This window comes from Gigantopelta aegis, chromosome 4 (genome assembly GCF_016097555.1).
Source record: "Gigantopelta aegis isolate Gae_Host chromosome 4, Gae_host_genome, whole genome shotgun sequence".
Lineage (NCBI taxonomy): Eukaryota > Metazoa > Mollusca > Gastropoda > Neomphalida > Peltospiridae > Gigantopelta > Gigantopelta aegis.
The window spans coordinates 107,575,965-107,720,143 of NC_054702.1; the positions used below are offsets into that span (position 1 = coordinate 107,575,965).

At 36.7% G+C, this 144,179-nt stretch overlaps 5 protein-coding genes across 13 annotated transcripts; 4 read left to right on the forward strand and 1 right to left on the reverse strand.

The window, feature by feature from the left end:
- Positions 1-37,882: 37,882 nt before the first annotated feature.
- On the forward strand, positions 37,883-50,972 carry LOC121371695 (cyclin-K-like). Of its 2 annotated transcripts, XM_041497777.1 has the most exons (10): positions 37,883-38,070; positions 41,090-41,234; positions 42,345-42,426; positions 42,772-42,903; positions 43,709-43,814; positions 44,663-44,720; positions 45,206-45,387; positions 46,554-46,708; positions 48,238-48,288; positions 49,464-50,972. In XM_041497777.1, exons 2-10 carry the CDS (start codon positions 41,098-41,100, stop codon positions 50,283-50,285), a joined length of 1,725 nt encoding a protein of 574 aa, XP_041353711.1. In that variant the 5' UTR covers positions 37,883-38,070; positions 41,090-41,097; the 3' UTR covers positions 50,286-50,972. The 2 variants fall into 2 exon arrangements, with proteins under 2 accessions (XP_041353711.1, XP_041353712.1); XM_041497778.1 differs by lacking the exon at positions 48,238-48,288.
- A 3,809-nt stretch (positions 50,973-54,781) lies between these two features.
- On the forward strand, positions 54,782-75,843 carry LOC121371696 (actin-histidine N-methyltransferase-like). 3 transcript variants are annotated; one of them, XM_041497781.1, is made up of 16 exons: positions 54,782-54,911; positions 60,246-60,386; positions 60,943-61,035; positions 61,565-61,710; positions 63,292-63,364; positions 63,688-63,798; positions 64,342-64,422; positions 66,777-66,841; positions 67,402-67,460; positions 69,040-69,154; positions 69,877-69,951; positions 71,192-71,291; positions 71,805-71,871; positions 72,888-72,973; positions 73,391-73,551; positions 74,275-75,843. In XM_041497781.1, exons 1-16 carry the CDS (start codon positions 54,908-54,910, stop codon positions 74,422-74,424), a joined length of 1,527 nt encoding a protein of 508 aa, XP_041353715.1. In that variant the 5' UTR covers positions 54,782-54,907; the 3' UTR covers positions 74,425-75,843. The 3 variants fall into 3 exon arrangements, with proteins under 3 accessions (XP_041353715.1, XP_041353716.1, XP_041353714.1); XM_041497782.1 differs by lacking the exon at positions 54,782-54,911 and adding an exon at positions 55,174-55,221; XM_041497780.1 differs by lacking the exon at positions 54,782-54,911 and adding an exon at positions 57,607-58,616.
- Positions 74,736-78,556, forward strand: LOC121371697. Of its 3 annotated transcripts, none has more exons than XM_041497785.1 (2): positions 74,736-77,086; positions 77,213-78,556. In XM_041497785.1, the coding sequence occupies exons 1-2, from the start codon at positions 76,923-76,925 to the stop codon at positions 78,156-78,158; spliced, it is 1,110 nt and encodes a 369-aa protein (XP_041353719.1). In that variant the 5' UTR covers positions 74,736-76,922; the 3' UTR covers positions 78,159-78,556. The 3 variants fall into 3 exon arrangements, with proteins under 3 accessions (XP_041353719.1, XP_041353718.1, XP_041353717.1); XM_041497784.1 differs by having other exon boundaries at positions 74,738-77,130; XM_041497783.1 differs by having other exon boundaries at positions 74,740-77,174.
- A 7,443-nt stretch (positions 78,557-85,999) lies between these two features.
- On the forward strand, positions 86,000-108,002 carry LOC121371698. 3 transcript variants are annotated; one of them, XM_041497786.1, is made up of 8 exons: positions 86,000-86,065; positions 90,282-90,454; positions 98,276-98,403; positions 101,856-102,037; positions 102,610-102,702; positions 104,123-104,268; positions 105,102-106,147; positions 107,074-108,002. In XM_041497786.1, the coding sequence occupies exons 1-8, from the start codon at positions 86,013-86,015 to the stop codon at positions 107,263-107,265; spliced, it is 2,013 nt and encodes a 670-aa protein (XP_041353720.1). In that variant the 5' UTR covers positions 86,000-86,012; the 3' UTR covers positions 107,266-108,002. The 3 variants fall into 3 exon arrangements, with proteins under 3 accessions (XP_041353720.1, XP_041353722.1, XP_041353721.1); XM_041497788.1 differs by lacking the exon at positions 86,000-86,065 and adding an exon at positions 86,769-88,727; XM_041497787.1 differs by lacking the exon at positions 86,000-86,065 and adding an exon at positions 89,375-89,693.
- A 617-nt stretch (positions 108,003-108,619) lies between these two features.
- LOC121372476 lies at positions 108,620-113,980 on the reverse strand. 2 transcript variants are annotated; one of them, XM_041498805.1, is made up of 3 exons: positions 112,782-113,980; positions 111,465-111,533; positions 108,620-109,960 (listed from the first exon to the last, which is right to left on the reverse strand). In XM_041498805.1, exons 1-3 carry the CDS (start codon positions 113,730-113,732, stop codon positions 109,904-109,906), a joined length of 1,077 nt encoding a protein of 358 aa, XP_041354739.1. In that variant the 5' UTR covers positions 113,733-113,980; the 3' UTR covers positions 108,620-109,903. The 2 variants fall into 2 exon arrangements, with proteins under 2 accessions (XP_041354739.1, XP_041354740.1); XM_041498806.1 differs by lacking the exon at positions 108,620-109,960 and adding an exon at positions 110,162-110,316.
- Between the last annotated feature and the right edge of the window lie 30,199 nt (positions 113,981-144,179).

The following is a 144,179-nucleotide window of genomic DNA, read 5'->3' on the forward strand; positions in this document are numbered from 1 at the left end:
GTAAATTCTAGCTTCCATACAGTTTGATGGTTCTAATATATTGGATTTAGTGTCATCTGGTTAGGAGGGTGCTCCCATGGATAGACAGATTGTATTAAAATTAATATTACTTTCCATGAAATCTGCTCATTCGTCATGCGTTTAATAGGATTTTCAGCTTAAATTAACTTATCAGTGTTATCAATTACAAAACGTAGTTTACTTCTGTGATTAGTGATGTATTTAACAGATCTGTAGCTATCTGTGTAGCTTATTTCATTTGGTACAAAACAAGTTTAATTATTGTGTGTTTTTATAAAGGTATCCGCAATTGATTTTAACCTATAATCACACAAATCACGTCAAATAAAAAGAAAACGTTGTTAGCGATATCCTTAAACAATGACCCATGAACTATTGGTTACTTGTGGGAGGACCACTGCTGTTGGTGATGAATTTCATTACATTTTTAATTATGTATCTTTATCTGCTGAGATATTTTTGGAGAATATATATATTTGTGAGTACATATGCGTACGTGTCAATGCATGTATGTATGTATGTATGTATTGATGTATGAATATTTATATATTGTATGCATGTCCAGGTTGACTGTTACACACATAGATATTAACGCTCTGGCACAGGGGATAATTAAATCCTTTCTGGCTCACAAATTTTCCCATGCCGTTGCTGGGACTCGAACCTGTGGCACCGAATCGCCCGCAAATTGAAGACTAACCATGATGCGCTCTGAGCTATTGAGGCATCCATATATGTATCCATGTATGTTTGTATGTATGTACAGTCAACCGTCTATAACTCGAAATTGGAGGGGACACAGAAATAGTTCGAGATTCAGGGAGTTCACGTTTTCGAAATTCATGAATTTGAAACACTCTAAATTAAAACAAAAACAAGTGAAAATGGGTGTTTTTGTTTCGTATTGTGAGAAGCACCTGAGTGCGCGGTTGGAGGAGGGAGTGAAGGCATGCTTCCCAAGACATTTTAAATATATATATATATATGTTCTTGGCCCCGTTTTACGAAGCAATTTTAGCACTAAGATCAACTTAACTTATAAGGTACAGTAGTTAAGCACTTATATTCTTGTATTCTACAAGTGTATGTGTATAAGATTAATATATCGGGTGATTAAAAAAGAATCACACTGTTTGAAATATAATAATGGAACAAGTATGGAATGTAGAACATTGCAATTTTGCACAAAACCAGTTTGTTATGTTTTGTATTTATATCATGATTATCAATTCAAAATGGCGCGTAATACAAAATGTAATTTCAAAAAAACATTATACCAATGAGAGATACTCAGCATTTGTACGTAGTAACAACTAGGGAAGGAAGAAAATATTTTATTTAATGATGCACTCAACACATTTTATATACGGTTGTATGGCGTCAGACATGGTTAAGGACCACACAAATATTGAGAGAGAAAACCCGCTGAGATTTGAAATATATTTTAACAATTCTGAAAATGTGCAGTCCAATTTAATTTATCATTTACAAACAAAACAAAAATTGAGGCCTTTAATATATTTTAATTCTTGAATTGTTTTTTTATTATGTGCATTTATTAGAAAATAATATATTTAATTAATTTATTTATCAGTGTCTTATGCACGGTATTATCAGCATACCGGTATGTTATGATTCAAGGGGTAAATAATACGTACATAATACACCCCACCTGTACCGATATACTCGGTAATTTCCGTATTTCAAATTCGTTGTCAGTCGGAAATCCCCGATTTCTTATATTCGACTGGTTTTTCTTAACTGTGTTCAAAGATGTAAGGGCCTGTATTTATTAAATAAAGTGCTTTCCTGTCTCTGGGAAAGTGCACATAAAAGATCCCTTGATGCTAATTAAAATGTACTGTGTCAGAATTACCAAATGTCTGACATCCAATAGCCGATGATTTATTAACCAATGTGCTCTAGTGATATCGATAAACAAAACAAACTTTTATCAAATAAAGTTTAGTACGCTGACGTGATCCATATATTTCATATTTTAAATACTAAATTTCAGCGTGTATGAAATATTTTTCTTTTTAGTTGCATGTCTTTCTTAAAATCGGGCGTTTGAAGCCAATTATTGGTTTTAAAACGCTGCCTTAATCGCCCAATGACACTTTGACTAACATTAAGCCTCTGTGCAACATTTCTTTGTAAATTTTGAAGCCAGGCATAATGAATTTCCAACTTGTACCAAACTAATGTGTTAACCGTATTTTGAGTGAAAATTACGCACATGCAGCAACAACTGCACGTGCATTTCATGTTTAGAAAAATTAACCACCTACACAAATGAAATTGTTGCGTGTATTCAACACAAAATGGGTTATTTTCGCGTTATTTTTATTAATTTATCAGGATCATCAGTGCCACAAATATAGACATCAAGGGTTGTTTTCTGCATTCACGAATTAGTCACAGACATAGTGTTCAATGTGTCAACAATTAAAATTTTGTTGCGTTCAGTATAATGATGAAATGCACTTACATATGAAATATATTTACTGACCGTTAACTTGTGTTGAGTAGTACATTATGATACGTATCACGGTACAGGACACCCTTATTGCGATACAAAAAAATCCCTCACAATATCCATTCCTACTAAAACGATAGTCGACTGACATACGGCATGTGAACATATTCTTGGCGTGTTTCCATTAAAGGTCTGGAGGCAATTTCACAAAACATCGTAAGTTAACTTCTGTGACTAGCAGTTATACCGGACATACATATACAAGAGTTTGGCATCTATTTCACGAAGAAAATTACATCATTAAGGAAAATGGAGCATTTTAAGGACAAAAGAAAATGTAATATGTGTATTTCTAACTAGAATCATTGTACTGTGGTTTAGTCGTAGATTTACGTTTACGTGTAAAACTAGGCTTACGATGTTTTGTTGTACTGTGGTTTAGTCGTAGATTTACGTTTACGTGTAAAACTAGGCTTACGATGTTTTGCGAAATTGGGCCCTGGGCGGGGTATACTTTGATCACTCGAGGTTCACGCACGGTCACCACGGTTCCAACTTCTGACATGATTGTACTTGTTGATATTAAGCAATAATATGCATACCAGGTCAAATGCCTTGATTGTCCCTTCCGGACACTTGAGAGAGGAAACCCGTTGTCGCCACTTCATGGGCTACTCATTTCGATTAGCTGCAAGGGATCTTTTATATGCACCATCCCACAGACAGGGTAGTACATACCACGGCCTTTGTTACACCAGTTGTGAAGCACTGGCTGGAAGGAAAAATAGCCCAATGGGTCCACCGACGGGGATCGATCCCAGACCGACCGCGCATCAAGCGAACGCTTTACCACTGGGCTACGTTTCGCCCCAAAGTACTAGAGTCACGTTAACTAATATATTCCAGTGACGTAGGAAAGTGCCAAAAAGTGGGGGGGGGGGGGGGGGGGGGGGGGGGGCACGGCACACTTTTATATTTACACACTTTTACACTATTATAAAGCAAATATAAAGCAAAATATCTGAAAAGTGGGGGGCATATGCCCCCTTGTCCACCACCCCACCCCCGTTTCCTACGCCAGTGTTAATACATTATTCTAGTTTACGAACACTGACGATTTGTGACGAATAAATCAGTCGTTAATGTAATCTACTTCTCCAGATCTTTTGAATGAACTGCAGCTGGACGTCAACACTAGAAACCCCCACCTACCACCACCCCACCAGCAGACGAGCAGCGATAATTGGAACAGGCCCTGGCGTGTGATTCTGTCGATGTGTAGAAGATGCGACTTTTTAAAATCAGATAAAACAGAAAAACAATCGGCAAAGCCTCGCTGCTTTCGCCATTTTAGTTATATCCTTCGCAGGATAAAGCCGATATATTAAGACAGTAACCAGTTATTCCTTATATATACTTGCAATCTGAAATGTTAACAGAACAGTATATACTTGAAAGAAATCAGAAATACAAAAAATATTATTAAATAACCTGACAAAATGTTCGTATCACATGATAAAACACAGATGATGTAAAACATTGTTTTTGTGTCATTAACGAAATCATTTCTTTCATATATTTATGTAGGTCCTACGTGCAAAAATATTACTTCGTTACCATTAATCGAATTGAACCCTTTTTGTTTGTACAGAATCAAAGAGAATGTGTTTCTTCCGGTCATACAAAGATAAAAAAGAAAAAGGTCCAACCCAATATAATTCAGCGATTATTGTGATTACGATAATTACAGTGCACTGTTACGTACAAAGTATAATCGAAGTCCAGATTACTACAAAAACATTTAAATTGATTTCCGGTATTAATAATCTATTTTAATGGCTATATTAATGAGTATACACGAAAGGTGTATTTTTCAAATTAGAGAAATCCATTTTTCGCGGTAATAATTATATATTACATGGTTTAATAGCTGTTTTCTCTGCTGGAAGGCATTTTAAAATACACTGAACAAATCAAACTGTACTTGGATTGATGTCAGTGACCGAGTCCTGTGACATTTTAGTTGGAAGAGACGTTTAAATTTGTTTTAAATATGGTAAGAAATAGAATACTAGAATCGTATCCGTTAAATACCATTTATCTTGAAACTCGTTGTTTAAAAACGTATCGAACTCGCTTCCGCTCGTTAAAAGTTCAAGTTACAAATTTATTTATTGCCTTAAGTTCTATAACTCGTCAGCATACATAATAAATACATGTCTATATACAATATGTACTTTATAATGGTAGGGACTGATTTTCACATGATATGCAAATGTCAAAAACAATTACAAACTTTATATAACTATACAAAATAAAACTAGATTAAATCAAATTATTTCTTAAATTACTTGCCCGAATTAAATATTTCCCAAGGTTACTGAGCTTTTAAATGTGTTCAGTAGTTAGATACATTTAAAACAAGTCGCTGTAAGATAAATGGTATCTAACGGCCACTCGTATAGTATTCTTTATTGACATAGTTGTCTATCAGGAAAGAGACTTTTCTTACAGATCACTATATCAACCAAATTAATTTATTTACGGGCAAGGCATTGGGTGAACAAATTATGAAGCGCAATAACATGAGTAAATATGCATAAATTGTCTTGCAGAATCCCATACCGGGTACTTCAATACATAATACACACATATTACACACATATTATTGATTCACCGGTTTGTATTTTTATTTATGTTGTAAACTTTGTGAAAAGCGATGTAAAAAAATTTTTACTGTTGTTTTATTCGGTGATGTCCATCCAAATCTACGTCACTCCCTTTTGTGTCTTCTAGATTATTTGTTGCTCACCTGAACGTTAATGGATTCTTAGCAAAAGTAGACGATAAACAAATATTGCTTAAATCAAAGTAAAAACAAAACATTGTTTTCCAGATAATATTTAAAACTACATATAAAATCGATATTTTCTTCAAATGTATGTTATAGTACCGGGTGGATAAAGATTACATATAAATGTACAATAATGTTTGTCGATTTCATAAATATGTATATTTCTTAACCGAAGCAGATGTACAAATATTATGAATACGAGTGCTTCACTTTGCCTTTGCTAAAACAGCTAAACTTAAGGGCTCGTGTCATATTATATGCCTTAGCGCTTAACACAAGATTATGTTTTTGCTGCGTGTTATTGAAAACAAATGTACAATGCTGCCTTTATCTGGATTAAACAACTCAACCCATTGAAATACGAGTTAAGATAGTGTCCAGTAATAGAAATGCCATTAGATGTTGACTCTAATAATAGCACTATAAAAGAGATAGACTTGTGCAAGGTATCCGGTCATCGAAGTGACGTGTTTAGATTTGAAAAGGCACAGTTAAAGATGACTCATGTCTTTCTGTGTGATATACATTTTAGTAAATTTTTTCACAATTAACTTTGTAAATAAACTGTCGAAACGAGCCTAAAATGTTCACAAGACGTTGATAATTTTAATAGAGACAAAAACTAATGAGATTAAATCAGAATAAATGTAAATAATTAAAGAAAACTAAATTAATATTCGCGTTTTGTTTGTTGTTCTGCATATATTTTTCACACATAATGATTTATTCTATGCCTCAAGCTATCGCAAGCCTTACAAACCACGTCACAGAATTACTCTCGAAAGTTTACAGGACAAATGTTTCAGTACAATTAGATTAACTGATTAACAACCTGTGGTTAGGACGCTAAGCACACTGAAATGTAGTCAAAAGAGTGTTCATTAAGTAATAATTAAATCAATTTCAATTGTTTCAAATAATTTGATGTCAGGTAGATGATATGAATCTGATGTTGTTTGTTTGTTAGTAACACTGACTACTTAGTACAAGAATACGTTAATCCATTGTTTGCTATCTCCGTTTTGAACAGATTTCATATTTTTTTAACTGAAATGTTCAAACAATAAAACCAAATCCAGATAATATAATCTACCATATGCAAATAAGCATAACTGTGAATGAAGAAGCCAGCTAATTAAAGGGACATTCTTGAGTTTCCTGCAATTTTTAAGATGTTATCGACTAACATATTTTTAACGATTGTAATTACATATCAAATATATTTTTATGCATAAAATATTAGTGGCTATATATTAAACATGTTACTGATCGTTCTAGTATTTGTACTAGGTTAAATTTGACTTTCGTTCCTAATTTTTTTTTTTTTTTTGTACGTACGAAATTATTTGTACACAAAATCCAGTTTGGGCTTCTACAAATATTAAGACGACCAGAAACACATTGATTATACAGACACTGATATTCTAAACAAGAAAATATATTTAATATGTAAGTTTAATAGTAGAAATATTTTATTAGTCGGAAACATCTTATAATGCAGAAAACTCAGGAATGTCCCTTTAAGTTCTTTTTCCTGTGATCTGAGAAACATAAAACTAATTTCTGTTGACGGGTGGACGGAAACACTGGGTTCGAATAGCACTACGTGTAAGTGTATGATGGATGACTTTCAAGAATGCTATACTTACGCGATTAGGAAGAGAAACTAATTTATTTCGTGACAAAAAGCATTTGATTAATCTGTGCGTGTTTTAGACTCATAATCCCATTTGCACACACACGATCATCAGTTGGCGGGTTGTCTTAAAGCCACTCACCCTAGTTATTAGGCAGTGTAAAATGTTTTTACCTTTAATTTACATATTAATAAGAAGAGTGCCATATTTGTCTACAAATGCGCACATTCCGGGATTTTGAGTAATTTAAAGGTGCTATGTCAAAGTTACAATATGGCTGTTCCCGCCAAAATATTTATTATTTTTGCTTTGAAACATAAATTTATACCTTCAGCCTATAAAACATTACAGCCAAATAGTTCCATTTACTAGTAGAACAGTATGTATGGGGGGGGGGGGGGGGGGGGGGCGGGGGGTGGGGGGGGGGAGAACAGTATGTATGGGGGGGGGGGGGGGGGGGGGGGGGGCGTCTTGAGAATGTGTCACACGCATTAACTAGTGGCGTCACTGTTTTATGCGTAAACATTCAAAACACTTAGGTTTTTGTTCATAATTCTTTGCAGTCAACTGACAAAGAAACCAAAGATGGTGACCATGTTATATTTAGCCACAAATTATTCTTGTCTTCCACCTTTTAGTTAATTATGAAAAGATTATGTGTGGGATCTATTAATTTTAGTTATTTATTACAAATAAATGTGCAAATAACAAAATATTATCGTTTCAACTTTGACAGAGGACTTTTCAGGTACCATGCCACTATTTCCCATGTTATTTTGTGCAGCAGCTAAAAGAGTTTGTCTGAGCATTAGGACAACGTCACTAGTTAATGTGTCTGACACATTCTCAATATTCCCCCTAAAATGGAATTATTTGGTTGTAGATCATTTTGTTCCAATAGTAAATGGAATTATTTGGTTCTAGACCAGTTTGTTCTACTAGTAAATGGAATTATTTGGTTGTAGACCATTTTGCTCTACTAATAAATGGCATTATTTGGTTGTAGACGACTGGAAAAGCATTAAATATAAAGATTCTGACATTCAAAACAATAAACTGTGTTCAAGATTTAACTTATTTATTACTAGTATTTGGAAATATGTTACAAAGGTTGCAGCTCAGGATAGTCCCTTTAATATAATCCGGCTTAGGAAATAAGTCGTCATTCAAATGATACGGTAATAATATAAAATACTGAAATGTCTTTTCAAATATTTTTAATGATTTCAAGTAGGTTGACCTCTGTAGAATGTATATAACTCATTGGTTTGACGATACGTATTATTTTTGTTACTAAATGATAACAAATGCATGTTAAAGTTAATGTTTGTTTTGTTTAATGACACCACTAGATCATATTAATTTATTAATCATCGGCCACTGGATGTAAAACATTCGGTAATTTTGAAATATAGTCTTAGAGAGAAAACCTGCTACATTTTTCCATTAGTAGCAACGGATCTTTTATGTGCACCATCCCACAGCCAGGATAACACATACCACGACCTTTGATATACCAGTGTTTGTGCACTGGTTGGAACGAACTGTAAATGTGTGCTGCAACGTATATAGCAGCTAAATGTGGTTTAAAAGTGGATGCATCGAAATTTGTGTTGTCAGCTAAAATGTATTCCTTTATTATCTTCTCCTTTTTTGGCATAATAGTTATAAAGCGTGTTTGCTTTTTTCCATTACTCATATTATGGACACAGAAAAAAAAACTGAACCTACAAAATATCAACCGATTTGTCTATAGACTGTCTAAACTGGTGTTGTGTACGATACTGTTACGACATCGCTATATTATGTTCACCAGGTGGGTAATAACTTCAGCTGACTCCTTACTAAACCCAGTCTGTGTGGTGAGGTGTCAACTGGCCTCATCTCAAATATTCACAATTAGCATGCGTCAGCACCTGATATCTAGTGAGTCACACTGTGCTGTGATTTTGTAAACTTAATAATTATGTATGGACAACTAGAAATCGATAATGACCACAGGCAAGGACATATGAAATTAACGCCACAAAGCATATTTATTACAACGTGAGAACAAAATAAGAAAACATCAGCTGTCAAAATTACAACATAAATGTCAATACTTTGTGTAGCCAAGATAAATGTATTTACCGACATATGACAAAATCGAGGTATAGATCATTCTCTCTTAGATTCAACAATAGTAGAATTAGAAAAACTTCCCCTGCATGTAGTGTGTAAAATAATAATTGATAAATAGTGGTTGATGCTTTTAGAAACTAATAATTGTATATTAAAATCAATATATAAGGTCATGTTAGAAAGCCAGGAGTGTTAGAACTGGCTACACCATGTGAGACAATTATTATTTTCTTTAGGGTGTATTCTACCAAATCAAAGCCCATAGACGACAATAGTAACATATGTGGCTAAAACTCCTACATGCAGCGTATCAATCGACCTATTTTAAATTACGGGTGTGAAACGTGGGGATTTCATAAAGGACATGACATCGAAAAAGTACATATAAAATTTTGTAAAGTACTATTAGGAGTTCACAAAAAGGCAATGAATTTCTGTGTTTACAATGAGTTAGGTCGAATGCCATTACAATACAAAAGGTATATGATCATTCTAAAATAGTGGCTAACGCTACAGAAAAGTGATAATTGTATATTATCGAATGTTTATAAATACTTGTATAATGCATGTGAAACTTGTACTAACTGGGCTACTAATGTTAAAAAGTTTCTTGATTCTCTTGGGTTGTCGTATATATCGTATCAACAATCTGTTGATAATGAGCTATATGTTTTACATATGATAAACATGAGATTGCAAGATCTTTTTCGTCAAGACATGTTATCTTTTTTTGAAGGTTCTTCTAGATGCTTTATTTATAAGCACTTGACAGATAACTTTTGCCTACAGTTTTATTTAACAAAAAATATAGCACCACATTTATTAAGAATGATATGTAAGTTTAGAATTTCTGCTCATTCATTAAATGTTGAATCTGGCCGTTATTCCAATATTCCACGATGTAATAGAATCTTGTATCTGTTGTAACACATTAGACGAAGAGGACGAATTTCATTTTATTCTTATTTGCAGTTTATACTCAAGAGTTAAGACGTAAATTTATTAAACCCTATTATTGGAAACATCCTTCTGTTTTTAAGCTAATTCAACTTCTAACAGTCAAAAATGTTAAAGAACTTAGAAATTTGGGGAAATTCTTATTTAATGCTTGTGAAGCTCGAAATTTTGCATACCTATAATATTTTATATTATGATATATATTAAGTATAATCAATAAATCTATTTTAATTTAAATTTTTGTCTGCATTAATAATAATTTGTCCATCCAGAAACAATATTCTATTGTTGTTACTTTAGTGTATTTTACAATATTCAGTAATAACAAATACTAACTCTGTCCATCAATATTAAGGTTTTTGTTCTCTGTTTTTTTCCTGCCAAATTATTGTATTATGTAACGTTATAATTATTGCCACCATGTTTCAACTGTAGAAACATTGTGTACGCCTATAAACAGCGGTTTTTGGCTAATAAACAATAGCTAAACGCCACGGATATAAATACTACCACCACTCACCCTTATAGTGAATGAATGAATGTTTAACGACACCTCAACACGACAAATACATCGGCTATTGGGTGTCAAACTATGGTAAAGGCAAATCCCATAAAGTGACTGACTGAATGTTTAACGACACCTCAACACGACGAATACATCGGCTACTGGGTGTCAAACTATGGTAAAGGCAAATCCCATAAAGTGAATGAATGAATGTTTAACGACACCTCAACACGACGAATACATCGGCTATTGGGTGTCAAACTATGGTAAAGGCAAATCCCATAAAGTGAATGAATGAATGTTTAACGACACCTCAACACGACAAATACATCGGCTATTGGGTGCCAAACTATGGTAAAGGCAAATCCCATAAAGTGAATGAGAAAACAATTGAGGCTCCAGCTGCTTATTTCTGAGATAACGGGTAGCGTCCTTGACTACCCTAGTTCCGCACACAATTCGAGTACTTTTTTTCCACAGGTACCCCATACATGTTTCAAGCACACGGTTACATGATACAGTGGTACTAGATGAAATAAAATTGCATACATTTTTGCTCAGCTAAAACGATTTTTTTTTTTACAACCAACACACTCACATTTATCACCAATCACAGGACTTGTGGTGTTCACTTCTCTATCAAAAGTTCGGTGCACCTCGAACTTTGACCCAGCCAGAAGTTATCTGGTTTAGTACTACCTTTAGGATTTGGAGATGTGTGGTTTAATCAGCCAGTTGATAATCCTGCAATATTTATAAAAAGAGTTTAAATGCGCCTGTCAGATCCGTGTATTCAAGTAACTAGTATAGTTGAACAATTCACCAACATGTAATATTTTAAGGCAGTTAACAGATACTTTTTGTTTACAATATTATCTTAGGGTATGATTACCTATTTGTTATTCATCTCTTATCACCACATTTCGAGTGTCATCCCACCAGCTACTCATTGAATAAGGAAGGTATTATGGAATTGAACGATCACAGAAAATGTATGATATTGAAGATGAATTTAATTTTATTTTAATATTATATTTACATATTCACATATTGTATTTTATTATATACATAGCAATGAAATATATAGATCTACAGAAACCATAAAAGTGATATCCGGTGAAAAGTCGTATTTACTTTTTTGTAAAAGTTTATGATTAAATTATCTCCCTTTGTGTCGTTTGTTCGTATTTAAGTTTGATACCGGCCTTGGTGGCGCAGTTGTTAAGCCACCGGACTACAGGCTGGTAGGTACATGGTTCGCAGCCCGGTACCGGCTCCAAACCAGAGCGAGTTCTTAAGGGTGCAATGGGTAGGTGTAAGGCCACAACACCCTCTTCTCTTTCACTAACCACTTACCAACTAACAACTAGCCCATTGTCCAGTTTCAACGGGTACATAATGGTTAGACCTTTTACAATTTAAGAGTATTGTGCACAGGTTTTCTGGTAGTTTATTAATATAGCTTTCGAAAAATAGTTGTTCTTTGTATAATTGGTGTTGCGTCTCGATGCTTGTGATGTGTTGTTTTTCCATGTTTGTAAATACTGATCGTATTGTCTTTGTTTAATTTGTTGTGAGTGGCAATCTACTGATGTTAAAGATTGTGCTATCCAGGTATCACCCATTCCCAAGTTATTCAGTGTGTTTTTAACAGTGGTAATCCAGTTATATTTAGTTCCGTTGGTAAGGTGGTCATTTAATATAATTTTGTATAAAAGAGTAGACAAGTTTGATTGTTTTCCTGATATCAGTCTCGCCCAGTAGCATACCATACTTCTAAAAATAGTAAATTCGATTGGCATTCTCCCTAGCTCTCCATAAAACATAAACATTGGTGCTGCTTTCAGGTAGGATGTGTCTTTAAAATGTTCATATCCCCATATTTCGCCCATTCATATAATAAAACTGGAGGAACCAATAAGTCGAACATTTTAAGTTTACATTCGGGTGATAGATAGTTGTCCTTTGATTTTGATAGTACAAAGTACATGGCCTTGGTAGCCTGTTGTTTAAGTCTATTCTTAGTCATTCGAAAGTTGTTTAATTTTGTAAAAGTAATTGCTAAGTATTTGTATTCTTTCACATTTTGTAATATATTATTTCCTATCTTGGTTGTCTGTTGTAGAAGAAATTCCTTCACATCCATAGCTAGATAAATAATCTTCTAAATCATTCAAATACAGGGTAACTAGAATCGGGGATAAATTTTCACCTGGACGGATATCGTTGTTACATGGGAATAAAGTGGATTGCTGGTTATTTACGAGAATCATTGATTTAAGACTTTGATACATTTGATGAATAATTCTTTAAAAAAAAAAAACTGTTATGTTATGCTGTAGTAGTTTATGCCAAAGCTGTATTCTAGGTACCATATCGAATGCTTTCTCAAAATCCACAAAAGCGCAATATAATTTCTTTTTCCTTTTTTTTTCAAGATATCTATTACGTGATGTAATATAAAGATATGGTCTGTAGTTGAATAGCCTTTTACGAAACGCGGTTTGGGCCTCACTAATGGTATTATGTTCCTCAATAAATAAACTTAAACGGTTGTTAAGTAAAGTTGTGAACAGTTTAGAGCAGCAGCAAAGTACTTGCAATGTGATTGGTCGGTAATTTTCGGTATGTAGCCGACTTCCTTTGTTTAAAAAAAATGGTATAATGATACCGGTATGCCATTCATCTGGTAAGACTCCGTTATCAAAAATAGTATTAAAAAGTTTAACATAAACTGGCATGAGCAACTTAGCGGTTGACTTAATGTATTCGTTAACTACCGTGTCAACACCTGCTGCTTTATGATATTTTAGTAGTTTTATGGCTTTCATTATTTCATCTGCACTGAATTTTTCGTTAATAGTACAGTCATTGTTTACTTCATGTATTACTTCATCCGTGTTAAAATCAAATACGTTATCATTATTATATTGGGTTCGCACTTATTTAAGTCGCTGAAAAAGTTTTTTTAAAGTATCTATAGGAAGAACGGTAATGTTTTTATCGAAGTTATCTTGTTTCTTTTATTTTATAAAAGGCTTAAAGCTCATCTGACCGTAACTGTCTCATTTTAATTTCTGTTTCAAATTTATATTGTGAAAAAGCTTTAAATATACTCTTTTTATAAGACTTAATCTCGTTTTATTATCTGTAGTTTTATTTCTAGAATATATTGTTTTGGCCTCGAGATACTTGTTTGTGTCTTATCCCCAATCAGGGTATCTTGTTGTGCTCTGACCTTTTGTTACGGCTGTTACTCTTTACACGCACGTGACCGAATGTCGAGGCTGCCGTGTCTAAAACTAGATATTTTAACACTTCGGGTACTTTTGTAACACATGTTTTTGTATTAATAGACTCATCATCAAGAATTAGATAAATGCAACGCCAAATGGGACGTCTCACTTTGATATGTACCAAGGAAGTTTTAACCATATGGGTAGTAATATAGTTTACGGCACATAAATGGCTCCAAATGGTTAACCAGTTTTTTTTTATATTTTTGATAAGTCGTAGATCATCTGTATGTCTATTACCGTAACAACCGGCGTTGTGATCATCTGCGACAATCGCAATTTATGACTGGTTTACGATTAATGGAACGTACATTGTACAATTATAACTCAATGTTCTTTCTTGAAGTCTAAATATAGTGCTCGACAACGTAGGGTAAAAACGTTATTAGATTTTAAAATATAACAAAAGGTGAAAAAAGGTGAAAACAAATTTACATTTTTGAGAAGATATTTTTAATATTAAATGTTTAATGGTTTAAAAAATTGTTTTGTTTAACGACACCACTTTAGCACATTGATTAATTAATTAATCATCGGCAATTGGATGTCAAACATTTGGTAATTTTTACTCGTAGTTATCAGAGAAAACCTGCTAGTTTTCCTAATGCAGCAAGGGATCTTTTAGATGCACTTTCCCACAGAGAAGAAAGCACATACCACGGCCTGTGTTCAGTGGTTGGAACGAGTAAATGTTTAATTAACAACTCTGTATACAACTGGTAAGATGTGGATAATTTTAGTCATAACTTTTTTTCGAGGGGGGGGGGGGGGGGGCAATCGATTGCTGTTGTTGGGTGTAGGGTGTAGGATACAATTTAATACGGTTAATTAGAAACTGACTTCATACAATATACAGATTGTTAGATTATGTAGTAAGAAATTCGTACTGACAATGTGTTCTGGTTTTACAGCAGACTACAATTATATTGATTAATATATTAATTAATCAGTGGGGACTAGAGTATTGGAGACAGAATAAATGGACGCGTGTTTTACGATACCCCAGAAGAAAAATATACATCAGCTATTGGGTGTCAAACAAAGGAGAGTACATTAAGATGATTACTTATATTAGAAATAAAAAATGAAGAATATTAGGGAGTTTTAAGTTTCAACTTCAAGTTCATATGTCATCGAAGCCAGTGAGGTTTTACATACAATACGATGATGATCGGTTGCGTGACACATTTTTCCAAAGACAAGAGTGTTTGTAATCGCAGTGGTTTAAACCTGTTAGAATTATGTCGTGAAACGGGTTTGCGTATTGTTAACGGCAGAGTTGGATCTGATAAGAATGTAGGACAATTTACATGTGTGAATTATCAAAGGCGGAGTGTGGTGCACTATGTTATAGCATCCAAGCCTATGTTTAATATGTTTGACACTTTTAATGTTCACGAGCCCAGTGTTTATTCAAATCACAGCATGTTATCTTTAACTTTATCTCTCGATTTTAAGGGTGTATACTACCAAATCAAATCCCATAGACGACAATAGTAACATATGCGGCTAAAACTCCTACCTGCAACGTATCAACCGACATAAACGCCACGGATATAAATACTACCACCCCTTACACTTAAAGTGAATCAGAAAAAAATGGGGGTCAAGCTGCTCGTTTCTGAGATAACGGGTAGCGTCTATGACTACCCTAGTTTCGCACAAAATTTGAGTACTTTTTTTTACAGGTACCCCATACATGTTTCAAGCACAAGGCTACTTGACACATTGGTACTAGATGAAATAAAATTGCACATTTATTTTACCCAGATGAAACTATTATTTTTTTACAACCAACACACTCACATTTATAACCAATCACAGGACTTGTGGTGTTCACTTCTCTATCAAAAGTTGGGTGCACCTCGAACTTTGACCCAGCCGGAAGTTATTTGGTATAGTACTACCTTAAACGGCTTACAACTGAACGCCATAAGGTATCCCAATTTAAACTTGTTTGGCAACCTGATAAGGAGATTGACTTTGTTAAATAATTAACTTGTGATGAAACTGTTGGTAAATTGGACGCAGCTGAAAGAAAGATTCTTAACTGTTCAAATGTCAATACTGATTTTATTAATGATATATTGCTAGAGTTTACTAATGTAATCAAAGACATAGCTGGCGATATGTTCCCACGAAAGGTAAGCCAAAGAGATTCACGTACGGATAACCGTATTAATATGAGTTGGTATTCTGAAGAATATGAAGATAAACGCCGTTGACTTTTTACATTTACTTTAAAATATCGTAAAAATTATTCTCCGAAAAACAGACAAAGAATGGTACAAGTTCGCACATTATTTAAATCATGTGCCAGAAAATTCAGACTTAACCATGATAGAGAACAAACCACCAAACTGTTAGCTGCCAAACAAAGTAACGTTAAAGCATATTGGAAATTGTTAAAAGGAGCTAGTAACATGAATTACACAAATACTTTATGTTGTGCAGTTTGTTGATAAATATGTTAAAGGAGAATCTGAAGTTATGTTTGACGAATTAAATATTGCTATTTTTTGTGATGAATATATGAAGGCTATTGATGGTTTACATAATTCTAAGAGTAATGGTCCAGATCGTATTTTAAATGAATTTGTTATCTGTGGTAAACATGCACTTTATCCAAATACTCTAGTGGAACAAGCGCAAAAAGGAATGTACCAAATGCAAAAGTATTTTCAACAATTTGTGTCGTTAAAACCTTCCCATGTGTGTGATATATTTGATAAATTAATACATCCTATTCAGAGAACGGCAGTAGAAAGAATGCATTTGAAATTTTGTAAGCAGTTACTTGTTGTAAAGCAGACTACTCAAACTGATTTTGTATATTGCGAATTAGGTAGGTTTGCTTTGATTGTGCATTGACATTATAGAATTATTAAGTTTTGGTTGAAAATTATAAAAGGTGACAACAGGAAATTTTCAAAAATATGTTATGATATGATGGTAAGTGATATGGTTTTGTTCCCCATTACAAATAACAGGGCTATACGTACTTTTCTATAGTCTGGCAAAATCAGGGTGTAGGGAATGAAATGGTGTTTTTTATAATTATTAAAGAAAGATTAAAAGATATGTTTATACAGGGTTGGCGTTCGCAATTATACCTTTCTTCAAGAGCATCACTATACTGACATATATCATATATTCTTTCTTATAATCATATTTAGACAGTAGTTCTGTTGAAAATATAGAACTGCTTTAACAAGACTTCGCATTACTGCTCATAGAGTATTAATTGATACGAAAAGATGGGCAAAACAACCTAATTGCACTGGAAAATCGTAAATGAGTTACTTGTAATTTAATAGAAGATGAATTCCATTGTATACTGGTTTGTCCTATGTACATATCTATCAGACATTACATACCAAAATATTGCAAAAATAACCCTGATATGTTCAAATGTATAGAATTATTAAATAATAACAATGAAAACAATGAAAGAATAGTAATACGGTTAGCTTTGTATTCTTTTAAAGCCTTTAAAAAAACAGAAACATAATTTTGTGAATGCATAAATAGAAAGTTTGTTATATATTATGTGTATCAATAATTTTACATTTATTTATTTTATAAACATCATGTTAACACTCATGCGCGTCATGTTACTAATGTAACCGAATTATGTGTTAATGCGATTTTACGTTATAAAAGTTGTATACTAACATTATATCTGTGCATATATGTATATATTATGTGCTCAAGGGCCATTATGTAGTAAATGCAGAAATAAACAGAAAATATAGGGAAACTATAAACAAAACTGTTTAAAGCCCCGGTCACACTATTAAGGATCCACGACGGATGAAAACTTCACGGATGATCCCGGATAGTTGTCTATCCGCGGTCCCCTGCTGATACTCTACGGATGCACCACGGTTTAACTACGGTTTTCGACGGATAAACCAAGGAGTATTAAGGATATGGGTTAGTTGGCAACGGGTAGCGCTTCGGATCGCTACGGATCGCTAAGGATCGGTACAGTTTAGTACGGACCACAACGGATTTTCACGAATGATGCCGGATCGTATCCGTGGCTAACCCGGCGTCCTGATCCTTGACAGTGTGACCGGGGCTTTATAGTGTTTTCTTTAATGGTACCGTACATAAATTGTGTTTTATCATCATTATATTTACATAATAACTGTAATTGTACAGGACATGTTGTTTTATTATTACTATTATATATTAACTAGCTGTATAGTTATTTCTCTCAATAAATAGATGTACAATTATTATATATGTGACATATTAATTTTTATCTCTTTCAATATTAAAGTAGAAACAAGTTTCTATGGGTTATTTGTAATTAGTATATGTTTGGCACTGACAGTTATAATCTTACATGTTATTCCTCCATCCCTTATTGACAGTTTCACCACATAATTTTCTCATTTAAATTCGGTCTTGACCATAATGTAGTCAATACCCTGAGACGAATGAAATTCTTCACTATTCCATTTCAGAATGTATTGATCACATACTATTTTAATCACAACATATTATTCTGTGAACCTAGGGTGTGTGGGTTTTTGGTTTTTTTTTTAATAAGTGTTATTATTCCCAGATCAATGACAATATATTAAATTACTTAAATAGAACAGAATGTTAGTGGTCACAAACCTCAGTTTAGTTTACATAAACCACCTTTATCAATTACATGTATACATTTTATGAAAAATAACCAAGAAATCGGTATAGCATGTATTGCCATTAACAACATTTGCCCCAAAAGTAAATAATCGTATCTTAAAGAGACATTTCTGAGTTTGCTGCAATTTTAAATATGTTATCGACTAAAAGACTTTTTAACGAGTGTAATTACATATCAAATATATTTTTCTGCATAATATATTAGTGACTGTATATTAAACGTGTTTCTGTTCGTTCTAATATTTTTACTAGGTTAAATTTCATTTTATTTCCTAAAATAAATTTTTTCGTACGTATGAAATTATTTGAAAACAAAATCCAGTTTGGGCTTCTTACAAATATTAAAACGACCAGAAACACATTTAATATACAAACACTGATATTCTAAACAAGAAAATATATTTAATATGTAAGTTTAATCGTAGAAATATTTTATTAGTCGGAAACATCTTACAAGGCAGCAAACTCAGAAATGTCCCTTTAAAGCTGCTATCTAGTCCTTAATATCATTCGTTTTCTAATGCACAGTACACAAAAAAAACAATTTAAATAACCTCGTGGTTTTTCGCTATAACGGCCAGCTGCCATTAGACTACAAACAAGACCGCTGCCGTGTTCAGAAGCATGTGCAGGAAAGCTGGGTCCTGACATTGGCGAGGCAAGTTGCAGGGAGATTTCGAGTAATATCCCCCTCCCCGCAAATTATATATATAGGTAGGGGTTGGGTGTCGACGTCCGAACTTCCCCATGGCACGCACCTCGGGGTTTTTTTCAACACATTGCTATATAATATTGAAAACAGTGAAGAAATTATCTATTCTAAATAATAAAATAGTTTACAAATAAAACCATGTGTGACTAGAGATTGCAGCTATAATACTAACAGATAGAGGACATCTTTCTAATTCATCATAAACCATAACCTTTGGTTTAAGTAATGAAGAATGCACTTTATTTATATCACTAGTATTACTAGGATGTAAATATTTTCAAAGAGAGTCCTAAAACTATTACATATTCGTAACACAGAGCTCAGTTTCTAAAAAAGGTCAATGAAAATGGTTCTTCATATATTTGGTTCTAAAGATGCGAGAAATGGACATTCTTATAATGCAATTCGTAGCCAGTATCTCAGTTAGAACACACTTCAAAGTATCTCTTGTCTTGAATTAGGTTCACGGTAATTAGGTTTGCAATAAAGAATTGATATTCGTTTCTGAAGATATATCTTATTATTCTGAGTAGGTCAACATATTGCTATAAAGAACCTTTCCATAATGACTTAATTATATTATTAAACGAACTGATCTTTTTAGACGTACATGGACTGTAAATTAATCTCAGTGTCTAATCAATATTTCATAATTCACAATGTGTGTCCAAATTCAGGATAGACCTTATGTTAAAATAAGAACGACAAAATCGTTATCTATATTCAAACCGTAGCTCTGCACAATACTAATTCGAATGGGTATTTGGCAAAATAGTTGTTAATTCTATGAATGTTTATCCAATACCTTGCCTATAGGCCAGCCTATACTTAACAATACTCTCCCTAGCCCTCTTTCCTCGATATTTGATTCCTTATAAATACGATTTTTGAGAACATAGCATGTTTTTCTAAAAAAAAAAAAAAAAAAAAAAAAAAAATCGTTGTTGTTTTTGTTTGGGGGGAGGTGGGGTTTTTTCGTATGCTGGTCGTTATTTATGTATAGAATTATTTGTTGGAATAATAGCAAACCTAAATGGAAAACAAATTATCTTTATTTCTTTTAACTACACATCTGTTTGTATATTTATATACTTTTTTAATATTATGTGTTTTTTGTTATTATGTGTCCTATTTTTTTATTTTATTTATTGTTATATAATTATGTTTCCCTGTTGTCACCGAATGGTGGCCATGACGGTAAATACATTTTTCTTTCTTCAAAACAAAACAAAACATTCTATGAAGTATATTGCACTTACTTGATGTCTGTCTATTGATAGATTCTGCACATGGTCTCTTATAGCTAACCATTCAGTAGTTTAAAGATGGTGATCAAATCGCATATGAAAATGCACTGTGACTTCATAGCTAGACTTGTGGTGAATGCAATAAACATAATTCATGTTTTAAGTAGGTACAAATATCATGACCCACCTTTCATGTGATAAAAATGTGTTTGATATCATTCTATAGAAGAAATATGTCTTTAAGATGTCTCATTTTTATATTATGGATAGGATTGACGTCATTGGAGTACACACACATAGTTTATAAATATACCAGTAATTATCAACATATCCTCTTCGAGTTCCCTGTATCAGAATCTATATTGCTTTTGATCCAAACATGGCAGTATGGAATATAATTGTTGTACTTTACGAAATCTGACATCAGTTTGGACTCTGGTATTTCTTTTTAGGATGGAAAAAACATTTTACTGTTAAAGGAAGTTTTCCTTTAAATTAAATGTTTTCACCAAATGTGTTTAAATGTTGTTTTGTTTGTCACACGCACACGCATGGTTCCTAAGTCTTGTGAAATGTTTCCTTCCGAGAATGTTCAGGAAGGCTGTGCTACATCGGCCATTGAAAGAAAGAAATGTTTTATTTAACGACGCACTCAACACATTTTATTTACGGTTATATGGCGTCAAACATATGGTTACGGACCACACAGATTTTGAGAGGAAACCCGCTGTCGCCACTACATGGGCTACTCTTTCCGATTACCAGCAAGGGATCTTTTATTTGTGCTTCCCACAGGTAGGATAGCACAAACCATGGCCTTTGTTGAATCGTTATGGATCAGCCTGTAGACCGATGGCCTAACCACGACGCCACCGAGGCCGGTACATCGGCCATTGATTAATTACCATGCTTTCTGCGGCGTAAGTGACAACGACAGGTGCTTAATTTTAACAGTCGCTGAAAGTTTGAAGCACATATGTCTGTCACTCTTACATATTATACACCTGAAGTGGGGTATACGATGTGACATTCAATAGGTTTAATATGTAAGAGTGACAGAAATATGTCCTTGAAATTTACAGTGAGTGACAAAGGATTGACTGAAACAGATGTCAACAAAAGTAATTGTTGAAATGTAATGATACTATTCGAAAAATACGTTGTTGTTTATATATAATTAAAAGGAACGCAAATGAGTTTGAGGATCCATGGACATTTAATCGTTAAGTAATTTACCCTAATATTGGTTGTCTTTTTCCACCCACTTGTCACGATCATTAAACGTCATACAAATCAAAACTGGTCAGTCTATCGATCACCCAGACGCACTGAACAAAACAATTGTAGCGTTCTGTCAGAGGGAGTGATAAATGCTAGTAGTCTAGTACACTGGGGTTTTTTAAATATTGAAATATCAAAATTAAAATACTGTCACTGTATTTAGATTGAAAATATCTTTCCACTGAGGTATTACATTTGATGACAAGTAACTTAGAATATTTGTTACTAATCAATATTAGGAAGTAAACTATAATTATCGGTATCTGAAAATGGATGGAAGGATCTGGTCTGGTGCTCATAAAACCGTAGTGTCTAGACTGAAGACTAATAGAGTCTGAGAAAATAATGCCATGACAACGCCATACACATTGTATGCGTGTAGCGTCATTAGAGATTGAATCTAACTCTAAACGTCTGGGGTGTAGATTTACTGGGGGTGGCAATGACTGGGTGTAATGTCTGTTAAATAAAGTAATGTATGTATCGCAATATTTATTAATACCTCTTTTGTTTTGCATAAAATTATAGGCGTACGGGCTCCCATTTTTGTAAGGGGCAGGCTGGTTTTAGTAAGGGGCAGGCTTATTTTTGTAAGGGGCAGGCTGATTTTTGTAAGGGGCAGGCTGATTTTTGCCCGAATTAAACAAAAATGTCCGAATTTGGATAATACCATTTATTCATATTAGCGTTATTGCAAAACAGCTATATAGGGTTGCAAATGAATTACTACGCATGTTTACATGAATTACAACTAATATTGAGGGTACAATGATGGAAATACATGGTGAAAAGGTTTCAGGCCAACTCATTTTGCCTGAATATCTCTATCGTTTTTGCCCGAATTTGAGGATTATGCTTTAGCCCAAAATGCAATTGAAACTTTTCCCGTCCAAACGAATTTATACCAAGACTCTGATAGACTACTGAAGAAAACACAAAACATGCTGCATGTTCAAAAGATATATATCGATGAGAGTGGAGTTTTGGTATGTTGTAAACAATTTCATTTGATAAAAGCCAATTCTTTTCGAGTAACAATGATACAAAGACACTAGGGGGTCAAAATGAGATGATTCGTGATGTGACTGTCGAAACACCGGTCCAGCAACATCATGTCATGTCTCTGAACAGTGACTAAACACTGGATTAATAGCGAGTATGTCCACCTCGTGCATCAATCAATGCACGCCACAACACGTCTTCGCATTGATGACGTCCAGCGCCGGATGACTTTAGCGGTAATCCGTTGTCATTCTCCCAGAAGACATTGCTCCATGTCCTAATTGTTGACTGGTGGTGCTGGCCGCCTGTCACGATGATCCTACAAATATTCGATGGGGTTCATGTCAGGAGAACATGCTGGCCATGGTAAAACAGGAATGTTCGTGTTGTTGGGGAAGACCTGTGTCAACCTTCGCAGTATGGGGTCTAGCGTTATCATGCTGGAAGTGTATACCGCGTGGCTGCTGTTGGAAAATTAGCAACAGAACGGGTTTCAAAACTTCATCTCGATACCTCTGTACATTAAGGTTGCCTTGAATGATAACGAGCCTCGTTTTCAAGTTCCTATATATTTCTCCCCAGACCATGAAACCACCTCCTCCATACGCTTGAACTTCCTGGACACAGTTCGGTGCTACGCGTTCACCATGACGTTTGTAAACACGCTGTCGACCATCGGTCCTAAAGAGGCAAAACCTGCTCTCATCAGAGAATAAAACACGTCACCAGTACTGCACTTGCCTGCGGCGAAACCTCCTGGCTCATCTCAATCTGTCATGTCGATGTTGTTGCGTTAACGTCACTCCACGGTAGGGTCGACGTGTTCGGATACCTTGAGCTTGAGCTTGAACTTTTTAACATGCCCATATACCACTAAGGTTTCAGGCATGTCCATTCTGGGTCCTGTCTCTGGATAGCCAGGGACTTGACTCGGGACAGAAAGTTAAGAGGAGAATTTGGGACATTACTTCAAAAAATGGGAGTGGGAACATTATTAATTTAAGTGTGCATACCTAATAATAATATTTTTTTCCTACATTTGTACTCACTGAGAAATTTTGTTGTAATTTTTTAACGGGCTGCCTAAAAATTAAATTACTTTATAATTTATTTATCGGATATCGTGTTCCCCCAATCGCCTTGATACTGTTTGTCGACTGACGCGATGTCCGAATGCTGTCAATGCTGATGTCATTACGGGGAGGAAGCGGTTTCTGATATGAAGAATGCGTAAGTGACGGTCTTGAATGGGCGTTGTCACACGCGGTCTTCCACTCCTAGCCCTGTCAGTCGTCTGCCCTGTCTGACTTAAACGTTCAATCAGTCTAGTTATGGTTGCACGAGTACAAGCGAACGTTCTTGCAATGTGGTCATTCGTGGCTCCCACCTGGGCCACACCAATGGCTCTCTCTCTCTCTCTCTCTCTCTCTCTCTCTCTCTCTCTCTCTCTCTCTCTCTCTCTCTCTCTCTCTCTCTCTCTCTCTCTCTCTCGGCATTTTTTGTGTGTGCTTTCGATTACTGCAATACTAACGTGCAGTACAAGCATACTTTTATACCAATTTAGCACATGCATTGCGTTCTACATGTGCAAACGTCGTTATGGTAAAATTCACATTTTTACCAGCTTTAAGTCATTAGATACATTTCTTTGTATTTGAACGACATATTTAATCATCATTTCTGTTTCATTATCCATATTATAAAGGAATTAAAATCATTTATTCTGAATATAGTTTCTTTTGGACGCCAGTATATATGTAACAAATTCAATGTAGAACAGAATTTATATTTAAAAAAAAGTTTTAGTAAGACGTTGTAAAAATCTGTAACGGCTAAAAATATTGAATACTGCCGAGAGTCAATGCCATTATCTATTCTTTACCTAAATCACCTTTTCCAGTGTTCATTACAGAGTTACAAAGCGGGGGAGTGGTAGTCCTCCCATAGACGTGGCACTTGATAGTGATTTGCACTTAATTTGCACGTGCCCTATTGATTCTGTTTTGTGCGAAGATACGATTTTCTGCAAGGAAAACGGTTTCCTCGTTCAGACGTGTGTATCCATGAGCTGATCGATTATACTTTTAAAATACTCATTAATAATTTTATTTTTATCAGCAACGTCTTTTGTTTAAGTTTAGTTCTTTAAATTAATTCATTATATCACCACTCCACTACTGGAATCTCTACAGGGTTCACGTGTTCAGTTTGTAACGATTGTATTATTTTTAGTTTGTAGCACTCCAAATCGAAGCTCTTCTCGCTTGGCGAAAGTTCAATAAACATTTAACATTTATATTTCAGTTTTTTTGTATGCGTGTAATTCAGTTAAGTTCCACGTACATTGGCACACGCGTCAACTATCTGGTCTGTCTAATGGCTAATTTTAGTGGTTAGTAGTAAGTTAGCGTTTAACATTTAATTTGTTCGCTATATTCAGTTTTAAACTGTTTCAAAATGTTACTGTTCGGATCCTCAATTATTGCTGATTTACTCAAGCTAAATAAAAATGGGCATAACTTGATTGGTGATTAAAACGACTGAACAGTGAGTTGGCACAGTGGAATCTGTGTCTGTCCCGCGTAAAGTGTCCTCGCCAGTTCATCTTTCAACCATTAAATAAAACTGTTTCTCACTAATTACAGAGATCGCCTCGGGTTTCGATTAGGTTCCCGGTGGTCGCACTTGGCAGAGCATTTGGTTTGTTAATTTCTAAATATAAATGTCTTGATGGAATGCAATACCAAACGTATACTAAACCACACGACGGTCCTGTATTTATAAAATTCGTGTGCATTCCTTTTTGGGTCTTATTAAACCTTTCAAAAGGTCTGTTATATTTCTTTTTCTTTCATCCCCAGAAACAATATATTTGATCATTTGTATCCATCAGAGAAAACCTAGAGCTAAATGAGCCCAAAACAATATTTCTCAATATTAGAATGTGTATATGAACACTGCAAAGTCTTAAATGAACTACATGTATATAAAAATACTGTAATAAAGCCTTTGTTTTTATTAAGCAATATACAAGCAGCACTGGGCTGTATTTAATCTCTTCACAACAGAAACTGGCATGAGTATTAACCTTTGTTGGTTGGATTTGTTAATACATTGAACAAGATAAAAAATGAGTTCATCAAATCAATCGTGCATTACAGTGCGCGTGCTTAGAAGCCATTTTCCGTTAATAGACCGGTTCACTATTACTCGAAGATACTGTCTGACGTCAAAGTAAAAACACTGTCCGACATACGGCGATATGGAAAAAAAGAAATGTTTTATTTAACGACGTACTCAACACATTTTATTTACGGTTATATGGCGTCAGACATATGGTTAAGGACACACAGATTTTGAGAGGAAACCCGCTGTCGCCACTACATGGGCTATTCTTCCGATTAGCAGCAAGGGATCTTTTATTTGCCCTTCCCACAGGCAGGATAGCACAAACCATGGCCTTTGTTGAACCAGTTATGGATCACTGGTCGGTGCAAGTGGTTTACACCTACCCATTGAGCCTTGCGGAGCACTCACTCAGGGTTTGGAGTCGGTATCTGGATTAAAAATCCCATGCCTCGACTAGGATCCGAACCCAGTACCTATCAGCCTGTAGACCGATGGCCTGCCAGGGGGGGGGGGGGGGGGGGGGGGGGGGGGGGGGGGGGGGGGGGGGGGGGGGGGGGGGGGGGGGGGGGGGGGGGGGGGGGGGGGGGGGGGGGGGGGGGGGGGGGGGGGGGGGGGGGGGGGGGGGGGGGGGGGGGGGGGGCCTGCCACGACGCCACCGAGGCCGGTACAGCGACATGGTGCCAAGTGAGCTATGACACTAAACAAGTCGGGGTCTTCACGTCTGCTGTGTGATTTTAATGTTGAATCGGATAGGTCCAGAATATTACAGCAACTTCCACTTCTCACTACGTGCCTATATCCAATTAATGTTCAAGCACGTCTCTCCCGGGCACAATCTCTGACTTTGTCAGTGATTGGGTCCGGGACAGAAGCGCGTGGGTGGGGCGGGGGGGGGGGGGGGGGGGTAGAGTTTAAAATGGCAGAATTTTGAAGTTACAGCCAAAAATAAAAAGAATTGACTGCTCGGCCGAATATTTAAATTTTATATAATTTGGAGCATTTTAGAAGGACAGTCCAAAAATAAATAGGATCGGACTATTTAATAATCTAAAAAAAATAAAGTATTTTCGACATAAAATTTCGAACGAAGGTCTAAAAGTTTAAAGTCCGATCTGTATATCCACGTGAGTGGCCTCGTTGAGAACGTTATGGTGCGCAGCTTGTAGGGACGAGATGAGTTGCATCCCGTCAAGAAAACCCCTATATTTGACAGTCATTAGACGTTCAAGGTGTAGTGTTGTGCTGAAATACAGATCTTGAGAAGCCGGATTCGTCTGAACGAGAGAGAGAGTATCAGACTAGGGTATTAGTGGTAAAATAAAGTCTAGAAAAGAGTAGTACGGGCCGACCCCGCTTCCTATTTCTTCTTAGAGTGGGGCGGTCAATCTTCCAGTGCTGCTAGGACAGGCTCGGACATGTAGAGACTAAACGCGAACAACCGTGGCGTTCTGCAGAATGGCCGTCATATGAGTCACACAAAAACAAGTCAATATAAGTCACCCGGAGAAATGACGTGGAGGCAAGGAATCTCGCTAAAAAAGAATCTAACCAGGTGGTGCAGGCTGTCGAAATGAGAAGCGTCCCAGCATTCAATCAGTTCCAATGGTCGCATACATCCCAGTCAAAACTCCATTTCGCTGACAAAAACAAACAAAATAGGGGATTCCCAAATCGAGCACACGAAAGCACGTGCAGTATGCACAAGCGAAACAAACACGCCTTACCGCGTCGAGCTCCAGACTGGGAATGTGTTCTCACTACTGCTAATAACTCGGCGACTTGAGCGGACTTACCGGCAAGATTAGGACTGTGTAAACCTGTACTGCGAATCGTGGTATGCCATCTACTAAAACGCAAACCACATGTAGGAACAGCTTGAGATGGTGGTTGGTCCAAAATAAACTGTTCATCCATCCCATTGCAAACATTTCACATAATTAGAATTGAATCTTACCCGTAACATATTCATTAATATAGATATGGTTTTCCATCAAACTTCTGTTGGGTATAGCATGTACCTCACCGGTACTCTTGTTATAAATGTACTTTGATGTCAAATTAATTATCAGGATCGCATATAACACGTTAAACAATAACAAGCATTCTGAGAGTACTGCTAAAGGAATACATGTCCCCTACCGGACCCAACAAAGTTTCGTATCTCCTAAATTCAAGTGCCATAACTTTATGAAACCTGGGTAAATCGTCATGATGAAAGTTAAAATTTATCTTTAACAGTACATGATAAAGCTATATATACAATTTCAGCATAATATCTTGAATTATTGAAAAAATAAAGACCGGAAAACACATTTTCATATCTCCCAGGGTTGGGGCGGCATAGGCACGATCATGATGAAGGGATGTAGCAAACTAAGAGGCTGCTGCTGTGGTGGTGGAGCCTGAGCCGGAGCTTGAGCCGAAGCCAGAGCCGGAGCTTGAGCCGGAGCCAGAGCCGGAGCTTGAGCCGGAGCTTGAGCAGGCGCTTGAGCCGGAGCCGAAGCCAGAGCAGGAGCAGAGGCCGTTTAGTTTGCTACATCTCTTTACCGTGATCGTGTCGGTACCCACTTCGTGTGGTAAAACGGTTTTGGTATACAAACTGCTAAGGGATGGTAAAATCGTCCCACCGCCTCAACGTATCATCTGGCTCTACAAACGATGGCAACCCCTCTACGACATCATTGGGGTAACCGTTCGAGTGAAATTTGTTAAAGGCATACCTGAGCATTTGGAAAAGGATCGTTATTTGGATCCCAGAGTCAGAAATCTCATCGTGTTGGACGACTTGATGTGTATGGCCAATAAAGATTCTCGCATCACCGGCCTGTCCACGGAAGGAAGTCACCACAGAAACCCCTCGGTGATTGCCACCTACCAGAACCTGTATCGAAGCAAAGACCCGACACAGAGGAGAAACTGACATTACCTGGCGCTGTTCAACAAGCAGCACGTTCTGACGTTGGTACGGCAAATGTATCCTGAAAACGCTCATCATTTGATGCAACGGTTTGAGGAAGCTACCCACACGCCCTACGGACATCTCTTGGTGGACTTGAAGCCGACCATGCCCGAACATTGGCGTCTTCGTAATATACCTGTAGCAGTGATATTTCATGGTTAGTTTAATACAACCTCTTTATCAGTGACATAAACGCTATCTAGAAAGGAATACATTTTTAAAGCGAGTGTAAATAAAGACACTAGAGGTATTTATCTAATTAAGAGAACTGATGTTTACAATTTGTACATTTCAAAACAAACTCACAACCACCTAATTTTCGATCTGTAGAATATATAGGCTGCTTGTACAGGGGTAAAAGAGTTCAAAAAAAAAAAGATACATCTAATGTATGTTGGCATACTTAATACTGATTGTGTTGGATCTACTGGTTCTCTAAGTAAATAAAATAAATAAATAAAACATCAAATGTACGTTGGTATGCCTAAAAACGATTGTGGCGTTTCACGTATTTCCCATAACATGCTTCTACTTCTACTGTTATGAACAAAAATATGAGTATATTTGAGGAGTTGTAGCTAGCTAGAATTATTCAATCCGGCTCGGGTCGTGAAAGTGGTAAAGCATTCAGTTAATGCGCGGTTTTGGGATCGATCCCCCGTCGATGGGCGCATAGGGCTATATCCAGCCAGTGCACTACAACTGGTATATCAAAAGCCGTTGTATGTGCTCTCCTGCCTGTGGAATGGAAAGACCCAATGTTACTAATGTAGCAGGTTTCCTATGTGTCAGAATTAACACATTTTTGACATCTAAGAGCCAGTGTGCTCTAGTGTAGTAGTTAAACAATGTTTTTATCTGTTCAAGCAAGCCCTTGTATTCGAAGAAAAATTATAAATTCTTATCGCATAGAGATATATTTCCTACAACTAGTTCCCCTTATTATAATAATATCTGTTTATCAAGTAATTGAAAAGTTCATTCATTTTAACACATTTTCGTATTTATATCAAATTAACGTTCCAGCACGCTATCCTGGGTAGCTCTGAAGATTGTCTTTCTAGGGGGTGAATGTTTAGTCACAGAAATGACAATGAACAATCTTACACACACACCCCACTGAGTCGTTACAGCTAACATTGGATAGGGGTGCCGGTACCGTGAGGCGATCCTAGTTCCTACCAACCGATGGCTTAACCCGTACATTCACAGAGACCTAATATCACACGTTTTTATTATTTTATTTTATATAAGTTACTGTTAATTCGATAAACACATCGGTATTTTTAACTATCGTCAGAGTCCACGGTTGTAGATTAGCAGCTGTGTAAACATGTCACCTGTCAACAATAAGAAGTACGTGTGTTTTTAAAACTTTAAAAAATAGTTTGTGACACTTCGGATGTACAGATAATATAAATAAAATCTAAGTGATATCTGATTTCAGTTATCACAAACGGCTCTAACAGTGAGATATATTCCGTGACGTTTAAAACTAGGGTTTGTCACATTAAAATAATTTTCACAAGAAAGAGGATTTATGTTGTGGATATGTTAACTTTGTTAATATTGGATAGTGCATACGTAGCAGAATGTGTAAAATACATTGGATGTCTGTTCGTCAATGTGGGTTTCTTTACATTGATAAAAAAAACCCAGAAAAAAAAGAACTGGACAACAAGAGGGATTATCCTTTTGAAGGTTTACTGGTCCCAGTTTCTTGTAAATATACCCCTGGCTACCGAGATAAATAAAACTGATACGGCCATTGTAAGATGTGGGTAAACATAGTTTAATTAATTGTGAACATATTTGCCAAATTCGTTGTTTACATTCTTGGCTTCAGTTTAAGAGCGATTGGATTTGTCAGCTGGTAAGTTTCTAACACTTTGTTTGATGTGTAGTTATAAATGACTACTAGTATATTTAAACTATAAAACACAATACTAATTATAAATATACTTATAATGCTTTGAAGTGTCTCGTAGTGCACTTTTAACCACACACAAAATAAATAGTTGGACGCACCAGGGATTTAATATCTGAGTTTATTATTATCACACTAATTATGCTAACTTTAAAACACACTCTCTCTCTGCAACATAATGCACGATGAAATAAATACCAAACAAATACAATATTTAAAAACACAATTTTCAACGTAAACATCACCATCCATGATTCTGGGCCGAGTCAGAGTTTGGTCCGGGCCAGGAGACAAGTAGCCAGTGGGCTAGGCTGGGTGTTGTCCCTCTCAATAGGTCAGGCCGGACACGCACCTGCACAAATATGCCATGGTCAGGCTATGACTCGCAGCCACGGCTCAACGCCGGGTTAGACCAGTAGGACGTTGCACGCGGTACAGCGGCCAGTCTAAGTAGGTCACCGGTCAAGGTCACATGGAAAGTAGATCAAGGTTACGAAAAGTAGGTTCTGAGGCGATATACGCCTTGCTACTTGTTACTACTATGAAAGTCAAACTTGATCTGTAACAGTACATGATAAAGCTATAAACAAAATTCCAGCGCAATATCTTGAGGCATTGTAAAAATAAAAACATCCGAAAACTATATGTGGGACAGACGGACGGACAGACCAACATATAGATAGAAGGACGGAGATGAAACCTGGGAACTAATAATCAATAGGCATCCGCGACTATGGTATAATACACATATGTTGTAATCTAATCTTACCAAATATCACTTTTAAATAATCAACCTTGGTGTCAACTATATACCAGGAAAATCTTTTATCGCTGTAATTAATTTATAAGTACATGTTCCGCGCGATTTATTTCAGTATACTAATTATAGGCTTACATGATTTGATTTTCAACAAAACAAAGTTCAGTGCTACGAGTGCGTTAATACGTTTGTTTTTCATTTAGATCGATGCTTTTTTCTCTCTCATTTTGTTTTTCAAATACACGACAAAACGTTAATGAACTCAATTAGGAGTTTCGATTTATGTGACCTAAATTATACATTAGAAGATTATAGAATAAAAAGATTCGATCTGATGGGTATCTCTTTGGGGCCGTACGTAATATTTTTTACGTTTAATGTTTGACATTGTAAGGTTACAGAATTATGCGTTTTGATCTGTCAATGATTGTGTTTCAGATATATAATTATATATAATGAATGTGTTTTCACGGGACAGCGTGCTTCATATTTATACTGATATCAACACGACAAATGACCGAACTAACGAATGACCGAAGGAATCAATCAACCAATCAATGAACTAATGAACGACGAATGATTGGATGATATATTGCCAACTCATTTGGTCCAAACAGCGGTATTTTACAACATAACCGGACTATAAAGTATGATCAACTGCATGTTCAAAAGAAAGTATTTGTCTATTTAGGACAAAATTACTTTCAATCTTAAAACGTATTTTGTAGTACAATTGTTTTCAGTTCACGTTGTTTTTGATTTCTGTAGTACTAATATTTTCAATGTTATTAGACGTTTGGTATTTTATAATAAACTGACGTCCAAAAGAAAATATACCAAGAAGAAAAACCAACACATGTTGCATTTTTAAATATTTATATTCATGAGAGTGGAGCTTTGGCATCTTGTAAACATAATTTCATTCCATAAAAGAAGAATCATATTTAACCACCATTTCATTTCCATTATCTAAATTATAAAGGAAATTAAATCAATGTTTTCTTGATATAGTTTCTTTTGGACGTCAGATTCTGATAAATATGTTATTTTTATTGATTAGTTGTTTGATGTTTAGTTTCTTTGATGGTCATTAATTGCATATTTCTTATTTTCAAATAACTCTTTGAACATTTCAAATTAAACCATCTTCTACGAGTTTGATCCAATAATTTGATGTTTAGCTTCTTTAATGGTCATTAATTGCATATTTCTGATTTTCAAATAATTGTTTGAACATTTAAAATTAAACCGTCTCCTACGGGTTTGATCGAATAATTCTGAAACTTAAGGACTATTTTGGTGGAACGCTTAAATTTGTATAAATTTTGGAAACCTGTTTAGAATTTACATTAAGCTTAACGTTACAAAACACAAAATGATTCATTAAATAGTGGTTATCAGTTTATGGTTGTTATGGAAGTTATAGGATTTCGATCTCTTTGCGATATGTTTTTAGTTAACCATTAATTTTATGAACTTCATTAAATAGTTTCGATCAATAACTGACCTTGTTTAACACCTGATGTTTGGTGTGGTTTCCTTGTCATTATCACTGATGACGAAGCGTTGTAAGTGCTTCCATTAATTATTTCGAATTTATGTTCCTTAATGCATGTATATTTCACTGGATTTTCTCAAAGAATACATTTTTGTTTAGTGTCTTGAATTTTGGTTAAATCTATTTTGTGTATAAATGTTATTTACTTAGTTATAAAATTGTGAACGTAGGCGTGAAAAAAATGTATCTCTATAGTCTTTGAAATTTGTATTTACTAATCAATACCTAGAATCATCTCTAACTAAAACACAGAATAATGAGCTGAAGAATATTTCCTTTTTTACTATTGTTATTTTATGGTTATTTAATCCAGAATAGTTTACAAAACAACTATTTTAGCATAATATTTTTATTCTGGATGTTGTTGTTGTTGTTGTTGTTTTGTTGTTGTTGGGGTTTTTTGGGGGGGTTGGGTTGTTGTTGTTTGGGACAACAGAAGAGTTATGTGGGGGGTTTGGGGGGGGGTCGGGGAGGGAGGTTAAATAATAAAGTTGCAAAAATAATATAAAAGAACTGTAAACAAGGGGTCCGGGATTTGCCAACCACTGTCATGGTGGTATATACTACAAGTTTTAGTATGTACACCAGTCGTGAAGCACTAGCTGGGATAGGAAGACAAAAACATGTAAGCAACTATAATTGTGGGTGTTGGGGTCAACCAGTGCATATAAAAGATCCCTTCTGCTGATGGGTTAATTTTGAGGGTTTCCTCCAAGACTAAGAGTACAAATTTACCAAATGTTTGACATCCAGTAGTCGATGATTAATAAATCACTGTGCTCTAGCGGTGTCGTTAAACAAAAGAAACTAACGGGTATATCAAAGGCCGTGGTATGTGATATCCTGTCTGTGGGATGGTGTATATAAAAGACCTTTTGCTACCAATGGAAAAAATGTAGCGGGTTTCCTCTCTATGACTGTGTCAACATGATGATTATAAATCAATGTGCTCTAGTGGTGTCGTTAAACAAAACAAAACAAAATGTTTTCTTTCTTTTTTTGTGTGTACGGAATGGTACCTTGGCTTGCGATAGTGATTTGAATCATGCTAAGACATTGATTCTTTCTTACCGGTATATTGTTTTCCTTGTTTTGTGTGTGTGTGTGTGTGTGTGGGGGGGGGGGGGGGGGGGGGGGGGGGGTTGTTGTTGTTGTTGTTTGTTTGTTTTTCTTTGGGAATTGGTTGTTGTTGGGGGTGGAGTGGGCAAGGGGGAGATACGTGGACATCAACTGATGAGCACGATCATTAGTAATTAAATCCTTCCCACAATACCTCCACCCACTTTGTCATTTACATACAGACGATTTAGTCAATTTAATAATTTTGGACAATTTGATCGAGAAGACATATTTATTTGGATACTTGTCGGATGAATAATCCAAAAACCAATTTTGAACTGTTTACTATAGCAAACTATTCATTTCTTTATACTTATATGTTCGTGCTTATATCTAGTTGAGATTCAAGTCCTAGGCTGACACATTTGATCAGCTATCTGGGCTGTCTGTCCAGGACAGGCAGTTAGTGCTTGTGGTTAGTGAGAGAGAAGTCGGTGCAGTGGTTAGTGAGAGAGAAGTCATTTGATCAGCTATCTGGGCTGTCTGTCCAGGACAGGCAGTTAGTGATAGTGGTTAGTGAGAGTGAAGTCATTTGATCAGCTATCTGGGCTGTCTGTCCGGGACAGGCAGTTAGTGATAGTGGTTAGTGAGAGAGAAGTCATTTGATCAGCTATCTGGGCTGTCTGTCCAGGACAGGCAGTTAGTGATAGTGGTTAGTGAGAGAGAAGTCATTTGATCAGCTATCTGGGCTGTCTGTCCGGGACAGGCAGTTAGTGATAGTGGTTAGTGAGAGAGAAGTCATTTGATCAGCTATCTGGGCTGTCTGTCCAGGACAGGCAGTTAGTGCTTGTGGTTAGTGAGAGAGAAGTCGGTGCAGTGGTTAGTGAGAGAGAAGTCATTTGATCAGCTATCTGGGCTGTCTGTCCAGGACAGGCAGTTAGTGCTAGTGGTTAGTGAGAGAGAAGTCATTTGATCAGCTATCTGGGCTGTCTGTCCAGGACAGGCAGTTAGTGCTAGTGGTTAGTGAGAGAGAAGTCATTTGATCAGCTATCTGGGCTGTCTGTCCAGGAGAGGCAGTTAGTGCTAGTGGTTAGTGAGAGAGAAGTCATTTGATCAGCTATCTGGGCTGTCTGTCCAGGACAGGCAGTTAGTGCTAGTGGTTAGTGAGAGAGAAGTCATTTGATCAGCTATCTGGGCTGTCTGTCCAGGACAGGCAGTTAGTGCTAGTGGTTAGTGAGAGAGAAGTCATTTGATCAGCTATCTGGGCTGTCTGTCCAGGACAGGCAGTTAGTGCTAGTGGTTAGTGAGAGAGAAGTCATTTGATCAGCTATCTGGGCTGTCTGTCCAGGACAGGCAGTTAGTGCTAGTGGTTAGTGAGAGAGAAGACATTTGATCAGCTATCTGGGCTGTCTGTCCAGGACAGGCAGTTAGTGCTAGTGGTTAGTGAGAGAGAAGTCGGTGCAGTGGCCTTACACCTACCATTTGAGTCGTTAAATTCGCTCTGGGTGGGAGTCGGTACTAGGATGCGAACCCAGTACCTACCAGTATTAAGTGTTAACCACTACAAACCGAGGCCGATAATATGGAATACCGGCGGTGATATGCGAACTGTAATTTCCTATTTGATTGTTGCTAATATTGTTCAATTTAGGGGTAAATCAGGAAATGTTAGCGAGTATAAAATTATTAGCGAATTTAGTGATGCCGTACAAAACGCTAATATTTCATGCCGCTAAATTTAAAGAGACATACAGGAGAAAATCTTTTGTGCTATTTTTTGTCGGTGATTAACAGAAAACACAACAATTAATTGGTTACAGACTATTGATTAAACTATAAGTATAGCAAACAATGGCACCCATCCACCCCACCCCCAATCTTTCTTTTTTAAACTGTATTAAATTTTATAAAAATCATACATACATACATACATACATACATACATACATACATATATACATACAAACACACACACACATACACACACACACATGCATACATACATATATACATACTCCATAGTGTGGGACCGGCCTCGGTGGCGTCGTGGTTAGGCCATCGGTCTACAGGCTGATCCCAGATACCGACTCCAAACCCTGAGTGAGTGTTCCGCAAGGCTTAATGGGTAGGTGTAAACCACTTGCACCGACCAGTGATCCATAACTGGTTCAACAAAGGCCATGGTTTGTGCTATCCTGCCTATGGGAAGCGCAAATAAAAGATCCCTTGCGGCCTGTCGTAAAGAAGTAGCCTATGTGGCGACAGCGGGTTTCCTCTAAAAAAAACAGTGTCAGAATGACCATATGTTTGACGTTTAAAAAATCAATGTGTTCTAGTGGCGTCGTTAAATAAAACAAACTTTACTTTTTACCATAGTGTGTGTTACTCCCCCCCCCCCCCCCCCCCCCCCGTATAAAATCCTGGCTACGCCAGTGATGTTCAATAGTTAAATGGCATGCACAATTTATAACTTACTGCAATATTCTACAAAATTTAATTGTCTGTAAGTTACATCATGTCAGAATATATCAGACGTGTTCTTTCAATCGATCTGATTTTCTAATACATGTATTTAAAGGCCTAGATGCCTGCGACTCGACATGTTTTCCCATTAGCGGCAAGGGATCTTTTTATGTACGGTACTTTCTCGTGACAAAGAGGACAGCACATACAAGTCATGGGGCACTGATTAGGACGCAAGAATATCAATCAGAGAATGCGTCCGCCGAGGGGATTCGATCCTTCGACTTAAGCACCTCAGGTGAGCGTTCTCGCCAAGGTCTTAAGTACTTTCACTTGTTACATCACTACTGAGTGTGTATGGTCTAAGGGCAGTCATCTACACGTGATGATGAATCTATGGATTATTATGGTTGCTAGTTACTTCGTACCATGGTCATTTCGTACCATAGTCATTTCGTACCTAATTTGGTCGTTACGTACTCTGGTCATTTCGTACCATAGTCATTTCGTACCATGGTCATTTCGTACCATTGCAAAAAGTCATTTCGTACCCGTCATTTCGTATCTTGGTTATTTCGTACCATAACTGAAAGTCATATCGTACCATGGTATAACAATTTATAACAATCACCCCGGTAATGTCTTTTACAAAATAACATTAAATTACAAATTTGTGGTTAATTTAAGGGATATACTATCAGAAAAAACTAAAAATTATTGCCACTTTGTATAAACATTAGCAATTGGCTAATTTGGCAATTAGTAAGGTAGTTAATGTTTTAATGGCTGTTATTGTTTATTTCTTAAACAAATAAGATGCAAATAAGCAAGTTTGAAAAGAAGACCTAATAAATAAATAATATTTTGTTGGTCCATTATATTGTTTTGTTGTTTTTGACTAATTATCTGGAGTCATTTCACACAAAATCGAAGTTGGCATTTAGTAGTAAATACCATATACGGCTCTTGTCAGGTAAAAGGGAAATAACAGTTGACAGGTATTATGGGTATCAATAACGATATGCTGCACAATAACGTGTTCTGGTTTTCAAACTGTCAAAATAAAGTTTTAAAACAAAACCCACTGCTTTTATGCAATGAAATGACTAGGGTACGAAATGACTGGGATACGAAATGACTTTTCACAATGGTACGAAATGACTAGGGTACGAAATGACTTTTTGCAATGGTACGAAATGACCAAGGTACGAAATGACCAGGGTACGAAATGACCAGTGAATATGCACGTAAAACCCTATGACCTGACCTGGTACGAAATGGATGGTACGATATGACTTGGGTACGAAGTGACTATGATTCATTATTATAGACTGGTTTTGTGTTTCATGATACTACACCAGTGTATTGTTACAGCCTGAAGAGAATCTTTTACAATTTAAACTAAATTGTACCACTTTATCTAATTTTCAGTGATACATAGGTAAGTGTACTTGTTTATCTGAGTTCAGCAAATATTTTCTTTAAGTGTATGTTTGGTTTTTAATTCGCCTTTGTAGACACTGGCCACCTGTTTTGTATAAATTACGTATAAGTTTCCTAAATCCGAGGATCACCTATTTTCGTCAATGCCATATAAATTTATTAGTTTTAAAATTATCAATAGTAGTAGTACAGTACTTCGCTGGGAAGGACTTTCCTTTGGCACTGTCACTAATCCTAACCCTAACTATTTATGATAAGTATTTATGAAATGTTCTTTACATGTGACAGTGCCAAAGGAGAGCGGTCACCCGAAATATGCCAAAAACCCGGTTTTTGGCATATTTACAATCAAAAAACCTCACAAAAAACATAATTCTGCCAAAATCGTATCCAATAAGGTTTTTTCATATACTTTATTGACATTTTATCAATATTATATGATTTACAATTTACATGAAGCACAAATATTGTTGTCAGACCTAAACATATGCATACGTCCGTTTCCGCCTTGTTTGTAAAATGCGAAACAGGACTGATTTTAGGGTCCGACTATTTACCCCCAAGATACCCCAAAAATACAACCAAGACACGTATTGGATGAGCAGCTTTCGGGATTGTACTATATGAAATAATGAACAGGTGTGTTTCGAACAGTAGCTATTGCTTTAGTGACGTTTTTTCTTTGGGAAAAGTTTTTTTTGAGTGTAAATATACCAAAAACCCGCTTTACAATATTTACAATAAAAAAATTCATTTCCCAATCAAAAAACCTCACAAAAGTGGGACAGAATAGATTTTAGAGTTTATGAAGCTCCAATCACAATTAACAGGTGTGTTTCAAACAATAGGTATTGCTTTAGTGATGTTTTTTCTTTGGGAAAAAGTTTTTAGTTTTTGAGTAAATATACCAAAAACCCACTTTACAATATTTACAATAAAAGATTTCTGAACATTCCAGCATGCATGCTAATACTAACACTAACCTTAGTTTAGCCAGACGTTTGTCATTAACGCTATTCTTGGGAGCCTTGACAAATACCGATTAACATAGACTTGGTTCATATTTTCCATATTAAAAAATACTTGTGACGAATCCTCTATATATAATTTTTTAATAATTTAAAAAATAAATATATAAAGAAATTTGATAAATCTGGGGTGTAGCCAGAGAGGAAAAGTCGCTGAGGCAAATCCAGACCTGTAAAATAAATAGTGTCATGTGAAAAATAAAATAAATCTGGGGAAATTCCAGATAAGACGAGCGCCCCATGCTGGCTATGCCATTGTGTGTGTGTATATATAAATACACAAACACGACGCGAACGTCCGCTGTTTGGCTGAAGTCGGACCTGAACTCATTGTAAACATGACTGTGTTGCTTTCATTCGCACTTAGTAGTGATCTGTTGTTAATGTTAGTTGTGAATTGTGCTTTTTTAGGAGAAACAAATAAAAAGAGATAATTTTGTTTGGGATTGGACTGATTATGCAGTGGATGTGGTCAGTTAACAATTACATCTTGGGTGATCAATTGAATGTACACTGACTTTGTGAAAACGAAACTTCATTATCATGGCACACCTGTTCTCAAGAAAATGTTTCTGAAAATTGTGTAAAAGTCTATAAAAAAGGTCCTTATTAAATAATAAAGAAGTTAAGACTACATTCAGTGACAGAACAATGCGAACATCTGTTGTGTGGCTGAAGTCGGACCTGAACTCATTGTAAATATGACTCTGTACGTGAAAAATAAAATAGGAAAAATGTGATTTGACAGTCAGGTTTCTAGAAACAAAGTCTTGAGTATCTTTATACCCAGATGTCCGATTTGTTTTTGCCAATTTGGAGATGAGGGAAATATTGAATTTGCCAGCTGACATTTTTATTAGCCCATGGCGAATTGGTGATCAGCTATCGTGAGTCTTTAATATATAATAGAAGAATCATGAATAAATAACATAATTTTCTCCTTTAAAGGGACATTCCTGAGTTTGCTGCAATTTTTAAGATGTTATCGACTAACCGAGACTTTTTAACGATTGTAATTACATATCAAGTATATTTTTCTGCATAAAATATTAGTGGCTGTATATTAAACGTGTTTCTGACCATTCTAATATTTGTACTACGGTAGGTTAAATTTCATTTTATTTCCTAAAAACTATTTTTTCGTACGTACGAAATTATTTGAAGACACAATCCAGTTTGGGCTTCTTACAAATATTAAGACGACCAGAAACACTGAATATACAGACACTGATATTCTAAACAAGAAAATATATTTAATATATAAGTTTAATCGTAGAAATATTTTATTAGTCGGAAACATCTTACAATGCAGCAAACTCAGGAATGTCCCTTTAATTTGTCACAACTTGTATTAGTTAAATTGTTAATTACATTTTGTATTCTGAAACAGAAATGAAATGGAATGTACAAAAACATGAAATGAAAAATAGCTTTTTTTTAAACAGAAAACCACTGGTTCTCCAAAGAAATCTCTGTTCCGAGCAAACTTGCTCTGAATGAAATTGCAGTCAAAATAATGAATAATGAATTACATTTCCCCACCCTAATTGTGTACAACAGGCCCTATTCTAGAGGGCAAAATGGGGTTTTTCTTGCCGAAAGTCTGCTCACCTTGCCGAGTTATTAGCTAAAATAAAGTCGCCATAATATTCTGGAGCTAATGCAATTTTAAAAACAAAATCACACAATGTTTATAATTTAATACGTTTTGTGGAGAATGTTTAGTACTGTTCTCGACTTTCTTGACATTGTTAACCTGAGCAACTGTTCTCTACTTATTTCGATGTCTGCAAGCATGGCCTTCGTTACCAAGAGGTAGTGCGAATTCTGGAAAGCTGTAGGTTTTAATGCAAATCGTAATAATTTTTAAATATAACATTGTAATAAATATAGGTAAGTCCTGTTCCAGTTTTCAGAACAAGGACATCTTTCAGCAATTAATCAACAGAAACAAGTCTTAGTAATAATTTTGTGTTTTCTTTGTTTCAGATGCAACAATGCCTTGTTGGTACTTTGATAAGAGAGAAATCCGTAATTCGCCTTCTTTGCACAATCACATTGAGGGTCCTGTGGAGTCACGGTACAGACGAGAAGGGGCTCGCTTTATCATGGATGCCGGCACCAAGATGGGATTGTATCCTTATCACACAGTTGAACATTCAAAGTTGTGGTTTTCTTAACATGAAAAAGATATACACACATTTAAATACTCATAAGTTTAGATTATTAGTTTCATGTATGTACATTTAATACATGGTTATTAGTCTTTTTCCTAGAAATTTGGCATGACATGGTTGACCAAACACTATGGGGATATTTGTCGTCATTTTCAGGGCACTTTTTTCATTATTTAAATAAATAAATTGAAATAAAAATAAATTTATGGAATATGTTTGATTTAATAAATTGTCACGTGTTTCAGTCTGGTTTTGCTTGTTGTTGTTTTGTTTTTTTGTTTTTTTTTCTTCTCCAGTTTAATTTTTATGTGTTCCTAACTTTTGCAGGAGCATGTTATCGCCAGTATAAAAATAAATTGTACCGTATGAAGTCATCAGGGGCTGGATGTAGCCCAGTGTTAAAGCGTTCGCTTGATGAGTGGTCGGGGTGGGATCGATCTCCGTCGGTGGGTCCATTGGGCTATTTCTCGCTCCAGTTAGTGTATCACGACAGGTATATCAAAGGCCGTGATGTGTTATCTTGTCTGTGGGATGATGCATATAAAAGATCCCTTGCTGCTAATCGAAAAGAGTAGCCCATGAAGTGGTGACAAGTTTCCTCTCAATATCTGTGTGGTCCTTAACCATATGTCCGACACCATATAACCGTAAATAAAAAATGTGTTGAGTGCGTCGTTAAATAAAACATTTCCTTTCCTGTCCTTTATGAAGGCACCATGTATCATTAATATTGTAGTACGCTATCAATGACTTGTTGCTTTGTTCTCAAACAATTATTGGTTGTATTTAATCGGAGATTTCTCAGGCACGTATTGTTACCTTTATTTACATAGAGTTTGACAAAAGTACATTTTTGTCCTCAAGTGGGATTGGTTGGGGCCCCAGCCCTAACTTCAAATATTGTTTCTATGGGCGTGTAAATTGTTGCTGTGTGATGCTGAGAAAAACACTAGTTATACCATGTGTGTTGATGTAATACATTGATTACTAACAATGTGTCTCTGTCATAGTATACTTTCTGGTCTGTATGATATCCAAATAAAAACATTTCTTAACTTGATGTTCAGGCGTTTTGATACTAATGCAACTGGAGTGGTATACTTCCACAGATTCTACATGTTCCATTCATTCAAGGCATTCCCTCGATATGTAAGTGCATACTATTTAATAGTTATAGGTGAACGCATGCATTTAAACTGCACAAAAGTAGATGCTGTTATCAATTCCATTATCTTATTTATCAGCATAGCTTACTTTTGATGGTTGCCAAGAGCTATCGGTCAAATGTGTAACTATATTATTAAAATTGTATTTTAAGTATAAAATTTTAATGTCACTATCCTATTTTCTGATATTTTAATATATTTGGTGTACACTTAAAATACAAACAAATAAAACTTTGCTATAAATGTCTAGTCTCTATGGTAATGTGCTTAATAGACAAACTATCTTTTAACATACATTTATTTTATTGTTGTTTATACCTTTATTCAGGTAACTGCTGCCTGTTGTCTTTTTCTTGCTGGCAAAGTTGAAGAGACTCCGAAAAAATGTAAAGATATCATCAAGATTTCACAGAGTCTGTTAACCCCACAACAGTTTGCTGCATTCGGAAGTGATCCCAAGGTTTGTTCTGTCATTGATGTTTTATAATGATCCATTATGCAGCATTATAGTTACTTTTGTTGATCTTATTGGGTGTGGAGTTAGCCCTTTTCCCAGTCATTTTCATTAGGGTACAGATTAAACAATCTTTTAAAATATATTTCTTAAGTGTTTGTAATTGTTATTTTTCCAGTATTATTTTTTCCAAGTTCTCCTTTCTAATGTATCACTGTGCACACAAATGTGAAGTTCTTTTCGTGAAAATGTTTTGATTTGTTTAATTGTTCAATTTTGATGGCTCTGTATTAGGGTCTCCACGAGTACTCGAGTACTCGGGCACGGGTCGAGTCTAGCAAGACTCGAGTCCGTTCACAGGACTCGAGTACCCGTACGTACCCGTACAAGGTGGAATCAACTATAATACACTGGACAATGTAGTACAATAATTTCAGGATTAGATAATCAACGATATAAGTGACACAATAAGATTATGCGCTAGTTTCTTTTTTTAAACTGGCGGTCCATCCATCATAACACTAAATATATCAACCGGTTTCTAAATGCAATACAATGACATGATTTGGCATCCATGTTTAGCCCTGGAATTAAAATGCATAATTCTATTTAACTTTATTCTCTAGTCTCATCATCATCTAGTGTAAGTGTTGGGTACTCGAGTCCAGGTCGAGTTTCACCCTCGAGTACTCGAGTCCAATAGTTTGGACTCGTGGAGGCCCTACTCTATATTTGCTTTATAAATTACCAGTATGGACTTTGTAGAGAAATACTGAATATTTAAATCTATAATTTTGGTTGAATATTTCAGGAGGAAGTTATGACACTAGAGAGAGTGTTACTACAAACCATAAAGTTTGACCTACAGGTGGAGCACCCATATGGTATTCTTCTCAAATATGCCAAATTTCTTAAAGGTGAGCTATGATCGATGTTACAGTAAATAATCATTTATTTTGAACTGAGTGTATTTTTGCATCTTTATACACCCATCTTCGACAGGTCCATCTGTAAACGTTTCATTTCCAGAGCAGATCTGTCTTATCAATTCATATAGGATCATCAAACCTTGTATGCAAGTATAACTTGGAATGGCAGTGTATCACATACCATAACCAGGTCACCATGACCTACTTTTCATACATTACTGCACATTAAAATAAAGTCCTTGTCTGGGCCATATCTTCCTTATCAGTTCATGAATATATGATCATCAAACCTTGTACCGGTATGCAAGTACAACTTGGGATGGTGGTATGTTACGTCACATTCTTTTGACAGGTGTACTCTTGTTCAATTATACTCTTAAAAAAAGTAGGGGAATTTAAAATGCAAATGTTGTTACCAATGATTGGAACAGAGACCAGCTTTCAAAAATGACTGCCTAGGAAAGAACGTTCATGGTTGCACAACCTAACACCCAAACACAGCCAAAAATATGCACGTGCAATATGCAGTAGCCCTGTATATACGTTGGTACGGAGTCATTCGTGATTTTGCCACTTCACAGAATGGTCAATAAATCAAATCTCAATTCCTTCATTATTATCAGGCATCTATTCCTAGACAGTGATACCTCTTGATACTTCTTTAATTGGCAGTTATTTCCTACATTCCTCTACTTTTTTTCAAGAATATAATATTTGATTTGGTAGGCATTTGCTTTTAATTGTACTACTCAAGTAATTCAACTTTATCACTCTTGTTACACTAGTTTCCTTTAGTGGTTCAAAATAACTATGTACAGTCTGTTGTTTAACTACAGGTGACAAGGAACAGATACAAAAGATGGTTCAAATGGCATGGACTTTTGTTAATGACAGGTTGGTGACCTTTTTTTAAAATGTACATTCCAGTACTATGCTCACTGTCTTATTCTGTGGTGTTTTGCATTGCAACCACTTACAAGTGTTTCACCAAATTATCTATTATTCAATTTAAAATTGTAAAACTCCAGTTATTTCGTAACAAAATAGCAATTATTACATGAACTTATTCCACCTTAGCTTAGTAACTGGTTTAACGTGTCCATATACCACTAGGGTTTCGAACACGGTTTTATTCCACCAAATTAAAATAAAATTTTCTAATTGTTTTGAAATTCACAATGGATGAATTTGTAGAGTGCTAGAGGTAGCCCTGCATACAGTCCGTGTTCTGTGTTTCTGAACTTGTTAAGATCAATGTTGCTATTTTCATTTCAGTAATTTAATTAATGTTATAATTGTGAGAGACTGATTTTTAAACATATTGTAGTCTTTATGTGTTTTGACGTTTACTTAAATTGTAACTTGAATATACATTGCAGTATGTGTACTACCCTGTGTCTTCAGTGGGAACCAGAGATCATTTCAGTGTCACTGATGTACCTGGCATCTCGGCTCTCAAAGTTCGACATTCAGGACTGGGACGGCAAACCAAATATCCCCGGCTGTCGGAAGAAGTGGTGGGAGTGTTTCATAGAGGACATGTCCATGGAGCTGATGGAAGGTATTGTATGAGTGATTAATAAATCAGTGTGCTTTAGTGATATTGTTAAACAAAACAAACTTTATAAACTTTTTGTATGAGTGAAATGCTGGCCTCTTCCTCACTTCACTGTAGTATTTCATAGTTTAACACCATACCATTCAGACCGTATGTGATTTTGTGTATATCTACACATTACAATAGAATTATTCATGATCTTTTTGAGCTCCTATAAAAAAAAAAAATCGTCAATAATTTTGGTTTGGTTTCACGTAAGAAGAAAAGTAAAAATGTTTTGGAAATAACACAAAATGTCAATTTTAGTGTGCATTTGAAAAAATAATCGATTTTGAAATAAATTAAACTGTAATAGTAGTAAGAAAATGATACTTACAGCGTTATGGATGCCATTTTGGTTTATGGACTGGTGTAGTCTTGATACAAGATAACTCTATTTGATTAATTTCACTACAGAGTACAAGAAGAATATAATTGGAGTTATCTTAATAAAGCAAGACTATACCAGTCCATAAACCAAAGAGGCGGCCATAACTCTGTGTCATTTTTTTACTATGGTAGGCCTGTGTATTACAGTTTTATTTATTTCTAAACCAATTTTTTTTTTAATTACACACAAAAAAATTAATTTTTTGTTATTTCCAAAACACTTTTACTTTTTTTCTTACATCAAACCAAACCAAATTTATTTTTAAATACAAGCAGTTCTTATGTAATTACAAACATAGGAGTGTGTGCAGAGGGTGGGTTTTGTCAGTTTAACCCTCCCCTTGATCAAGCAAATGTTTCTATTTTTTTCAATGCTTTTTCCGGGGAACCATTTCTTAACCCCCTCATAATTTTTTCTAGCCACAGTTTAGCCCCCACCTTCTTATAAAATTTATGCACAAGCATATTTAGTTAAAATACACATAAATCCACTTCTAACGTCCTTTTCTTGACCTGTTTTATGTAATGGCGTCCCAGCTGGTGTAATGACATAATTTTTTGAGGTTTATCAAAGGATAAACTTTAGTTTTTCTTTGACTATGTCCAATCAAAATAGAGTAAATTGTATAAATGCAGAAAGTGTGTAAGTATAATAAATTAACACCTTTAGCATGAATTGTAATAAGTTAACAGTTTTAATTTGTTTTGTAATGAGTTAATTTTTCTGTCTCTTACTGCAGATATCTGCCACCAGGTTCTGGATCTGTATTCTAACAAAGGGAAGACCATAGAGGATTCCCCTCCTCCTAGTCCGCCCCCTAAGGAAGACAGTGTCACAAGAACTCCAGGATCACGGTCAGGGTCAGCAACACCTGTGAAGAAACCAGTTAAAAAGGTAAAGATCTCAACTGAATGGAATATTGTTGTTTTAATCGCTATCAAATTTGCTATACTTTTTTGCTTTACATCTTTGTTTCATTATGGGGCAGGGCATAGCCCAGTGGTAAAGCGCTCGCCTGATGTATGATCAGTCTAGGATCAATTCCCATCAGTGGGCCCACTGGGTTATTTCTCATTCCAGCTGTGATATGTGCTATCCTGTCTGTGAAATGATACATATAAAAGATCCCTTGCTACTAAGGCCAAACAAAAAAATAGGTGTGTTTCTGATTGCATCCCCCAAAAAATTAGGGTAGGTAGGTAGGGTTTTTTTTTTTTGGGGGGGGGGGGGGGGGGGGGTTAATATTGAATACTATCATAATAATAATTATTATTATTATTATTATTATTATTATTATTTATCATCATCATTATTGTTATTGTTGTTGTCATTGTTGTAGCAGTAGTAGTAGTATTGGTATGCACTGTTTGTGTATTTCCTTAAATTAATGGGACATTTGTATTAATTTCGTTGTTCTTAATTTAAATACTTTATGCAAACATTTGAGATGCATTAATAATAAGACCTGTTGATTTAAGTGAAGACGAGAATTAAGCTGAATTGATACGATTATATTTAATCGAAATAACCTGTACCAAGGCTATGTTCGTACATTCAGTTACTTCCGTGACCAACTAAGCTGTTCGGTGGTAGCTAATCAGGGGAAGGAACTCTATTACAAAAGCTTTTCCATAATTTCTCGATGTTTTTCGGAAGGGAATTACATGTGCAAAATGTATCATATAATAGTACGTAAACAATATGCAAGGAAGGAAATACTCTTGTTTGGTAATGTTGTCCTCTTTTATTTTTACTTCTTTTTTTTTTTTTTTTTTTTTTTTTTTCATGTTTTTTTTTTTTTTTTTTTCAGTTTAAGAGAAAAAAAATTAGGGTCGGGGGGGGTAAAACTAGGGACGGTCGGTCGACCGGAAACACACCTATTTTTTTGTTTGGCCTCATGGAAAAATGTAGCAGGTTTCTTCTCTAAGACTATATGCCAAAATTTCCAAATGTTTGACATCCAATATCCAGTGATTAATAAACAAATGTGATCTAGTGGTGTCAGTAAACATAACAAACTTTAACTGTTGTCTCGTTATTTTGAGGCATCCTTTCTCTATTCTTGATAATTGTTTGATTCGGTGCATAATAGGTGTTACTGCAGTAACTGTTTCCCACTTAGAAAATATTAGCTACGAAATGTGACTGTTAGATGTGATGATAAAAACAGAAATGATGAATGTAAACATTAGATTGAATCAGAAATAAATCACAATAGAAGAAATTCTAGCTAAAAAAAATAAACATGTATCCCAAAAAACTTTTATTTTTTTGAGTGCCAGTAGGATGTATCCATGCTGAAATATATAATGGTTTAGCGATATATGATTTTGTAATTGGGGTATTCTATATTTAATGTATCTTTAAATAGACTTCATATTAAGTAGAGGATATAAATATTTATTTTTATGATAACGTTAAAGGAAATTGCACAAGACAAGGAGGTGGAGGCCCCTACGAGTAAAAAGGCTGTGGCAAGTATTCTGCATTGTGGCCTGCATGTAGATCTTTTGCTTCTCAAATACAACTAATAATGATGTTTTCTCTTACTCTTTAGTTACAGTTAGTTTAGCATGTTCATCATATTCTGTTTGTATTAGTAATCAGATGTTTTTCTGTTTCCCTTCCATTACAGGCCTGTGGCTATTACTTTTTCAATGGCAGCAACTTTTGAGTTTAGCTCAACATTAAAGTTTTTTATGTTTAGCTACATTTCTCAAAAACTATAATTCCTAGATCGATGAAACTTGGATGTTCATCACAAAGCATGTGAAATTTTATTCTTTTAAAATTAATTAATTTAATTAAAATGTTACTGACTTTTTTTTTTAATTTGAATTATTGAGATGGACATTTATGGATAGCTATCACTGAATAAGTTTATGGTAGGCGAGACATTTAAAACTCTGTAGAATCATGTTTTATAAGTTTAATAAAGGCAGCAAGTTTTTAAAATGTCATTAGTCATGGAAAACCTTTTTCCTGCGAGATGTATTCCAGCAACATGGTCAAATTTAAGTGCTGTTCAGATAATTTTAGATCATACATAATGGACATAACTTCATATATTTGATACCCATAAACCAACCTACAAAACTATTTTATTGACAACAAATAATAATTTACCACAGGTATCTGTATATACTGTTAGAATTATTTGCTTTTTCATCTTTTGTAGCAATTAATGGCATCATTTGCATATTTTTATTGACAATTTTCTTTGTAGCTTTGTTCTAGTTTAGTTATCTTTACTTAGATCCTTTCCACTGTATTTATTAGATCTTTGAGATACATTGTTATAGTACTTCTAATTTTTAACCAGGTGAGATAAAACTAACATCATTGTGGTTTAGTGTTAAATTTTATTGTTATATTGTTAAAGCATTTCTTTTCTTTCATTTTTTTTTAAAAATTTAGATTATAAATTTTAAGAACTTGTATTTTTACTTACACAAATAACTAAACATAGGAAGCATTTTTTGTAATCAACTGGAATTGAAAATGTGATTGTTCAAAAATTAACAGACATGTTTTGTTTTTCTTAAATTAAGATTATCATAAGATAGCACATTATTAGTTATTGGTTATTAGTTACTGGTAAATATATAGTTTAGTAAGTAGGTGTTAATTACTATTTGTTTCATTACAGATGACCAAAATGGACAACCAGCGCGGCCACCATACAAAGGATGTTAAGAAACCTGTAAAGGTGGATTCCAAACAGCATAAGATCGAGCCAATCAGGACCCTGAAACGGCGAGCAGAACCTGTTCCTGAGAAAGATTCCGAGGTTCCACAGCCGCCGCCAGCGAGTGCACCAAACATTCCACCAGCCGCCGGGCCACCATCAGCTCAAACACCCGTGTCAGAGCCAGGCACCGGAGACCAGTACACCATGTTTAACCCATACGTGTCAACAGGGATGTACACGTCATCGTTCATGTCTCAGGAAGGCTCCCAGAACATCCAGACACTACTGACAGGTGGTCCTCCACCCCCTGCTGCTGCCAACCAGTATCCCCAATATCCTCAGCCTCCTCCAGCAGGCAACCCAGCCTATCCTCCTGCAGGATATCAGCAAGGAGGGTATGGTCAGCCTCCTCCATCCTCCTATCCTCAGCCCAACTATCCACCTGTCAGCTCCGTCGCGTACAACGGATCCTACCAGGTGCCTCCCAGTTATTCAAGTCCTATGCCTGCTTACCCTAATGCTCCTCCACAAGGCCAGCCTCCTGGCTACCAGCCTCAGTCTTATCCCCCCTATCAGCAGTACCCTCCTCCCCCTATGGTTCAGGGCCAGTTTGCCCCAGGCCAGGCCCCACCAGGTCCTATGGGGGATCCAAGACAACCCATGCCGGCAGGTCAGAACTATAATGCTGGACCAAGAGTGCCATGGACCCAGACAGCATCTCAAACATCTTCCACTGGTCTGGCTCAAGTTCGTATAACAGGCACATCAGGCAGGAGATAGGGTTATTCATTGTAAAAAAAACAGATCTTTCGAGCCAGATGGATTTTGCTGCTGTTCACCAGGTAGCAATAAAAGTTTAATTTGGTGAATGTATTTCATAATCAGTTTGCAAGAAAACTTGTCAAGTATGGCATGTTTATTATGTTTTTAATTTGCAGCATTCTGTGTGGCTTAACAAACTTGAATGTGACAGGATACAAAATAAAGTTAATACTTTTTATTGCAAAACACTGCCATTGTGTCAGAGTGTGTGATAGAAACAAAACTTAATGTAAACTGGTATAATTCCTAAAGATTGAAAAACAGCTGTTGACATGGTTTGTGAGGGTTAAAAATTCATCTGTATTGTGTATGTGACTTTTGTTTGTAAACTATAAATAGTTGTGAAGATTCAATGATCTTCAAAACGGTGGTCACTTGCATTATTCAGATTTGGGACATACTCATTCAGCAGATTCTAGCACAATTGTTTCACAAGAAAATGGCAGGGAAAGGTTTTTCAGTCCGTTTACCAGGGCTGCACACATCTTTCGATCCGGGACCGTCATTTCATCCATTCATGCCTCGGATTCCTCCTAAACTGAAAGTTGTCCATACCCTTACTAACATTACCATAAACTGTACAAACAGTACTGTATGGATGTTCATTACTTCATTGAAATTAATGTAATAAATGCTGGAAATGAACGTGCTAATTGTTTAATCAGTGCTTGTTGCTTATATGGTGTATAGCAAACCACAGATGTGTCTGTACTCGGTGGGAGATATATTGCATACTGAGCGATGGGTAAAATATATTAGAGAGCTTGAATTTCCCACTAATGATCCAAAAGAAATGTATGCCCTACAGAGAAGACCTACATATTACACCTACATTTACTACAAAACATGGCATTCGGAATATACATAAGTTTACTTTTACGTTTTAAATACACATTTTTTTATATGTTTGATATCATTATTATATAGACTGTGATAAAATGTCTTTTTAAATACATCATTTGGTTATTAACAGCCTAAAATGTAAGGTTATCACATCTTCTGTTAGCAGTAATAACATAATGGATTAGCGATATATGATTTTGTAATTGGGGTATTCTATATTTAATGTATCTTTAAATAGACTTCATATTAAGTAGAGGAAATAAATGTTTATACACATATAATGCACATACAAGTTTATTTGCAAAGCAATGCAAACATCTGTGTCAGTATGTGTATGTTAGAGAGTCACAGACATAATCATCTGCATATACTTATCCACTTCTATTATCTCGCCTTCATGTAAAATACTCTAATGACATCGGAAAAAACCTTATACCCCGCGTGGATGGAGTCAAATCTTATATACCCCACCTGTAACATTGAACTATTGTTATTGTATTAATGCACCATGCAAAAATTTGTCTGTTGCCAATGTAAATAAAACATGGCTGAATTTGAATGGCGTCAGACTTCCAATGACGTCATTTCACATCTTACAATTACTCAGTACATTATGATACTCTCTACATAACATATCTGCTGCTTGGCACACATCATCTCCCATTCAGTACATATTGTAGAAGCATCATGAAGGGTTTATGGATTTTTATGCCCTCTGTATGCTCTTCTAGTCCGATCCGAAGACGATGGGTGCAAGAACATACAGAGGGTATAAAAATCCATAAGCCCCTCGTGATGTTCTACAACGAATTTATCTTGCTGACATGTTTAATTATAAGATTTTCTTCAAACACATCCAGGTGCATTAATAATGTTCAAAGAAAAACATTTGAATAGCAATGTCATGTACCCAGTTTAGTGTTATGAATATGTCAAGTACTGAGCTACTGATTTGTCAAATACTGAGCTACTGATTTGTCAAGTACTGAGCAACAGATACATCAAGTACTGAGCTACAGATATGTTGAGTACTGAGCACCGGATACCTGTATGTCAAGTAACAAGATTTGTCATTTATGAATGACATGTCATGTGGTGAGTGAAGATAGGTTATGTACCAAACAACAGTCTGACATGGGACATACCATATGTCAAATACTGAATGACTGATATGTCATGTACTTGGTGCCTATGTTATGTACTAAGTAACAAAAATGTTAAGTACCAATCTAGAGATCTGTCGTGTACTGGAATGTCGGTGTAGTACAGACCAGTAGAACACCTTATAGAAATACAATCAGATATCTGAAAAGTTGGTTAGCCAGCCAAAAGTCCTGCATATTGACATGTATCCATTTATCTAAGATTTAGAAATTTTGTCCCCAGGTGTACAAAGACTAATGCTACTAAGTGTGGTATCAGCAGAGGAAATGTCTTAATATCACAGCTGGTTTTGGTGCTGAAAGGGGAAATCTACCTGTAGTTTAAAAAGCAACATTTAAATCTATATATCTGCTTGCCATGACTGCATTTTCACCTTCCTTGGACATTTGTGAAACTAATGTTCAAAGCAATAATAAAAATAACATACCCTACAATAGTTTTCAAAATGAGCCAATTTTTACATGAATATATATTTTGTTTTCACAAATTGTGGAGAATAGTGTTTATGTATTGGTTGGTATTAAGTGTTGCATATGGTATGGTTTAAACAATATTTATTCCCAATTATAATGCTGGTTGGGGTTTGGTTATCGGGCAAAATGCCTATATCAAAGCCTCTCCCTACAATTTGAAAATGTAATTCAGGTTTACACAAGATGACAGACCAATGGTAAATTCCAATGTTCCAAATTTTAAAGGCATATTCCCATATGCAAGTTAACAAATCTATTCACAACCCTATGTCTACCAAGGATTATAAATAAAAGTAACCTAGATTACTACTGAGATGGAAGAAAAGGTGGGTTATTTCTATAGTCACGTGGCAACCCCATGGGGGGGGGGGGGGGCTCTATGCCTTTAAGAGTGGAAAACAAAATATAAAATCTCAATCATACATCTTAGATATAATAGTACATGGTCAGTAATTCCCCATTACTATTACCTAATACTTGTATAACAAACATTATGTGTGGAAACATTGATATGTTAGGGTATTGTTACCTACACATAATTATAACAAATGTTGCACTTGGCCTTCCATGTTTCGTGTCCACACTACCTCTGGAAAATTCATACATTTAAGTCAATATACTAGTACAAGCAAGTAGTTGTGTGGACACCCAGCTACTATAGACCAACACGCAGGTGACAATAATTATAAAATATTACTTAGTACAAATGTATATTGAAATTAAAACAGTTTGAAGCAGTTACAAATTCATGAATTGATTCCACTATTCTTAAATTTATACGTACATCGGCTAAAACAAATTGGCTAAATACCTAAGTTTGCAAATTTACAATCAGCATTTATAATTAGTGCATTATGTGTAATGTAGAAATCATGTTTTATTTTCTACAAACTGATTCTGCTGGTCAGCTTTGAATGGGGTTTTTGTTCACCAGCATTATTATACACATCATCATTTATATCAGTTTGGTCTTTTAAAATAGTTCCATTTGTCATTAGAATACTGTAAATTTAAAATCCATTTGCTGTTTAGGGGTTGGGGTGTTAAAGGGGAAGTCTGACATTTGCATAATGATCTAAAATATTTATTAATTTTTCATGTGAAAAGTAAAGATTTTTGTTATGTATCTATATTATTTCAAAATCCAATAAGGGTTACGGCACATTTTTAATTTGAATTGTATCTCCATATTGACAGAGAACTGACTGCTATTTTAATGGTTGCAACTTGAAAATTTTATATTCATGAGTTAATTATGCAAAGATAATATGTAACATCAGTTAATTGTGGTTATTTATCACAAATATTTGTAAAAATAACAAAATATAACAAGTTCAATTAATGAGTGCATTTTCACTGCAGTGCATCCACATAACAGTGTACAATATCATCATTGTGAACACCCCTCACATCATAAGTACAGTCACACCTAGTCGCTATAAGTACATTATCAGTTTCTATTGTAAAATCAACTCTGGGAATTGTATTCATGTTATTAAAATTATTTTTACTAAAGATGTTGAAAGCTAAATATGTTTGTTGTATCTTTTCATAACAAAATTCTTCTCTCTTTTTTCTACTTTTTTTTTGGGGGGGGGGGGGAGGATACAGTGATCATACGAAAATCACCTCGTATTTTGCATGGTTTTGTTTTTTCTTGGGGTTTGGGGAGTATTTTGGGGGTCTTTTTTACAGTCATTAAATTGTTTCTATATCTGATTTGCAACTAGAGTCACGTAAACAAATTTATTCATCATTCACAAACATAAACATGAGGGCGAAACGACCCTGTGTAGAGGGCGAAACGACCCGGTATGGGGGCGAAACGACACGGGGCGATCGGGAATAAGGGCGAAACGACCCGATACCGATGCTGAGAGGGAGGGAGGGAGGGAGTGTTTTGGTTCATCCAGTAAGCAAAGAGATCAAGGCAAATTTTATATCTTGTTGACGTACTTTAAAATCTCATTTTGTGGCAATTATGTAGGTGTAAGAAGATGACGGCGACTTATGGGGATGGAGGAGGCTATATATTAATATGGTTTTCAATTGGTCCCTATCAGTATCCGTCAATCCTGGAGAAAATCCTCAAGTTCAAAAATGTGTGAGGATTCGTTTGTAACCCTATACAATGTATAGCTGTTTGGCAGTAATGCTAATACAAAGAAACGTTGTAATCCAGATTCTGGCAATTCTGTTTAATTCGGACAAAAATCCCCCCCCCCCCCCCCCCCCACACACACACACACACACACACACACACACACAAATGGGAGCCCGCACGCCTATGAGTGTCAAGCCTTATGTTTTTGTCGGATTGAAGGCCCGATTATATTGGTTTATGTAACCTAATACGCTACTACTGATGACGTTTTATGGATTGACTGAAAAAAGAAGTACTTTTCACGTGTAATGTAAGTGGAAAGTTATGTGTGATTAGAAAATATTGCACTGCTATATTTTAGAGTAATATACGTTCTTGTGTCAATAGTTATCATTAACACAGTCTCATCTGAATAATTTTATCATATCTCTTGAAGTATCAAGTCCGGAACAACACCCCAGCACGCCGGCGGTGTAAAATAGACGTGAAGGACTTTCCTTTGGCCAAATTACATAGCACCTACCAGTGCAGGCGGTCCCCCCTCTACCCACCCCAACCCTTTCCGTGTCCTGGACGGAAGAACCGGCTGAGGCCGGTACTTTTGCCCAGAACAGGCGTGCGCTACAACAGCTTGCTCAGAATGTGCACATTAAACAATTTTCCAAGTTCTAAGTTCCCTTTGGCACTGTCAGTGTGTCACTCAGGGTTTCTGCCAGAGGGTAAAACGGATATGGCACCATACCCAGATTTGTTTACATATTTTATTTTTTAAGTTGACCTTTTGACAAGATGAATTACTCTTATAATTGTATGATTTTCATAGCCATAAACGGCTAAAGTCTGAATCAAAATGTTAACAACTACGATAAATTGCTCTCCTACTTTTATCTTTTGTTAGATTTTACAGAGTATGACAAATGTTTTGAAAAGTCACTAGCCACAGGGCTAGTGGGTTTGTGAAAACCACTAGCCCACCAAGGTAAAGCACTAGCCCAAATTCTTGATAAATTATAACTGGATTTTTATCTAATTTTTGTAAGATTACACATTTACGACTATAACAGTAAAATAAAACAAACACTTAAATTATGTTGTAACTTTCAGTTTTATCGTGTTGTAAGTTTGGTCTTTTGTCAAGTGTGAACCATCGTCATTGTCCCGTTTTCACTTTTGCCCTTCCCCCGCCCCCCGGGATAATAATTGAGCTCATGATTGGTATCTAAACCCACTATCAAAATAATTAAATTTAAATGAGGGTACGACAGTGTGACACACGGTAATAGATGGTTTAGTGTATTTGGTAGTGGGTTATACGTTCAAGTTCAAAGTTCAAACCAGTTTTTACATGCCTATGTCCACTAGGGCGGGTTATACATTTAGGGCCTACTATTTAGGTCGCCAGGAACTCTGATGCCAATTGCTCAAATACAGGGCATCATCCCGTGTCAGATCAGTATCAAAAGAATATAACTGCGACATCTAATCCGTTGTTAATTGATGAACAAAAAAAGGTATTATCTTGTAGCCTATCAGCAGCTGCGACACATTATCCAAACCGTTACACGTAATAGGCCAAGCCGAGTCGTTGCATGTGCGGTTACTATTAAAGTAAATTGTTTTTCTGGTTGCCGATATGGTATGTAAGTGAAGTGTTAAATTAGAAAACAATAGGTAAATAAAACAAACACTGAAATTCAAAGCATGACTGGGGTTTACTTGATTGAAATTAACCTGTCGTCGCGATTGGTGATTTCCAAGTTCTTAGCCTAAAACATATGTGCGAGATTAACTACCACGTGACGTGTCCAACCAATCAAAACACGCACGTCATTAGACTTATTTCCTGTGCCAGAAACTTGAAAGGGAAAAGTAAACAATGCATGCTGTAACTGTTACGATGTAGAGATAACATGTTACTGCAGTTTGCAGACCTAGTTCAAGTGGATTATTATTATATACTGATGGCGTTGTTGATATTATTTGATGACAAACGTCACAATCAAATTTATTAAACGAAATTTCAGCCAGGAGAAAAAGAAAAAACCCACGATCGAGCAATAAGGAGAGGGGTGGGAAACCACTAGCCATGCGGGCTAGTGGTTTTGCGTTTCTCACTAGCCCGAACTTAAAAACCACTAGCCACGGGCGTCGCGCTAGTGGATTTGTCGAACTCTGGATTTTACCCACATTTTGTCAGACAAATCTTGAAAAAACCATTACAATGACACCGATTCCACATATTAGATGATAACCATGTCAGCTATATCGACTTCGCTGGGATCGCATGATAGGGCCAAAAGCATGTAATTTTGTGCCGGCTGCCATTTTGACTTTTTATGGAATATTCTCCAAGAGGGGTGAAAGGATATGACTTAAATTTAACAATGTCATAACATGTTCTGATATAAAAGCAAACGTGATGATGTCATATTTTTTTTTTTTTTGTAGTATTTGTTTGTTTAAAGATACCTCTAGAGATCATTGATTTTATATTTATTATGTCACATACTTTGGAGGCTTTCACCTCTCTTGAAGAGTATTCCATAAAAAAGCAAAATGGCAGACGGCAGAAAACTGCATGTATTTTGCCCTATGCTATCTCAGCTAAGTCGATACTGGCGACATGTTACAGTCTCATATGTGGAATCTGTGTCACTGTAATGTTTTTTTCACAGCTTATGTCTGGACAAAATTTGGGGGAAATGTAACAGTAATTAAAGGTTGGAGAGTAATTAATTTATCATAGTTGTTAAACAATTTGGTTCGGACTTTAACCCTAAACTTAACCCATTTCTTGTTTCTGGGGAAGCTCCCCATACCCACTGTTCACTGTGGTTGCATTCAATTCCATAGCGCCATACACAAACATTTCTTTCTGGCAGAAACACTAACTATTTTATTATAAGTATTTATAATGTCCAATCAACATGGGTCATGAAATTCCAAATTTTTATCCTCGTCTGCCATTGGAGAGCTATAGTCCATCCCACAGGGAAGACCTTTTTTCATACTATGGAATTTAATGCGGAAAAATATTATCTTTTGGTTATTTCCAAAACACTTTTACTTTTCTTCTTATGTCAAACTAGTCCAAGTACTCTGACTGAAGAGGGCTAGACAGACATTTGGACAGATATTCAGCCCTACAGTCCGAGATCAAGCTATGTTTTTTTTCGGGCAATCGCTGCCCACCACACGGTAGTCAAAGAATCCCGCTCTAATACCACAACAATCCTATGTTTGACGTTAAATACCTTTTCATTGATCATTTTTGAGCTACTTGATTTTGAAAAATCCACATGTTCATCACTAATACATGCACTACAGAAAGAAATCCAACAGCACCCACATTCAGCTAAACTCCGGGACACTCAAACGCAAAGACAGAAAATTACCTAATATTTGGTAATGAAGAAACAGAAAAAGACTTCAAACCTAGATATTAAATATATTTATTTTGGTGGCCGAAATGACTCGATCCAACTCTGGGTGAATGGGATTAAAGGCGAAACGGCACAGGGTTCAAAATGGTTTCAGGGCAAAACAACCCGGAATACCATCTTTCCAACTGCCCAAATATTTTTTGTAAATATTTATTAAGACTTAGTTAAATATACCTTAACACTATGTCCTTTAATTATTAACTGTCTTCACCATGAGCAAAGTGAAGGCGAGCTGAAGATCACTCTACTAAAATGGTTCTAGGTGAGCAACCACACAGAGTATCAAATAAAATATATTGCAAGGTGATCAATTTGACACTTTCCTTCATTTCAACTTATTTTCGTGCTTATATCCAATTAAGGTTCAATCATGCTGTTCTTGGCACACACCTCAGCTATCAGGGCTGTCTGTCCAGGACAGTGGGTTAGTTGTTAGTTGGTTAGTGAGAGAGAAGAGGGTGTAGTAACCATACACCTACCCATTGAGCCCTTGAGCTCTCGCTCTGGGTTGGAACCGGTACCAGGTAGCCTACCTATCAGCCTGTAGTCCGATGCGCCACCGAGGCCGGTTGTCACTCTCCTAAAACTTTTCAGGCAAGTGTTTATAGCGGAGCAGTCATGTCTGTGATGAGTCTTTGAGTGACAACTCACTTTTCCTGGCTAAGACTGGATTAATGCAACACTGAGTTAATTACATGAATTCAGTAGGTACCTCAAAGAGGGATAGAATACAAAAATCTTACAGAGAACTAATTGGACACTCGGACAGTTATAATCACAGTCTTTCGTCAGAGACGACACTATTAATGAAAATACAGAATTTCTGCCAACCACCCATTAATTCCACAATAGTCCTATGTTTTCAGGACAAATCAATGATTTTCATGTTTACTGATAACAAATATTTCACATTAATCACCAATACACTGTAAGACGAAACTCTACAGCACTTCGTTTCAACAGTTTCGGTTAAATTCATAGCTCTGAAAATGCCCTCAGGAGCTTTACCAATGACATTTTTTTGCCATTGAGACTGACGTCGTGGTTAGGCCATCGGTCTACAGGCTGGTAGGCACTGGGTTTGGATCCCAGTCGAGGCATGGGATTTTTAATCCAGATACCAACTCCAAACCCTAAGTGAGTGCTCCGCAAGGCTCAGTGGGTAGGTTTAAACCACTTGCACCGACCAGTGATCCATAACTGGTTCAACAAAGGCCATGGTTTGTGCTATCCTGCCTGCCTATGTGGCGATAGCAGGTTTCCTCTAAAAAAAAAACAGTGTCAGAATGACCATATGTTTGACGTCCAATAGCCGATGATAAGATAAAAAATCAATGTGCTCTTGTGGCGTCATTAAATAAAACAAACTACTTTTTTGCCATTGAATAAAAATTACTGCTCTTGGTAGAAGTGATGGCTTTATGTTTCTAATTTGGCAAATGTCCTTTCAGATTTTGATAAATTTTATTCATAATATTTTCTTTTAAGTTTGATTAATGAATCTAATTACACATGCACAATCCAATGATATTTTCTTGTATGAATTTACTATGATGTCCAAAGTTTAACAAAGGTAAATTACATTGTCAAATGTGTCTGGTGATTTAGTTAGGCCTATAAATAACCAGAAACAATATTTTAAAAAACCCAACATTGACATGGATTGATTGAACTGGAAATTAACTGTAGTATGATCAACACTAAATCATATGTGTTCATGTGTATTAGAAGAGATCAGCAGTTCACAACAAAACATAATATCAGATTAGGCCAATGATTGCAGGTGATCTTCAAGGCTCTTCAAAAGGGCATGGAAAATGTCTTTAAAAGGGAAAGTTATGGAATTGGGGTGATAACAAAGTGTTTAAACCCTGTACGGTGTTATTTTCAGATTGTCGAAGAATGGGCAGGAAGAGTAGGAAAGGCGGGGGGAAGACGAGTCCACCCACCACGGGTGCCACTTGTGAATCACCCACTCTGTCCAAGGCAGCCAGGAAGGAGATCGGCGAACTTGTCAGTCAGCTCTTACAAGGTATTTGCATATCGTTCCTTTTAACAGTTAGAAATTTGATCATACACATCATTTCAAGTTATATAAAGAGTGCTAACTTATATATAATTTTTATGTTGCTGAAAAAAGTTTAATAATATTTAATTTTCATGTGGGTTACTATCATATATACAGTGAAACCCTGCTATTGCGACCATTGGCAGGACTTATTAAAATTGATCTTAATGGTCCTAATACCATTCAAAATTGTTGTTAAATATTGATTGTGAATTTTACGCAGTTTAGTGACACTGCAGTACATTGTGTTTATTTACAGTGAACATTGTTTTTAGAATATTAAATGTACATCTAGATTAACGTTTTTCTTTAACTGGTTAATCACTGCATTATAAATAATAATTATACTATATTAATAAAACCGGAGGTCACGAGAGTGGATTTGAAACAGTATTTGTAAAATCATGTTAAGTGCTGATCCTATGTTCTGCAATTTTGTTTTGTATTTGAATTAATATAAAACTGTAAGCAGCTGAACATATTTACATGTGTTTGTCATGATAGTTTATTATACTGACAGTCTGCTCAAAGCCAGTGGCTACCGGAGTGAAGGAATGGGAAGACTACCCTGAGATCCACGGACTGATTGAGAAAATTAGAAAACTCCAGTCACGTTAGTCTGCTTTAGTAATAATATTTCACCATAGTAATTAATCTTTGTTCAACAATCTATAAAAATATTGCTTTATCTTTTAAAATGACTTACATGTATTCCAAAAGTTCTTATAATTTCTGTTTTTAATGTTAAATTAATGGAAAGAAGTGATCTCCTGACATGGCATCAGATTTAATCTCTGAATATATGGAAAGGAAATTTTCTTAGTGAGCACTGTATATTTAAAAGTACATGTACTAAAAATAAATATATATTTTAAGTATTTAAAAATAGATGGCCTGTGTAAATATTTTCTATAGTTTCAGGTGGTTTTTATGGTAAATTTTATAACAGCAAATTATTTGATTGATTATCTTATTTATCTTATTTTATTAGCAACAAACATACAATATTTGTGTGTAGTTTATTTACAATGTATTTGTTTTCTTGATATAAAAAAACAATTGTATAATGAAGATCTATGTAATATTTTCATCATTCTCATGTTTGGTTTTTATATTTTGTTTCATAATAATCTGTATTTCAGCTCTTGCCCCAGCTGAGAAGAACCGAGAGGAGTTCTTCCCCGCATTCCTGGGCTGGCTAAAGGAGAATGGTGTGCAGACCAATTCTGTTGAGATTGTTAATTACCCCAGTTTTGGTTTCGGCCTACAGGCAAGACAGGATCTAAAGGTGAGAACTTTTCTTATTGTCAGGGCTGGCTAAAGGAGAATGGTGTGCAGACTGATTCTGTTGAGATTGTTAATTACCCCAGTTTTGGTTTCGGCCTACAGGCAAGACAGGATCTAAAGGTGAGAACTTTTCTTATTGTCAGGGCTGGCTAAAGGAGAATGGTGTGCTGACCGATTCTGTTGAGATTGTTAATTACCCCAGTTTTGGTTTCGGCCTACAGGCAAGACAGGATCTAAAGGTGAGAACTTTTCTTATTGTCAGGGCTGGCTAAAGGAGAATGGTGTGCTGACCGATTCTGTTGAGATTGTTAATTACCCCAGTTTTGGGTTCGGCCTACAGGCAAGACAGGATCTAAAGGTGAGAACTTTTCTTATTGTCGGGGCTGGCTAAAGGAGAATGGTGTGCAGACTGATTCTGTTGAGATTGTTAATTACCCCAGTTTTGGGTTCAGCCTACAGGCAAGACAGGATCTAAAGGTGAGAACTTTTCTTATTGTCAGGGCTGGCTAAAGGAGAATGGTGTGCAGACTGATTCTGTTGAGATTGTTAATTACCCCAGTTTTGGGTTCGGCCTACAGGCAAGACAGGATCTAAAGGTGAGAACTTTTCTTATTGTCAGGGCTGGCTAAAGGAGAATGGTGTGCAGACCAATTCTGTTGAGATTGTTAATTACCCCAGTTTTGGGTTCGGCCTACAGGCAAGACAGGATCTAAAGGTGAGAACTTTTCTTATTGTCGGGGCTGGCTAAAGGAGAATGGTGTGCAGACCAATTCTGTTGAGATTGTTAATTACCCCAGTTTTGGGTTCGGCCTACAGGCAAGACAGGATCTAAAGGTGAGAACTTTTCTTATTGTCAGGGTGGGACATAGCCCAGTGGTAAGGTACTTGTTTGATGCACAGTTTGTCTGTGATCGATTCCCATTGGTGGGCCCATTGGGCTGTTTCTCGTTCTAGCTAGTGCACCACGACTGGTATATTAAATGCCGTGGGATGGTGCATATAAAAGATCCATTACTATCAATGTAAAAATGTAGCGGGTTTTCTCTAAGACTATATATCAAAATTATCAAATGTTTGACATAAATGGCCGATGATAAGAAATCAATGTGCTCTAGTGGTGTTGTTAAACAAAACAAACTTTACTTTCTTCCTATTGTCAGTATAAATCATTCCTGTATTTCACAATGTTCTTTGTTTCAAAATCTTTTGAAATTAAACAGTCAGATGTTTAACATCTTTGACGTCTTAATGGCAGTATGTTTATTATTAGAATTAATGATGTCATTTTAATCCATTTACCTGATTGTATTTCACAGGCTCTCACAAAGGACTTATTAGGGATGATTATTTTCAAAATAAAAATTTGTCATAACATTTCTTACTGTTTTTTAAATGATGCTTATTAGTGTCATGTAATAATCTCACGGGAATGTGTGTCATTTTATTAATACAATTTACGCTAATAAATGTATGCATTTCATAATTCATGTAGGCATTCTAATGGCTTTTTTTAAATTAAAAATAATAATAATAATGACAGAAAACCATCAAAACAGACTTGAAATTAAATGTGTATTTTCAGGAACCTGAGTTATTCCTGTCCATACCTAGAAAGCTCATGATGACAGTTGATTCTGCTAAAAAATCTGGTCTAGGTTTGTATTCTGTTTGAATTTGTTAATCTATAAAAGATGGAACCATAGGAACTATTTGTACAAAGGCTTAATGTTATCTTTGTGAATTTCAATCTTTGAGTTTGGGCAATAGCCCTACCCCTATCTGCTAGTGTCATGTTCCTAGCTACGAGGCAATCTAACCGTTAACCACATGTTGATTGAAAATTATGCACATGCTGCAACACAACTGCTCATGTATTTCATGTTTATCAGAATTAACCATTTATACAAAGAATATTGCTTGGGCCTGGTAGGGGACATGTATTGCTTTAGCAGTACTGTCAGATTGCTTGTTTTTCTAGGTGCAGTCTATGCAGAAGACAAGATTATGCAAGCCATGCCAAACATAACACTAGCTTTACATTTGCTGTGTGAGAAGAAAAAGGCGGATTCCTTCTGGAAGCCCTATATTGGTATCCTTTCATACCTGCAGGCTACATAGCAATAAATCAGCAAAATATAAGTTCATTTGAAGTAAAACTAGATGTTTATAATGTTCTCTAGACATTTTATTGTAGTGGAACATACACACAGTGACACAGTATGTATTCGAAGTCAGGTAATCTTTGTAAGCCTTTAGTAGGTCAGCTGCTGTGTAGTACAGTGAACCTCCTCAAAACTGGACCCTCTGTAAACTGGAATTCCATCAAAACAGTCCCTTTTTGGATCTTAGTACAGAACAGAACTTCTTTAACTGGATACCCCTTAAAACGTGACTTTTTACTTGGTCCAGTTTACAGGGGTTCACTGTTTATCATAAGTAATCAAATGTAGGACCGTTACTTTCTTTGTTAGGTCTTTATTCTAGTCTATGTATAGTGTTATCTCTTCTAGACATATAGCTCATCATTAGCAGTAGAATAAAGAATTTGTTTTTTGGGAAGGATTTTTTTTCTCCATAATTTATTTTTCTAATTGTGGTAATTTGTTTTGTTAATTTCCTGACTCTCATTAAGACATTCTCCCATCTTCCTACACGACACCGCTGTATTTTGGAGAAGATGACTTGCAGCATCTCAAGGGATCTCCAGCACATGGTATTTAGTTATAACATGATCACATGTCAGGCTTGTGGTAGTTAATGGTGCTCTTGGTTAATCAACAATTACTGTAAACCAGGGGGAAATCTGTGCTTATAAATTATGCATCGTTCGCACCCATCCTCAAGTTGCGAAATTTATACACATGCATAATTTTTATTCCAGATATCAACAGTTGTTCACGAAATTTACCAGATTACCTATTAATAAGGCGTATCATAAAATATTATTTGTTTCCGGTTACCCGACCAACCCTAATTTGAACCTGCCGACCCTAAAAACTTTTTTTGTATATCCAAAAATGTTTTTTTTTAATATAACAACGATTTCCACGAAAACATTCCAAAACTATCACAAGCACTAATTTGGTGTCATTTAGGGGATAACCCTACTGTGTTTTCCGATTTACGGACGTATATCGGTGGTTTTACTGTCGCAAATTTAGTTTTATTGGCGACCCGTTAGCCACGAAATGTTTTCTTCTGACAATTGATTGATGGAGTTATTTCCCTTCAAATTTAGTTCGGTAACTTTCGTGAGATATCAGGTGAAGAGTCGGAAAATTGTTTTCACGAATATATGCGATCTTTTCCGATTTTCTCTACATCTAGCATAGCGAGGTGTTCCGATTAATAATAATAATAATAATAATAATAATAATAACTATATTTAATGATTTACTCCAGCGACAAACTGGCCTTGTAGAAATTTAGTGACCTTCTGATAAACTAGGGGAGGGAATGTTTACCGATACTGATGGAGTTTACTGCCAAATCAAATGATTAAATATGTCAGTAACATCTCGATGCGTTTTGTTATTTTTTGTAAGTGGTTACTGGGAACTTCGCGGGTTTCCACTAAAAACAGTGTCAAAATGACCATGTGTTTGACCTCCCAATAGCCGATGATATTAAAGATAAAAATCAATGTGCTCTAGTGGCGTCATTAAATAAAACAAACTTTACTTTCAACATTCGTTTGAGCATCCTGAGCATTTGTACTGTACATATTTCTATTCATTGGAGCAATTGATTGCTTCAAACCAAGTGTGTACTTTAATACTGGATGCATACAGAATAAAACTAACATTGCAAATTATAAAATTGATAAATCTACCATTTCTTAGATACACTAGGAAAGATAATATTCATAACATTTTTTTATAATGTTATTGTTGGACAGATAAATATAGAACCCTTCTTTTCAGTTTTCATTAAAATAAATTGTTATAACTTATTTACTGGTTTCTATCAATTAAGGTTCAACCAAGTCTGTCCTGGTTAAGTGTTAGTATGAGAGTAAACCTTCTGCCTATTATTAAACAGCAAGGGGTCTTTTGTATGTACTCTCCCACAGATAGGTTAGCACCATGTTGCCCTCAAAATCAAAATGCCTTGCCTTTTATAAATTTATAAGTTGCCCATGTAAAAAGAAACCTTTAAACACACCTATGTGGATAGTACTACATACATGTGTATTTCCTTTTTTTAATTAAGTTATGAAATAGATATAGAAAATAAAATGGCCATACGGTTTTTGTCCTTTTGGAAATTGTATAATGGAGAAAAAAAGCCCTTATATTTAAAACTGCACATAAAATATGCCCCCAAAACGTCACTTTACCATGCCGTACTTCATTTCTAGGGAAAACACTGTGATGAATGGTATTGTTGGTTTGCATAATGCATTTCTATACATGTAGAGGTTATTTTGGATACCGGTAGTCAACACCTTTATTTAATATCCATAAATAAAATTATTTTCCAAAATAAAATGTTTTTCCTACCTACCTACCCTATATTTTTCCAGCATGTAATAGGAAATGAGTAAAAAAAAAATTCCAGCCTAATATACAATGTATATACCAGATGATTTTGTTTTCGATGCTTACACTTTGTTTATACTATAATTTACTACTGAAGAATTGCATGGCTTAAACTTAAAGATGGCACCGATGGCAATTGCCATTGTGATATAAATTGCTGTATGTCAGGTGAGTCACCGATGGCACTTCCGTGATGCAGGAAAAAAATTATTGCCATAGGTACAGTAAAATAACCTTTCATCAATTTCCTGCAAAATGCTGTAGGTGGGCCATTTCAACTGGCAATATTTTTAAAAATTGCTGTGTGTGGCAAATTCTTATGTTTGAGCTCTGGAATTGGCAATTGTTGTGGTTTAATAATTCCAGAAAACATTTGTGTGTATGTTTGAAGGGGAAAAGTCACTTCTTGATTTGTACACAAACTACATTGTGTAGATATGCTAATATTTCTGATTGTAAACTGTTTTTTAATATAAAATTTAAGCTATTATGTTTTAGTTGTTTACATATATTTGATGTTTTGTAGGTGATTCATTGAGCCAGTATAGAAATATTGCCAGACAGTATGCATATTTCTACAGACTGTTACAAGTAAGTAGTACATTTAAATGATATGGAAGGAATTAATTCATCTACAATATAATATTGTTATTAACTGTTTATAATTTTTATATTCATCAAATTTGCTTTGAATTTTTTTTACATGTTCACAGTATTCACATTTATATTTCATTAAAGTTGAAAATTTAGTTTTCAAAGAGTATAATTTCAAAATTGTTGTTTATAATATTTGGGCGGGACTTAGCCCAGTTGTAAATCACTCACTTGATGCAGGGTTGGTCTAGGGTCAATCCCCATTGGTGGGCCGATTGGGCTATTTCTCGTTCCAGCCAGTTCACCGTGACTAGTATATCAAAGGCTGTGGTATGTGCTATCCTGTTTGTGGGATGGTGCATATAAAAGATCCCTTGCTACTAATGGAAAAATGTAGCGGGTTTTCCCTGATGACTAAGTGTCAAAATGACCAAATGTTTGACATCAATAGCCGATGATTAATAAATCGATGTGCTCTAGTGGTTAAAGAAAGCAAACTTTGATCAAACGTTTAGTATTGAATCAGTAATGATTGATAAGCTCCCTTTTTATTGTAGAAGAGTCCGGCAGCTTCCAGTCTTGCCATTAAAGACAGCTTCACGTTTGATGATTACAGGTAATCTATTTCCCTTGGCGGATCCACCAGGTCTTTCCCGGTCCCAACCACTTCATAGCTAGCTAGTGTATTAAGGACAGTAGTGTGTTCTGTCCTGTCACTGGAAAAGTGCATATAAAAGATCTATTACTGCTGTTTGGTAGTAGTCTGTGTGTGTTTCCCCTCTAACTAGACCAGGTGGTTTTTTTTCCTCCCATCCAGTGCCCCACAATTGGTATATTTCAGAATTACCACATGTTTGACATCCTATAGATATTGATAAATAAATCAATGTGCTCTAGATGTATCATTAAACAAAGCAAATGTTTAACACTAACTGGACCCAGTGTCAAATAGCCACGTTAGACACAAAATACATGTAGCTGTAATTTAAAATCTTTCGGAGTGCCTTGAACAAACATTCATTTTCTTTTCATTTCTAAAGCTGTGTGCGAAATGTTTACAAGTGAATCTATAGTCCTTCCCAGGCCCCTATAAACAATGGTTTTTGTAAAAAAAAAAATTAACTTTGATTTGATAAATGAAAAAAGTAAAAGTGTTTTTGAAATAACAAAAAAACACTATTATTGTGTACGATTTAGAAAACTATCAGCTCAAAAATAAATAACTGGTAGTAAATACCATACTAAGAAAACTGCATTCTCCGTGGGAAACACTAATGCACTAGTTTTTACTTGTTACTTTTTATATGCCCGTCTATGATGGGTCGTATTATGGTATGGTGTTGTCCGTGCGTACACCCATCTGTTAACTTTTTCTTGTCCAGACCACATCTTGCATACATATGCATACAGGACCATCAAACTTCACATGTAGGAACAACTTGGGATGGTGGTGTGTTGCGTAGTATTACTAGGTCACTGTGACATGCTTTTCATGGTCTACTGCACATAACAGTAAATCATTGTCTGGACCATAGCTTGCATACACACGCATACAGGACCATCAAACTTCACATGTAGGAACAACTTGGGATGGTGGTGTGTTGCGTAGTATTACTAGGTCACTGTGACATGCTTTTCATGGTCTACTGCACATAACAGTAAATCATTGTCTGGACCATATCTTGCATACACATGCATACAGGACCATCACACCTCACATGTAAGAACAACTTGGGATGGTGGTGTGTCACATACAATTACTAGGTCACTATGATTTAAATAAATTAAATAATTTGTCTATATTCTGGACATCATATGAAAATCTTGTTTAGCACATATGCATATTTCTTGGCAGTTCTGTATTGTTAACATTACATACATAAACTGTTTCTCTGCCAACATAAATATGTCACTAGAGTACCCATGCTAAACAAAATTTCCTTTTCAAATAAGGAACAATAACTTCATTAATCAGAGCACCTTCTTCAATGGATACAGTATCATCAGTAGTTGATCCAAAACAAACTGTTCATCCACCCCATTGCAAAAATTTCACATAATTAGAATTGAATCATACCCATAACATATTAATATCTATGGTTTTGCATCAAACTCCTAATGGGCGTATCATGTACCTCACCGGTACTCTTGTTTCTCATTGTTTACGTAATATCATTCTGTTTAATCTACTACAGATGGGCTGTCTCATCAGTGATGACACGACAGAACCAGATTCCAACACCAGATGGCTCTCGAGTGACCTTTGGCCTTATTCCACTGTGGGACATGTGCAATCACACCAATGGATATGTAAGTCTAACAGTTTATCACAGGTTTGTGTGTCTGGTTGGGCAGTGTCGATAACTGACATGGAAATTAGTTATTGAAAGGTTATAATTCAGTCATTTATGTTGATTTCTTAATCTGTAATAAGTACACAGTTTAGAAATCTGATATGACTGCAATAATTTGCTGGGTTATTCTTCTAACATTTTAAAATTTAAAAAAAGGAAAGAACTGACATATTTCAATATATAGAATTATTTGTTGGCACTTATATTGGTTGAATATATAGAGAATCACTGGTTACTGCTTAAGATATTCTGTGAAAGATAGAATGGCTAATGCCATGATTCTCTTCAAACCAACAGTCACTGTTTGATCTGAGCAGGATAAAGCCAATATCTTAAAGCAATAAGTTATTTTATTTATCCTGGAATTTAACAAGAATACTTTGGAAAATCATAGTTATTCCAGTTTTCGTACACAAATTGTGTCGCATCAATCTTAATTCGTAAACGAGTTTTGTTAACTATTGAGAGTAATGATAAAATGAGTATGTAATTGAGAATGTAGTCTGAAGTAAACCAGTCAATTCGGGCGTATGTCATGTGACTTAAATGTTTTGTCAATGACAAAAAAACTCAGAAATTTGTCTAGTTATTTTTTCTTGCCAATGTATATAGTGATTTCAGGATAAATTGAGATGTATAGTAGGCTCCTTGAATAACAGTAAACGATTTTGTTTTCAGTTTACTGCGGACTTCAATGTTGAAAAAGACTGCAGTGAATGTTTCTGCTTGAGAGATTTTAACAAGGATGAACAGGTATATGGGCGTTAGCTTATGAACAGGTATGTGGGTGTTAGCTTATGAACAGGTATGTGGGCGTTAGCCTAATGAACAGGTATGTGGGCGTTAGCCTATGAACAGGTATGTGGGCGTTAGCCTATGAACAGGTATGTGGGCCTTAGCCTAATGAACAGGTATGTGGGCGTTAGCCTAATGAACAGGTATGTGGGCGTTAGCCTAATGAACAGGTATGTGGGTGTTAGCCTAATGAACAGGTATGTGGGCGTTAGCCTAATGAACAGGTATGTGGGCGTTAGCCTAATGAACAGGTATGTGGGCGTTAGCCTAATGAACAGGTATGTGGGCGTTAGCCTAATGAACAGGTATGTGGGCGTTAGCCTAATGAACAGGTATGTGGGCGTTAGCCTAATGAACAGGTATGTGGGCGTTAGCCTAATGAACAGGTATGTGGGCGTTAGCCTAATGAACAGGTATGTGGGCGTTAGCCTATGAACAGGTATGTGGGCGCTAGCCTATGAACAGGTATGTGGGCGCTAGCCTATGAACAGGTATGTGGGCGTTAGCCTATGAACAGGTATGTGGGCGTTAGCTTACAAATGGCTGCATAACAAAGTCATCCATTTATGAGAATGCGAAGGTTATCTTCAAAGACAAGTGTTTGTTTGAGCAGGTTTCAGTTTGTAGAGAGTTCATGTTTGCCTTTTTGATTTCAATAGCATTGCCATAATTTGATCTTGTTTATTTTTCGTGTCTGTATCTTGCAGGGGTGGGACGTAGCTCAGTGGTAAAGCGCTCGCTTGATGCACGGTCGGTTCAGGACCGACCACCGTCGGTGGCCCCATGGAGCTATTTCTCATTCCAGCCAGTGTTCCACAACTGGTGTAACAGGCTGTGGTATGTACTATCCTGTCTGGGATGGTGCATATAAAAGATCCCTTGCTGCTAATTGAAAAGAATAGCCCATGAAGTGGCGACAGCAGGTTTCCTCTCTCTATGTCTGTATAGTCCTTAACCATAATTATGTCTGATGCCATATAACCATAAATAAAATGTGTTGAGTGCATTGTTAAATAAAACATTTCCTTCCTTCAGTTGTCTTGCAATTTGTGTTATTCCTAACATTTTATTATTTTAAGTGTTTGTATTTTATTAACATAGTATTATTATTAAAAACCTCTAGTATTTATACTGTAAATTGATATGGCATGTTTTTGTTGTTGCCAATACTGGCATGTTGCTTTTTTTAATGTTTCAGATTTACATTTTCTATGGTGCCCGGTCCAATGCGGAGTTTCTTGTTCACAATGGCTTTGTTTATCCTGAAAATGAAAATGACAGATTATGTCTAAAGTTGGGTGAGTATACTTTGTTTATTGTGTTTACAGTCATTACTTTATTGAGTTCTTAACACAAATGTTTAGAAATTAAAGGCATATTGTCACAGACCACTGACCTATTACATCGCCTAACAAAGTATTACTGAAAAGTATATATATTTCATTTGTCTCTAAATGTACTTTATTCAACCATCTACGTAACCAACATACTCCACTTATTAATGATATTTTGTAAAAATAATTGAATTATGGCAATGGTCCATAATTCAAAAACTAACATTGCTGAGAGGGTTGACATGGATTTCACTCCATCATGGTGTAGTTAAAGTGATGCAATAACTAGATTTGGTCTGTAAAAATTAATGTAATTTTGATTTATTATTAATTTTTAGAGAAATAAGGTCCTTAAGTCTGTGACAGTATGCCTTTAAGAACCCAAAATTTAGCTGGCTAAATGAATTATTTCTACTTGACTTTTTTTGTTTTAAATAACTGAATGATATAGTGAATATGTTTTATTATTTTTCACAGGTATTAGCAAAGGAGATCCTCTATTTGTTTTAAAGTCAGAAGTGCTGTCAAAAGTAGGGCTGGAATCGTAAGTGTGTTTGTAGAAAACGTGCTTCACTCAAATACATGCTCAAATTCTTGTGGTACTATTTAGCTAATTAGTACAAAATTTAAGCTCATACTATTAGCATCTGGCAATAAAAAAAATTAATTGTTAGTTTTACTAACATTTTCAGGTGGGGAGGGTGGGGTATTTCCAGATGCCTAAAATGCTACACAGAAAAAAGGGAAATAAACATGTTTGTTGTTATTTACAAATTTGTTATTAAATATGTGTGTCAAATTTCAGTTCAGTTTATATTTTGCAATTTGGGTATACTTTGTGGTTAATTACATTATATTTTTTAAATACTCTGCAGCTTTAGTTTTAGATAATTTAGTCAAATTAATTAACAATCATCTCGTTTGCACCATTAGGAGACTATTTTGGATGACCATTTTAACTATCTAATCTTCAGTTGTGAAGAATGTAGCCTGAGGAGAGTATCACCTGAAATGTATAGAGCAGGGACATCCTTAACTACAGGTGTCTTATAAGTTGATTGTTATCACAATATATTAGGGGATTTTATCCTGCAACCACCGTTTCTATTGACAGAATAGGATGATGATTAAAACTAAATCATAGCCTGCTACTAGAAGGATATGACTTTTGACATCACATGCATAGCTACATACATAGCAAATCACTCATTTCACTTCTAGGTCATCGTACAATGTGGCTGAAATAGCAGAAATAATAGCTTTTTCCCTTCCATTCTTATGGTCTGCAGGATAAAGATAATAACTAGTTAATGACGTCTAATATTTGCTTTATCCTGTTGAGGCCGAATGAGAAATTCCGCTCAGCATTTTCCATTATTACCTTCACAGAATAAAGCAGATATCTGATGTCATTAACTAGTTATTATCTTTATGTAATTATATTCGCCTTTTACAGCGGGAATCCAACAAAACTTAACATTTGTAATGAAAGTGATTTATGTCTAAACTTTTCTCAATTTGGGATTTTTGTACAGTGTAATAAGTTATGTGTTATTTTAGTTCTCGGGCATTCTTCCTCCATTGTGGTGACAATCCGATTGATGGAGATCTTTTGGCATTTCTCAGAGTGTTCAACATGGAAGAAGGTGAGTATCTCTGAACACGTTTAGTGAAGTTCTGTTAGAACCACTAAACCACTGTCATTTTGTATACTAATTGTACTTATCTTATCTTCCATTAGTGTTTCAAATACAGACGAAAAAAGTACATATAAAAGTTGTTTTGCTTTTAATAGAAGGAAAATGAATAGCTTATGTGGTAGAAGGAGAATTCTTCTCCGTAGTAAACTGTGTTACAATTATCTTCTTTGATGCTGCTGATTATACTAATGGTCTAAGAGTGTATTTAACAATGTTAATTTATTTCTCTTTGCTTTTAAACAGGTAAATGCACTTAGCTAGAGAGATGAGTGATGAGGTTATGTATTTATAAAAAGACAAAAGATTTAAGTTTTCTTCAGTTTCCTTTTGGTTAGTAAAATGTTTGTAATACTTTTATTTCAGAGCTCTTAAAAGAAAGGTTTTCTGGAGAAATGGCCGCAGAAAATCTGCAGAAGTTAAAGGAATTGGAGCATCCTGTTAGTCCTGAAAATGATCAGAAAGTTTGGAATTTCATAGAAATGCGAGCCTCATTGATACTGAAGAGCTACCCAACAACAAGAGAGGTAAGAAAGATATTTGTTTATTTTGGGCATACATTATATGTGCCATCAATTACAAAATGTTGAATTTTTGACAATTATCATGGATGCAATTGATTGGATATATGAAGTTGTAAATGGATGAGGTGTTGCGGGTTGATGGGGAATGTTGCCATGCAGTTCATTCAAAAGGCAATTCACTCAGTCAATCAATCAACCATGTGACTCGTGCTTACAGCCACTGAAGGTTCAAGCACGACTGTCTTTGGCACATTCTCCGAGATTGCCCGGTGGATGTATCCAAGACAGGGGGCGATATACCAGTCATGGTGTACTGGCTGGGATTCTCCGAGATTGCCCGGTGGACGTATCCAACACAGGGGGCGATATACCAGTCATGGTGCACTGGCTGGGATTCTCCGAGATTGCCCAGTGGATGTGTCTAAGACGGGGGATTCACCTGCAGCCTTCATTGAGGTATTTAGTATTTCATGATTTAACAGTCACACCAATGGCAACTGCCTTATTTGCAAAATGAATTGCCATAGGTCAAGAGCTTTTCGACTGACAGTTTTTTACCATTGCATATTATTGCCATTGGTTTAAAATTGCTGAAGACAAATTGACATAGGTGATTTTAAAATTGCAGTAGATATTAAAGTTCGAGCTGTGTATTTGCCACAAGTGCTCCCCCCGCACCATTTTTAGTTTTTAAATTCATCCATGTTGTTTAATGTTTTTTTGCAGGATGATGAAGAAGAGTTACAGAAGGAGGGTCTGTCTGAACCCCACAGACTGGCATTACAGCTGAGAGTGTGTGAAAAAACTATTTTACAAAACACTGTCAAATACGCTGCAAAAGCAAAGCAAGAAGAGACTGTTGAAAATGGCACCTAGCACTAAGCAGTGCCTGGTGTCTTCACACACAAATTTCACTTAACTCTTAAATGTCACTTCTATTTTAACTTTTTTATAAGGTGAATCTTTATTTTATTTTTATTTTTTTGTAATTTTAATTCTATTTAAGATGAAAATTTGACACATAAGAAGTTATGACAAAAAAACAATTACTTGGACTAATTTTCATATTTTTTTCTATTGACCCTACATGTAGTGTGTTTGAGACATCTCATTGTGGAGATGTCTGGTGCTATTGTTTGCTCAGATCATCATTGTATATTCCCTGGTTTGTAGTGATCATGTGGGTGTTATATTCATATTCCTTGACTAAAAGAAAGGTATATTCCCTGGTTTGTAGTGATCATGTGGGTGTTATATTCATATTCCTTGACTGAAAGAAAGGTATATTCCCTGGTTTGTAGTGATCATGTGGGTGTTATATTCATATTCCTTGACTGAAAGAAAGGTATATTCCCTGGTTTGTAGTGATCCTGTTGGTGTTATATTCCTATTCCTTGACTGAAAGAAAGGTATATTCCTTGTTTTGTAGTGATCCTGTTGATGTTATATTCCTATTCCTATACTTAAAGAAAGGGGACAAATGTCAGTACCATGTGATCTACACACAAACAGACATTTTTAAATAACTGTCCCTTAATGTTTTTACACATAAATTGCACATGCATTGTGTATTTGACCCAGAACAAAATGATCTACATCTGAACCAACTATTGTGAAGTTAACAAATTTAATATCACTAGAAAGTATCATTATGTTAAGAGAAAAGTGACACGTAGCCAGATAAAAACAGTTAATTTCATAATCAGTCTCCTGTGTTTTCTGTGAAAAACAAAGACATCTGACGGTAGATTCCGAAATTTGTCTGATTGTCATACTTGTCACTTTAAAGCCTACTGCAGACGAGAGCTGCCAGCTAAGAAAAACGTTACTTAAGACATTTTGCTCAGCTGTAGGCTCCTAGCAATTTCACTGCACACAATGAGCTACGTGCTGAGCTAGTTTGCTTACAACTGTCACAATGACGTCAAGATGACTCAATTTTCGTGTTGGCTAATTCAGCTCAGCTGATGGCATACGTAGCCTGCACACAGTGAGATTTTTGCCATGCGTGGCCAGAATATCAAACACGATAGATATTTTTCTCATGACCAAATCTTTTTTTTTGATGCCTTTGATTTATTTACTCAAATTTATCAACATGTAGTACAACTGGTTGTGTTCTGTTTGCTAATATATTGCTGGTTCTGGCAGATTTGAAGAGTACCAGTCTTGTATGCATTTGTTTTCATTTTAATCATATCACTGCCTAGAACCGATATTGTCTATTGCTTCTGTTATATCGACAAATCCTGGTAGTGTGACTACAAAAAATTGTGATTAAATCTTTGTCTTCTGTTAATGTCTTACGTTTGGAGGTCATTTACCATTATTTAAGTGAGTAGATATTCAGAGAATTTTTACATTTTAGAACTGCAATGGGCCTGTTTTCCATTAATGTGATTCTGTGCACGATTTATTATGTGTGTTAACATGCACGGAAATGTGCTTTTCGAAATCTGCATTTTCACAAGTGGATTATTATACAGAATTTGACGTTGAAGCTGCAGCTTTATACAGGATACTCCCCAAGTGTCTTGTGATATCATAATTTATCAGCACAAGTTGATAAAAGTATTTTTATACTGTTACCAACAAGTTAAATACATACTTTTTATACTGTTACCAACAAGTTAAATAAATTATGATATGACAAGACACAAGGGGGGTATTCTTTTTATCATCCACTATCATTCTTTTCATATGTGACAATTGTAAACAATGTCAGTAATGTGAGTTGAATGTCACTATATTTGGCAGCGGTAGACTCGTTAACTTGCAAAACGACAATGGCGTGAAGTCACTAATGATAAGATTAGTGCTGAAACTTGCACATTGACGAAACAAAATATTGTCTTATGATTAAAATTTGACCAATCAAGATTATAAGAAGCGATATCTCCTAGGAAAATATTGCATGAGATATCGCAAATTATAGTGCCAGCGATATCTCTTACAAAAGTCTTTAATGGATGATAAAATGATGTCATCACTCTGAAAATCAAGAATTGCTAATTAACTTACTTTTTTGAGCACATCAAATTTGTGTTCATGTAAAACGGGCATAATAATGCATTTCTTTCCTACTATTTAAAATGTGGTGTATGGCAAATTGCTATATCAGTTATTTTTAAAATCCCAATGTGCAATTTATTAAATTATTATTTACTTATTAACTGTTTGGTATATTTGTTCATTAACAGTCTTAAATATAGATCTGTAATTGCTTAATTATCAGTATCAACAATTGTTTTACCATAGTTCAGTTATGGTACCAAGACATAGCAAGATGTGTCACTACAGTAATACTCAGTGTCCCAGGCATTGTTTATCATGTGTCACTACAGCAATACCCAGTGTCCCAGGCATTGTTTATCATGTGTCACTACAGCAATATCCAGTGTCCCAGGCATTGTTTATCATGTGTCACTACAGCAATACCCAGTGTCCCAGGCATTGTTTATCATGTGTCACTACAGCAATACCCAGTGTCCCAGGCATTGTTTATCATGTGTCACTACAGCAATATCCAGTGTCCCAGGCATTGTTTATCATGTGTCACTACAGCAATATCCAGTGTCCCAGGCATTGTTTATCATGTGTCACTACAGCAATATCCAGTGTCCCAGGCATTGTTTATCATGTGTCACTACAGTAATACCCCCAGGCATTGTTTATCATGTGTCACTACAGCAATACCCAGTGTCCCAGGCATTGTTTATCATGTGTCACTACAGCAATACCCAGTGTCCCAGGCATTGTTTATCATGTGTCACTACAGCAATATCCAGTGTCCCAGGCATTGTTTATCATGTGTCACTACAGCAATACCCAGTGTCCCAGGCATTGTTTATCATGTGTCACTACAGCAATATCCAGTGTCCCAGGCATTGTTTATCATGTGTCACTACAGCAATACCCAGTGTCCCAGGCATTGTTTATCATGTGTCACTACAGCAGTACCCAGTGTCCCAGGCATTGTTTATCATGTGTCACTACAGCAATATCCAGTGTCCCAGGCATTGTTTATCATGTGTCACTACAGCAATACCCAGTGTCCCAGGCATTGTTTATCATGTGTCACTACAGCAATACCCAGTGTCCCAGGCATTGTTTATCATGTGTCACTACAGCAATATCCAGTGTCCCAGGCATTGTTTATCATGTGTCACTACAGCAATATCCAGTGTCCCAGGCATTGTTTATCATGTGTCACTACAGCAATATCCAGTGTCCCAGGCATTGTTTATCATGTGTCACTACAGCAATACTCAGTGTCCCAGGCATTGTTTATCATGTGTCACTACAGCAATACTCAGTGTCCCAGGCATTGTTTATCATGTGTCACTACAGCAATACCCAGTGTCCCAGGCATTGTTTATCATGTGTCACTACAGCAATACCCAGTGTCCCAGGCATTGTTTATCATGTGTCACTACAGCAATACCCAGTGTCCCAGGCATTGTTTATCATGTGTCACTACAGCAATATCCAGTGTCCCAGGCATTGTTTATCATGTGTCACTACAGCAATACCCAGTGTCCCAGGCATTGTTTATCATGTGTCACTACAGCAATATCCAGTGTCCCAGGCATTGTTTATCATGTAGATGAGTTATGCTGTCTCGGTGCCATATGCAGTGTACTATTGCATTTTGGGAAATGCCACATAAAGGATGTGTATTACTACTCTTTGTGTTAAATATTACAGCAGATCAACTATGTGTAATACATGTAACTTGTGTACATGTAGTTATATAAAATGTACATACTGTATAGTTAATAATAAAAATGTTTTGTAATTTATTCATATAATTGTTTTAATAGTTGATTATTTATTAATATTTTTAATAATAATGTTTTGTAAACATAGTAAAAGTTATAACGACATTGTTCTATATAAGAAAACAGTATTTTTTATGATCTTGACTTTTTCTGTTTTACAATATCATTAAACAAAAACACTATTCAGATTCTGTAAACACAAAAGTAAAGAAAGGAAGAAACGAAAAGGCTTTGAATAATTTTGTTTATACATCTACAAATGGCAGTACTTGGCCAGGAATTGATGAGGACACTAATGGAAAGGTACAATTTGTTCACGGTATCATCAAGTCAGTGTATTGGGAGAAACTGTTCTATGATTTACAAGTTGAGATTTATTTCCCTGAAATACAATTAAGACACATTCAGCTAGATAATGTGAGAGTGGTGTAGTCGCTTCAAGTTGGGCATCTTGCTCTTTTTGTGTTTTGAATAGTTCCCTACAAACGTTTACTTTCAAATGATATGATCAAACGAAATAGCTTTTATGGTTAAATATATTTTGGTTCATGTCAAAGTGTTACAATCCACTTCAGTGTCGGACAATAATGTCATTAATTGGCACACTATAACGTTGCCAGAATGTCAAACAAACAAGATCGGATAAATTAAAATTGATTATGGTAACAAAGTTAAACTCGCTTGCATTTCGTATAATGTTAATGTGTCTCGTTAAATAATTTCAATCGGGACATAAACATATTACGAAATAGAAGCTCCTATAATATCCTATAAATTCGAAATCATAATATTACAGAACAGGGCAGAGATGTAGCTCAGTGGTAGAGTGTTCAGATGAAGTGTGATGGGTTGCATGATGAATGGACTCCATTCTCACATCCTAATTCTCCTATGGCTGGTGCATAACAGGCCGTAGTATGTACTGTTGTAGCTACAGGAAAGTGCATATAAAAGAGCCCTTGCTGCTTTAGTGGTAAAAGTAGCCATTGTTGTGGCAGCAGCTTTTCTCTGTCAACCGAAAGCCAAAATAATAAAATAGCCATTTTTTTTAAATGTGCTGAGGAGGTGTTAACAAAATATTCACCTTTTCTACCCTTGGCATCAGTTTGTGTTTCATCTGGCCATGTCACACTACCCATACGTTCCACACCAGATACTGACTCTGAGTGAGTGATCCGCAAGGCTCAATGGGTAGGTGTAAACCACTTACACCGACCAGTGATCCATAACTGGTTCAACAAAGGCCATGGTTTGTGCTATCCTGCCTGTGGAAAGAGTAGCCTATGTGGAGACGGCGGGTTTCCTCTAAAAAAACCAGTATCAGAATGACCATATGTTTAACGTCCAATAGCCGATGATAAGATAAAAAAAATCAATGTGCTCTAGTGTCGTTTTTATTTTTTTTGCTAAAGTTTTTAGGTTGAAATATTCCTTACAATTTCGAATTTGCTCTCCAAAATAACATTGAATAAAGTAATAAATATATATTTTTTTTCTTTCTTTTTAAAGGAGTCCCTATAATGTGCTTGAATAGAAAGAGATTTCTTACAGTCGTCTGCAATAAGTCAAATTAAAATCGCCTATGTAGTTGCACTTTGTTTACCATTCAACCTCTCAAGTCACTTGATCTATTATTTGACACGTATGCTTTGTTCCATTTTGACATAGCCAGGATTTCATATTATATTGGGGCCGTGGAGGGCACGCTGTCTAAGAGTTATATCCTTAGCCCAAAAAGTTTAGCAATTTTGTAAATATGCTTAAATAAAAGAAAACTTGTGACTTACAAAATAAAATTAGACACTGGATTTAACTGAGGCATCATTTGTAACGGGACATTGTCAGTAACATGTCTGAGCACCTTGGGCATTGACAGTGGTACAACGTCGCCTCATGCACTGAACGTGACCGATGTGACGGTGGTAGCGTCAGGGTGTGGGCAGGAATTCGTGACATTGGACAAAACATCATTTTCATCATTACTGGGAATCTGAATGCTTTGTATTACAGTGACGAAATCATCACATAGTCGTCATTCCGTTCACGTAGCAGCATCCAAGCATTTTGTTTTAACAGGGCAATGCACGCCAGCATTTTAGCCAGACGAACGACTGGACTTTTTCAGAGGAACAACATTGAGTCACTAAACTGGGCTGCAAGGTCGCCCCATTTGTTCATGACTGTGCAGGTATGGGATTTGTTGGGTCGTAGGGTGCGCGAGAACCACACGCAGATTCACAACGTCCATAACCTTAAACATGCTTTAACTCGTGAATGGAACTATCACTATACCAGAGATCCACCCTCTCAGAAGCATGAGCCGACGTACCGCTGTCAACATGCAAACACCCAATGTGCTCAAATGTCTGTGTATTGACCCTCGAGCATCATTTAACGACGTGACAGTCACACACTTCATTTTGTATTGAAAATATCCTGTTACTTACACCGACAAATAATGTCTCAATTAGTAGATTTACCAAATTGCTAAACTTTTTAGGCTAAGTATATTATGGGGCTGCAGGCAAATATAAACGGTCGTTGGGGAATGAGGTATTTGGGGGATCTTGCCCTTCCTCTGGCTACCCTGCCCTTCCTCTGGCTACCCTGCCCTTCCTCTGGCTACCCTGCCCTTCCTCTGGCTACCCTTTTAGTATTGCTGTTTCTGTTTTACTTCTCCGCTCTCTCTGGTTAGGTTAGTTTAGGTTAGGTTGCCTCTGTGAGAAGATATTTTATTTAACCGCCAGTTGGCTTGTAACTGCGTTGTGAGTCTTCCCAAGCTGCCATAAAGCTTCACCCTCTAACATATGTCATGCATGGCAACCTTTCTTAATTATGGTACTGTATCACTATAACATCATGGTAATTTGAGCTCTCAAATGCAGTTGCTGACTGAATAAGCGAACTGGGCCCGTGCTTATAAACATTTTAATCGGTTATTTCAATTCCAACCACCATAGCCTGCACTAGGGACTGCGATGTTATGTACCCACAAACGCCCATATTATGTCATTGTTAGTATATAGCATGTTGGTAAGCTGTTTTCGCACTGACAAAATGGCAAGGTATGGACGTTCAGGGTGTGGTGGTGTAACCTGTGTCCAACATCAGTGCATTTTGTATCCTCTGTTTTAACAGTACAGGCTACCGAAATACAGGATTTCTAATTATAAATCAGTCATTTGTTTATTAAAATATACACGACAAAGGTTACACGAAGCTTTACTTTTGTTTGTCGAGGAAGAAGTCAAGTGTTTAAAAACACTGCAATCTGCATAAAAAGGTTATTAGTCCAATTGGAGGGGACTAGGTTTCAACACCGTCCGTCCGTCCGCCCGTCTGTCCCACATTTAATTTTCCATGTTGTCTTTTTTAGAATATCTTGAGCTATTGAGCTGAAATTTTGTATATAGCTTTATCATGTACTGTTACAGATCAAGTTTAACTTTTATGGACATTTACCCATTTTTGACGGAGATATGGCCCTTGAACTTAGGCGATGTGGAAATTTGTTTTCCGGATTATTTGTTTCTTCAGAAGGCTTTGAGATATAGCTTTATCATGTACTATTACAGATCAAGTTTAACGTTCATGGCAATTTACCCATTTTTGACATAGTTGGAGATATGAATTTTTTTTCTGGGCTTTTGTTTTGCAATGCCTGAAGATAATGAGGTGAAATTTAGAAAATTTGCATATAGGTTTATCATGTACTGTGATTTACCCACTTTTCATAGAGGTTTGTCTCTTGATTTTAAGAGATACAAAAAAAAATGTGTGAGGTAGAAGACATGTATTGCTTTAGCAGTACTTTCAAAACACTTGTTTACCATTTAAGTATCCTATTTTAATTGGTTTTGTTATTACAGGATTCTATCTCGATGTATTCACTTTTCGAATATTTCACCAGAGGATTACTTTCCCTGATTAAGGAGCATAATTATATATCCTGGTCGCTGCAGATATCATATTCCCCATCATGTCAACTTTCTCGATCCGTTAGACTGTCTGTCACTGTTCCCACAAAAACTGCTTTTGGTCTGCGAAGACCTGCTGAGTGAAGGAAGGCAATGTTTTATTTAACGACGCACCCAACACATTTTATTTACGGTTATATGATTAAGGACCACACCAGTGCCATACGACTGGTATATCAAAGGCCGTGATATGTGTTGTTCTGGCTGTGGTAAAGTGCCTATAAAAGATCCCTTGCTGCTAATGGAACAATGTGGCTTTCATCTAAGACTATATAGCTGATGATTAATAAATAATTGTGCTCTAGTGGTGTCGTTAAACAGAACAACCTAACTTTATTACGATATTCAGATTGTTTGAAACAATAATAGTATAAGAGAGGGAGAAAAAAGGTTTCGCTGAATTTTTAGAAAAGCGCCAGGACATTAAATCCTATTTCATCAACTCGTATTACAATGAAGAAAAAATATATGTTACTATTGAAATGATCGTCTATTTCTGTATTACTATATGACTGTTTGGGCGGCTTTTCAGAGGAACCGTATACATTAATGTTTACTTCATTAAGCCTACCTGTTCACCATGAATGTTTACTCTGGAATGACAAACTCAGAGACTGGTCAGAGAAGAATATGGCTGTAACTGGAGGCTTTGTGTAACGTGTTGAATAAGAAGCCAGAAACCCAACTTAATGGACAAACATAGTTGTGCCGCTGGTAGCTAAGTAATCCCATGTTTGGAAGTTGAAGTGCTTTTTAATAATCTGAATGTTGTTTTCTCTACTTAGCTGCTCGACCTTTTTAAATATCGTGTTTCTGTTTTTAATTATTTTCATATGACACAGGGGCACTGGTAATACAAATGTTTTGCGCGCACCACGGGCGTGGCTGAACCTCTTATTAATTGTGGATACTGGCATGTAGAAAATTTGTTAGGTTGTTTTAAGGAATATCAGTTGCGTTATAATGTTGTATCTTGACATGCAGCGGATTGCAATTAGGTTGGTTTTACAAGGTTGTTTCTTACTTCGTCTCCAATATGAATAAAACATATATATCGTTATTCCTTTGAGTGTTTTGTATATTGATGAAACACGCATACGTATGGATACATAAAAGTGCAAAATTAAAGTGTCCTGTGAAAGAGGAGCCAAAATGGCGAGGTCGATTTACAACCAAGTGGTGAGTTTGCTGAAGAAGCCGAGTGGAGAGAGAAATCCGAGAGAGATTGAAATCGTTCAAGAATGGCTCAAGAAGAAAAGTCCTGTCCTGAACGGCACCTTACCAGGTAATGGGTTAACTAATTACCAGTGGTGGAAATGGAGTTTAGTGTTGTTTTGTTTAACGACACCAGTAGAGCACATCGATTTATTAATTATTGGTAATTGGATGTCAAACATTGTGTAATTTTGAAATATAGTCGGAGAGAAAACCCGCTACATTTTTTTCCATTAGTAGCAAGAGATCTTTTATATACACCATCCCACAGATATGATGGCACATACCACGGCCTTTGATATACCAGTGTGGAAGTGGAGTTATACGTGCAGTGTACTCAGTTTTTTACTTTTTACTTTTTCTCGTTTTTCTTCTTTTTCAATTACCAACTAGTGTGTACCCTCTTTATATATCGAACAACAAGACCAATGGCGTATTCAAGTTCATGCGTACACAAACTTGAGTCCAAAGGATGTTTTTTTCAAGGTCGTCACTTCTCATAGGTGTGCTGTGACAAATATCGACCTGTAGACCGAGTTCAGTGGATATTTGTTTAGACTGTTGTGTTGGCAGACAATCGTAAATTACTATCAAAACTGTGATGGTATCGGAACCAATTTCCATCAATGATGACCATTTACCAACGTCCTTACAATATTGCTTGCTTCGTGTTTTCATGGCATTATTATTTCATTGAAATTGTGGCAGGGATGTTCATTTTAGACATGTAATGTACCAGTCTTTTGATTGACATCACGAGAACGGCTGATTCACTGAGTGATAGATGAAGACATTTTACAGCGTGGTGTACTTGTAAACACACAATTTTGCTGACAGCGTCTTCACGAACGATTACGGCATTGCTTGTATACGGTACATTAAACTATTCCTTTTCAATAAAAGATAATTTGCTATACCATTTAGAAATCAGTCCAAGTTAATATACAATATAAGCATTGGTTGGATACCAAATGTTTAGACAATATTTGTGTTTAACGACCGGTATACCAAAGGCTATGGTATGTACTGTCCTGGGAAAGTGCATATGTAAGACCTACGATACTATTGTTCAGGAATAATATGTTAATTTGTTCTGTTGTAGATAGCCAATACATGGTGAATTTCATAAATGAGTGTTTAGGCTATTAGAATGTTCTAGAAATTACAAAATCGATATCAAAATGCAGTTTAGATACCGGGTCGGGTGCAGGTAGATTGAAAAATCATTTACCGCACTGGCAACATAAAAGAATAATTACTTGTTTGGATAACATGAAAATAGTGCCACTTCACATCCCGGCAATTAATCACTGGCATTGATTACAATGCAGCGATCGTACGTCAATCTTGAAACACGCGTTCTTTCCCACAGTCCTGTTACGCCGATACTTCCCGCTGTGCTAACGGTGTGCAGTGTATTACGTACATACGTATTATACCTCTGTAATAGCAAGTTGATGTAATATGTGTCAAGTAGCACGAAGTTAGATGGTAATGATATTGTTGGTGATATTAGTGACAATGATGGTGATAATAATTACGACGTAATGGTTTTGATGATGATATGCATTATAAACGTTGACGTAACCGTTCTTAGTTTTTAATACACACACACACACACATAGGCAGACACATAGACAGACACATAGACAGCCAGTCACACGCATAGACACACTGACACACATACACGTACACCAGACACGCATACACACATGGACGGGTGCATACATGCATTCATTCATTCATTCATACATACATATATACATACTTACATACACATACATAATAATATACATATAAATATGATTACAGACCGACAGACTGACAGTCAGACAGACATAAGGAGTGAACACGTGGTTTGTAGGCCCCACGTATACATATCGTCAGACAGACATAAGGAGTGAACACGTGGTTTGTAGGCCCCACGTATACATATCGTCGGTTAACTAAGCATTCTTTTTTAAGAATGTTTCGGTTGCCGAATGGTTATCGTATAATATGGTGGTCTGGGAACTGTGGGCGAATTGGAGCCATACCTGCATAAGTTCGAGTCATAGCGGCTGCATGAGAAGCCATCCATACAGACAGACAGGCAGACAGGCAGACACACACACAATGTATTATATGTATGGTTCAAGCAGTCATTCAAGCGACAATAGAAATTCTGATTGTCGCTTAATTGAAATGAAGTGTTGAATTTCATTATTCTGTTATGATGTATTATTTTCGATTACCAACTTTCCCTATAAATCTCTTTTTTACTTTACGTATTATATTTCATTTAAAATGTGTCATGGTGTACAATCTTTTTCTGTGGAAATATAATATCTACGTCAAAATCTCACTTTATTACTTCCGAGAATACTATTGATTTTTCGAATCAATGTCTACGACTTTGATCGGGAACAGGAATAATTACGTCAGTTTATGTTATGCTGCTGGTGAATTATTTCCAGATGTTCTACATGACGTGGTGAGGCATTGTGGGTACATGAAGGCTGCAGTCGACGATGTCATTATCGCGCAGGGGGAATTGGGAAAATGGTAAGACACAGTTGTTTAACTTTAAATAATAACCCTTTTTTTAAAGATCTATTAACCCCAGAAACAAATATGGTAGTGTCGGGGTTGGGGCCCCAGATATCATTACCTTAGAGTTATGTTATAAGCGAATGATTGTAAATGTAGATATAAATAATGTGAATGCATAATGGTATAACATGAGTACACGAAGCAGAAGTCTGTAATATAGGGTTAACAGAGAAGCTAGAAATAAAGAGAGAGAAAAAGGTTAAGTGAATAAGGGAAGAATGAATTTAAAATCGGATTTCGAAATGGAAAATAATAAATTTTGTATTGTAATAAATACCTGTAGAATAATATATTGTCGTGACTTGTTTCTAAGAATCGGGACCACGGTGCCCAATAGTTATAATATTCTTTAAATTGACAATGTTTATAAAGTACATGACAGTATATTGTATTCAGACTGCATGTTATCTTTAATATATTTTAAAAGGCGTATACGTTAGCTCCTTGATTCTGCATTTTACTTCTATATAATATTTAACAAATAACTTCTTCTTTTTCTGTCTGTTTATCATATCAAATTGTATATGTCCATCCATGTCATGGCTCTACCGTTAAATTTCTTTCCATATAACTAAGACTTTAAAACAGTCATAGGACAAATGTTCTAGTTAAATATTTCTGGCTGTATATAACAAAACTCAAAGATATTTTATTATATTTTCTAGTATTTTATTTTATTTGTTGTCATTATTCAATGTAATAGAAATGGTAAATTATAGACCTTTTCCCACAATCTGAACAGATCAGGTCCTTTTAAGGACCCCTATGGGCAACCTAGGGAGATAAATCAACGCCATCTAGGTCCACTTAACGAGCCACTCTCGGCACACTAATCTTCCAAAACTATATGTAGCTCCTTATTTTCAATTTTGGCGGACAGTTCAAAATTGCGCCTAATTTCCTTGACAAAAATGCACACCCATTATCTTTGGCTTAATCCTACGGGACTTTCCAAATTCCATAACACCATACCACCCTCCGCCTGTTACCGGCTCCGGTCGGATTGCTGGTGGTCCCTTGCACCAGCCAGTGCAGGCGGTTCCCTCTCTAAGCCACCCCACCCCGTTCCTGTCCTGGACAGAGGGGCTGGCCGAGGCCAACACCTGTGCCCAGGACAGACGTGCGCTACAACAGCTTGTTCTGAATGTGCACGTTAAATACACTGACCTGACCTAACCTTTTTCCACTCCTGTAACGATAATATGTATTCTAACTTAGAATATTTTCGTTGAGAAATTGGCATTGTTGTTGTTTTGTTTAAAATGTACATTTATCTGAATGTTTTTGTAGTCTTAAATTATGAAACCAGTTTAAACTAATATATAGAACTTATTGTCATTTCATAATTGACAATGTGATATGCATAACATTTTATCTGCTTTTTATTGTAAATTCCAAAACGTCTGATCGTATGTAAATTTAATGCTAAATGCTTCATATGTTAAAATAGGTTAAACATCGACTCTAATCAATCATTAGATATTGTTTAACTATGACACCATTTTTAATAGTTTTCACAATACAGTATATGGATTTCTGGTCAATACGTTGTGTATTGATTAAGTGATTATACCAAATATCCGCCCTAAATCCGCCTTGGATGTGAAGGGTTACAGGATCGAAATCCTCAATGGACTCTTTGGATATCTGTGGATCCAACTGGTGCCCCATGACTTCTGTATCATACTGCTAGTATCATACTGCTAGTATCATACTGCTGTTATTTCTGTGAGAAAGTGTATAAACATACCCCTTGTTGTTGAAGTTCCATTGTTGCCTTATGTTCTGGCGCTTAATACCGCTGGTTAAATGCTATGCTGAGATACACATAAACGAACAGTTTTGACAACGTGCAGTTTTTAGATTAAGAAATCTATTGAATAGTGAATGAAATTACAGGGAGCCTCATAAATATCAAAATAACATAATTAAGAATTGTTGCTATTTAACAGCAGGTCATAACCTTTAGAAATATGTGTTGTTGTGGTTACTGAATTGCAGGTGGGCTTGTGGTTCTTTCGATAACTGGGACTCTAATTATAGATATTCACATGGTTCAGTATGCATCGTTGCTTCAAAAAAATATATACCTGCACGGATGTTATTCCATTTATTTTTGTTCAATTCTGAGTATACATTACAACTAAACGTCGAGTAGTTTTCATCTTAAACACGTTGATTAACTGGAAATTCGTGTTAGAATCGCGTCCAGTTCAATGTTAAGCGAAACGGTACAGCAGTTTCGAATCCCGCTAATGGATACTTAGTATTTCACGACCCGGGGATGACTGCGGGCCGTCGTCGTTACAGCAGTCTGTCTTTGTCGGCGGTTACCTGGTCGTAACGGCAGCTGTTGTCCAGTAGCCGACAGACGACACATTCTTCATAGTCGAAAAGCTCTGAGTAGCTGTGTTGATTCAAATGCACGTAGTCTGGCTTGAATATTGTTCTTTTCCATAGTATTTCCTTCGGTGGTGAACTAACTGGTAAATGTGTGTGTCCTTCCGTTCGAGGTAGTTTGGATTGTAAACAATATCTTGACGTCATCATATTGTTGTACTTCTCGTCCAATGAATGTCTTGGATACCAGTTGATTGTATTATTTGTACTAAAAGTACGTATTTAGTCTTTTATTTGTGGATGAAATTTCTTGTTAATATTTAATATCAAAAATGAAATGTTAAAACATATTAATCATGTTCTGAAAGAATCAGTAATATTTGCACCATTTATATACAAATAGAGCTGCTTTTTGTGCAACCATACAGTCTTGTTTCTTCGTGTAAATGGTAGACACGGTATTACATTATGAGTTTTTACTGATGTTTAATGCATAAATAAAATATAATCAGTCTACATTATGCATACTATTTTCTATTCATGAAAGCTATACAATGTTTTCTATCCTTTTTTGTTTTCTTTTGCTAAAAATATAATAATAAACGATATATAATTAGGTCATTCGTCTCTTAACTCAATATTAAATAGTCAGTATTGCAGTTCTACTTTACATGTAGGCCTATAAATTAATTGTTTTATATTTGTTATAATTATTTAGAATCTGTTGCATCAAAAACACTTGTTATTATTAAGAGTTTAAAGTAGTGAGACGGAGAAACGAAAAAAATACCACATACACGTGATAGCAGTCCCGTTTCTGTTCAGCCTACTTAATAAAAAACCTGTAATGAATATTTTACAAAATGAATGTATATCGTAACACAGAGGCGTGGGGGGCACGGAGGCCATGCCCTTACATCATCAAAACTGTTTTATTTTCTTTGTAACTGTATTAAAGTTTATAAATCATACATACAAAAAATACATAGTGTGGGTTTCACCCCCACCCCACCCCAATATGGGTTGCCTCCCTCCCCAATTAAAATCCTGGTTACGCCGATGTAGTAACAAATACATAAATAACATTTAAAAAATTAATAATATCTAGTATCAAACGAATCGATTGAGTGGGTTCGAATCCTGTGGATGTATACATTGTAATTTCGTTATCTGTCGCTGGTATGTTTGCACGAACTGATTAACTGCTTGTCTGGATAACCAGTATATTTCCCATGCCCTGGTAAGATTTCGTCTTTCTGTCGAGTCTGTACCGACACTTGACTGCCATATATATCATACATTTGTCTTAGTCTACAAGTGATGTGTAAACTGTAAGACACTATCACATATACGAGTATATGCAGAGGACACTCGTAAAGGAAATTAATTTGTGATATTTGTTTTGAACTCGACATTTCAAACATACGATTGCAATAAACCTCTCGTAACAAATCAAATTTATTAACCAAAAGTTAATCTTTAAACAGTTTATTTTGAGGTATGGCGTCTTTATATCTATTCGTGTTACTTAGGGCTGTTCCAGTAATAATAAAAGTAGGTTGCGGGGAGGTGGATGGGACGAGGAGATACCGAAATGATTACCATGTTTTATTCCAGCTTGGTTTACTGGGTGCGTCTTTAAAAGTAAATAAATTATATTATTTATATTTGTATTCTACAGATATGAGTACTGAGGTTAAAGTGTCAGTTAACCTCCCGTCCCCGTATGATTAATTTTGGAACTACCCTTACTATTTACTGGCGGTGTTTGGCTATCGCTAGTATTAGACAGCATTGTATATTGTTATTGTGTTTGTCATTTCACCAGTTTCTACGTGCTGATCACTGGTCGGACTTCAGTGTACATCGACACAGCGAAATCAGACGACGATCCATTGCCGCCAGAGTTGGAATCTATAATTGAAGATGTAAAATGGAAAAAAGCTAAGAAGAAGAAATCGTTGGACAGATCCCGGTACGGAAAATTCATCATGAACTTTGGTGAGTACTGTTGTCTCCTTTAAATTAGTATACATTTATATCTCTGTATTCTACTGCGATTTCATTGCACTATGAAATAATTTGACTACAAAAATTTAACATTCTTTTATAAAACTTATATACTGGGTGTCAATATTGTTAGCAATCACACATCCGCCGAGTCCCTTCAAAAAATAGTCACCTAGCGTCTTGTGCTGAATGTTTCAAAGTTTTTATTTCATTTTGTAATCATGTTTCTATTCATCTGGACTTAGTTTTAAATATTTTCATTACCAAGACCTTTAAAATGTAAATAATTTACAACGCTTATTCAATTCACAAGCATGGTGCCTTGTAATGTCGTTCATGGGGATACGTGTCTATGTATATGTTTAAAAAGCAAAGAGCGCATACACTGTGTGTTCAGGTCTATGAAATGGATATATATGTATGTAAACAAAAACCTTTAAACGATTTCGGCGATGACAGTTTTTGTTCTTGCTTCAAGTCCTTTACTGGGGAAAAAATCATTATTTGTTTGTTTAGAAACACCAGTTCCCATACGTGTTGAACACAATTAAGTGTTTCATCAATAGCAATTTAAGCACACCGGGGTATCGGGTTACACACTACCGTTAATGTTTTAACTGCTATCGACCCACCCAACTTGTGTTCTGTATGTTTTTACGGTGACCAGAAAAGATGGGTTTTTTCTCTTATGAAGGTGTAAGTAAACAAAGGGTGTCCTATAGTCTGTTACTTTCATGTCAAAGGATATTTTAGAAAGATATTTCATGGCGGAAAGGGGTATACACCGAAGGACATGTATTTATCGTATGTAATAATTAATGGATTAACACAATTGGAAATAACAGATTTAATTAGTCACCGGCCCTGGGATGACGGGGTTATAGAGGGGAAAGCATATAGCATAACCAATGGGTATTAGACGTCTAATACACTCGTCACAAAAAGTTAAGCAACAATCAATGACGTATGAAAATGAAGTATTAATTCACAATATTTATAAAATTATTTCGTGTGGTATTAAGTCTTCATTGACCAGTAAACAAGCCTAAGCATTGCTACAACATCCATAGAAATGCACGTGCAAAACGCAAAGTTCGTGGATGCAAGGGAAGGGAACTCTATTTACGTGCCCATATTTCGAAGGTTCGGGAACGCCCACCCCGGATTTAGCCTCTGACTTCTCCAGTGACCAATTCCGGGGCAGGAGGGGAAGGGTAAGTTTGAGGTGGGCGGAATTTGGAAAAATGTTTTAGCAAACTTGAGAACAACCATGTCTGGTCAAAATTAAAGCCAAATAAAAAATTTGACTGCTCATCCAAAATTGAAGGTGATTGGAGCAATTTAGACGGACTGACAAAAATAAAGGGTGTCAGACTATTTTTAAAAAATAAGCAAAGTTTTTAAAATGGCGGCCGAAAAAAATTAAAGTCTGACTAAGTCCATACTGACGGAGGCAAAGGTTCACCGAAGGGCACTGAGGCGAGTGGAGCAGCTCTGTCGTCCTGAGGTTGGGGAAGGCTGTCTGGAAGGTTGAAGTTGCTAGTGCTTTGATGATTACTGAGTACACGTTCCCTTACAGCTTCTTGACGACCTAGTGGATTGTGAGGTTGTCCATTTCTGGGATGACGAGATCTTGGCTGATTACGTCGTTGTTTCGATAGCTGAGGAAGGCGGCCTGTCTGTTGTCCTGTGACGTAGTTCAAACCAGACTCTCCCTTGTAAGCGCACAGAGATTCGAACTTAACTCGCTCCGGTTTGATGAAGAAATTCTTGGTGTCCTTGCAGTTGATGTTGATTCGGACCATCTTGGTGTAGCGGGGGTTGATCTTTCCGCCCTGGAGAGTCCAATGATGTTTTTCCTCAGAGTTGTCCTGTCTGTGTCAGCCTTCCTCTTGCCAACGGCCACTTGACGGTTACGAGACCTGGCGGGAGCCACTCAGCAATCGCCGGAATCCTAAATGGCGGGGAGGGGGGGGGGGGGGGGGGTCGGCCATCATTGGACCCTCGCACATGGCGGTGTCTATCTCCGAGATGGCACGTTGGGCACGTCCGTCGTGGTTTGTAGGGTGTTGTCCTCTTCCATGGTCTTCTGAGTCTCAGAATCGGCACGGGGCGGTGACGCAGAAGGAACCGCCGCTGGCGGTTTAGCTACCGGTTTTAGCCCCCCTGTGCCGCCCCTGTCGCACGTCTCCTCTTCCTCGACCTCCGTTTCTTCTGTTCCCGGTCGCCGTACACGGTTGCCCGTGACACAGTGTACGTGACACTGTACTCCAGCAAACTCCTGTAAGTGTTAATTAATCACGGAGCACGAAGACACGTCTTGCTTTATCGCGAATTAAACTGAGAGTGAGTGCAGAATACGTTCGTGGATGCACACGACATTGTCAACTTTTTAAAGTGGAAGCCGACGTGGTTTATATGTCTTCAGCAATGGTTAGACGCCCAATGAGGTGGCACACGCCATCGGAAAATGTCAAGGAGAGATGGCATAGACTGCATCTGCTAGCTAGTACAACGTCCACCGTAGTCTGATTTCCAGGGTTTTTGCAAGGTTTTGTCATACTAGTCTGTTCATAGAACGACCTCGTTCGAGTCGTCCAAGAGAAACAACCCACCGTGAAGACCAAACCTGCCTGGGACATCTTTGTGAGTCGTATTTACGGTCACCATGTCCATCCATAACCGGTAGATAAGCTGAAAATGGTTCTCATTGAAGAATGGTAGTTCCGCAACGACAGCTGGGTCGTCTCATTTTGTTGATGTCAAGACGTGTACAAGCCTGCATTGATGCTTACAGGGGATACACCCGATATTAAAGCCAATTACTGTAACACAATACTGGTTTTGTTTTGTTTTTATTTTTCTGCTGATTAATTTGCACGTGCATTTCTATGAGTTTTGTATTCAAGAGTAGATACATCTAACACAAATCAGTGAATGTTGAAGATTCAATAAAACATCTATTCCTTTTGAAAATATTGTCAAATAAGACTTCATTTCCATACCTCATTCGTTGTTGCTTAACTTTGTATGAGGGATGTAGAATAAACACCCATTCCAGCCAGGTCTACACGACTGTAATATCTAAGGCAATGGTATGTGATGTTCTCTACATTTTAAAGCACGTATTTTTAAAACGTGCTTCTACTCAGTGCTAATGATAATTCTGGCGGCACTTAGTGAAGCTAGAATTAAATGTTTACACTTCACGGTAACGGTATCGGTGGGTGATGAGAGATAACTGCAGACAAAGGGAGAGCTGGCAGTTATAGTGCTGGGACATCTAGGATGTGATCATTCTAAGAACAGCGTTCAGCACAGCAACTCGGCTAACCAAATTTTGAATTTATTCCTTAACATGGAACACAGCGAACTCCAAACTATTATTGCAGAACAAGTAAAATGTAATAATCGTGAGATTCTCACCCAGATTTCTAAAATTATGAAGTCATTCAAAGAAGACCTGGCAGAGACGGCGGCGCAGCAATCAGCACAACAGTTGATTGAAATTAAGAAAATAAAAACTACAACAGACTACAAATTTAAGAAAAGAGGAAATGAACTACAGTTTAAACACAACAGACAAGTGATGGACTGTCTATTGGAATCCGAGGAGCACATGGGGGGCAAACAGATTGAGTAGTGCTCAAGAGACCCTAAAACTAGGTATGGAGATAGTAAAACATAGACAGAAGATAATTCTTCTTGCAGACAAATCAGAATATGAGTGGAAAACTGTTGAAGAATACGAGGAGAAAGATATAGCAGACGACAGCGATGACGATAAGAACACGAGAAAAGCTGAATTCACATGGGAAAAGTAGACTAATTCTTGATCTTAGACATGTAAACCTATTTCTTTATAAAGACAAATTCAAGTTTGAAGATTTATCTCTCATACAGCAAATTGTAAGTCAGGACGATTTCATGATAACTTTTGATTTAAAATCAGGATATCATCATGTTACAATATTTGAAGAACACCAAACATTTCTTGGTTTTAGTTGGAAATTAGAGGGCAGTATTAAACACTTCAAATTCACAGTGTTACCTTTCGGTCTTTCAACGGGGCCATATGTGTTTACAAAATTGCTTAAGCCTTTGGTTAAAAAATGGAGATCAGAAGGAAAGCGCATGGCTCTTTACTTGGACGACGGGTTAGGGCTGTCCACTTCAAGACGTGAGGGAGAAATTATGGCAAAGGAAATGCAAAAAGATTTACAAGATTTAGGCTTTGTTGTCAATGAAGACAAATGTCAGTAGGATCCTGCACAAAAGACAGAATGGCTTGGGGTGATTATTAATACAAATACTTTTACATTTTCTGCAACGAACCAAAGGATTTGTAAATTGAAAACAAGTCTAGAACATAGTTTGCACAATTTAGAAAAGAGTAATGTTATCCCAGTTAGAAAATTGGCAAGAATAACAGGACAGATTATATCTGTCAAGATGCATAGGCAATATTGCACGTCTTATGACAAGACAGACATATTATGTGATAGCTACCAGAGAAAACTGGTTCAGCTTAGTTGCTTGTTCCCAAGAGCCAAAAAGGGAGTTGACATTTGGCAAGAAAATACTGAAAACATAAATGGGCAAATGGTAAGACCACTCAATAAACCTGAAATACTGGTGTATTCAGATGCATCAGACACTGGGTATAGAGGTTTTCAAGTCAGTAAGGAGACTTGTGTAGCTGTGGGAAACTGGAGTGAGATCGAAAGCAAAGAAAGTTCCACCCGGAGAGAACTAAAGGCAGTTCATAATGTGTTACAAAGTTTAATCTTTGACATAAAAGGTAAAAACATTAGATGGCATACAGACAATAAAAATGTAGTGTCAATCTTGTTGAATGGAAATTCAAAGTACAAATTACAGCACTTGGCATTCGAAATTTTTAAAATTTGTAAACTAAATGACATCGTTTTAAATCCAACATGGATTCCAAGAGAGGAAAATAAAGAAGCAGATAAGCTAAGCCGAGAAATTGATTGGAATGATTGGCAAATACATCCTTTTATTTTTAGCCAGCTGAACACCAAATGGGGTCCATGTACAGTGGACAGATTTGCAAATTGTTACAATAAAAAAGTAACCAGATTTAACAGTAAAACATGGGAACCGGGTAGCGAAGGTGTAGATGCTTTCTCCCAGAACTGGGGACTAGAGCATAATGGGTTGTTGCCCCCAACACATCTTATAGCCAAATGTTTCAACTACCTGAACATACATAGAGCTAAAGGCATTTTGGTAATCCCAATGTGGACATCAGCTGCATACTGGCCACTACTATGTCCCGACGGTACTCATTTTGGAACATTTGTGCATGATTGGTTAGTTTTGCCAAAAACAAAAGGTACGTTCATCCAAGGTAAATCAAAGGAAAACATATTTACAGTGAATATGAAATTTACAATGATAGCATTATACATAAGACATGATTGTGAACCAAGGAGTGGTAACAGGGGTTTCTGCATGACCTTACTAGGGAGGTGTCCTGTTTGTTACACATAGGTCAATATGCATGGTAGCTGTGAAACATGTTACATAGTTAATGCTGCAAATACAATTATTATCTTATTGTCACGATGTTGAGAAAACAAGGCAAAAAGGTCAGAATATGAGATAGCACTGAGGCCAGAATATGAGATGGCACTGAGGCCAGAATATGAGATGGCACTGAGGCCAGAATATGAAAAGGCACTGAGACCAGAATATGAGATGGCACTGAGGCCAGAATATGAAATGGCACTGAGGCCAGAATATGAGATGGCACTGAGGCCAGAATGGGAGATGGCACTGAGGCCAGAATATGAGATGGCACTGAGGCCAGAATATGAGATGGCACTGAGGCCAGAATATGAAAAGGCACTGAAGCCAGAATATGAAATGGCACTGAGGCCATTACATATATGTATGGCACCGAGGCCAGAAATATATAAATGGCACTGAGGCCAGAATATCGAAATGGTACTAAAGCTAAATAATATGGTGCATGAGATACGCTTTATTTACTTTATGATAATTGATATGAGATCTTCCTTTTGCAGACATTACGTCATGCGGGACGTGGAAGAAACTTGAAGAATTACAAAACAAAGAGCTGAAAGAATTAGCATCTACTCTGCTAAATATACTGTTGAAATCTAGAGCAGAGAGTACTGTATCAATTTATCAAAGAGGGTGGAACAAGTGGAAGGACTTTGCAGAAAATAAATCAGAAATATGTGTTTTACCAGCGGACCCATTTCATATAGGACTTTTTCTGTCAAAACTAATTCAGAACAAAGTATCTTTACAAACATTTAATGGTGTTCTGTATGGAATCAGCTGGGTGCATAAAACAGCTGGTGTCCAATCCCCAATGGACAATGAATTGGTGCAAATGACCGTTGAGTCAGCTGAACGACTGCTGGGAAAGCCTGTAGTGAAGAAAGAGGTGGTGGAATCTGAACAGATTGTGCTTCTGCAAAACATTTAAGAACAGTACAAAACTAGTAGATGTTAGAGATGTTTGTTTTATTGTATTATCATTTGCTGGCTTCCTGAGAAGTCAGGAAATAAGAATGTTTAAATGTTGCAATATAGTAATATTTTCAGACCATGTAGAAATCACAATTGAAAAAAGCAAAACAGATCAGTACAGGCAGGGAAACAAAGTGCTAATTGCTAAGAGGGTACAGTAGCATGTCCGGTAACATGGTTAGAAAGATATATGAATATGGCTAAGGTAGAGGTAACTTCCAGTTTAAAATTGTTTAGAGCAATATCTGTCTCAAATAATAAAGAAAAGCTAGTGTTTGTAGACAAAGCAATAAGCTATTCCACAATGAGGAAAGCCATGTTGGAAAAATTTAGAAACATAGTGTCAGATGTAACCAAATATGGCTTGCATTATCTTAGAACATGGGGGCGTGTCTGCAGCTGCTAATGCAGGGGTAAATGACAGGTGTTTAAAACGCCATGGGCGTTGGAAAATAGACATCGCTAAGGATGGATATATCAAAGATAACAAATGTGCCAGATTAGAAGTATCACAACAACTGGGAATCTAACTGCCCATTACTTGATACAATTCTAATGTATGTGTTGTTAATTAGCTGCTGAATAAACGTTAGTCACACCAAGGATAGTGCTGTTGTAAATCGTTTAAAGTGGTGATTAAACATGATAATTCTGGCGGCACTTAGTGAAGATAGAATTAAATGTTTACACTTCACGGTAACGGTATCGGTGGGTGATGAGAGATAACTGCAGACAAAATAAGAGCTGGCAGTTACAGTGTTGGGACATCTTGGATGTGATCATTCTAAGAACAGCGTTCAGCACAGCAACTCGGCTAACCAAATTTTATTGCTTGTAACATAATACTTAAGGTGATGAGAAGCAATAGGGATTATTAACAGTTAGGTACACATGTTGTTTAATGGTCAGGTGCAAACAAACTTAATACAAACCTATCGCTTTTTCCAGAGTCTTTGGCCAAGATTTTGCTGAGGTTTATCTCTGGTTTTTTAGAGCGAGGTTAATAAAGGTGTTGTAGCAGTTTTTAACTGTATTATGGATATTATGTATATATGTAAAAAAGGTGAACGTTAATTAACGTGTTAATTAACGACTAATGTATGTATTGTTAATTAGCTGCTGAATAAACGCTAGTCACACCAAGGATAGTGTGATTAAACCAGTAAGCACACTGCGGAAACGGGTTTTATCTTTATAACTCTAGATCAATTATCACATGCTATGGCCAAGATGTCGGAAGCGATGTTGTGATTTTCTAATGCACTATTTTGTTTCTGTATTCAGAAGGAGGAGACGGCTTTGGCGAGGTTGCTCTACTGGAGGAGGACGCGGTACGGAATGCCACGGTAATAGCCGACGAGGACTCGGATCTACTCGTCATCTCTCGAGAGTTATTTGAAAGATCCATGAAGGTTCGTACCGCGTACAATCAATGAAGTGAACATACTGATAATTTAAAACGAAATAAATAAAACTGACTTTTGTCCACACTCTTTAAAATATGACAGAAATGCATATTTAAATAATCCACGATATTTTGTTATTAGCACATTGTCACTTATACTAGTCCAAAACTCTCTCTAGCCGGCCTATTTATACCACGTGGACTAATTTAACTATATCATTACCACAATACAATGATGGAGTGTAACCTAACTGTCCGTGAACATGCAGTTATGGGGTTTTCACTGTTTATTGTTGGCATGTTATATTGCTTTATGACGCTGTTAACCTGTTATTGATCACTTCACTAGGCTGTTATAGCTTTCTTTGTCGGATGTATCAGCTTTCTGAATACCTCGCACGATAATGTCTGTATTCCTGTTAAAGAATTTCAACCGAGGTGGGGGCGAGACGTAGCCCAGTGGTAAAGCGCTCGCTTGATGCGCGGTCGGTTTGGGATCGATACCCGTCAGTGGGCCCATTGGGCTATTTCTTGTTCCAGCCAGTGCACCACGACTGGTACATCAAAGGCCGTGGTATGTGCTATCCTGTCTATGGGATGGTACATATAAAAGATCTCTTGCTACTAATCGAAAAGAGTAGCCCATGAAGTGGCGACAGCGTGTTTCCTCCTTCAATATCTGTGTGGTCCTTAACCATATGTCCGACGCCATATAACCGTAAATAAAATGTGTTGAGTGCGTCGTTAAATAAACCATCTCCTTCCTTCAACCGAGGTGTGATGGCGGACACATTCAGTTATTTCCATTCAAACCAATGTCCCGCGGCTAGCGTACCGAAGACCGCGGTGTGCGCTGTGCTGTCTGTGAGAAAGTGCATATAAAAGATCTTTGCTACGATTGTTTTCTAAGACTCGACTAACCGAGTATCGCAACAACTATGTAAGATATCCGATAGACGTAGATTAAAAGGTGCTGATGCAGGGCGGAACTTATGGGAGGTTGTGGTGGAGGACTGGGGACGAATACAGCGCCAACACCGAGGGCCGAATTTACGAAGCCTGTTTTTCGTAAACGCAGGTATTTAAGTATAGTACATGTATGTAGTTAAACGCGTGTAAGTCTAAAACTGGCTTCGTATATTCGGCTCTATATGTCTCGATTCATTTTTTACAGCTCAGTCGTTATTTTATGCTAGCTACGTCTCTATGAGATATTGTTCAAGAAACATTACTTATAGCTTCCTTTCTTTTTTAGTCATACATTGTGTAAAAATTATTAATTTATATGAAGAAGTGTATATATATATATATATAATAGGTTAGCTGTTTGGTCAAAGTGAATTTTACAATTTCAGATTGAATTTATCTACATTCCAAATTATTCTGGGTTGTTAAACAATTCCAGCATACGAAACGTTATTCTTAATTACAGATAAAGGCAACAACAGACGATATATACTATTTAAAAACACAAAGTAAACATATGTCAACTGGAAAGATTCGAACCCACTGCGCCGATTCACATGGCATTTGACAGCTCACGACCTTAACCACTCGGCCAACCGGGTCTTCCAGTTTATACATAGTATAATAGAATTTAAATAATGTGTGTATATTCTGTATATATAGTTGTGCTCTCGCTTGTCTGCTATATATTATAAAACATCTTGAGATCAGCACGACCCGGAACCCGAAGGAAAGCGTGTGTTTACCTTGTTAATGAACGTTGTATAAACACGTACGTCAGGGCTTGTCTTGGTTGCGTGGGCAGTCGAGAGTTTTAAAAATATCTTCTATAACGATGTTTACGGGTCGGCTTGATATTTCAGTTTGACTTCACCCACTGCCACATTGACGTCTTAGAGTCGTCTCTAAAGCTTTGTCCGTATCGCTAAAATCAACACCATTTTGGATTATCTCTAAAGTCAATATTAAACTCAATTTGCATTGCCGAAAAGGTAAAACATTAATAAAACTTATATATAGTGTATCAACGCACTTGTTTGGGTTTTGTGGAATTTGTTTGTGGGTTTTATTGTGTGGACCACTCTATGTTCGGTAATCTTTGACCCTTCTGTACCTATGATATAGGATTAAAGGTTTTTTCGTGTTTGAATGCGGTCTGAGGAGGATGTGCGCCCTTTAGAACTTAAAAATTGAATAGATTAAATAATTCTGGAAATTCCCCATCCTACGGGCATGTAAAGTGTGGCATTTAGTTGCAAGAAATCTGGGTGTCATATAGCATTAAAGAACTTTAAAGAATGTTTATTAACAACCCTTGTTATTACTTTTTTTCAAATAAGTTTTATACTTAAGGCACGCTACACTACTTTCATACTCTAGTATACACCTCGTAACAACTGTACACTAAATTAATTAGGGAATATAATATCGTATATGCACAAAGACGATGTCGCATATTACGATCAATCAGAGCGACAGTAGCTGTTCACTACGTAAGATATTAAACGTTCCGTGCACCTGAAACAAGGAAGTTCCCTGTTGGTACAGTGAACATTCCGCTATGAATGAACTAAGTACATAACGAATAGAAGAGACTTAGCAGTATTTGAGTTACCAGGTTTTTAACTTAATAGTTTGCACAAGACTGGCTCAGGCGATAATCAGTCGCCGTGCTAAGAACAGACATGTCTGAATTTTAACTGGATAGAGGCAACATTTTAAAAAGTGTCTTCCATCTACCAGATATCTTGCCCAGTGCAGCCATGCCTGTACTTTTATTGAATAAAGCATGTTAAAGATAATTCATCTAACGTCGTGTCCATGATGAGCAGGTCAGCGTCCCGTTCCACGAAACGATCTTAGCGCTAAGATCACCTTAAGTGCATTAGGTTGTCATGCATTTAAGTAGATCTTAGCGCTAAGATGGCTTTGTGGAACGGGGCCCTGATCCTTAAGGCGAAGCCACACGTTATGAGTAAGTTGAACGGTTATTCTTGTGGCTATTATCGTACAAGACCCTCGTATCGTGTGACGTCGCCTTTAGCTGGATATGCAGCATCTTATAAAATGCCTATCGGTGCCCAGGCCATACTTGTCTGAACTTTAATTTATTCATTGGTACCATCATTATTATTTATTAGTATTAGTTATTTATACTTTTGGTATTACGTACGGCAGGGATGTAGCCCAGTGGTAAAGCGACGCCTGATGCGCGGTCGGTCTAGGATCGATCCCCGTCGGTGAGCCTATTGGGCTATTTCTACTTCCCGCCAGAGCACCGCGACTGGTATATCAAAGGCCGTGGTATGTGCTATCATGTCTGTGGTATGGTGCCTATAAAAGATCCCTTGCTACTAATGGGAAAAAATGTAGCGGGTTTCCTCTCTAAGACTACAAGTGAAAATTACCAAATGTTTGACATCCAATAGCCGGTGATTAATAAATCAATGTGCTCTAGTGGTGTCGTTAAACAAAACAAATTGTTCCTTGCAGGTGAAGCAGGAGGAGTATTACGAGGAGAGACGGAAGTTCATCCAGGACAGTCCTCTGTTCGCCTTCTGGACGACCAAGTTCCAACGACTGCTCGAGCTGAGTTTCGTCAAAGAGGTCCACAAGTATGGATCTGTTATCATGAAACAAGGCGAACCCACCAAAGGACTTGTCTTCATTTTCAGGTAAGTTCCTCCCACTCCAACCCAAGTAGTCCTAGTAACAATGTTTTTTTTGTCGATGATGGTGTGGCATCTCGTATTTTTGTGTTTTTCTTAACATTCTTCCCACTATACTGACGTTGCCACCGAACTGCATGTGCCACTGAGCGTATACATGTGTAGCCTTTCCGAAAATTATACGTCGTGAAAAATTGCAGGAAATTGCATTTCAGGATATTTAATTTAAAACAATTTCGGAGGACCATGCCCACGAACTCCCAAGAAACTCGAGTGCATCGCGCTCTCGATCTCAGCTATCTGCAATAATGTTCTCTTTCTTCCGCTGTGCTTGAATAAGGTGAATATTTAAAAAGGCACGCCTTGCGTTACTTCACCCACCAGTCTATACTCCCATCCCAGCTGCATAATCGCCTGTATACGCACCTGCTACCACGTGTGAATAAACCAGGAATGGCAAATATCTGCGTCAATAAGAAGATTTGTTTCACTTTATTTTTATTACTATTATTCTGTGACATAAGTCAATTTAGGATTCTAAAATGTACAAATCGAGATATTTATACTTCTTTATTCAGTGGTCAGGCGAAAATAGTTGTTGAACCGGCAAAGCACGAGGCTCAGTTCCCCTATCTGATGAAGCCACATTGTCCTGGGCAGAACAACATGAAGTAAGTATTCTAATCTCACACGCACGACTTTGTGAATTACAGAATCACTAACCATACTACGATTCACAGGTCCATTGGGCTATTTCTCGCTCCAGCCAGTGTACCACGACTGGTACATCAAAGGCCGTGGTATGTGCTATCCTGTCTATGGGATGGTGCATATAAAAGATCCCTTGCTGCCAATCCAAAAGAGTAGCCCATAAAGTGGCGACAGCTGGTTTCCTCCTTTAATATCTGTGTGGTCCTTAACCATATGTCTGACGCCATATAACCGTAAATAAAATGTGTTGAGTGCGTCGTTAAATAAAACATTTCCTTTCTTCGATTCACAGCTTCTATTTGTCGACACATGATAAAAGAATAGTATTTGCACCTGGCAGTTATGCACAATGAATTGTTATCATAAATGATTGGTCACTACTGCTTTGGACTCTCATAATAAAAACGGCCACAGTCTCATCTCATCATAGTTTTGGATACTCAAAAGAGCCCTTCTTAAAAAATGGTACCTTTTTGACCGCTAGATACTTTTGACAGTTGAATACAGAATTAATTAGACAGACAAAACACAATTCTCAAATTTTCTGAAATGATTACCAAAACGTTAGGACAAAAATTAGGATATTAGAAAAAAACAATTGTTTTGATGTAAATAAAGATCTTAAAATTGATGTTTATGTTGATATTTGTGATGCATCTGGATGGGTTTTGACTGAATCTGTAATCCAGGTCAGTGATGTCCATTTATTTGAAGCACCATGGCGTGTATATTAATGTATGTATTCTTGTTCGTCATAGAAATAAAAATATTTTAAAAAATACCCTTTAATTTGTTGCGTCGGGATTTTATTTCGAAAATCATGCCCACGAATGTTTATTTTACGTCAATCTGAACAATAAGATTTCCGACCTTGTACTAAACACTTGACTGGGTGACCTGACTTAGGCTTAAAAATAGTCAAGGTGGTGCGTTCTGGTCTAGTGCCTAACTTTAAAATATAATTTTCAAAGAAGGGCCCAATTATTCGCAGTTTGACGCTATATTTAGTTTTTCTGAGACCATATTTATGGGAGTTGGCATTTAGGGATCGAAGTTTGTTTTGTTTAACTGAACCATTGAAGCACATTAACAGCAATGGACGTTTTATATGCACTTTTCCACAGGTCAATACATACCATGGCCTTTGATATACCATTAGTGGGGTACTGGCTGGGACGGGAAAGACAGAATAATGGATTCAGGTTATAATCTAGTGGTAGAGCTTGTGACTTGCATTTCTGTGTGAAGACAGTCTTTTCAAACAAACACTTTGTCATTCACGCCACGTAATTAACCAGTTATACCTGTGTAAATTACTTGCCGTGTGTTTTCCGTTACAATTGTAGTGGTTAACTTTGATGTTGTATTTCTCCTTCACAGATCTCGTCTCCACAAGCAGAGGTCGTGCGCCGGACTGGCATCTGACCACATTAGGGTGAAGAGGAAGGAAGGATACGCGGCGGCCGAGAAACGCCTCAAGAACAAAACCGTTGACCTCTGCTGTGTGGAAAAGAATGAAGTTGTTGGTTAGTATGGGAATGGCTGGATCGTATGTCATAGCTATAATAAATATTGTGCTTACAACCAAATAAAATCCAATTCTGCTGGAATTCGCTTAGGTCATGGATATAATAAATATCGTGCTAACTAATGTTCACTCCTGGTGGTGCACAACGTGGTAGCCTAGGCTATTGGAGGTAACGAGAAAATCATTTGCCGCCACATAGGCTACTCTTACCAATTAGCAGCAAGGTTTCTTTAGCTATATCCTCTGTTATTACACAAGAGAACACCTGAAAACCAGCAAAGGATCGCACTAATACACAATTTGTGTTTTTATTTCATATACTGTATAGCAGAACCGTATATACCACGGCATTTGATGTCCTGTGATAGGTTTGGTTTAATAAATTAATCTGAGTGGCAGTCCTCTTTGTGGCGGTTCAGGAAGAATGTAATCTCCAGTAAAGAATTTCCTCGGGAGTGGCCGTTCTCCTATAGACGAGTCACTAGATAGAGATTCATGGAATCAACCACTATTTTGCCAAATGTCCATTCGACTGCATTGTAGAGAGGTGTGGCCTTGATCACGTATTACGGTTTTGTCGTTCAGATTTGATATGTCAGTCGTAGGTCACTGGTTAGGACAAATAACATGAGTCCAATGATGGCGATCGACCATGCAATCCATCGTACTTCTGGCAAGTGTATTAATGCACTTCAATAAGTAATCCACGTCAACCAACCTACTCCAGTATGTGATACACTGTGCACATTTCAGAGACAATATATTATGGCAGATATGTTACAGTATTATATGGGTGCATGTTTTAAAAACTTGGCTATTTGTTTTCCACAGGTGATATTGAAGTGGTGCTGAATCTAGATACTAATATTGGAACCGTGGTATCCACTACCGATACGGAGGTATTTGTTCTGAATACCAAGAACTTTGAAAGACTGGTTCTAAAGAAAAATATAAAGACATTGGAAAAGCTGAGAAATGGTGTCTTGCAAAAACTAATTGGAAGACTGCGTATACCAAATGCTCGCTCAGTTCCTCTATTGGCTCACCTTTTCTCAGCCGCTAACTGTCTGATGTTAAAGAGCGAATCTCCCAGCCATAAGACGACAACGGAAGAAGCAACAGACCCAAAACTCAAACATCTTATAGAATTGTTTCTTAAAGACAAAGTTCCACTCATAGATCCATTTGTACCGAACTCGTTGTATTACAGAAAGAAGAGTGCCTTCAAATCAAAACAACTGGGTGTTGAGTCGAAACTGTTTGACTATTTCAAAATGTATGAGGTCCATGGAATTGTAAGGCAAAAGTTACCTAGAAGTATGGACAAACTTCGTAACAATATCGAAGCTGAAAGGGAACTTCTTGGCGAGGAGAGAGTGGTACTTGAAGAGGAGGTGTCCCCCATGGAAGCCTTTGTGAGATCTGTTAGTTCTGTTTGTCCCCGCACGATGGCCAGGTCTGCACGCTCCTTACCCGAACGACCACACACGTCTGATGCCAGTATTCAGATAACAGAATGTGACACAGTTCCCTCTGCCTTTGTCTCGGAGAGCCAAGCTGAAGATATTCTTGACGATGAAACGATAACCACTCTGTTCCACCAGCTGCAGGACATCCAGAAGAGCAGGTCAGACCAGAGACTAAGGGCAGTCTACTCCGGGTCTGTGAGAAGTCGTCTGCGAGGAGGCGCCAGGAACTCGTCGTTTGACAACTCCATCGAGAGTGACCACAACGAAGATGACGTCATAGACTGGGAGACCAGCGACAGAAACTTGCGACACCTCGAGGAGAGAATAAAAACGTTCTGTGAGAAAATCAGGACGCCTAACGTCAGAAACAAACACCGCATTTCAGAGATGAGGCGATTTGATATCGAGGTAACTCTCATTTAATATCTATCTGGGCCCAGTTCCACAAAGCGATCTTAAGCCCCAGTCACACTGTCCCGGTGTATGCTACGGTGACCCACGGTTTTTGAAATTGGGGGGAACCGTGGGTAACCGAAGTGAGTCCGGCGGCAACCGTAGTAAACCGTACCCATCCAGGATGATCCGTGACGAACCGTAGATTGCCACTGTTGCTTAAAACTTCCGTGGCTCACCGTAACTCGCCGTCGGTAAATGCATATCGTAGTGCCACCGTAGTGTAACCTTAGTACCACCGTGCCTCGCCGTAGGACCCCTTCTTGGCCATCCATGACAAACCGTGGTTCACCGTGCATGTCTACTACGGTGACGTACAGTGACTTACGGCAGCAGTAAGGTATTCCTACGGCACCATCGTAGTCGAACCGTGGGTAATCGTGACAAACCGTAGCACCACCTCCATGGTCCTTGACGAAACCGTAGTGGTCGCAGGCAGCCCTACGGTGCACCGTAGCCTACCGTGGGGGAACCATTGCTATCACCGGGACAGTGTGACTGGGGCTTTAGCGCTAAAAGCACCTTGCATAATTACCTTATGCACTTAAGGTGATCTTAGTGCTAAGATCGCTTCGTGTATCGGGGTCAAGGAAGGTTTTTATGTATAGTAATAACTGATACAAAATTATAATTATACGTATCTGAAAGGGGCGAAGCTGGTGTCCAGTTTTAATTTCGCAATAGTCCAAGATTCCACTCTTTTGAGGGTATCAGAATTCAGGAAATGTTTATTGTGTAAAAACATTAATGTGGGTCCTAAGTACTGGCTAACGAAAATCTCAAACTTGTCCATAAACCTCTTAAAATAATGATCTTCTTGCCCAAGTACCCTAAAACTGTTTGTTTCAGCCGAACTATTGATGGTAAACTTGTCTTTTCAGGACCCTCAGTATTTACCGATTCCTGGTGGTGCCGTGTACGTTCACAAGAAGGCTTGCACCTCGGTCGGCATGGGTGGTCCAGTTCCTCACAGACATGTCAGGCGGTTTATGCTTGCCAGACCATCCACGTCCTACCATATGTCACACACCGCCTCCAGACTTAGCAATTTGTCTCCTCTCCCAAACACTTAAAGAAGAAAAGACTTCGATGTCACAGAACTCGCCATGAAAAGAATTGAGGGGAGTGATTAAGTGCTCCCTAACTTAGATTATGGCGAGCCATTTAAGATGGTATCATATTGATTGTATATAAATTCACATGCTAAGGCGAGCTAAAACTTACTCTCCTAGAACTAGTGGGAGTGAGAGTGATAGTTACCCTTGAATGGCGAGGTCTGTCTTCGATGTCAAAAGACCAAAGTTCAAAATGATTTCATAGGTAAAGCAGAGTGGAGATTGTAGCAACACCAATTTATTCGTCGGAAGTATTTCAGTTGGAGATTTGCATAGATTTAAAAATAAAAATTGATGTTTATCTCTGAAGATAACAGTTAACTTGTGGGAGGACTATTTAAACCGTTTCTAACTCCATGTGTTGCCCTGTTGCTACCGTTTGTTACCGGAAATTCGACTTCAATATGCAACAGCCTTGACCCTCATATTGTTTTACAGTTCGCAATAAGAAGATGAAATATTAATGTATATGACATTCAATATTTACTTTTGTTAACAATAGTCCTCATGTAAACGAAGCACCTGCCAAAATGCCCTTTGGAAGCTGTATTGTGCGAATATAAATTTTTGATCACGATAACGGTTTTTTCCTTCAGAATAGGAAAATCTGTTTAACATAGATTACAGAACATACAAACATTTTAACAAATCTGTGTATGTAATTAGCCAATGGCTGAAATAAAAATATGCAGTTCCTTCTAAATGTAATATAACTATAATGATGATATTGACAAGAAAGGTTGATTATGAAATTTTATTACAGCAAGAAAATCTTTACTCCGATCAACATCACTGTTTGGTGTCCTTTAGAATTCTTCATTTATTTTATTCGTTTCTTTTGCCTCATTAAACATCTATAGCTAATAATAATAATAATAAAATTAATTTAAATGTAACTACATAAACAAAATATATTCGACAATTACCTGAAGAAAAATAGAAATGTGGCAAAATATTTTTTGTTTTTGTAAATATTAATAATTTCATATTATTAAAACAAAATGGCAGGAAAGATAACAATGAACACCTTCCATCGATGTATTATCGAGATATTAACAACAGAAACAACGCAAAGAACAGTCTGTTCCTTACTATAATCTCTGATGATGTTTCATCATAAATATTTGACACCTGCCCCGTGACATTGAAAAAAAGGTAGTTTGTTTTGTTTAACGACACCACTAAAGCCCACTGATTTATTAATCATCAGCTATTGGATGCCAAATATTTGGTAATATGGACATATATAGAGAGGATTGAACATATACGGCATTTGATATGCCAGTCGTGGTGCACTGGATGTAACGTAAAATAGCTCAATGGGTCCACCAACGGGGATCGATCCTAGACAGACCGCGAATCAGGCGAGCGCTTTATCACTGGGCTACGTCCCGCCCTGTGACCCTGAATGCGAGAGGCAAAAATTAATGTTGTGGGCGTAAATATTGTTGTCTTGATTCAAAACGGTTATCAAGCTATAATACATTCATTCATTCATTTATTCATTCATTCAAACAAATGTTTCTTTTATGCATATTCATAAACTGAAGAAAAAAAAAACATTTAATTTTTTGTAGAGAATCATCAGTCAACAAAGAAACAATTGTGGATGTAAAGATTGTGATTTCATCTTGTTGGGCTGGGTGTCCTGATAACGTTTCACAAACTATTTTCATGATGATTCCACTAAGTTCACGTGGACTGAGTTCATTTGTAACTTTCGTTTTCCTGTGGATGATCATAATTACCATACCATACCATACCATATCATACCATACCATATCATATCATACCATAATCATATCATATCATATCATTTCCACCCAGTTAGCAACCAAACACCAATTAAAGATTTTTGTAAAATGTACCCAAAATCCATGCAGCAAGAAATTACAGTATTTACATTTCCAACATAATGTAATAACGTTTTATTTATGTAGGTTCATTTCGCAATTACAAAACTAGTTTTGCCAAACAACAAGGATAAATTTATTTAAAAAGGAATACTTACAAATCTAGTGTAACTGAACTTCGCTGTTCATGTCACAAAAACGAGCATGTTCGTTTCTTTATTCACGTGTGACCCATGACATGAAGGTGTAAAGTGACACGTGAATTCCTATGTGGCCTGCACTTTGAAAATGACTTGTTCGTTTTTCAGTTCGAGCTTGAATGGTGAAAAGTGAATCATGACACGTGAAAAGTGAACTTCTATGGAAACCCAGCCTTATGTTCTTCATTTCATATTGCCACTGTATGTCACCACAACACGTTCACAGAGCTATCATTTAGTAATTAAAATAATTATCTGAAAACACAGCATGATTATCGCAGTTAAAATAATTATCTGAAAACACAGCATGATTATCGCACAGGGGCATCGTATTTAACAGCGATTTACCCATTTCCAGTAGTTTGTTGGCAATGTTGTCCACCTAGGTTGTGATCCTGTGATTTTAGGTGGTCAATCTTTTACAGCACGCCGGGTCCATTTTTCGAAAGAACAAAAAACGTTTTGCACCCTGGATACAACGCTTAGTAATAATTGTTTCAAGCGTCATGGTGTAGAAGTGCTCACTGGAGAAACTGTCCACCTTTAGCTGATTCTAAACTGGAGTAAAAGAACGAAGTACGTCAAGAACAGACCAGCGATCTGAAATGAAATGTCTCAAAGAAAATATAACGACACCTATAGTAATTATAATTAGAAACGTAGTTTAGTAATTATGTTACAAACTGTATTTATTTCTCTTGTGTATCTCTCTCTCTCTCTCTCTCTCTCTCTCTCTCTCTCTCTCTCTCTCTCTCTCTCTCTCTCTCTCTCTCTCTCTCTCTCTCTCTCTCTCTCTCTCTCTCTCTCTCTCTGAGTAATTTTTTTAAATTTTTATATTACTAAACAATGTAAAATTTGGTAAAAAGGGGAGAGAACACTTACAGTAAGTAAAACTTCTTTGGTGACTACGAACATGCCCATTACTGTAAACCCGACTGACCTAGGAACAGATTCACCTGATGTGGAGATAGAGAATACTACATCAGTGGCCGCTGGATTCCAGTTATCTTACAACTCATTGTTTTAAAACGTTTTTTTAACAACGCGTTGTAAGATAAATGGTATCAAACGGACACGAATATGGAATTATATTTCAAAAATTTCTTTCATAGCCTCAAAAAAAATGCGTAGTCTCCAATGTCCAAGTAACATTTCATCTGTAAATAATAATTTAAATATTGACCAATCACACTTCGCCTTTTATAACGTTATTTGGGAGCATACAAATTCTAAAAATATTGGGCGAGTCTCTATTTTAGTGACCGCAGTACAGCGAACCATACCAATACGTACGGGATAGGTTATCAGTCTTCAATTTTACATTACAAATTATTTATTTATTTAAAAAACTAAAAAACAAATCAGTCTTCAGTTTTACATTACAAATTATTTATTTTATAAAATAAAACATGTTTTAAGGCATTCGTAATTCACACGAAACATGTCGTATACCCTCAGGATAATTCGGAATGTTTTCAAATTATTTTTAAATCACTGGCATGATTCTGCAAGTAAGGTTTTGATTGGTGGACATGAGCTCCAACTGGCTGCTGTTAGATCCACATGTAATAGTGGAGCTAATTTTAATTAGATTAAAAATGGCCCTAGCGTTTGTAGTTGACTTATTGATGCGTCACAGACAATCAATTTCAGTTTAACTTATACGTCACAAAGCAGTCGATTTCGCTTGTGCATTATTGCATTGGATGATCTGGTCAATCTGGTCGATCTGGTCAACACCTAGGAGCAGCCAGTCGTATGTCTTTAAATTGTTATGGCACGTATGTGTGAACGGAAAACAATCATATATTGCTTGTTTTATATACGTGCACATTAGTTATCCTCATTACTATCATCCTAACGTCGATTAAATCCCCTTGTAGTGGTAGGCCTATATACACGAAGTTGTAACTGTTTGAAATTTAAAACTTTTTTTTTCAAATTAACATCGAATGCAAAACATAAATAATAACTATCATCAATTGTGATATTTCTTGTTTGAAACAAATGGAACGAAAATTACTTAAAATGGTTTGTCTTAAGTGTTAAAATATTTGAAGAGTTTTCAGATAGCGAGTATATAGGTATTGAATTTACAAAATACCTGAATGGATTCGTCCATGTTTGCTCCGTTGGTCTGCAGTTTGAAAATATGATCTATCGGCGAATGAGCCTGAAAGGAAAAACCAACGACGTTCAAACAGTTGTTACTAACACCAGTAATCATTAACAAGTCTGGAAATAGATAATATCATAGTTTAGTAATTACCTCCCATTACATTATTATAAATCCAGGAAATAAAATGTCTACAGTTAAAATTTAATTATTGAAGGTAGTGTATCTATATTAAAAGTGCATGCTGTTAAATATTAGAAATTATTACATAATAAAATATATCTGTATTCTTATTGGTCAAAAACAAGTCACATGACCTTCCGTAAATAGTGAAATTGCCCTGAGTTGGTCCTACCGGTCCATCAAAATGATATTGCCCTGGGAGATTTAACCAATTAAAATAAAGATGAGACAAAATTCTATCCAATTAATGAGTAGGTAACAAGCACAAACTTGTGACAAACTGCTGTCCTTCAACAAAAATATAACATCTTTATTCATACTGAGTTTAATTCCGCAAATAAGACCAAGACAAGGTCAGTAATCGTTAAATTGTGTAAGGACTATCTCGCAGATTTTGAAACGTACATAGCCGTCATTGAGGGCAATATCATGTTTTATGTACCGAAGAAATTGATATTGACTGAGATTAAGGTCAATAATTGATAAGCATTCACTGCATACAAGCTTGAACTCTCACTACACCAATTGTGAAAATAACTATCATATATTAGACATCATCCATGTTTGCTTTGTTGTTCTGAAGTTTAAAAATATGATCTATCTATTAATCATACTGAAACAGGTCTTTGAAACACCAATAGATGTTGCTAACTCTGAATGAGATTTTACCAAACGTGATATTCTATCTTTCTTGACAGGACTGTACACAGCGGAGAGGTGCAAATGAGTGGCAATTTCACCCCCAGCAAAATACGAAAACTAACCTTTACGGCCCTCCTTGACCGTACTAACAAACTTGCCATTACTATTTAAAATATAAAATCTATATTTAAGAACGAATTCTTTAATGTATATGTTTTCGTTAAAAGTGTATGTTATTATTAATATCGTCCGTATTGCATTGACCTTTACAATAGGTTAGTGTAAGGTCCACCATCAGCACTATTTCCGCCAACACGCCTTGTTCTGCCTCCAGTACAACCCCAACACCCCTTGTTCTGCGTCTAGTACCACCACCCCTTGTTGTTAGTGTATAGCGTGTAATAGGTATGGTTATTCTCATATTCAGCCAGTAGCTGTGTACATCTACAGTAATTATAGTTGCAATTGTACTGTACTCACCGCCTCGTGTACGAGTGCTGCACTGATCGTAGTCGCCGCTATTGTGAGCACGGTGGTTCCCATCCAGAAGGTGAACACGAGGCTGATGACGACACTGAGCTTGTAGTTGATAAACTGGTACAGGATGAAGCAGGCCATAGGAACGTTGGTGGCAAGTACAATTGCTATCAGTATCCCGAACGTCCGATCCAGCACAGCGACACATTCACACAGATACACGTGTAGCAGACGACACTCTCGCAAACATCTGGGAATTTGTTCTCCGCCATCTTTGATCTGTTTTCTTAGAAATTCTGACAGTTTGTAAAAACAAGATTTGATTATGTAGCAAAGAGTAATTAAAAAAAAGAAATAAAGGACATGTATGCCAGATGCAAGAATCATAATAAAACAAAGTACGACCGTAGTGGCGGTAGACGGGGTAAATGGCCAAATGGCATCTTCTTCTAGTCCCATATCTTCCCAGTAAATAAGAAAAAGAATACCGGAAAGGTTTGTGAGTACAATGATCATACTCAGAACAGTTCCAGTAACTGCAGCTTTTGAGAAGTTTGTGAACTTGGCATTCATCAATAGGGCGTCAGCTTTTTCACACATGTCATTCCAGTGCTTGTAAAAGGACGGCAGATGCGATGACTTTTGACAAGCCACGAACATGATGGTTGAACAAGATGCCACGAGTCCCAACCACGTCATAATTATGATTCTAAAATTAAGATTAGAGTTGACTGGCAAAAGACTTGAAATGCATCGCAAGAAGTTAGCCCAAACCAAAACTGTTAGTAGAAAACTGTGTGTTCTTAGACAAAAGATGTGTTTCAACACGCGTTCTTTTGGTTCAGTTTGCGATGTTTCCATACTTGTTGATACCACCTTGGTAGAGTAGGTTACATGGTAAATACCGAATATCTTCATCGTCGTTGTCAGTGGTTTTAATGTTTCTTGCAGCATGGTGAACAATTATAACGACTTTTCTTAATTATGTATAAATATTGAATATGATATGCTTAGAAATATGTTTGCATTAGGGTATTGTAACTCTTCGAATTCACACCCAAGTGTGTGGATGCTGCTCCTGTGTAGTTCACAGTTAAACTGAAGTTACAATTTGTACTGGATCCTGTAGATAACATGCTTGAAAGACCATTAGCAATAAGAACAGAAGGCAGGCACTTTCTAAGTGAACAGGCGATCTATTCTAAAACATAATTATTTATGCTGTCTATTTAATGACATATAGCTAAACACTTCTCTTTCTCGTTTCCCAGCAATGATAAAATACAAAGCCGCTGTCATAACCGACCAATTCATCCATAGCTTTGGTACCGTTAATATAATAGACAATCACAGCTAAAAGCAATCGGAGTTTATTTAAACCAGTATATTGTATAAAGTCCTATTAATTGTTTAACATGGACAGGTGTATTTGAACACTTAATGTGAGCGATTGCTGAATGACTATTTAAACAATGTTATTAATCGAACAAAGTCATGAATAATATTACTAAGTTCCTAAAGCAATAACTAAAACAAGGTAATTTGTTTTGTCTGAAATCGGTGTCGTATGTCAAACTCAACCTGAAATCGTGAACACGGTAGGCAGCGGCAACTCGATGTTTGAAAACACGACACGTTATTAAAGGTGCTTTACAAAAGGCCTTATTTAAAAACTGGTCAACACCAGACCCAAAAATTCAAATTAGCAGCTCAAACTAAATTTTGCCTTCAATAATTTCGTACATGTAAACAAAAATCCTGTTTAAGATACTATAAACATTAGGAATACTAAAAACACATGGTATTCTAAGCAAGAAAATGTAATGAATATTCAGTGTTATTCATTAAAAAACCTTGTTAGCTGTGGGCATGTTTAACTGTCTGTAAAGTTAGGAATGCCTCGTTAAAGTCATGACTGTCATTTTTTAATGAAATATAATGATGAAGAAAGCACTTTTTAAAATATATGTAAATCTAGGTGTGGTATAATGTGTTGATTAAAATTATACTGATGAAATGTATGAAAGTTTATTTCCATCCGACACCAAAATATAATTTCCATCCGACACCAAAACTAAATATGAAAAAAACCCATTGGTTAATCAAAGTTCCTTGTTGCATTGTTACGTTGGCATCTTTGATTTATATCAATGTCCAACACCAAAACTATTTAAACTTCACTAAGTCAAAATGGGTTAATTAAGGAATTTGTTATTCAAGATATTAATGCAGCTCCTCAGCCATATTACTTTATTCCTAATGTGAATGACTTAAAGGATTACAAGGGCAAAGTTTCAAATCCCATCCAAAACGAGTAATTTGAAATGTGCCTAAAAGTGCTTGTTACAGAAACCTAGTACGTATATTTGGGACATAAACATTTTTGTAACACACACACACACATATTTTGCTATCATAAGCACAACTCAAACTGGTTTAACAGTAGACTTTAACTATACTGGTTGGAAATGATGAGCGTTCATACATGCAATAGTTATACTCGTATAAGACGGAAATGTAGTAATTCGCACTTACGGAAGTCAGCAAAACAACAATGGACCACGTGTCTCTTACCGGGTATTCTTGCCTATGACATCACTATCACTTCCGCCTTATACTAGTTTAACTAAAACAGTTTGCGTTTCAAACTTACATTTAAATTGTTTTATTTAATGATACATTAGAGCATATTGATTTATTAATCACTATCGGCTATTGGATGTCAAACATTCGGTAAACTTGCTTAGCTGTATGTTTACTGATAAACGTTCTGTGCGTCTTGTTTAGAGCTGTAGCTTGGACAAGTTGTCCACCTTTAGCTGATTTTAAACTGGAGCAACAGAAAGAAGTACGTCATGAACAGGCCAGCGATCTGAAAATATATATATGTGTATCTTAAAATATAAAGTTATATATGTAGTACGTGTAGTTACTTCTAAAATGGTTTCTGAGAAGTTTTATTTAGTAAAATAGAACTTCCATTACACACACACACACACACACACACACACATACACACGCGCGCGCGCACACATAACATTAAGATATACACCGTCATACTCACATGCATTCGTATTTAAATTGAAACCTCTATCGAGGTATATATGTTGGTTGCTATATACTGATAAAAATCAAAAGAAGATAGTTAATATTTTAGTTTCAAGCATTAGAAATCGTTAATTTTTGAAAAATTAATTTTTACTGGTATTTGTCGATACCCACATTATAATTTGAAGACAAAATTAAATGGGTAATAGAAAAAGGAACGTACAGTTAGTATGACTTCTTTGGTAACGACGAACAAGCCCATCACTGTAAACCCGACTGACCGGCCAGTAGCTGACCTAGGAACAGGTTCACCTGGTAGAATACAATATCTCGTTCAGTCACAGTTAAAACAAACGTACATACGTACATATATACAAACATACATATATACATACATACATACAGAGCCTCGACAAATACCGATTAACATAGACTCTGTTGGTATTTTCCATATTAAAAAATACTCGTGACGAATCCTATATATATATATATATATATATATATATATATATATATATATATATATATACATACGTGCGTGCGTGCATGCATGCGTGTGTGTGCATGCATATATATCCGATATCAATCGACCGTACATGCTTTTCTGCATTTCTTACCTCATCTACTTTTTTCTTCCAAAAGCATTTTATTTTTAATATCCATACATTTAAAAAAAACCCCAAAAAAAACAATTAAAGTGTAAACCGGTGCGGAGCTTCATCCTGTCACACCAGTCCTTGGAGAGTGGCGGTTCTTATATAAGTGGTGCAGGAAAGACAAAACTAAACGTCTCCTGTCGTGTTTGTATTGTCCATACTTACTCAACTTATTGCTATATTCTGATCACGGATCCTCCACCTCAGTGTGAACACGCTGTCAGTGTACTCTGACAATTCACCACATTTCGATGAAGTCCAATCATCTTAAGTCAACAAGGAAAGAAATTTGGTAGACGAAATGTGATGGAATCGATTCCATCTTGAACTTATTTTTAAATGTTTACGAGAATGTTGAATTTTATTTAAAATTTAAATGTACAAAACAACATGGCGCCGAACAGTGGACATAGGTAGGAAGGAAGGAAATGTTTTATTTAACGACACACTCAACACATTTTATTTACGGTTATATGGCGTCAGACATATGGTTAAGGACCACACAGATTTTGAGAGGAAACCCGCTGTCGCCACTACATGTGCTACTCTTTTCGATTAGCAGCAAGTGATCTTTTATTTGCGCTTCCCACACGCAGGATAGCACAAACCATGGCCTTTGTTGAACCAGTTATGGATCACTGGTCGGTGCAAGTGGTTACACCTACCCATTGAGCCTTGCGGAGCACTCCATCAGGGTTTGGAGTCGATGTCTGGATTAAAAATCCCATGCCTCGACTGGGATCCGAAAACCAGTACCTGCCAGCCTGTAGACCGATGGCCTATTAACCACGACGTCACCGAGGCCGGTCAGTGGAAATAGAGATTAACTTATGATTAAGGAGACAGGACACAGTTGGGGCACCATCGAGAGATTGGTAAGGGAAAGACCGGCATGGTCGCTGCCCTAAATGCCACTAGGCATGACAGGAAATGATGATGATGATGATATACCACTAAAGTTCCAGGCAGTCCATCCCTGGCCCTCTCTCTGTATAGCCAGGGACTTGACCCTGGACAGAATACATTGCACTTACCTGTGATGAGTTTGAAAGGGGTATGTTGTTGTTGCTGGGTTTTCTTTCTTTTTTTCCTTTTTTTTTCCTTTTTTTGTGTTGTTTTGTTGTTGTTTTGTTGTTTTTTGCACAGCTCTTTACGCTGTTTTAAATTAACTTTAATTTTTTATATTTAAATTGATCATTGATTTGCATATATTTACCTTTATTTGACACCCAATAGCCGATTTGTTATTCGTGTTGATGTTGGATTTTCGTTAAACATTCATTCATTCATTCTTACAATTGAACTAAATATTTCAGCGTGTTTTGTATCCTTGCCAGCTGTGTCAGTAGTTATATACATAGTTATATACATAGTTATAGACATAGTTATATACACGTGTACAACGTTCAACCAGAATACTCTGGGCTGTTGTCTTGTATGCAATATCACTGGATATGGCCATGTTCTTTTGTGTTCTATTATATAGCAGGTTTTGACAGAATTCTACAAATTCAACCTACCGGTAGTATTTTTATTTTTTATTGTATTAATATAACGATTTTGTGGGTTCATATTAATTATTGTAATATATTAATAAGACTAAAGCCGAACCTAGAGGTGGGCAGACTTTGGACAGCACCCCCTTTCCAAAAATTACAATTTTGTCTAGAGAAGAAAACCTTATAGAACTGTCCCCTGATTTTTTTTTTAACCCGTCCCCCTTTATTTTAGGCAAGAAGATAGTACTAAGTGTGACAGCAATCTAATTAAAATTAGCTCCACTATTACATGTGGATCTAACAGCAGCCCGTTGGAGCTCATGTCCAGTTGACCTTTCATTCGACCAATCAAAACCTTATTTGCAAAATCATGCCAGTGATTTGAAAAGAATTTGAAAACATTCGGGATTATTCCGAGGGTATACGAAATAATTCGGGTGAATTACGAAATATGCCGGAAACTAATTGCAATATACAATTTTATATAAAATTCGTTTCAAGGCGAAAAAATAAACCGTGATGGTATAGCCATAAAACCTGTTTATACTAGTATACAATCCAAAGTTTTACTGTTTTTTCAATATTGAAATAGACCAACAAGTTCGCCTATTGCATAAATAGTCTCGCCCGATATTTTTAGAATTTGTATGCTCCCGAATTACGCTATAAAAGGCGAAGTGTAATTGGTCGATATTTAAATTGTTATTTATCGATGAAATGTCACCTGGACATGGGAGTCCACGCAGTGCTGTTAGATCTACTGGCTAGACCCAGTAGAGCTAATTTTAATCAGATTGGTGTGACAGATATAGTTCATTAAAACAAGTCTATATACTAGGGCAAATTCAAGGCGATAAACGTGCTAAAAAAAATGGATTCATAAAATAACAACTTATAAACAAAGTACAGCATGCTGATCTCAAAACATTTCACCCCAAAATCAAAAAAATATTGAGTTTTAATCAGATTAAAATAACTTAAATGTATTTCTGAATATCCACAACTCTTAAGTAGCTCTTCTGAAATAACATTATTGCACTAAAAAGACCTTGCTAGCTCAGAACAGATAAAAAAAAAAAAACCCAAAACCCCCCACATTGTGCCCAAATTAGTGAGTCCTGGGCCTAGTTTTGCAAACTATCGTAAGCCTAGTTTTGCACGCAAATCTACGACTAAACCACAATTCGTTTTACTAGTATTAGAGTACAACAAATATATTTGAAGTACATATATTTCATTTTCTTTTGTCCTTAAAATGCTCTAACTTCTGTAATGATGTAATTTTCTGCATGAAATAGATGTCAAACACATGTAAATGAATGACCGTTATAACTACGGTTAGTCCAGGCACGGCGGAGCAGGGGGAGGGGAGGCCATCTAGTTTTCAAAATTTTACGGGGAAGCATAGGCTCCTGATAAATAGCACATTTTATCTCAATACGAAATGAAGCAAAATACCTGAATGGATTCATCCATTGTGGCTCCGCTGCTCTGGAGTTTGAATATATGATCGGTTGGTGAATGAGCCTAAAAAGAAAAACTGACGACTTTTACACAGTAACTGTTGTTATTAATACCAGTGATTGTTACTAAGTCTGACAATAAGGTTTTATCGTAAGCTATCATTATATAATTATTATTATTATTTATTCATGAATTAAACTGAATTCTCGAAGGTATTCATCCATGTTAAAAATAATAGAATACACTAGATGTTTAACGACACCCCAGCACGAAAAATACATCCATGTTAAAAAGTGCATGTTATTAACTATTGGAAAGCATTCATTGCATATAGGTCTAAAATCACTGTAGACCAATTTCAAAATAACCATAATATTATATTAGACTTCAAAAAGTTGTAGTTCAAAATTACCCGAGGGTGTCGCTAAACAAATATTCATTTCCTTATGGCAGCAGCGGGTTTCTTCTCCCACTCCAGACCAAGTGTTAATATAACCATACATTAGACGCTAAATAGCAGTAGTTTAAAATGTGCTGAGGTGTTTTATTTAATGCCGCACTCAACTCATTTTAAGTACAGCTATATGGTTAAAGGGACATTCCTGAGTTTGCTGAAATTTTAAAGATGTTATCGACTAACAGAGACTTTTTAACGATTGTAATTACATATCAAATACACTTCTCTGCATAAAATATTAGTGGCTGTATATTAAACGTGTTTCTGACCGTTCTAATATTTGCACTAGGTTAAATTTCATTTTATTTCCTAAAATATAATTTTTTGAAGAAAAAATCCAGTTTGGGCTCCTTACAAATATTAAAACGACCAGAAACACATTGAATATACAGACAATGATATTCTAAACAAGAAAATATATTTAATATGTAAGTTTAATCGTAGAAATATTTCATTAGTCGGAAACATCTTACAATGCAGAAAACTCAGGAATGTCCCTTTAAGGACCACAAAGATAATTAGAGAGGAAACCCGCTTCCGTCACTACATGGTCTAATCTTTTCGATTAGCAACAAGGCCTCTTTTAATGCAGGATAGTACATACCACGGCCTTGGATACACCAGTTGTGGAGAACTGACTGGAACGAGATGTAGCCCAATGGGCCCACCGACGGGGATTGATCATAGACCGACCACGCATCAAGCGAGTACTTTATCATTTGGGCTATGTCCCGCCTCGAGGTGTCGAAAAAGATATTGCTGTCCATGATTTCCACTGTGGGCCTACTTACCGCTTCGTGGACGAGTGCTGCACTGATCGCCGTCGTTACTATTGTCACGACAGACGATACCGCCCAGAAGGCGAACACTATGGTGGTTACCAGACCGAATGTGTAATTCACAAACTGGTACAGGATGAAGCAAGTCAAAGGGAGGCAAGTAGCCAGTAAGACAGCTATGAGCATCCCAAAACTCCGATCCAGGACAGAAACACATTCACACAGATCAACGTGTAGCAGACGACACTGGCGCAAGTATATGGGAATTCTTTCGCCGCCATCTTTGATCTGCTGACTTAGAAATTCTGACAGTTTGTAAAAACAAGATTTGATTATGTAACAAATAATTAATAAGAAAAAGAAGCAAAATGCTTGTATAGCAGTTGCAAGTGTTATAATAAAACATAGTCCGACTTTAGTGGCGATAGACGGGGTAAATGGCCGCAAAACCTCTTCTTGTAGACCCGCGTCTTCCCAGTAAAAAACAAAGAGAACACCAGAAACGTTTATAAGTATAACATTCCAACTTAGAACAGTTCCAGTGATTGCAGCTTTTGAGAAGTTTGTGAACTTGGCATCCATCAACAGGGCGTCAGCTTTTTCACACATGTCATTCCAGTGCTTGTAAAAGGACAGCAGATGCGATGACTTTTGACAAGCCACGAACATGATGGTTGAACAAGATGCCACGAGTCCGAACCACGTCAACATTATGATTCTAAAATTAAGATTAGAGTCACTCGGCAAAAGACCAAAAATGTATCGCAAGACATTTGCCCAAAGCAAAACTGCTATTAGAAAACTGTATGTTCTCAAACACAAAATATGTTTCAATATGCTTCCTGTCGGTTTAGTTTGCCGTGCGTCCATACTTGTCGAGTCCACCTTGGTAGAGTAGTTTAAATGGTAAACACCGAATAGCTTCATTGAAATCGTCAGTGGCTTCAATGTTTCCTGTAGCATGGTGACCAATTTTAACGTTCCTCTTGATTATGTATAAATATTAAATTCGATTTACTTACAAATCAGTTTGTAAATTACGTAATAGTAACTCGGTGGATTTACAGCTGCAAGTGTGGGTTTCTGCCTCTTTTGTGACTAACAATCAAACTGAAACTATCTGTTCTGATATTCGATAGGTGACATACAAATAAACCGTCCTGCGACGTGTTTGTTTCAAGGCAATAGTGAAATAAAACGCTAAATGGCATCATATCCGAACAATGTATCCATATCGTTTGCTTTAAAGTAAATCTTTCGAACAATGTATTCCCATCTAAAAGCCATCATAGTTTATTTAAATCAATATGTTTCAAATAGTTCTATTGATTGGCTAACAGAAACAGGCTTTTTTATTTGAACACTTAATGCGTTTTGTAATGGGTAACAGTTTAAACAACGTTATTAATGAATGGAGCAGGAATCATGAATATTGTTAGTAACTTCCCAAAGTGATAGTCTGAAATCTGAATGACAAAGCCGCCTTCGTGATCAATAGGTTTGAAATAGAAATGCTGAATCATCCCATTTACCAAAGTAATGATTCATTCGTTTATAATTATGGATAACAAAATTAATAACGGTGACAATCCACAATGGAATAAACACATTTTGTCAGTGGTAATATTTATTTACATAATGTTTAAAATAATCTTTAAAACATATTATCAATGTCTATCAATCAAAACGTTTTGTATCCTTTTAATAAAACATATTATGTGCGTCATTGTTTCTGGTGATACAGGGAACAGCCGTCCTCCACTAGTTGGGTATGCAGCATCAGTTCCAGATATAAACTTCATTATTTCATATGGCAAATGTCATTACCAGAACGATAATTAGTTGTGTTTTATTTTATGCATGTACATTAATAAACGTTTTGTGTGCGTTAGTATCTTAGGCTGTAGCTTGGAGAATCTGTTCACCTTTAGCTGATTCTAAACTGGAGCAACAGAAAGAAGTACGTCATGAACAGGCCAGCGATCTGAAATGAAATGTCTTAAATAATAATGATATTTACAACACTAGTAACCACATAATCATAATGACATTTACAACACTGGTAACCACAGAATAATAATGACATTTACAACACTAGTAACCACATAATCATAATGACATTTACAACACTGGTAACCACAGAATAATAATGACATTTACAACACTAGTAACCACATAATCATAATGACATTTACAACACTGGTAACCACAGAATAATAATGACATTTACAACACTAGTAACCACATAATCATAATGACATTTACAACACTAGAAACAACATACAACACTAGTAACCACAGAATCATAATGGCATTTACAACATTAGTAACCACATAATATAAATAATGACATTTACAACACTAGTAACCACATAATAATAATGACATTTACAACACTAGTAACCGCAGAATAATAATGGAATTAACAACACTAGTAACCACATAATACTAATGACATTTACAACACTAGTAACCACATAATAATAATGACATTTACAACATTAGTAACCGCAGTATCATAATGACATTTACAACATTAGTAACCACAGAATAATAATGACATTAACAACACTAGTAACCATATAATAAGAATGACATTTAAAACACTACTACCGGCCTCGGTGGCGTCGTGGCAGGCCATCTGTCTATAGGCTGGTAGGTACTGGGTTCGGATCCCAGTCGAGGCATGGGATTTTAAATCCAGATAACGACTCCAAACCCTGAGTGAGTGCTCCGCAAGGCTCAATGGGTAGGTGTAAACCACTTGCACCGACCAGTGATCCATAACTGGTTCAACAAAGGCCATGGTTTGTGCTATCCTGCCTGTGGGAAGCGCAAATAAAAGATATCTTGCTGCTAATCGGAAGAGTAGCCCATGTAGTGGCGACAGCGGGTTTCCTCTTAGAATCTGTGTGGTCCTTAACCATATGTCTGACGCCATATAACAGTAAATAAAATGTGTTGAGTGCGTCGTTAAATAAAACATTTCTTTCCTTCTTTCCTTAAAACACTAGTAACCGCAGAATCATGACATTAACAACACTAGTAACCACAGAATAATAATGGCATTTACAACACTAGTAACACATAATAATAATGACATTTACAACACTAGTAACCACATAATAATAATGACATTTACAACACTAGTAACCATATAATAATAATGACATTTAAAACACTAGTAACCGCAGAATCATAATGACATTGACAAGACTAGTAACCACAGAATAATAATGACATTAACAACACTAGTAACCATATAATAAGAATGACATTTACAACACTAGTAACACATAATAATAATGACATTTACAACATTAGTAACCGCAGAATCATAATGACATTTACAACACTAGTAACCGCAGAATAATAATAACATTAACAACACTAGTAATCACAGAATAATAATGACATTTACAACACTAGTAATCACATAATAATAATGACATTTAAAACACTAGTAACCGCAGAATCATAATGACATTAACAACACTAGTAACCACAGAATAATAATGACATTAACAACACTAGTAACACATAATAATAATGACATTTACAACATTAGTAACCGCAGAATCATAATCACATTTACAACATTAGTAACCACAGAATAATAATAACATTAACAACACTAGTAATCACATAATAATAATGACATTTACAACACTAGTAACAATATAATAATAATGACATTTAAAACACTAGTAACCGCAGAATCATAATGACATTAACAACACTAGTAACCACATAATAATAATGACATTTAAAACACTAGTAACACATAATAATAATGACATTTACAACATTAGTAACCGCAGGATCATAATGACATTTAAAACACTAGTAACACATAATAATAATGACATTTACAACATTAGTAACCGCAGGATCATAATGACATTTACAACACTAGTAACCACAGAATAATAATATCATTAACAACACTAGTAACCACAGAATAATAATGACATTAACAACACTAGTAACCACAGAATCATAATGACATAACAACACTAGTAACCACATAATAATAATGACATTTACAACACTAGTAACCACATAACAATAATGACATTTACAACACTAGTAACCACAGAATAATAATGGCATTAACAACACTAGTAACCACATAATAATAATGACATTTACAACACTAGTAACCGCAGAATAATAATGGCATTAACAACACTAGTAACCACATAATAATAATGACATTTACAACATTAGTAACTGCAGAATCATAATGACATTTACAACACTAGTAACCACAGAATAATAATGACATTAACAACACTAGTAACCATATAATAAGAATAACATTTAAAGCACTAGTAACCGCAGAATCATAACGACATTAACAACTCTAGTAACCACATAATAATAATGACATTTAAAACACTAGTAACACATAATAATAATGACATTTACAACATTAGTAACCGCAGAATCATAATGACATTTACAACACTAGTAACCACAGAATAATAATGACATTAACAACACTAGTAACCATATAATAAGAATGACATTTAAAGCATTTACAACACTAGTAACCACAGAATCATAATGACATTTGCAACACTGGTAACCACAGAATAATAATGACATTTACAACACTAGTAACCACAGAATCATAGTGGCATTTACAACACTAGTAACACAGAATAATAATAGCATTTACGACAGTAGTAACCACAGAATAATAATGACATTTACAACACTAATAACCACAGAATAATAATGACATTAACAACACTAGTAACCACAGAATAATAATGACATTAACAACACTAGTAACCACAGAATCATAATGACATTAACAACACTAGTAACTACATAATAATAATGACATTTAAAACACTAGTAACACATAATAATAATGACATTTACAACATTAGTAACCGCAGAATCATAATGACATTTACAACACTAGTAACCACAGAATAATAATATCATTAACAACACTAGTAACCACAGAATCATAATGACATTTACAACACTAGTAACCGCAGAATCATAGTGGCATTTACAACACTAGTAACACAGAATAATAATAACATTTACGACAGTAGTAACCACAGAATCATAATGACATTTACAACACTAATAACCACAGAATAATAATGACATTAACAACACTAGTAACCACAGAATAATAATGACATTAACAACACTAGTAACCACAGAATCATAATGACATAACAACACTAGTAACCACATAATAATAATAATGACATTAACAACACTGGTAACCACAGAAACATAATGACATTAACAACACTAGTAACCACAGAATAATAATGACATTTACAACACTAGTAACCACAGAATCATAATGACATTTACAACACTAGTAACCGCAGAATCATAATGACATTAACAACACCAGTAACCACAGAATAATAATGTCATTTACAAAACTAGTAACCGCAGAATCATAATGACATTAACAACACTAGTAACCACAGAATAATAATGTCATTTACAACACTAGTAACCACAGAATAATAATGACATTTACAACACTAGTAACTACAGCATCATAATAACATTTACAACACTAGTAACCAAAGAATAATCATGACATTCACAATACTAGTAACCACAGAATCATAATGACATTTACAACACTAGTAACCACATAATAATAATGACATTTACAACACTAGTAACCACAGAATCATAATGACATTAACAACACTAGTAACCACAGGATCATAATGACATTAACAACACTAGTAACCGCAGAATCATAATGACATTAACAACACTAGTAACCACAGAATAATAATGTCATTTACAAAACTAGTAACCGCAGAATCATAATGACATTAACAACACTAGTAACCACAGAATAATAATGTCATTTACAACACTAGTAACCACAGAATAATAATGACATTTACAACACTAGTAACTACAGCATCATAATAACATTTACAACACTAGTAACCAAAGAATAATAATGACATTTACAACACTAGTAACCACAGAATCATAATGACATTAACAACACAAATAACCGCAGAATCATAATGACATTTACAACACTAGTAACCACATAATAATAATGACATTTACAACACTAGTAACCACAGAATCATAATGACATTAACAACACTAGTAACCACAGAATCATAATGACATTAACAACACTAGTAACCACAGAATAATAATGACATTTACAACACTAGTAACCACATAATAATAATGACATTTACAACACTAGTAACCACAGAATCATAATGACATTAACAACACTAGTAACCACAGGATCATAATGACATTAACAACACTAGTAACCGCAGAATCATAATGACATTAACAACACTAGTAACCACAGAATAATAATGACATTTACAACACTAGTAACTACAGCATCATAATAACATTTACAACACTAGTAACCAAAGAATAATAATGACATTTACAACACTAGTAACCACAGAATCATAATGACATTAACAACACAAATAACCACAGAATCATAATGACATTTACAACACTAGTAACCACATAATAATAATGACATTTACAACACTAGTAACCACAGAATCATAATGACATTAACAACACTAGTAACCACAGAATCATAATGACATTAACAACACTAGTAACCACAGAATAATAATGACATTTACAACACTAGTAACCACAGAATCATAATGACATTAACAACACTAGTAACCACATAATAATAACGATATTTACAAAACTAGTAGTGTATCATTAGTACGACAGTAGAAGGGAGAACTAAGATATCTGCTAAATTGGTGAACGCGGTGTAGGGTCCGCTAGTGTTCACCTGTCCACTAGTGTAACAATGAACACTAGCGGTTGCAATGTTGACCGCTAGTGTAACAATATGAACACTAACGGTCGACAATGCAACCGTTAGTGTTCACAAAATTGACGTTAACACTAGCGGTTGCAATGTTGACCGCTAGTGTAACAACGTGAACATTAACGGTTAACTATGTACAATGTCGACCGTTAGTGTTCACATAACTGGTCTTGATGTTGGACATTATTTTGATTTAGTCAATTTATATCAATGAAATGCGAAAGAAACATCACATCGTATTCAATATCGTACTGCAACAAATAATTTAAAAAAAAAATTCATTATCAAAACCTATTGTTGTACAAGAGAGAATTTAAGGGTGTTTTAGTCAATAGCCGATGATAAGATAAAAATCAATGTGCTCTAGTGGCGTCATTAACTAAAACAAACTTTACTTTTTCAAGGGTGTTTAGTAGTCCTCTACCAGCCTTTTTAATAGTGACAGTATGAAAATTGCTTGTCAAAAAATGTAATGCCGGAGTCGCATGTCCCGGTGAAATTGCCTTTCTCAAATATGTAGAAACATATCCAATCCGACAAAATACCCTGATAAATTCATAAATTCTAAGATTTAACAATTTATATTATATCTAAGAAGCTTGTTTGTGAAAAGATTTTTTTTTCACACGTTACTGCACATAAAGGGTTAATTCATCATGTTGTACCGAATTCCGACAACTACAACATCAGTTTCCAAAAACTAGACATGCAGACGATTCAAATGAGCCCACACTCAGCTTGTTATACCTCCGGTAGGGGTAGTCTTAATTTTTTGGGCCTCGGCCGCTCCTCTATCAAGTGTAAACTGTATTATCCTGGATCAAATACTTTCCAAGTTATTAATCAGCAAACAGGGGTTCATTTTTTGGGCCACCCGATATATATATATATATATCCTTTAAAGCTCAACCCACAGCAAATATGTACATATGTAACCGCTATTGATAACTATTTTAATAATTTGTTAAGAGTTTCCATTAAGTTTTATATTATTTTGCTTATTTCTTACAGTGTCAGCATATCGGATTCAGACTCTAGCTGCGAATCTAGAAAAATAAAAGCAGATGAGCGTTCGTTGCGGCCTTTTAGTCTCGAAAAGTACAATAATAATACAGCTTATGAAAGGAACTTTTACGATTCCGGTAAAAAAACAAAACTTCTGAGCAGAGAAATGCCATTGTCAAATTTAGGAGGTCCAAGAAAGATTTCGAAATTGGCGGCGAAACACTTTTGTTTAAAGGAAAACACATCATTAAGGATACCGAGATTAATACCATAGTGAGAAAAGAATTCATTTCTACAAAAGGATGTGGCGCTCGTTTGCTCAATTGTCGGCTGCGACGACAGCATACTGGAATTAGCCAGGAACGAATACATAAAATGTACTCAAAGATGGAAGACCACCAGAGACAATATGCCAAGTTCACCAATCAACCTATTCCAAAACCTATTGAAGCTAACAATGTTGCCGAAAGATGGCAAATTGATCTAATCGAAATGAGAAACGACCCAATAAAGTTTGATGTCAATGTGTATCTGTGCATTTTAAGTGTAATCGACGTATATTCAAGATACCTGATGCTACGTCCTTTAAGGGGTAAAAACTGATGAAATTGCTCAAGAAATGCAACATCTCTCTTTGGACCATGGTGTTCCAAATATAGTCCAATGTGATAACGGAACAGAATTCAAGGGCAAGGTCAAGCGACTTTTCGAGAAAAATGGGATAAAAGTAATCAACAGTAGGCCTTATCATCCCCAAAGCCAAGGTATTTGCGAGCGTTTACACAGAACACTGAAGCAAAAAATAGACTTTGCAACAAGGAAAAAGAAAGGATTTAACTGGGCGATGTCATTACCAAAACTGGCAAATATCATGAATATAACTCCAAAAAGAATTCTGGGTTACAACTCTCTATTTGAAGTATATCATGGCAGGGCCTATCGTCTTACTAAAAACACAAACATAACTCCAGGCAGGAGGAAACCATTAGATCAAGTTATAACTTCATCCAAGAGATCACAAGAAACAGAAAGCCGCCATCCATATACAGCGTTGGTGAAAGTGTTCTTGTAAAATATCCATTGAGCAGATCACGTATCCCAAGAAAGCGTAACATCTTAAAGGCAAAAATTATAAAAAGAAACATCAAGACACAAATATAAGATATGTTTCAAAAACCCAAAGGGAAATCGTCAAATAAAGTGGACAAGTGTAGAAAATATAACAAGTTTGACTTTGCAACAAGAAAAACAACGACAGAGGCAGTGTACACAAAAAAGAACAACAATAAAAAGACAACACCGTAACAAATATCACATTGTTGTTACACATGAAGACCGTTTAAAAGAGTTTGATGTCTTCAATGACGAGTCAATTCAAATACTGATGGATCCTCGGAGATGGAAATTGTCAATTTGAAGCAATATCGCACCAGTTGTCTCTGAGAGGTTTAAATCGGACGCCTAGTCAACTTCGGCAAGAATCTGTAAGACATCTAACGGCCTTCGCTGATGCATACGAAACCTTCTGTTATGGAAACTTCCAAGACTATCTGACTTCTATGACCCGTGATGGAACATATGGGGATCACCTGACACTGCAGGCACTAATGAGGGAATATAATATGCAATGTTTTGTAGTCTCAACACGCGCTACTGAATACACTAGACTGGTATCAGATGATGGTATGTTTGATGACCGTTTGCCTCTAATATATATTGTACATTTTCCGAGGAAGACGGTCAGCATTACGTAAGCTTAAAAGTCAGACAACACATACACCCGATTACTTGATGAAAGTGGAGTCTTTCAAGCTGACAAGTCCGGAGTAGAAACAGACGAAGATGAACAAACTACACCGCATCCACGAATTGACCAGGAGGATGTTCCTGAACAAATACAGTCACCTCAGTCAGATGTACACTATTCAACAGAATTTCTCTTGCGAGATATCCAACGTATTATAATTAATATTTGCATTAAAGACGATCCCAGTACAAAATATACGTTACAACGCGTCAACAAATTCTTCAGTGCTATAGTAAATGAAACTGAAACCCCAAGAATATATATATCCAGTTCAACATTACCCAGTGTTCCAACACCTATTAGCGTGCAGCGGCTAATTCGTACTTTTGGCAAAGGAAGCGGTGTAGTTTTATGTTTAAGGGAAATTATTAGAAACACACGATGGAACAGAGCATGGCTGTTTCTTAGAGAAGAACAAAACAGATGGTTCAGTATTGAAAATATTTGTTGGTCTCATCGACAGTATTAACTTGAAACCTGTCGCTGTAATGATTGCTAATAAAGATGTAAAAAAAAAATGTGTTAATTAATTTTATAAATTAATATAAATATATCAAACCTGATGATGATTATGAAACCGTCTCTGGGATAGTTTGAAATCTGTACTAGTTACCATCTTTGAACACGGTCATCTAACCACTAAGCTATCAAGATGGCTCTTGCAATATGGTTGGGTTCGAACCAAGTACCTATCAGCTATGAGCATGATCTACCCACTAAGCTACTTAGATAGACCTGGTGATTAAGACACCAACATAGCCTCTGGTTGGGTTCGAACTCAGTACCTATCAGTTATGAACATGATGATCTACCCACTAAGCTACTTAGATGGCGCTGGTAATTATAACATCCACATAGCCTCTGGTTTGGTTCGAACACAGTACCTATCAGTTATGAACATGATGATCAACCCACTAAGTTATTTAAATGGCGCTGGTAATTAAAACGCCCTCTCCCGCCCTTGGGTACACCCTCAGACTTTGGGACTAGTCCTTTGAAGACGGAGTCTGTACCCATGGGGGCATGCTTGAACCTTTGGTGGACATAAGCATGGTAAAATATTGTCCTGTCCTGTCCTGTCCTAAAACGCCCAGACAGCCTATCGCTGGGTTCGAACCAAGTATCTACTGGTTTTGAATCCAGTTATCTATCCAATACACGGACAAGAATATTCAATAATTAAATTAATTAACTGCTGTTCTAATCGTTGGCGTTGTTACACTAACGGTCGATGTAGTAAAATTAGTCGACTGTGTTGACTGTTACTGTAACATTTTAAATTATTACACTAGCGGTCAACATTGCAACCGGTAGTGTTCATTGTTACACTAGTGGACAGGTGAACACTAGCGGACCCTACAACGCGGCTGTATCTAAAATAATATTGGAATCATGTACGTAGTGAATTCTCAAAATCTCTTGTTGTTATTTGTAACAATATATTATTGGGACAAAAATCCAGGCAGAATACCGAACGGTTCGTGAACATTATTAAGTCGCCAGTACATCTGTTTGTTGTATTTCTCATTCAACATGTTTAACGCTTGTTTTCAAATTTGATTTTACATTTCAAGCAGATACATAAATGATATAGTGATATATTAAAATTCTTTTTTATCTTGGTTGCCATTTATTACTATGGTAGTATTCAAAAGATAATTAGCCTTTCTTTTACTCACAAGCAATAGACGTCAATACCAACAGTACAATTTGAAAATAAAATGAAGTTAAGTAAAAATGCAAACACTTACAGTTAGTAAGACTTCTTTGGTAACGACGAACAACCCCATCACTGTAAACCCGACTGACCGGCCAGTCAGCTGACCTAGGAACAGGTTCACCTGGTAGAATACAATATCTCGTTCAGTCACATGAAGTAACCAACATCCATCAGAGCAAAAATACTCAATTGAACCTGCATAGAATTAAATTAAAACTTTTTATAAAAAATATTTTTGTTTTTGTGGGTTTGGGTTTTTTATGGGGGGGTTTGTTGTTGTTGTTGTTGTTGTTGTTGTGTTGTTGAAGACCCTATATACTGGTACACTGGTTCATTCTTACTGCCCCCTAACCCATCATTTATTTTTAGGAAAGATACCACTCTGAAGAGCGCGTTAATTATGACAAATACATTTTAAAACGAGACCTGTACATTGTATTCAAGTAGCAAATTAAACAAAATACCTGAATGGATTCATCCATATTTGCCCCGCTGCTCTGAAGTTTGAAAATATGATGTATCGGTGAATGAGCCTAAAATGAAAAACTAATCACGTACACACATTTGTTATTAACGCCTGTCAGCAACTAAAAATAGAGCTAATTAGGGCCCGATCTTAATATATACTAGCGGAAAAAAGTAACAGTGTAACTTGAAACATCATATAAAATTAACACGGCTCAATATTTTAGCCTGATGTTTTGCACAGTTGACCAGTGAACGCACCGCCACACAATCGCGGGGTCAATTCCGTATTGGCACGTGCCGTTTCGCTTCTTGGACATGGGTCTGTTTTTCAAGCTTTTTCCGCCCAACATTTTACTGCTCCAGCTTTTGTCGACATTGCTACTGTCGGGTCATTGTTTGGCAAACGGTGGAACAGAAAAGCAGGTTTTTCGGTTGAAAGTGGTCGTAGAGCAATGCCCAGGCAAAATGTAAATGACCGCCTTCGCGCAATTGGTATGATCCAGGCTGAAAATGCTCCATTGCGCTGTTGCTACGCAATTTGGTGTCAACATAAACACTATTCAGGCTTTGTCGAGACGTTTTCAACAATTTGGTAATGTCAGAGACCGACCACGTGCAGGTCGTCCACGCGTGACGTCACGACAGCAGGACAATCATATCCGACTCGTGCACCTCAGGAATCACTTCCAAACGGAAAGTCTGACAGCGCGGACCATTCCTGGATTGCGTGCCATCAGCCCCAGAACTGTACGGAATCGATTACGTGAACGGCGTATTTTGTCCGCGACGTCCGGCTGTCCGTTCAGTTTTGCTAAGACGCCATCGTGTAGCGCGTCTGGCTTGGTGTAGAAGACACTTGCGCTTTAATCAAGACTGGGCGGGTATTCTGTTTACGGACGAGTCCAGGTTTCACTTAGACGGCAGCGACGGCCTTTCAAAGAGTCTATCGTCGTGTTGGAGAACGTTTTAGTGACGCCTGTATTGTGGAGCGACGTGCTTTTGGCGGAGGCAGTGTCATGGTTTGGGGTGGTATCACGTCAACTGGACGAACACCTATTGTGGTCACCGATGGCAATTTGAAACGCCGTAGGCTACCGTGACGACATTATCCAGGCTCACGTCATCCCATTTGTGCAAGGACAGCAACGCCACATCACGCTTCAGCAAGACAACGCTAGACCTCACGTCGCCCGGGTGGTAAGGGATTTCTAGCTCAGCAGAATACCGATGTGTTGCAGTGGCCTGCAGTCTCACCCGATCTTGCACCAATCGAGAACGTCTGGGATGAGATGCAACGTCGTGTACGTGCGCTGCCTAACCAGCCGGTGACGTTGGCAGCGCTGGGTCAGACGTTAGTCCAGATCTGGAACGGCATTCCCCAGGCATTCTTCAACAATTTGGTAGGCTCTATGAGGCGACGGTACCAGGCCTGCATCGACGCAAACCGTGGCCATACGCGCTATTAACTTTGTGAACTGGTTTTTTACCCCCGTGTCTTTCATCCCCAATACCAATGAAATGACGGATGCTGTGACATTTTAAATGAATTGAAGTTTTGCAGATTTGCCTATTAACCATGCTATCTGATCGTTTCATCGTTTTATGTCTTGAAATTATGTTTTTATCAACATGATAACCATACACAGTTACTTTTTTCCGCTAGTATAGAAAATAACTAGTTAATGACATCTGATATCTGCTTTATCCTGCGAAGGTAAGAAATTCCGTGAGGCTCTTTTTGGCACCTTTCTACGTTGTCGGGTCAATGTACAGTTTGACCCAAAACAAATAGCTAGAAAAGGTTTTTCAACTTATTCTGGTAGTATTGGATGTGGAGAATATCATACTAAAAATCTACCAAAATCAGACTTTCGGAAAGTTGTCAAATCCAAGATGGCGTCCAAGATGGCTGCCAATACCTTAAAATAGCTATAACTCCCTTACTATTCACCCTAGAATGATAATTATGGTGTCTACACCCAGGTTTTAGGTGTCAAGGAACATACTGAGAACAATTCAACCACCATTGAGCTATCAGAAAATCCAAGATGGCGTCCAAAATGGCCGCCAATATCCTAAAATTACTATAAGTCATTTACTATTCACACTAGAGTTGTAATTTTTGTGGTTATCCCTTCGTGTCAGGTATTTAGGAATCTAATGAGGTGCATTAAATAATGACTGAGTTATCAGTTCATCAACGGTATTAATATTGCAAAATTAAACAACAAAAAACTAAAACAACTATGACTGAATATGTTATCATTGTTCAATGAATGTATACATATTGTCAATAATACTCCTGCCCCTCGTCATCCTCCTCTTCAGTGAATGTATCCTGGTTGTATGGATATTCACAAATTTCTAACTGGCATTGTCCACAAGCAGGCGTGCATGGTAGCCCGTACACCCTGCAGCTACAGCGTGGTGTTCTGCAGGCAGTTTCGCATCTGCAATGAATCATCTTCAGGAGCTTGTCAGGGACAGCATTCATATCCGACATTACCGGAATCAATCGATTGTCTTCCAACTTCCAACCCCAGTTCAACACATCCATATCACTCTCCTTTCCAATTCAGACCATTATCTTGTAGTAAACTCTGAGACAGTGGAGTTTGGTGGAGAACGCAGTAGGAGGTAGACGTTTAGGTGTCACGAATGATGTTGACGATACGATTTTCTTAATCAAGGTACTGTAGCGCAAGGATGCCAGCGACATAGTACCCTTCCCATCAAACACGACAGCCATGGCCTGGGTTCCAATATCTTCAATCCATTCTCTCTCTCTCTCTCTCTCTCTCTCTCTCTCTCTCTCTCTCTCTCTCTCTCTCTCTCTCTCTCTCTCTCTCTCTCTCTCTCTCTCTCTCTCTCTCTCTCTCTCTCTCTCACTCACACATCATTGTTTCCCAGCTACAAAATAGCTAATATTTACTCAATAAGAGATGTTCAAATTAATATAAAACTTAGCATCCATTGACATTAGACCTTTTTGTTTTAAACACAGCACCAAAGATTAAAACAAGTAAAGGACGTATGGAGGGAGGAAGGAGGGAGGGAGACACGAGAGAGAGAGAGAGAGAGAGAGAGAGAGAGAGAGAGAGAGAGAGAGAGAGAGAGAGAGAGAGAGAGAGAGAGAGAGAGAGAGAGAGAGAGAGAGAGAGGAATTGATCAGCACATGATTGCATTACAGAATCACCTTTCACAAGCTTTTGAAACATCGACTTCTTCCCAATACCGAAGATCCGAGCTGTACTATCACATCCAGTGAAGGCGTGAATGAAAAGCAACTGGGAACGCAAATCATTTCCTAGGGCTCACATAAGACTATTGATGTTATACACTGTTGTAGCAGTCGACTTGTCCAATCGGAAATAGAGGCCCTTGTTATCTGGCTGGGCATAATAAAGGAGTAGAACTAGTAGGTCAGTGTCTTCCCCTATCAATGTAGTAGAATGGTAATGGGATGCTTCAGCTGCAGCCTTAGTTATCTTCAGGTGAATTGATGACACTGCACCTTCTTTGCCTCAGTTCTCAACTGATGAGATCGACCAGTCCTTGTTTGTTGCTATCCCTCGACAAAAAATCCTCATTCATGCCTGTAAACTCTGTCTCAGCGGTGAACTTTTTGCCCCACACGTCTTTGATGAGTATTGTCTTTGATAGACGGACCTCCATCATATCCATCAAAGACTACAGTTGTCATACCATAATGGCCAATGGTGAAATCCGCATATAATTCCGCTATTGCAGCATAACTGTCTACATTCTTCCTGGGTACACGGTGTAGTAAGGAGCCTCCATCAAGGACGTAATGTTCAGTTCTAGGAATAGATTCAGTTAGGACTTCACTCAAACGATCAATGATGGCATGAGCTAGTTGCGATCTATCAGGCTATCGAAACACATTTCTGGCCTCAAAAAGAGCAGGGGGGGAATGGACTGAGCTCATATTCCATAACATCCTCCTATGAAAGTTCACCTGTTTTTTGACACAACCAGAAATCGCTAGAACAATAGTGCAGGGTCTGGATCTGGATCTGGAGCAACCTTGATGGCTGTCACATCACTGAGGGTTTTGCCTTTATCTTTCCGTTTGAACGAGATTGTAAAAGCGGGCTGTCCGATCAAATTTTGAATGATTTTTCTTCCAACGGACTCAAATTCGTGAACATTCACATTGGCATTCGCAACAACACCATTGACTATATTCCGTAAAGAGGAGTCATTAGAGAAGGGTGAGCATGATGTGAGTTTCATACTGATCTTTTCTAGGTCTGAAGTATCTCTCTTCATTCTTGCTTCAGTCAAATCTCTATGTTGTTCGCATGTAGTGTTATATTTGGCGGTGATGGGAGTTGACATAATCCACAGCAATCTCTGTTCTTCCGTCATTCCACTTCCGCATGTCAGTCCACCCGAGGTCTTCAGTGACCCCACCAAGGTCTGTTCAATAACACGATGAGAACTGAGCCCCGCCCAGTACCGACTGCTACGACGAATCACATGAAGACCATTGGAGGATTTGCGAAACACATCTGGGTGTGTGGTCTCTAGTTACGCCATCTCCTGGACATATAAATAAGCAGATTTCAGATAATTGTAGTGGCCAGATGCAGCAAATATCGGGAGACGGTCGGAAACAGCACTTAAATGCAATAACCAAGACCCGGTGCGATCTGCCATTATCAATGCTCTTGCAACCGCTAACATCTTCTGATATTTCAGCCACAACTGACTTGTCTTCGACCTCGCATGAAGTTCGGCCTTACGTTTGTCCAATTCTAGATTGATTTTTACCAATGTATCTGATGTAACAAAACTTTCCAATGATGCCTGACCTGCGAACAATGAAGAGAACATTTCCTCAGACTGATTCACCAATGATGCGAATTCAGGACTGTCTGCCGCCATGTCTGACACAATCATGTGGCTAAGACATTTGTCTATAAGCAGATGACCACGGATAGCTCTTTGGAATGCCTTGCCTGTCATAATATAGACTTCTGGATTTTCACCATATATCACTTGTAGAATATCTTTGAGTCCTGTACCGTTCATGAGAGCCTATTGCGCCTAACAAGTTCACGAGCGTGTGAAAGGAACCCAATAAGAGTACAATGTCCTTCGAGTGGCTCTTCTTTGATGCATCTATGATGATCTCACTGGCTTTCCAGTACAGGTGCTGATCGAATGTTATTATTGGTGAAATGTTGTGTGTTGTTGCCTGTTTCCAAAGAAATTCCAATGTGGACAAAATACAGGTCTTGTCCCCCGAGCACAAGTCGATCATACACAGATACACTGTAGAAGATTGACCTGGGTGTTCATACCCCTGATGAATAAATGTGCATCATACCTTGCTAATTTGGAGTTGCCTGTTTGAAGCTCAATGAGAGTTCACATAACACATCAATAGTCCGATCACATTTGCTAGATACCTAAAACGAAGGGATAACCACACAAATTACAACTCTAGTGTGAATAGTAAATGACTTATAGCAATTTTAGGATATCGGCGGCCATCAGTGGTGGTTGAATTGTTTTCAGTATGTTCATTGACCCCTAAAACCTGGGTGTAGACACCATAATTATCATTCTAGGGTGAATAGTAAGGTAGTTATAGCTATTTTAAGGTATTGGCGGCTATCTTGGACGCCATCTTGGATTTGACAACTTTCCGTTACTCTAATTTTGGTAGATTTTTATTATGATATTTTCCAAATCCAATACTATCAGAATCAGTTGAAAAACCTTTTCTAGCAATTGTTTTGGGGCTAGGGTGGTAATTTTTCATATATTTACCAAACAAACGCCACTGACCCCTTACGAACACATTAAATCATGTCCTAAATTTAAACAACGAAACATAAGTGACGCAAACGAGATTTGTGGTAAGAAAACGATCGTTCTCGCAATGTTCAGAGACCTGACATACTACGGCATATTATATACCAACCACGGAGCACTGATCTGTCTCTACCTACACACTGAGTCTCGACTGGGTCACCACTGATCTGTCTCTACCTACACACTGAGTCTGGACTGGGAGAGCACTGATCTGTCTCTACCTACACACTGAGTCTGGACTGGGGGACACTGATCTGTCTCTACCTACACACTGAGTCTGGACTGGGAGAGCACTGATCTGTCTCTACCTACACACTGAGTCTGGACTGGGAGAGCACTGATCTGTCTCTACCTACACACCGAGTCTGGACTGGGCGAGCACCGATCTGTCTCTATCTAAACACCGAGTCTAGACTGGGGGAGTACTGATCTGTCTCTACCTACACACTGAGTCTGGACTGGGAGAGCACTGATCTGTCTCTACCTACACACCGAGTCTGGACTGGGGGAGCACCGATCTGTCTCTACCAAAACACCGAGTATGGACTGGAGGAGACTGATCTGTTTCTACCTACACACTGAGTCTGGACTGGGGGAGTATTGATCTGTCTCTACCTACACACTGAGTCTGGACTGGGGGAGTACTGATCTGTCTCTACCTACACACCGAGTCTGGACTGGTGGAGTACTGATCTGTCTCTACCTACACACTGAGTCTGGACGGGAGGAGACTGATCTGTTTCTACCTACACACTGAGTCTGGACTGGGAGAGTACTGATCTGTCTCTACCTACACACTCAGTCTGGACTGGGGAGCACTGATCTGTCTCCATCTACACACTGAGTCTGGACTGGGAGAGCACTGATCTGTCTCTACCTACACACTGAGTCTGGAGTGGGGGAGCACTGATCTGTCTCTACCTACACACTGAGTCTGGACTGGGGGAGCACTGATCTGTCTCTACCTACACACTGAGTCTGACTTATGACTCACCATTCGGCAAAAATCAATTTTGGAAAATTTGGCCCCAAAATTGATTTTTTCACTTATTCACCAAATATTTGAGCCAAGGAGTAAAATAAATGTGTTTATAATTCGCCAACGCAGTGCGTACATACAATACATACATTTGCCTTTATATGTACACATTTAATTTGAAGGGGTTGGGTGAACTAGATGTCAGACCGCATATATGAAGGCTTTCACGACTATAGTGCGTTCTTGTATGGCGGCCATTGCGTCATATACTGACTTCTAGAAAGGGTCCATTATGTAAGAAAAACTTTGTTTATTCGACTAGTTATGACTCAACATTCGGCAAAAATCAATGTAGGAAAATTAGGCCCCAAAATTGATTTTTTCACTTATTCACCAAATATTTGGGCCAAGGACTAAAATAAATGTGCCTATAATTCGCCCACGCAGTGTGTACATACGATACATACATTTGCCTTTATATGTACACATTTTATTTGAAAGGGTGCGGTGAACTAGATGTGAGACCACATATATCTATGCTTTCACGACTATAGTGCGTTCTTGTATGGCGGCCATTGCGTCATATACTGACTTCCAGAAAGGGTTCTGATATTTATAGAGTGGAGGAGACCCTGTGTAAGTGGTCCCTATCCATTATATAAGAAAAACTTTGTTTATTCGACTACTTATGACTCACCATTCGGCAAAAATCAATTTTGGAAAATTTGGCCCCAAAATTGATTTTTTCACTTATTCACCAAATATTTGAGCCAAGGAGTAAAATAAATGTGCTTATAATTCGCCAACGCAGTGCGTACATACAATACATACATTTGCCTTTATATGTACACATTTAATTTGAAGGGGAGGGGTGAACTAGATGTCAGACCACATATATCAAGGCTTTCACGACTATAGTGCGTTCTTGTATGGCGGCCATTGCGTCATATACTGACTTCTAGAAAGGGTTCTGATATTTATAGAGTGGAGGAGACCCTGTGTGAGTGGTCCATTATATAAGAAAAACTTTGTTTATTCGACTAGTTATGACTCAATATTCGGCAAAAATCAATGTAGGAAAATTAGGCCCCAAAATTGATTTGTTCACTTATTCACCAAATATTTGGGCCAAGGACTAAAATAAATGTTCCTATAATTCGCCCACGCAGGGTGTACATACGGTACATACATTTGCCTTTACATTTACACATTTTATTTTTAGGGGTGGGGTGAACTAGATATCGGAACACATATTGCAATGCTTTCGGCACCATAGTGCGTACTTGTATGGCGGTCATTGCCCCATATATTGGCTATCAGAAAGGGTTCTGATATTTATAGAGTGGAGGAGACCCTGTGTAAGTGGTCCCTATCCATTATATAAGAAAAACTTTGTTTATTCGACTAGTTATGACTCAACATTCGGCAAAAATCAATGTAGGAAAATTAGGCCCCAAAATTGATTTTTTTCACTTATTCACCAAATATTTGGGCCAAGGACTAAAATAAATGTTCCTATAATTCGCCCACGCAGTGGTGTACATACGGTACATACATTTGCCTTTATATTTACACATTTTATTTGAAGGGGTGGGGTGAACTAGATGTCGGAACACATATTGCAATGCTTTCGGCACCATAGTGCGTACTTGTATGGCGGTCATTGCCCCATATATTGGCTATCAGAAAGGGTTCTGATATTTATAGAGTGGAGGAGACCCTGTGTAAGTGGTCCCTATCCATTATATAAGAAAAACTTTGTTTATTCGACTAGTTATGACTCAACATTCGGCAAAAATCAATGTAGGAAAATTAGGCCCCAAAATTGATTTTTTCACTTATTCACCAAATATTTGAGCCAAGGAGTAAAATAAATGTGTTTATAATTCGCCAACGCAGTGCGTACATACAATACATACATTTGCCTTTATATGTACACATTTAATTTGAAGGGGTGGGGTGAACTAGATGTCAGACCACATATATCAAGGCTTTCACGACTATAGTGCGTTCTTGTATGGCGGCCATTGCGTCATATACTGACTTCTAGAAAGGGTTCTGATATTTATAGAGTAAGAGACCCTGTGTAAACTTTGTTTATTCGACTAGTTATGACTCAACATTCGGCAAAAATCAATGTAGGAAAATTAGGCCCCAAAATTGATTTTTTCACTTATTCACCAAATATTTGGGCCAAGGACTAAAATAAATGTGCCTATAATTCGCCCACGCAGTGTGTACATACGATACATACATTTGCCTTTATATGTACACATTTTATTTGAAAGGGTGCGGTGAACTAGATGTGAGACCACATATATCTATGCTTTCACGACTATAGTGCGTTCTTGTATGGCGGCCATTGCGTCATATACTGACTTCCAGAAAGGGTTCTGATATTTATAGAGTGGAGGAGACCCTGTGTAAGTGGTCCCTATCCATTATATAAGAAAAACTTTGTTTATTCGACTACTTATGACTCACCATTCGGCAAAAATCAATTTTGGAAAATTTGGCCCCAAAATTGATTTTTTCACTTATTGACCAAATATTTGAGCCAAGGAGTAAAATAAATGTGCTTATAATTCGCCAACGCAGTGCGTACATACAATACATGCATTTGCCTTTATATGTACACATTTAATTTGAAGGGGAGGGGTGAACTAGATGTCAGACCACATATATCAAGGCTTTCACGACTATAGTGCGTTCTTGTATGGCGGCCATTGCGTCATATACTGACTTCTAGAAAGGGTTCTGATATTTATAGAGTGGAGGAGACCCTGTGTGAGTGGTCCATTATATAAGAAAAACTTTGTTTATTCGACTAGTTATGACTCAATATTCGGCAAAAATCAATGTAGGAAAATTAGGCCCCAAAATTTATTTGTTCACTTATTCACCAAATATTTGAGCCAAGGACTAAAATAAATGTTCCTATGATTCGCCCACGCAGGGTGTACATACGGTACATACATTTGCCTTTACATTTACACATTTTATTTTTAGGGGTGGGGTGAACTAGATATCGGAACACATATTGCAATGCTTTCGGCACCATAGTGCGTACTTGTATGGCGGTCATTGCCCCGTATATTGGCTATCAGAAAGGGTTCTGATATTTATAGAGTGGAGGAGACCCTGTGTAAGTGGTCCCTATCCATTATATAAGAAAAACTTTGTTTATTCGACTAGTTATGACTCAATATTCGGCAAAAATCAATGTAGGAAAATTAGGCCCCAAAATTGATTTGTTCACTTATTCACCAAATATTTGGGCCAAGGACTAAAATAAATGTTCCTATAATTCGCCCACGCAGGGTGTACATACGGTACATACATTTGCCTTTACATTTACACATTTTATTTTTAGGGGTGGGGTGAACTAGATGTCGGAACACATATTGCAATGCTTTCGGCACCATAGTGCGTACTTGTATGGCGGTCATTGCCCCATATATTGGCTATCAGAAAGGGTTCTGATATTTATAGAGTGGAGGAGACCCTGTGTAAGTGGTCCCTATCCATTATATAAGAAAAATGTTGTTTATTCGACTACTTATGACTCACCATTCGGCAAAAATCAATTTTGGAAAATTTGGCCCCAAAATTGATTTTTTCACTTATTCACCAAATATTTGAGCCAAGGAGTAAAATAAATGTGTTTATAATTCGCCAACGCAGTGCGTACATACAATACATACATTTGCCTTTATATGTACACATTTAATTTGAAGGGGTGGGGTGAACTAGATGTCAGACCACATATATCAAGGCTTTCACGACTATAGTGCGTTCTTGTATGGCGGCCATTGCGTCATATACTGACTTCTAGAAATGGTCCATTATGTAAGAAAAACTTTGTTTATTCGACTAGTTATGACTCAACATTCGGCAAAAATCAATGTAGGAAAATTAGGCCCCAAAATTGATTTTTTCACTTATTCACCAAATATTTGGGCCAAGGACTAAAATAAATGTTCCTATAATTCGCCCACGCAGGGTGTACATACGGTACATACATTTGCCTTTACATTTACACATTTTATTTTTAGGGGTGGGGTGAACTAGATGTCGGAACACATATTGCAATGCTTTCGGCACCATAGTGCGTACTTGTATGGCGGTCATTGCCCCATATATTGGCTATCAGAAAGGGTTCTGATATTTATAGAGTGGAGGAGACCCTGTGTAAGTGGTCCCTATCCATTATATAAAAAAAACTTTGTTTATTCGACTACTCATGACTCACCATTCGGCAAAAATCAATTTTGGAAAATTTGGCCCCAAAATTGATTTTTTCACTTATTGACCAAATATTTGAGCCAAGGAGTAAAATAAATGTGCTTATAATTCGCCAACGCAGTGCGTACATACAATACATACATTTGCCTTTATATGTACACATTTAATTTGAAGGGGAGGGGTGAACTAGATGTCAGACCACATATATCAAGGCTTTCACGACCATAGTGCGTTCTTGTATGGCGGGCATTGCGTCATATACTGACTTCTAGAAAGGGTTCTGATATTTATAGAGTGGAGGAGACCCTGTGTGAGTGGTCCATTATATGAGAAATCTTTTGTTTATTCGACTAGTTATGACTCAATATTCGGCAAAAATCAATGTAGGAAAATTAGGCCCCAAAATTGATTTGTTCACTTATTCACCAAATATTTGGGCCAAGGACTAAAATAAATGTTCCTATAATTCGCCCACGCAGGGTGTACATACGGTACATACATTTGCCTTTACATTTACACATTTTATTTTAAGGGGTGGGGTGAACTAGATGTCGGAACACATATTGCAATGCTTTCGGCA

What these genes read in the sequence shown, in the direction of transcription:
- LOC121371698 (XM_041497786.1), top strand. Translation starts at nt 86,013, where the DNA reads ATGAAGGCTGCAGTCGACGATGTCATTATCGCGCAGGGGGAATTGGGA. An exon ending in AAAATTCATCATGAACTTTG is followed by an intron (nt 90,455 to 98,275) that starts GTGAGTACTGTT and finishes TTCTGTATTCAG; the next exon opens with AAGGAGGAGACGGCTTTGGC. An exon ending in CCTGGGCAGAACAACATGAA is followed by an intron (nt 102,703 to 104,122) that starts GTAAGTATTCTA and finishes TCTCCTTCACAG; the next exon opens with ATCTCGTCTCCACAAGCAGA.
- LOC121372476 (XM_041498805.1), bottom strand. Translation starts at nt 113,732, where the DNA reads ATGCTGCAAGAAACATTAAAACCACTGACAACGACGATGAAGATATTC. An exon ending in CAGCACTCGTACACGAGGCG is followed by an intron (nt 111,534 to 112,781) that starts GTGAGTACAGTA and finishes TTTTCCTTTCAG; the next exon opens with GCTCATTCGCCGATAGATCA. An exon ending in ACATGGACGAATCCATTCAG is followed by an intron (nt 109,961 to 111,464) that starts GTATTTTGTAAA and finishes ATTTCATTTCAG; the next exon opens with ATCGCTGGTCTGTTCTTGAC.
- LOC121371696 (XM_041497780.1), top strand. An exon ending in ATTTCTACAGACTGTTACAA is followed by an intron (nt 66,842 to 67,401) that starts GTAAGTAGTACA and finishes TTTTTATTGTAG; the next exon opens with AAGAGTCCGGCAGCTTCCAG. An exon ending in GCTACCCAACAACAAGAGAG is followed by an intron (nt 73,552 to 74,274) that starts GTAAGAAAGATA and finishes GTTTTTTTGCAG; the next exon opens with GATGATGAAGAAGAGTTACA.
- LOC121371695 (XM_041497777.1), top strand. Translation starts at nt 41,098, where the DNA reads ATGCCTTGTTGGTACTTTGATAAGAGAGAAATCCGTAATTCGCCTTCT. An exon ending in GCCGGCACCAAGATGGGATT is followed by an intron (nt 41,235 to 42,344) that starts GTATCCTTATCA and finishes CTTGATGTTCAG; the next exon opens with GCGTTTTGATACTAATGCAA. An exon ending in ATATGCCAAATTTCTTAAAG is followed by an intron (nt 43,815 to 44,662) that starts GTGAGCTATGAT and finishes GTTTAACTACAG; the next exon opens with GTGACAAGGAACAGATACAA.
- LOC121371697 (XM_041497784.1), top strand. Translation starts at nt 76,879, where the DNA reads ATGTGTCACTACAGCAATACCCAGTGTCCCAGGCATTGTTTATCATGT. An exon ending in AGCAATATCCAGTGTCCCAG is followed by an intron (nt 77,131 to 77,212) that starts GCATTGTTTATC and finishes TAATACCCCCAG; the next exon opens with GCATTGTTTATCATGTGTCA.